The 117,851-nt window shown below is 46.3% G+C and overlaps 3 protein-coding genes across 7 annotated transcripts; all 3 read right to left on the bottom strand.

Moving 5' to 3' along the window:
* Positions 1 to 1,313: 1,313 nt before the first annotated feature.
* RHEBL1 (RHEB like 1) lies at positions 1,314 to 18,611 on the bottom strand. Of its 2 annotated transcripts, none has more exons than XM_083727859.1 (8): positions 18,424 to 18,611; positions 13,121 to 13,192; positions 11,064 to 11,131; positions 10,668 to 10,750; positions 8,959 to 9,015; positions 5,340 to 5,387; positions 3,193 to 3,277; positions 1,314 to 1,527 (listed from the first exon to the last, which is right to left on the bottom strand). In XM_083727859.1, the coding sequence occupies exons 1-8, from the start codon at positions 18,473 to 18,475 to the stop codon at positions 1,438 to 1,440; spliced, it is 555 nt and encodes a 184-aa protein (XP_083583985.1). In that variant the 5' UTR covers positions 18,476 to 18,611; the 3' UTR covers positions 1,314 to 1,437. The 2 variants fall into 2 exon arrangements, with proteins under 2 accessions (XP_083583985.1, XP_083583986.1); XM_083727860.1 differs by lacking the exon at positions 18,424 to 18,611 and adding an exon at positions 13,739 to 13,783.
* A 12,075-nt stretch (positions 18,612 to 30,686) lies between these two features.
* On the bottom strand, positions 30,687 to 55,474 carry DHH (desert hedgehog signaling molecule). The gene is made up of 3 exons (XM_083727678.1): positions 54,045 to 55,474; positions 35,618 to 35,879; positions 30,687 to 33,079 (listed from the first exon to the last, which is right to left on the bottom strand). Exons 1-3 carry the CDS (start codon positions 54,351 to 54,353, stop codon positions 32,412 to 32,414), a joined length of 1,239 nt encoding a protein of 412 aa, XP_083583804.1. The 5' UTR covers positions 54,354 to 55,474; the 3' UTR covers positions 30,687 to 32,411.
* Positions 55,475 to 59,465: 3,991 nt separating this feature from the next.
* LMBR1L (limb development membrane protein 1 like) lies at positions 59,466 to 109,956 on the bottom strand. 4 transcript variants are annotated; one of them, XR_014561341.1, is made up of 18 exons: positions 109,489 to 109,956; positions 86,491 to 86,575; positions 81,456 to 81,486; positions 79,640 to 79,779; positions 78,187 to 78,290; positions 77,073 to 77,199; positions 74,398 to 74,466; positions 72,250 to 72,314; positions 70,929 to 71,004; positions 70,655 to 70,738; positions 69,232 to 69,308; positions 67,523 to 67,600; positions 66,723 to 66,796; positions 66,155 to 66,245; positions 64,908 to 64,974; positions 63,677 to 63,838; positions 60,651 to 61,893; positions 59,466 to 60,547 (listed from the first exon to the last, which is right to left on the bottom strand). XR_014561341.1 is itself a non-coding variant. In XM_083727556.1 (17 exons), exons 1-17 carry the CDS (start codon positions 109,939 to 109,941, stop codon positions 61,835 to 61,837), a joined length of 1,842 nt encoding a protein of 613 aa, XP_083583682.1. In that variant the 5' UTR covers positions 109,942 to 109,956; the 3' UTR covers positions 59,466 to 61,834. The 4 variants fall into 4 exon arrangements, 2 of the variants coding, with proteins under 2 accessions (XP_083583682.1, XP_083583683.1); XR_014561342.1 differs by having other exon boundaries at positions 61,163 to 61,893; XM_083727556.1 differs by having other exon boundaries at positions 59,466 to 61,893.
* Positions 109,957 to 117,851: the final 7,895 nt, after the last annotated feature.

Genomic DNA, 117,851 nt, shown 5'->3' with positions numbered 1-117,851 from the left:
CGTTTCTGGGTGGTTATGGCAAGAGGCTACGTTTTGCGTCCCCTTCAGTTCCTAGCCTACTTCAAGTTCTGTGCCCAACTGCTTCCTGCTTGGTCCTGTCGACAAATAAGCAGAGCAAAAGGCACCGGAGGAGAGTCACAGCTATGCTGTTTGTGCTCGGTCTAGAGGATGGAGGAGGGGGGCAGCCAATTTCTTAGATCCCACGGAACTCATTTAAGAGCCTCCTTAAAAGAAACAAAACTACTAACATCTCACTACATTCAGGGTTGCCCTGTGATGCCTGAACCCAGGCTAAAGGCTGCTCAGGGAAAGCAGACACGGGCAACTTTGGAGAAAACACGTCCGCATGGTCCTATAAGCCCAGCAGTATTTTATGGAGGTGCATCCAGCCAAACCCTTTCTCCCCAGCTGGGACATTCTCAGTTTGCATTTCCTCCTGGGGAATCACAATACAAGGAAAGAGGCCCGAGAGCTTTCCCGTCCAGTAACAGGACACAAAATCATTGCATCTCACTCATCAGTGTTAACAGAAGAGCTTCCTAACAAAAGCATTTGCGTCGCTTTAGAGAACCGCCGAAAGGTATACACAGTTGCAAGCAAGGCATGGGACATTTTAAGGATTCAGAACAACCTCTTGTGTTTTTACCTCTGTTCATTATACTAAGCTAGGGGGCTTTCTCTTGCTTGAAAGTACATGCAATAGCATCTGAATAGGTATGACCAACTCAGGTTTCCCCCCTCCATGTGGCCCATAAAGAAGAACTTTGCTTTTAGTTGCATATATAGAGAGATATATTATTATTATTATAATAATAATATTAAAGTTTCGTGGGCCTTGTTGACTTAACGGCCACTTCACGCCTCCCAGTGCTCCAACGGAAGCTGAGGAAAATAATCCACTTTTGGATCCAGCCTGCAGCCCGAAATCTCACCCCGCCAAAAATAAGGCAACGACTTGGAAGGGGCACAGCTGAAAAACCCAAAAACTTACATTCCGCTGCCTCCCCTTTACACCGAATAGTGAACAGACACCTATGTGTGTAAACTTGTGCGCCTATTAATTAAACGGTTATAAATATACAGAAGAGCTCCTCCGTCAAAAAACATAAATAGATCCTGTTGTGCTCCCACACCCTCCCGGTTCTGTAAACATTTGGCAATACATATCTATATATCTATATATATATATACATATACATATACACATATACATACACAGATTGCTTCCAGCAAACAAATGTGCAAAAGGTAGCCGTCTTGTATAGAGGACGAGCAATGAGGTATACTGTGTTTGTGTGTGTGGATTACCCGTAAGCTATTCCAGACCTGCTCTTCAGGGCCTCTCGGGAGCTGCGATGCCTGTCCTGAGTTGGCCTGACTCTTGCGACACCCCCCTCCCACCAGCAGAACGGCTTCCGGCAGGGAAAAGGAGCATCGTCACATCAGGATACAGCCGCGCTGCTCGCCGTAGGAGTTGTCCACACGATCGATTTCCTCAATGATCCTGGTGAAGACACCTTGGGTCATCTGTGAGGCACAGAAAGGCAAAATGCACCCGGGTTACCCAAGAGGAGAAGGGGAACGTTGCTGCGTTTGTCAGGCTTCGGGGAATCGGATGCCTCCCCCGGCGGCAGGAATTAAGCAGACCAAACAAAAGGAGCGTTCTTACCAGATAAGTTCTTTAATAATCACGCTATAAAATGGCGGTGCTCCCAGTAAAGGCTCGCCCCCACCATACCCCATTAATCTATGTCACTCCTACAATGGGTAATCCCAGAATACCTGAAGGAGCGTCTCCACCCCCATTGTTCGGCCTAGACACTGAGGTCCAGCTCCGATGGCCTTCTGGCAGTTCCCTGCTGTGAGAAGTGAGGTTACAGGGAACCAGGCAGAGGACCTTCTCGGTGGTGGCGCACGCCCTGTGGAATGCCCATCCCTCAGAAGTCAAGGAAATCAACAACTATCCGACTTTCAGAAGACAAATGAAGGCAGCCCTGTTTAGGGGAGTTTAGGGATGTTTTATCGTGTTTTTAATATTCTGTTGGGAGCTGCCAACAGTGGCTGGAGAAACCCAGCCAGATGAGCAGGGTATAAATATTATTAATTATTAATTATTATAAGGGGGGCTTCAGGAATGCAGTCCAAGGACACTGAATCTGCCAGCTGAATCCTAGTGCTCTTCGAGCTGCTCCTCACCCAGTATTTCCCAGCTTTCCCCCTCTGGACTATGCCCTTCTGCAAACCGCTGTTCTAAATCAATACTGTCCTCCTGCCCTTGGGAAGGTTCAGAAAACCCACCATTCCTCCTCTGTCCAGTCCCTGACATTTTGAGGATGGCGAGGATCCTTCTGAGGTTTGCAAGGATGGCAAACCCGTTGGGCGCCAAATGTTGCTGCACTCCAATGAGCCCCAGCCAGCACAGATGTGGTTATGGGAGTCCAGCAACATGGTGGGTGGGTGGGTTTGTACAAGGTCTCTATCCCTGTTTTATGTGTTCTTTGGTGAGGTGTCTGGGCCAGGGGCAAGTCTCCCTTCTGCAACTGGAAGCACTTGTGAATACACCTGCACCTACCTTTGCAATTATCTTATGGAAGAGTAAACGTAAAGGACCCCTGGTTAAGTCCAGTAAAAGGCGACAATGGGGTTGCAGCACTCATCTCATTTTCAGGCCGAGGGAACCGGCGCTTGTCCACAGACAGCTTTCTGGGTCATGTGGCCAGCAAGACTAAACTGCTTCTGGCGCAACAGAACACCATGACGCAAACCAGAGCGCACGGAAACACTGCTTACCTTCCTGCCACAGTAGTACCTATTTATCTACTTGCACTGGCGAGCTTTCGCTGCTAGGTTGGCAGAAGCCGGGACAGAGCAACAGGAGCTCGCATCGTCGCGGGGATTTGAACCGCCGACCTTCTGATCGGCAAGCCCAAGAGGCTCAGTGGTTTAGATCGCAGCGCCACCCGCTTTACAGGTAGTAAAGAATAAGTGAGAAAAGTGCCCATTCCTAGATACAGGGGCTCTGAAATTCTGGAAGCTATAACAGAGGCCGCCTGCTAATTCCACATCAAAAACAAAGTCATGGCAGTGCTCAAACCGCTGGAAGAAGAAGGAGAGGTTTCTGTGGACATCAGAAAGTCACACTCGGTACCTCTCTTTGCCTCTCAGTGCAAGAGTACAACAAACGTATCGTACCTGGTTTTCTTTCGCCGAGGATTCCAAGAACACGGCGCCCCAAGAATCGGCAAGCTTTCGGCCTTCATCAGTCTTCACCTGACGGCTAAAACACACACACAAAGGGGAGGAGATGAAAGCAGGGGAGACATCAGTTCACCACTACAGGTTGTCATTTGAGACACCTGTTCCTGAAGATCTGGGACCGGCTAAGCAGCTGGGTAAAATTAATGAAAATAAATCAGACAGTGCTGTATGCTGCCCAGAGTGGCTGGGGAAACACAGCCAGAAGAGTGAGGTATAAATAATAAAGTTATTATTATTCCTATTATTATTACTTTCCATGCCTGAAAAAAGGTATGGGTGTGTTATAGGAAACATTTGGACAAGTACAGAATTATTTAGGACATTATTTGGTTTGCAATATTTTGTTTTAGGAACATGGGTGGCGCTGTGGGTTAAACCACAGAGCCTAGGACTTGCCAATCAGAAGGTCGGCGGTTCGAATCCCCGCGACGGGGTGAGCTCCCGTTGCTCTGTCCCTGCTCCTGCCAACCTAGCAGTTTGAAAGCACGTCAAAGTGCAAGTAGATAAATAGGTACTGCTCTGGCGGGAAGGTAAATGGTGTTTCCGTGCGCTGCTCTGGTTTGCCAGAAGCAGCTTAGTCATGCTGGCCACATGACCCGGAAGCTGTACGCCGGCTCCCTCGGCCAATAAAGCGAGATGAGCGCCACAACCCCAGAATCGGCCACGACTGGACCTAATGGTCGGGGTCCCTTTACCTTTATTTTGTTTTTAGAGGGCGAAAGAATAAACTTGTTCCCATCCCTGCTAAGTTCTCATCTACATTCAAACCTTTTGACTAACACTGATGCATTTTGAAAACATTTATTGCCTCCACGAGTACTAGAAGCCTCCGGAGGAAAAAAAGCCACCAAAATGCTGGATTTCCCCCTATGTCAATCATAAGAGTCCCGTTTTGATGCAGAAATGTTTTACATTTCAGAAACGCGTGACCCTGATCCCTAGAATCAGGAACCAACAGATTCCTTTGGCGCTTACAACAGGGGGCCTATTCAAGGCAGAATTCTACTTTGGAATGTTATGAATGTTTGGAATATGGCAAGATTGGAGCCCAGCAAGGAGATAGGGGTCGGCTCGCTCAATGCACCATTTATACTGTGGCAAGGCGTGCGCAAGCATACCTAGTGTGAGAGAATACATGAAAACAACCCCCCCAAAAAACAACGCTCCCATTATTATCATCATCAAGGAATGATAATAGAAACAATCTTCAATTAAGGGAAGTTGCATGTGATCCTAGTGAGAGACATAAAGAAACAGCGTTTGTTCTAAGAGATCAAAAATTTAACCACAAAAAAAGATTGCCTCCCCAATCCCAAAATGGCTGCTTTTATGCCCGGTGTGTGAAAAGAGACAGACTGAAGCAAACAGATCCCATCCTTAAGGCTCTGGCTGTATGTTCTCAGCAGGGTGGATTTGATTTAAATTAAATCAATTTAAATCACAATTTAAATCACTAGTCAGTAAGACTTGATTTAAATCACTAGTCAGTAAGAGTTGATTTAAATCATTTTTGTTACAGAAAGACTCATTCGTGCTGGTATAATCTTAATATTTACAACCAGAGGAAGGTTTTATTTTTGGAATAATAAATTTTCAGAGTGGTTTTTACAGTTCTATCAAAAATCACTGATTTGGTTATACTATTAGAAATACAAAGACAGGCAATTGTGAAATTATTGTTTCTATTTGGACAACGTTTCTGCTGCACTTTACTGGAAGGAGAAAAACAATCATTTCCTTAATAACAATTTAAACAATCTATTTAACTAAGACAATAACATTATAGCATATTTGTTAACCGATGTGAGTTTTAGCACACATGAACAACTCAAAACAAATCCTTATTTCCTGATGAATAGCCTTTGGACTATAATGTAACTTAAACAGAAAACTGTCTTTAGAAAGATTTTTCCTCCAAAAGCATTTTATTTTAAAAATCCGATTTAAATTTTAAAAAATCCAATTTAAATTTTATAAAAAATCCGATTAAAAAAACCCCAAACCCCTGCTTTTTCTTTCTTTCAAAAATCATTGATTTTTATCCACCCTGGTTCTCAGGCGAGAGACGGCAAAGCTCTTACCTTTCTAGAGACAGATCAGCTTTATTGCCAACAAGCACTACCGGCATCCTGTCAAAGGAGAAAGGGACACTCTTAGGAAAAGTGGAAGGTTCAACCCCTAAACCACTCACCAAAGCACTTCCAGCAGCCAGGGGTTCAGCATGTTACCAGCTGCTGCCTCAAAGGCTGCTCTTGCATAGGAGCTGGCAAGACAAGAACTGTGGGACTTCTTTTGCAAGGACATGCACTTCTGATGGGAGCTGCTCCTTTCCTTGCAGAACTCAATCAGAAATTATTTCTGCATTTCAGGGGGTCGCACCCAATGAGCCACTTGGGGGCCCTTCCAACTCTACGGTTCCATGAAACAATTTGTACCACGTCACTGTGTGTCGTTTAAGAGCAGGGTCTCCCAAACTTGGGTCTCCAGCTGTTTTTGGGACTACAACTCCCATCATCCCTCGCTAGCAAGGATGAGCGTTCAGGGATGATGGGACCTGTAGTCCAAAAACAGCTGGCGACCCAAGTTTGGGAAAGTGTGGGCTTAGAGGAGAGGTGGAGAAGCTGTGACCGTCCATTAGACCCATAGCTGTCAACGTTTCCCTTTTTAAAAAAGGGAAATTCCCTTATTCCGAATAGGATTCCTCACAAGAAAAGGGAAAAGTTGATAGCTATGATTGGACCACAACTCCCATAGTCCCTGAACTTTGATCAGACTGGTGGCTAAAAGAAAAAGCAAGCCAAGCTACAGGGAACCAGGCAGAGGGCCTTCTCGGTAGTGACGCCCGCCCTGTGGAACGCCCTCCCACCAGTTGTCAAAGAGAAAAATAACTACCAAACTTTTAGAAGACATCTGAAGGCAGCCCTGTTTATTTATTTATTTTTAAATAATATTTATTAAAGTTTCCAGAATAAAAAAGGAAAGAAAGAAAAAAGAAAAGGATAGAATTTACACTTAATTTCATTAACATCTTTCCAGGACTTCCCCCCCCCCTCTTGTATTCCAATTCCATTAGATTCATTCCACAAATTCTTACCCCAAATTGTAAAACCTTGTTATAATTATAATTAGCCCATTTATTCAAAATTGATTTATCTTATTTAACCATTTCTCTTTATACTTTTATACTTCCCTAAGATCGACCCCAATTCCCTTCCACGAATTCCCCTATTTTTCTCACACAACAAGAGAAAATGAAAAAAAATAAAATAAAAAATATATAGTTTTACAGCCTTTGGATTCCAAATCTCACCCCCCCCTTTCCCGGTTTCGATCCCCAAAATCCATCCTTCTGTCTACTGCCAGACTGGAGATCCCACGTCCATGTCTAACCCTCTCTCGAGTCCGCTTTGCCGTCTTTTTGGTAGCTTTTAATTTCAGAAAGTCCAATCTCGGAGAAACTCTCAGAAAAGATCATTCTTCTTCCATCCAGACCTCTATATTTAAGAGTATAACTCAAATTCTGTTTCTTGATCCTTTTAAAGTCTGGATGTCCCAAATGTTCCAACTTCGAGTTTAGTCCAGCTCTTATTCCTCAGGTTTCTTTTCCCTGTTCTGCTGCAGAAACCTTCTAATTCAGAAACTTCTGGTTCCTCTACAGAGGCTTTATTTGTTCAGGAACATAAACTTACGTCAAGTCCCTTCCTTTCTTCAATAGATAAATCCATTGTCTCCTTTAGTGTGGAAACCTCTGTAGACAAAATAATGCTTCGTTTTTGCAGCTTTCCCAAGAGATAACAAATCCTGCTCAATTTCATAGTAATTTTCCACTTGCTGCCACTGTTGCAATGTCCCAGAACTCCCTCTAGTCTAGAGGGAATATGGTAACTTAATTTCTTTCCAGATCAGACCCAGAAGACAAATAACTTGTTGCCTTTGTTTTCAATAGTTTATGTCCAAATTGTAACGAATTTAGCCAGCAAAGCCATCGTAACAAAGTTCTCTTTTATTTTCCTGCTTTGACAGCTACTTTGACAGCTGTCAAAATTTCTGTGTCTCTTCACCAGTCTCTCATAACGGATCGCTCCCGGTTCCCGGGGGGTTACATTTTAGTTCTCACCAATCAATCTTCTCCTCCAGCACAATTACTTGTAATTTCCCTTCGTGAAATTAACTTTTTCCGAATAAATAAGTTCATCTCTCGATCTTAATTGTTAAATCCTTGCGTTAAGACCTCTACAACAGGGGGGGGGGCGGACTTCCTTTTTGCACCTCCCCCGCTCGCTCCAAATTCATAAATCAGAATTTTCCTTTTAAGTCCGGTAAATTTACTCATGGGTTATTCTTTTAAGTCCAGATTTTCAATAGAAGAAAGTCGGTGCTCTCCGCCGGATGGCATGCGGCTTCGCTAGGCAGGGGAAGCAGTGGACTCATAGCACCACACACACACCCCGTCACCCGCTCCGCAGCCTTTAAAAAGGCTCCTTCGCGGGTCGGGGGGCGCAAACGGTGCCTGCCGAGTCACCAAGTCCATGGGCATCACCGCCCATGGTTTTTGAGGGTCCCCGCGTTGCTGGTGCGGCGGGACCCAACCCCTACCCAGCAGGCTCCCTCCGGAGCTCGGAGGGAGTCCGCCATTCGGCGATGGCGCCGACCCGGAAGTCCTGAAGGCAGCCCTGTTTAGGGAAGCTTTTAATGTTTAATTGGTTATTGTATTTTAGTGTTTTGTTGGAAGCCGCCCAGAGTGGCTGGGGGGGCCCAGCCAGATGGGCGGGGTATAAATAATAAATTATTAATTATTATTATTATTATTTAAAGAATGTTAGAAGTAAAACTATATATATATATATACTATATATATATATATATATATATATATATATACTAGTATATATATATATATATATACTATCGTACCTTGGATCCCAAACACCTTGGTACTCGGACCTTTTTGCTCCTGAATGCCGCAAACCCGGAAATGAGTGTTCCGGTTCGCAAACATTCTTTGGAACCTGAACGTCCGACGGGGCTTCCGATTGGCTGCAGGAGCTTCCTGCTGCCAATCGGAAGCCGCACTTTGGTTTTGGAAGTCAAACGGACTTCTGGAACAGATTCCGTTCATCTTCCAAGGTACGACTGTATAAACTCTATTAAACCATAAAAATGATTTCAAGAAAAACAGCACATAGTATTATAACAACACCCACACCGTACAGTAAAAGAGCTATGATACCACTTTAAACAGCCATGTCTTCCCTCAAAGATTTCTGGGAGCTGTAGTTTGTGAAGGGTGCTGTAAGTTGTTAGGAGACCCCTCACAGACCTACATATGTGACTGACTTTTGGAGACACATGCCAAGCACATGCCCACACCTCATAGCTATCAACGTTTCCCTTTTTTTAAAAAAAAAAAACCTAATAATTTTTCTTGAATGATTTTGTTACAAAAAATAATGCAACCATACTACCACTATTTTAAGAAATAAAAATTACATACATCAATATTTAGTTTGTTATTTGTTATTTACCGTCTTATTTTCTCCCAAACATTCCATAGAAAAACACGTTTCCCTTTTTTTAAGGGAAATTCCTTATTCCGAATAGGATTCCACGCAAGGAGGCTCGCAAGAGCCTTTACTTCCATTCTAGAATTCTTTCCAATTGTGCTCTTTCCTGCCCACACGCCACCAAATTAATATTTACCTTGTCTTCCCTCTGCTTTCATATAACTTGCTGTGTAAAGACTTTACCACTTGAAAACTGAGAAGAGAGAAAAGAGGAAGAATGATAGGACGTCACTTCTCGAACACAAGACAGTGTCACTCAGGTTAAGCTACACAGACCACATCCACGACATGCATTTAAAGCACTATGGTACCCCTTTCCTTTCACAGAGCTACAATTCCCAGAGTTGCCTGTGAAGAAGGATTGACTATGATGAAACCACTCTGGGAACTGTAGTTCTGAATGTGGTCCTACTGATTTGCACGGAAGTAGAAAGCTCAACATGGCTGATCTTGCCCCCCATTCAAGTGCTTAGCTCCAACAATTGACTGGAATATGTGAAAAAATAGCATTAATCTGAATGGTTCCATTTAGAACAGAAAAAGAACAGAGGCCATCAGTTGTGGAGCATTTGGAAAGGGTTATGGAAACGTGGAAAACTGGAATTGGGAAGAGAAAAATTAAGGCTATTACAGGACCTTCTCTCAAATCATTTGAGTAGATTTGCAAGGCAGCAAGGCTCTGTACCATCAAGGGCTGGGTGATATATCGATATATCATCCATAACTGGTTTTAAGTCCATAGCGTGAAACTGGTTTCATAATTTTTGACCAGGCAATACAGTCGTACCTTGGATCCCGAACCCCTTGCAAGTCGAACGTTTTGGCTCCTGAGCGCCACAAACCCAGAAGCGAGTGTTGCGGTTTGTGAACGTTCTTTGGAAGCCGAACGTCTGACGGGGCTTCTGTGGCTTCCGATTGGCTGCAGGAGCTTCCTGCAGCCAATCAGAAGCCGCACTTCGGCTTCCGAACGTTTTGGAAGTCGAACGGACTTCTGGAACGGATTCTGTTTGACTTCCAAGGTATGACTGTATGGTGAATCATGATGTGTGTGTGTGTGTGTGTGCACGCGCTATGCAAAAACCACAATGTGGGAAAAACCGTGAAGCCAGACAATTCCTGCAGCCCATTAACTCTGCCGACTCAGCTCTCCACCTGCCTCCTGCAGGGGGCAGCGAATCACAAGAGCAGGCGCCGGCAAAAAACACAATGCAGGAAAAACCCGTGAAAACAGCCAATATTGTGATATATGGGTATACACTGGTACCTCAGGTTACGAACTTAATTCGTTCCAGAGGTCCATTCTTAACCCAAAACCGTTCTTAACCTGAGGCGTGCTTTCGCTAATGGGGCCTGCCGCTGGCGCATGATTGCCGTTCTCATCCTGGGGCAAAGTTTGTAACCCGAGGTACTCTTCTGGGTTAGGGGAGTTTGTAACGCAAAGTGTTTGTAACCTGATGTGTTTGAAACCCGAGGTACCACTGTATCATGATGTTTAGCTGTATTGCAATACAGTGGTACCTCAGGTTAAGTACTTAATTCATTCCGGAGGTCTGTTCTTAAGCTGAAACTGTTCTTAACCTGAAGCACCACTCTAGCTAATGGGGCCTCTTGCTGCCGCCGCGCCACCAGAGCACGATTTCTGTTCTCATCCTGAAGCAAAGTTCTTAACCCGAGGTACTATTTCTAGGTTAGTGGAGTCTGTAACCTGAAGCGTATGTAACCTGAAGCGTATGTAACCCGAGGTACCACTGTACTGAAAACCAGATACAGCCCAGCCCTAAGGTCAACCAACCAACAAGGCTCAGAACAGCCTCCACCAACACACCAAACTCTTGGCCTTCTTACCTCTTGAGAGATGTAACGGAATACACCAGCACGTAGCCATGAATGCCAATGGTAAATGAGTGAGGCAAGATCGTGTATTCATCCTGGACAGAAACAAAACAGAGAGGAAGAGGCTCTTTGATTTCGATACGTTTTGTGAATCTGAAGACAACCCAGTTCAGCAATCGGCCCGTTTTGAAGCCCATGAATGCACACGTGTGTGGACCATGCTTCAGGACGTGACCCCTGCCCAGATAATGGATCTCTGGAAAAGTTCAGATGAATTTTCTCAAGATACCTGCCTGCACTATGGGCCTTTCGGGACCGTGTGTCAAAGCAAGCAATTAATCCCATAGGCCACAGTGCTGCGGGAGAGCAGTGAAATATCAATAGACAAAAAAAGACAACCTCTCTTACCTGCCCGGCAGTGTCCACTAGTTGCAGATGGAATTCATCCTTTCCCAGCATCAACATTTTGTTGTAAGCTAAAGTGGGAAGCGAGGGAAGAAGGCAATTTACAGCAACGTTGTGCCTGCTGCACCCCTCCCCAAACTAAACCACATCCTTGGCTCCACCCCAAAGATCTGTGCTCAAGCTATTTTTATCCCCCCTTTCTCCCCCTGCCAGTTTAGTCCTCGGCCAGCCACTATAATCTGTCCCTTGTGTCCCCATCACTGCCTGGCTGTCAAGCCAATGCTGTTTCACCTGAGCTGAGGAAGCAACAGCAAAGCGATTGCTTTCACGGCGTCTTCTCGCAAAACAGATATTGGGAAAACTCTCAACAAGCAGAGGCCTTGAAAATATTGCTGTTATGGCTTTTCTGCACGTCGTAAAAGTGTTTTAAAAAAACCTGGGGTGTAGGAGAGACCCACAAGGGAGATAATAATAATAATAATTTATTATTTATATCCCACCCATCTGGCTGGGTTTCCCCAGCCACTCTGGGAGGCTTCCAACAAAACACTAAAATACAATAACCTATCAAACATTAAAAGCTTCCCTAAACAGGGCTGCCTTCAGATGTCTTCTAAAAGTTTGGTAGTTATTTTTCTCTTTGACATCTGGTGGGAGGGCGTTCCACAGGGCGGGTGCCACTACAGTACCAAGAAGCCCCTCTGCCTGGTTCCCTGTAACTTGGCTTCTCGTAGCGAGGGAACCGCCAGAAGGCCCTCGGAGCTGGACCTCAGTGTCTGGGCAGAACAATGGGGGTGGAGATGCTCCTTCAGGTATACTGGACCAAGGCTGTTTGGGGCTTTAAAAGTCAACACCAACACTTTGAATTGTGCTCGGAAACGTACTGGGAGCCAGTGTAGGTTAAATGTAGTGTTAAATGGTCTTGGCGGCCGCTCCCAGTCACCAGTCTAGCTCCTGCATTCTGGATTTAAAGAGTAAATTGGCAAGGAGAGTGTGCGTATGTTGCACAGCTAAAGCAGAAATGAACAGCAACAAAAGCCCAGGTGCAGATATGGATTGTTTTGATCATAGCCATTATGTTTTTTGGAGCATCTGCCTGGAGTAAATTAGCTTCCCCCAAAGCAGCTGCCGAAGAAGCTGGCTGCAAAAGGACCCCTGAAACTTTTGGCTCCAGTCACTGCTTAATAGAAGCAGGCAAAGCGGTTCTACAAAACCCACATCCCACGGGCAAAGATGTTCTTCGTGTGTGTCGTGACAGCTTATATCCAGATCCCAGGCAGAGTTAGATTCACCTGATTATTTGCAGGATAGCACCAGAATTCGCAGGAGGTGCATTTGCTCAGTAGGAATGGAAAGGCATTCTGCATGTGCTCAGGGGCACATTTACTATTTTCCCACCGGCTCGTAGAAATAATAATTGTCAGCTACCAAGCCCAGGCAGTTACAAAGGAACAAAAGTGGCAAACTCCAATACATGCACAAACCCCAACAGACAATTATCGCTAAAAACATCTGACGCCATACCAACTCAGTGAAATGTTTTGGGTAGATAAATCCCCCCCCCAAAAAAAAGTAATTCCCCAGGAGTGATCACCACACAGGGCAAACCGGAAGTGGACAAGGCAGATTTATGGGGAAACTGGCCTTCAGATAAGCTAAAAAATGTTCCGCTGTATGAAGTGGTTGTGAGTGGCAGCCCCCTTCGAAAACAGGAAAGGACTCTTGCGATGAGGGAGGGTTTGCGGCCTGGCAGGAAGTGAGGAGAGGTGCTACTGAATCCGTTTATCACTGCGGAGAAAACACTTGAGCTTTCCACACAACATCCCAGCTATGCACAAGAGCTATTTGACTTTTAGCATCACCTGAAACCCAAAACAGTCCGTTTTTGCTTCGCTTGGTACAGAAATAGGGCTCTATTGCTCTGCCCGTGGGTCAAAGAAAATACATATGATCAAATGTATGATCAAATGATCAAAACTTCCCTCTATCTTGCTCACTGCTTGACTCGTAACAAACAAGACCCCATATATACCCAGAAAAGATCTAACCACAACACTTACTGCTTTCCACGGTAGGATCGTAACACTCCAGAAACTCCCCATCAATGAACTGGTGTGCAAGGGATGTTTTACCTGAAGAGGAAAGATGAGAAAAGAAAGCCTTGCCTCAGGTGTGCTCTTTGGATCTCAGCAGCCAATAAACTCAGCATTCAGAGGAAAACAAACACCTCCAGCAGATCCCCCCAAAATTACACTGATTCCCAGTTTAAGATCGCCCCACCTGTCAAGGAAATTCCCGTGCTTAAGTTCTGGGGTGCGGCGAAACACAGTGACAGAGCAAAGTAATTTAGTTTTAAACCACTATCATCCCTGTGATAACTCAAGGTGGGCAATGGACAAACAGTTGAGAGCTCTAGAATAATCTGGAGGAACTCAAGAGAGGCAGGGGGAATTGTTTCACGAAAACCTAAAAAAATGCAAATGTGAATTTTTAGCCTGGTGACAGATCTTCAAAGGGGGGAAGTAAATAATGAAAGTTCTTCATGGTACTATTTGATATACAGAAAACACTAGCACATTCAGTTGATTTGAAGATCTGATGTGAATTTGCGGAGTGGAGGGCTTTTAGGGGGAAACACTTCATCTTTGAATATACTTGTCACAAATTGTGGCTCTTACATTTCATGCCTTCTGGGACCCTCTGTTTACAATTTTCTTCATACTGGAGCCTGTGTATAGATGGGCATGCCTGCGTAAATTCTTAATACCTGCCAGGCAATTATAAACTTCACACATTCAATAAAAGTGTTGTGAAACTTCCCTGTTTTTTCTTATCCTTTACAAACTGTACATACAGATACAACCAGTCCACTTGTGGACCTTCTTACACAAAATGACCTGATAGCAGAAGATCAATGCTAATTCTCTTTAACTTTGTGCACTGCTGAATACAACAACCCCTTGTGTTTAAAGCGCCATAAAACTCTTGATGGTTAATCCTCAGTGGTGCTATTTCGTGCTTTTAATTTTTAATTTTAACAAATTGATTACATCACTCGGTTATTCAGTCAAGAAATTTAAAATATACTCATTGCTTAATATCAATTATCTTGTTGATTCCCTCTTAAACAAATTCATCTACTAAATTTCCAGCTCAATGTATATAAGCCTTTGCAGAAGTCCCATTACTTTCAGATAAATGAGCACAGGACTACAGTCTTAGATATATGTATCGTGTCTCAAATCCTGCAGTATTAATCCAACTGAGATGAGAAAGGGTTCCCCCCCCCCCCGTACAGTGAAAAGCAATCAATATGTCAGCAGCTTTTAGCCAGTACCAATTTGTAAGTCATTGTTTTGGGGTCAGTTCAGGCAATGTTGTTTTATTTAACGCCATCAAGCAAATACAGCATTCAGTATTGCGGATCAATATTTGGATATATGTATCAGCTATGGGTTCCTCCTCACCATAAATTGAGTTTGGCAACACACACACACACACGTCTCTGAATGCAAGGAGAGTGGCTCATGGGCTGCAATGTTGCGCCTAATTAGGCTACAAAGCTGGTTCCCCAAGGCTGTTTGTGTGTTGCCAAGTAGTCTGGAGGAAAACAGAAGAGCCAGACATCTACTGGTACATGCAGAGTGGGCCTCATCTCATGCCTTGGGGGAAGCCAACAAGCCCAAGAGGTCATCTGGAGCAGAGGATGGGATGAGCAGAATTGGAGAAAAATAATAATAATAATAATAATAATAATAATAATAATAATAATAATAATTTATACCCCACCCATCTGGCTGTGTTTCCCCAACCACTCTGGGCAGCATCCAACAGAATATTAAAATACAATAACCTATTAAACATTAAAAGTTTCCCTAAACAGGGCTGCCTTCAGATGTCTTCTAAAAGTCTGGTAGTTGTTCTCTTTGACATCTGGTAGGAGGGTGCTCCAAACGGCGGGTGCCACTATCAAGAAGGCCCTCTGCCTGGTTCCCTGTAACTTGGCTTCTCGCAGTGAGGGAACCGCCAGAAGGCTCTCGGCGCTGGACCTCAGTATCTGGGCAGAATGATGGGCAAGAGGACGAGGTCTTTGCTCTTTCTTCTTCTTGGTGACAAAAGAAAGGGCTGTGCCCAGGTACGTAAGGATTTAGTGAACTAGCCAAACATGTTGCATTCCACCTGCTGGACCATGGAGGAAGCGCCAGAAGAAAACAAGAAGATCTGCAAAGATTTGTCTCCACAATGCAGCTCCGGGGTGTATTAACAACAGTTAAATTTGGCATATTGCTCCCGCACTTGCCACATGAAAGGATCTGGGCTCACGTTCACATCTTTGCACACAAGTGTGCACAGAACAAATTATGAATCTGTTTAGCCTGTACATCTTGTTGTTAACTCTTGCCTTCCACACTCCTCCACGATCTTGTAGCTGAGTCAGCATCCTTTTTAGTTCAGCCACAAGGGAAGGGATTTATAAGTATGTAGCTAGTTTAAGAAAGGTCCATATAGTTAAAGCCATGGTTTTCCCAGTAGTGATGTATGGAAGTGAGAGCTGGACCATAAAGAAGGCTGATCGCCAAAGAATTGATGCTTTTGAATTATGGCGCTGGAGGAGACTCTTGAGAGTCCCATGGACTGCAAGAAGATCAAACCTATCCATTCTTAAGGAAATCAGCCCTGAGTGCTCACTGGAAGGACAGGTCATCAAGCTGAGACTCCAATACTTTGCCCACCTCGTGAGAAGAGAAGACTCCCTGGAAAAGACCCTGATGTTGGGAAAGATGGAGGGCACAAGGAGAAGGGGACGACAGAGGACAAGATGGTTGGACAGTGTTCTCGAAGCTACCAGCATGAGTCTGACCAAGCTGTGGGAGGCAGTGGAAGACAGGAGTGCCTGGTGTGCTCTGGTCCATGGGGTCACGAAGAGTCGGACACAACTAAATGACTAAACAACAACAACAAAGCTAGTTTAAGATGCTGCTCTGTTGCAATTCTCTACTGCAGACTAGCTTAGCCGGGTGCCTTAGATCCGAGTCTAATACACTAGAACAGCTCCCCCCAACCTTGTGTCCTCAGACTACAACTCACATCAACCCCAGCTCACATGGCTCTACTGGTTTCCACTAATGGGAGTTGTAGTTCAAAACATCTAGAGGGCACTAGGTTGGGAAGATGGCAGTATGGATTCTTAGAATTCTCCTTGCTGTGTTGAAAGAAATATTTCAAATTCCTTGAATGTTTAGGAACTTGGGCAACCTGACAGCCAGGGTTCTTCCAATCCAACTTACGAGAGCCTTCTGACATCTCTAAATTATCTGTGAAGCAAAGAGAGGCTCTTTATTCTTTTTAATATGGGCTCTAATCACAGAAAAAAGGGAGCAGCCCGCCCAAGAAACAAAAGTAAATTGAAATGTGAAGTCATTATCTTAACCTCATTCAGGGGAATGACATGGCCGGACAATCCCCTAAATCACCATTTGTTTGCATGCGCAAGCGACAAGACAGTCCCAAGGCACTGATGTTCAACGCTGCAAGAGAGCAGAGGTGTGCAATGAAATATGGCTGCATTTACCCATACCAAACATGGAACATTTTGTTTTGCAACAGCCCCACACCAGCAAAGCAGAACTCTTGCTACAGCTTGACCTGTTCAAACAAGGCACAGATGGTTGTAGGAGGAGGATCAACAACCCAAACATTACGCACACAGGGTCCACGCCAACTAGAAATGTATTAACCCCTTCTGTCGCAGAAAGGACCCCTAGCTTTAAAAGCAAATTCTCATGCATGGGCACATTGAGATTATATTATCTGCCCAACTCCAAGGAAGAAAAGGCTGCCGAAGGCTTAATATAAGAAAACAAGCCATTTCACCACCCAGCCTCCCATTATGACCTCTGGTCATTTCCTCCCACTGCATGTGGATTAATAGAAAACAGACCCCAAGTGACCTCTTGCATTTGTGTTCAGGGAAGAGGTCAGATGAGCAGGGAAATGTGCATGTGCAAATAACTCCCCAAGGAGCAATAAGCTGTCCAGAAGCTACAAGTTTTCTGGACTCAGGAGCCACTAAAGCTTTTCTGGACAGGCAAGGAGGGCTCCAGTTCACTATAAATAGGTGACTAGGAGAAAAAAGGGGGGGAGTTACTTTTAGATGCAAATGCATGCAGAATTTTAACTCCGTCACTGCAGATCTGCACAAATTCCCCCAGCAACTTATACCTAAACAAGTATTTAATAGGACATGCTAAGATTTGACGTTTGGGGCAGGGGGCTTGTAATTGCATTGTGATTTCCCCTGAAAACACACACACACACACACACACTTGGCAGAGATTTATGGCACTTTGCAACAACTATTCTGTGCAACCAGCAAAGGGAGAAATGTATCTATCTCAGGATGTAGTAACTTCAAGCCCAGGAAGCTCTCAGACAGGAAACCCACAACATAGAGAGCCGGGCAGCCCATCCCCAAACACGGGCTGCTCAGAGAATCAAAGGGCACCAATCCCCACACTGCCCCGTTTTTCATTTGGCCTGATCCTGTCAATATTCCAATTCTACGATTTTGGTGCCTGCCCCTTTTTTTTAAGCATGAAGATCAGGATGCAGGTGGTGTTCCTATTCTTATTTCCCAAATCACCCCTACCTACATTTCCGAAGACCCCCAGCAAAGTCGCCCATATAATCAGTCCTACCTGACTAGGGCGGGGCTCTCCCCCTCCCTCCCCCTTTAAGAGAGAACTGTAGAGAAAGGGAGGGAATCTCGAGCAGGTGTTCCTGGCGCGGACACACCTGCCGAAATCCTCCCTTCCACGCGCGCGCCTCCTGCTAGAAAGGCGCAGAAGCGCCTCTCCGCTTTCTCACCTGGAGATGCCGATCCCCCTCCCATTCCCCCTAAAACCAAAGCCTCCCCAGATATTAAAAAAAGTCATTTATCCCAGCTGCTCCCAATCCTCGCCGCCTTCCCCACCCGCGCTCCGGATGGCAAGGGCTGCTCCGGGCGCACCACGTGCAGCGTCCTCGCCACACGCACCAGACCCGCTTCCTCCTTCTTCCACGCTTTCCGGCCACCCCCACACCCCACCTACGGCATGCTTCCAGACCAGCCCCCCGGGACCCCCACTCCGCGCGACCCCTTCTGAGCACCCACCCGTGATCCTGCCCGCCCTTCCCCACGCGCCCTTCGATTGTTCCAAGCCTCCGCGGCCAGACCCTCGTGCAGGCACCTCTCCCCCCCCCCGCTACGCGAGGAGACCCCCCCAATCCTTGCCACCTCCCGAGCACCCCCCCCCCGGCCACGTGCCCCCCCCTCCTCCCCGGGTGGCACCCATCTCTTTCTCGATCTGGACCACTTCCTCACCCACAGAGCGGTATCCCAGGATCACGACCTTCCGATAGCGCACCAGCGGCATGGCCCGGCGCAGGGCGTGGGGAGGGAGGGCGTGGGGTGCCGCAAGGCGGGCGGGCCGCGCGATGAAAGAGCCCGCCGGAGAGTAGAGCCGCGGGCGCCGCCGCCGCCGCAACTACAAACGCCCACGTGACCACAACACTGGCCTACAGCCGACGCTCCTCATTGGCCCCGGGGAAGAGGGCGCGTGCGCGCTGCGGAGGTGTTCCCGTTCCATTCATGAAAAACGGCGAGGGGGGGGGGGAGCGAGGCGCAGGGGAGGATGCGGGGGGCGTTTCCCGACGCGCAAGTGAGGAGCTCCGCCGGGCGGGAAACCAGCCGGGCGCTTAGCGGACCCTTCCCTAATAATAATAATAATAATAATAATAATAATAATAATAATAATAATATTATTTTATTTATACCCTGGCCATCTGGCTGGGCTTCCCCAGCCACTCTGAGCGGCTTCCCAGAAAATATTAAAATATGGAAGAAATTTAAAGACTATATTTGAATCAATACTGTAACATTAAAAATTAGAAATTACTTGAAAGTACCAAATAGGCCTAGGACTAAATTAAGGGTTAGTTAAATAAATGAGATCTAGAACCTTAAGAAAAGTTAAGAAATTTTACTTTAATTGGAATATTGTGTTTTAATAATGCTATTCGAAAACTGCTACATTTAAATACGAGGAAATTCAGATGGGAGGATTCAGAGGAAGTCCAAAACATGTTTCTGAGGTTAGAAGTTTAAATAACTAATTAATTTGTGTTGTTTAGGTGTTTGTTGTTATGGTTTTTTATTTTCTTTTTTGTTTATATTTGTGATTTTGTTTTTTGTTGTAGTATGTGTTATATTTGTAAGAAACTTAATAAAAACTATTTAAACAATATATATATATATATTAAAATACTGTAATACATCAAACATTAAAAGCTTCCCTAAACAGGGCTGCCTTCAGATGTTCTTACTTTGCGAGGTTCCTCCGCGTGTTTACTTGGGAGTAAATGGCCTCGAGCTCAGTGGGATTTCAATAACGCTGAGCAGCGAGGGGCGGAGAGAAGGAGGGACGAGGGAGGGGATTGCAGTAGAGAACTTTCCTCCCCCACAGCAGATGAAAACATTAGCAGGATTTTCTGCTTACTTGTAATCGGTGCTTCCCCCCCCCCCCTAAATTAATTAAAAAATGCTTAGGGGTACTCCCATTTTGACTCAAGAAAATCACCATTTTATAGTTCGAACTGGTGGAGAAAAAATACAGTAAATGGACAAAAGTACGAAGATTCACAAAACGTTTAGGGGTATGCGTAACCCCAGAAAAAAGTACTGCTTGTGAGGTAACGAATACTTTAGATAACATGGAGGGATACAAAATATAGGTTATGGAATGATATGCAGTTGTAAATGTTCACAATAGGACCCATTGTATTATACAATGTATAATGTACAATGTATTGTATTATACAGTATTGTTTTAATTAGTGTTTTTATGGAGCAGTCAAGTAATTTCGTTGTCCCCGAGAGGGGGCAATGACAATAAAGATGATAATAATAATAATAATAATAATAATAATAATAATAATAATAAGGGGATGGGGGGAAGTCTCAAGATTCAGAGTAATCTCTATATATGGATATGTATTTGGATTGTTATAAATTTTTACTTGTAAAATCAAATAAAAATGTTTTTTTTTTAAAAAAAAGAGAAATGAGAACTTTCCTCCCCCTCATCCATTCATTCCTCCTTTGAGAATGGTTGTGATGGACGAGCCATGGCTTGTTCATCTCTCTTTTTGTTTTTTAATTTTAATTTTAATTTTTTAAGTTTATACATTTTACTAATTTTATACAACCCATTAAATTTTACCATCATTTTGACATTTCACAACTTGGCTTCCTTCCCCCCTCTTTCTGTGGTTCCTTGAATTCCTTTTAGTATCTTCTGCAAATGAACCTAATTTTCTCATTAATTCGTCTTCTTTAAATATATACTCTTATGAAACTGCAGGTTATTACAATAGTCGTGCCAATGTTTTTATCTGTTTACAGTTTATCTGTAAATACAGTGGTACCTCAGGTTACATACGCTTCAGGTTACATACGCTTCAGGTTACAGACTCCGCTAACCCAGAAATATTACCTCGGGTTAAGAACTTTGCTTCAGGATGAGAACAGAAATCGAGTGCCAGCGGCGCAGCAGGAGGTGCCATTAGCTAAAGTGGTGCTTCAAGTTAAGAACAGTTTCAGGTTAAGAACAGACTTCCGGACGAATTAAGTATTTAACCACTGTACCACTGTATTCAATAAGCCATTTCCATTCTTTTATCAAAAGTTTGTTATCTTGATTTCTTATTCTCCTGGAAAGTTTCACCATTTCTGCATATTCCTTAAGTTTTTGTATCCATTCTTTGTTTGCTGGGACTTATTTGTCCGCCTTTTATCTTTTTTAAAAAATGTTTTTATTACAAAAATTCTTGGGTTACAAAAGTATATATACCTCATCTGTTTATAGATCATAAAACGACACCCGTTCTCTCCCTCCCCCAACCTCTCTTCCCACCCCCCAACCTTATGCTATAATATGCAACACCAACGTCTCACATCAAATAGAACTGTTTTTGTAGAAAGGATTTTATCAAACTGACAACTGAATCCTCACCCCTCCAATACAGTGGTACCTCGGGTTAAGTACTTAATTCGTTCCGCAGGTCCGTTCTTAACCTGAAGCTGTTCTTAACCTGAAGCACCACTTTAGCTAATGGGGCCTCCAGCTGCCGTCGCACAATTTCTGTTCTCATCCTGAAGCAAAGTTCTTAACCTGAAGCACTATTTCTGGGTTAGTGGAGTCTGTAACCTGAAGCGTATGTAACCTGAAGCGTATGTAACCCGAGGTACCACTGTACTGGAGAAAAAAGCATCCTTCATTGCCTCTGTGGGCTGAAGCAGGCTAACGTAGGGTGGCGCAGGACAGGCAAATAGCTATGGGCGCTTAGTAAAGGTAAAGGTATCCCTGACCGTTAGGTCCAGTCGCAGACGACTCTGGGGTTGCAGTGCTCATCTTGCTCTATAGGCCAGGAGAGCCAGCATATGTCCACAGCTTCCGGTTCATTTGGCCAGCATGACTAAGCCGCTTCTGGCGAACCAGAGCAGCTTATGGAAACGCCGTTTACCTTCCCACCGGAGTGGTACCTATTTATCTACTTGCACTTGACATGCTTTCGAACTGCTAGGTGGGCAGAAGCTGGGACCAAACAACGGGAGCTCACCCTGTCATGGCGATTTGAACCGCCGACCTTCTGATCGGCAAGCCCTATGTGTGGTTTAGACCACAGCGCCACCTGCTTATAGACTGTTGCTGTTTTCCGGTGGGATTCAGTCAAAGTCAAGTTTTGTGCTTTTATGGTCTGTTGGGAAGCCTCGTTCAACAGGCCCGCTTTCCTTTTTGCAGTAAGGAAAGCGACCCAAAAATGCACTCCAAAAAGTGTGTGTGAAAAGGCTTGTTTTGACGCAACGCCATTTCATCTCTCGTCCCAAATAAATTTGACAGAACGCTCCTGAAATAGCCAACCTAGTCGTCAAATTTCCCAGCAAACAAATCGGGATGAAGGCGCCATAAACTGGTCTTCTGGGCAGCCTGTGTGTGATTGAACCCTACCTGAAAACAGTGACTCTGGAATCCCCCAAGCAATACATTGGAAATAAACTGTTTCTTTTGGACTCCGCAGACAGCTTTGCTCTTCTGTGGCACGTACACCAATTGCTATTATAACAATGCAGATGATGCCATTTCCAAAGTCTATGCTTATGGAAAAGATACTGCCTTTGTACCAATTCAAACCATTATTAGTCTGTCTAGCTCAGTATTGTGGGCACTGATTTGCAGCGTTCTTCCCAGGACTCTGAACCTGGGGTCTTTGTTTACAAGCATAGGGTGTGTGATAGGATGCAGGTGGCGCTGTGGGTTAAACCACAGAGCCTAGGACTTGCTGATCAGAAGGTAAATGGCGTTTGCCAGTGGGTCAGGGATGGTGGGAATTTGTTTGTTTGTTAATTATTAATTAATTATACAGCCCTTCATCACAAGGGTAACAACACATGTTCATCATGGCTTTTGGGATGCTCATGTTTTTAAAGCTAGGTCACTCCTAGCCTTTCCCAGATCTGTAGTTACACTCATTGATGCTCTTATCAAAATCTGTGACGTTGTAATGGCAAGTTTAATTTCTGATCATTCTGATTTTTTTGTTAAGAAGAACTAAGACCAGAAGCTGTTTCCATGCATTCTTGGGCTGCGGCACAAGAGGGCGGCTGAAACCACGCAGCTTAAAGATTACATGTTTTATCCCGTTTTCCCTAACAAACAAAATCTAGTAGCCACAATCACATCAGTGTTAAGCAGTGATTTCAGTGGGAAAATAAGGCATGTGCTTTATTCTTCCATTAAGGCCAATGCGGGTAAGAACTGTACAATATCATGCCCTACCTATGTTTTGGCCAGCAGATTTCCACATTCGATTTCTTTTGATCTGTTGCTCATTGTGGTGCATAAGATGTGGCAGTAGTGTGACACTTTGCAGTGTGTCAAGTTCCACATCAATATTACAGCCTCTGCCTCGTCTAAACTTATCTTGACACACACACACCCTCCTCTTCTTTGTCAAAACTTTTTTTAAAAAAAAATCAAACCTTTATTGGTTTCAGGTCACAACAAGACAGAAAAGCTGTAGGATTATCCCAGCACGAGACGGACAGAATATGTTATCCACTCCTCCTCTCTTTGTATCATTTTGGCTCTTTCCTGTAGTCCAGTCAGGACTGTGAAATGCCTGCAGAAACTATGAGCTCCTCTGTCCTTCCTTTCCCTTGGCAGATGTATTGGCAAGTTCAAACGACAAAGCAAAAGCAAATCAATTCCATAAAATTAAGAGCCAGCTTCCCTTTTTATGCGATTGGCCCCTCCCTTCAAATTTTGCAATCCAACCTATGAATAATTGCTGAGCAATTGGTCCTGCAGTGTGGAGTGGAACTGAATAGCCAAGGAAGGACACGTATCTAGGATTTTAGCCTTGGTCTTGTCCCCAAGTGAGCATCTATCTGCATACCAACCAAACCAGAAGCGGTAGGGCACCCATTGGTTCAGTGCATGGTCTTGCAGCAGGTCCACAAAATATGAGATGCACCATTTTTGAGCCGGCTGTGTACTGGCCTTGCTTTCTTGTTGTTGCTACAGGGGGGGGGGGGCGCCGACCACAACAGACACATTTAAGGCCAATAATTTCCATCGCCTTAAATAGCCTGGATTGTTTTGCAAGTAGTGTCTTCAGATTGTATTGTTTGTGAGGAGGAGGGGGGCAGAAATATCTGTCTGAGAGATGCCAAATATCTTCCTGCCTTAGCAGGCTCATTATGGCAGACGGAGAACCTCAGAACTAAGCAAGAGCATGTTTTGAAGAGTTCCAGCTAGTCTTGAGCACAATGAGCCAGGAAGTGTGTTCTGCTGGACCCAGTAGATCACACTTCTAAGCAAGCATGTTTGGAATCAGATTGCACAGAGGAAAGAAAATGTAGGGGCATTGAAGATGAAACCTAATCACCGTTCGACTGTGCTCAAAAAGTGCCTAAAAGCATTCAGTCTTCATAATTTTATTTGTGTTTGATAAAAGCCTTTACAGTATTCCCCTCCCATTACTTTTCCGCAGGAGGGATTGATCTATAACAGGGGTAGGCAACCTAAGGCCTGGGGTCCGGATGTGGCCCAATCGCCTTCTCAATCCGGCCCATGGACGGTCCGGGAATCAGTGTGTTTTTACATGAGTAGAATGTGTCCTTTTATTTAAAACGCATCTCTGGGTTATTTGTGGGGCCTGTCTGGTGTTTTTACATGAGTAGAATGTGTGATTTTATTTAAAACGCATCTCTGGGTTATTTGTGGGACATACGAATTTGTTCATCCCCCCCCCCAAAAAAAATATAGTCCGCCCCCCCAAAGGTCTGAGGGACGGTGGACCGACCCACGGCTGAAAAAGTTTGCTGACCCCTGATCTATAATGATCCAATGGCTTTTCCTACAAAGTATGGGGGCTGGAAGTTTCGCAGTTCCGATCCAATCTGGTGATTATTTTGGAGGAGGAAAAGCAAGTTGTATAGGCAGGAGAGTCACTGGAGATTAAGGGAACAGGTGAGGGCATTTCACGTTATCGCTGCTTTTCTAATCTCACATCCTGTGTACTGGCAATTCCTAAAGCCTTCAAGGCAATACAAAGGAAGCTAAGGCAGCTGCTTCACAATATCACCCCCCACACTGTGCCTTTAGGGATGGATAAAGCCATTTCCCTCCCACTGCTCTCTCCGCAGACAGGGCTGTGGGTGCAACATTCTCCAAATAAATAAACTCCTTTCAGGGTTATGGCTTTGTTTGGTGTTCTGATGTGGCTGAGAGGGTAGCTGAAGGACTGGCGCCCACCCATTTTTCAAGATAATGCACACACACTAACTATGGCATTTCGTTGCGAGTCCATTCATCTTGCTTTGAAGCAAAGGCGACGTGCATCTTACTTAGGATAATAATGTGGATCAGACGCAGCCATGAAGCTGTCAATGGCATGACAGTTTAAAAAAAACAACAACCCTGGGTTGAAGCATTTGTTTTGCTTCGTTTAGCTTATAACGCATGCCAGAAATGGTGTGCAAATAAATCGAACTTTTAACATCAATCTCACGCTGTCACCGTTACCCTATGTTATGGTTACCAGACATCCCTGTTTCCCAGGGAAAGTCCACGGATTTACAAATCTGTCCCTGGATTTCATTTCATTTATATTTTAAGTGTTGTAGATTTATTAGTAGGGAATGAATGTTGTGTGATTGGTTCAATGGCACAAGACACATCATATGGGGAGTTCTGGCGAGGCAAAATGGCGGGCGCCACAGCAGAGAGCAGCTCCTGAAGCCAGCCAGAGCCAACTGTGCTACCAGGCTGGCTCCGGGCTGCTGAGGCTGCTGCTGCCGCTGCTGCTGCCGCAGGGGAACCGGGGACGCCCAGCGTCAACTGGGGGAACTGCTGACCCCCTTCCCGCAACCCAAATTGAGCCGGGAGCGAGAGCACCCAGCCGCCCGGCCAACTGCCCAGAGGCACTCCGGGGCCAGTAAAAACCCCGGAGCTGACACAGTGAGAAGGAGGAGAGGAGGAGAAGGAAGAGAGAGAAAGGAGAAAAAAGAAGGGAGCCTGACCTTGCTGTGTCGCTGCTGCTGAGGAGAAGTAGAGAGCACTGGGAGGGCAAGGAGACGTGGCTGAGCCCAGGCCCAGCCTGAGCCTACTCCATGGTGGCTAGTGCTCCAAGAGAGCAGACTGGGGTGCACAGGAAGGCCGCGCAACAGAGGAGACCACAGAAGAGAAGATATTACTTCTTTCTTTATTTTTTAAATAGTTTTTAAAAATAATTTCCCCCCTCTTTTATTTAAAAAAAGTGTCCCCGGATTCTTTGAAAAAAATCTGGTAACCTTACCCTATGTTGATCCATACTAGTGGTGATTTCCAGAGGAGCAGCTGTGTTAAATCTGTTGTCGCAAGAATAGAGGGTTTTGTGGCACCTTGAAAGGCTAACAAATCTCACGACGTAAGCTATATGCCTGCATGCGCGCGCACACACACAATCTATACATACATATACACAGTTGTAAGAGAAGGAGTTTTGAGCAGCGGGGTCAGAGGGAAATGAAATGCACCAAGTAAAGATGGCGATAATTCAATTAGAACTGGAATGAATGAAAAATAAGCAGCCGTCCTATACAATACAGTGGTTGTTTTATTGACTCAATAAACTTCTGTAGTAGGAAAGGAAACTCTCATCTCTATTCAGACCCAAATGAATAGAGTTGAACTTCTTGATGAATTGTAATTTGTCGGTTTCATGTTGCAACCTCCTTTTGAAATTCCTTTATTGAAGCATGACCATTTTAAAATCAGCGGTGGACTGCTCTGGTACTCTGGCCTGAGTAAAAAATGGTTTACTTTCCCACTACGTAAGTTAACTAAGTACCGTACTTTTCCATCTATAAGACGCCCCCATGTAAAAGACACCCCCTATTTTGGGGGAATCAAATTTAAGAAAATGGCTCACCACAATGCACCCAAAAATAGCCTTTCGGCTGTCCCCTCGCCCACCCAATTGCCGCAGCATCAGCCAATCAACACCAGCCATTGACGCAGCAACCAATATCATGCCCAATAGCCGCTGACAGCCAGGGCAGCAACCAATCAAACACCCACCCTATGCACTATCCATGTATAAGACGACCCCCCACTTTTAAGCACAATTTTTAAAGAAAAAACCTAGTCTTACACACAGAAACGTACAGTAGCTTTATTATGTATTATTATAATGCAAGGGCTCACTGTGTTATTACGCATGCTTTCTGGCTAATGGAATTATCGGTTTGCATTTCGTTTCCCTCTCATCCCACAATTTTAACTCCTCCCTTTACAACTTTGTGTGTGCGTGCACATAACTGAGGATTACACTGGGCGCATCTGATGTAGCAAACACAAAAGGTTGTGTTACAATTTGTTAAACTTTCAAGGGGCCACAAGACTTCGCTTTCATCCCACCCTTGGGCTGTGTGTTACCCAACACACAATGAATGGGTGATGCCGAACAGAATTTTGCAGAATTATGTCCGCACCTGCTGTTTCTAGGCCTGCTGCTGCCTCAGAAGCTGGACATAGCATATTAGCCAAACCTTTGCACGCAGATTGCTTTCAAAGATTTCAAAGATTTCTGCTAAGAGGGTTTCCCTCCCGGATGCTGGTTGTTCTGGGAGTTGTCACAGGTACGGCTGGTGACACAAACATTCAGCGGTTTATTGATAATGAGGATGATTAACTCTGTGGGAAAGTCCTATAGAGAAAAAAAATGATGACAATGAAATGTTTGCTGGGAATCACCCACTTCCTTCCCTGGGGATTTTGCCCACTCACCCTTAACCCATTTCAACTCGAGGCATATGGAAGATGGTGCTGATTTTGACGAAATGGCAAGTTGGGCATCCTCAGGCACCTCGTCTGTCTCCAGGCAGAGAGGAAAAGAGCAAGTCTAAGTCATGGAGGGGGCTCTTTTGTTGCAACCATAAAATGAATAGGCCAACTGCATTTTTGGTGGTGATCAACCTGTAGCCAACTTTTTAAAAATGATAACAGTGGTACCTTGGTTCTCAAATGCCTTGGTTCTCAAACGCCAAAAACCCAGAAGTAAGTGTTCAGGTTTCCAAATGTTTTTCGGAAGCCGAAGGTCCGATATGGCTGCTGGCTATTGTTTCTGGGGCAGCTGCACCAATCAAAAGCTGCGCTTTGGTTTTTGAACATTTCAGAAGTCGAATGGACTTCCGGAACGGATTAAGTTTGGTGCTTTTGTTTTTGCTATTTATTTTGCGTTTTTGTTTCAGAGGCTTTTTCGGTTAATTTGTTTCTGTGACTGTGTGGAACCCAGTTCAGTTACTGATTGATTGATTGATTGATTGATTGTGTGACTGCAGAAATGGAGAAAAGCCCCCCATCCAAACAATGACTATCATCAGTGCAGGTAAGAAAAAAATAATAATTTTAATTTTCATCATCTACAATACTGTCTTCTTTATTTTATAGTACAGTACATTGATTATTGCTTTATGGATCCATGGACTCATTAGATAGTAAAATTCATGTTTAATTGCTCTTTTAGGGGTTGTTTTTAAAAGTCTGGAACGGATTAATCTGTTTTGCATTACTTTCTATGGGAAAGCGTGCCTTGGTTTTGGAACACTTTGGTTTTGGAACGGACATCCGGAGCAGATTAAGTTTGAGAACCAAGGTACTACGGTACTACATATGCCTGCATGAGATGACCAATGATGCTAGTATGTGTTGGGAAATTGTTCCCTAGGATAAAAATGCACCGAATCCCCACAGAATTGTAGAGTTGGGACCCTTAGTTTCATCCAACCGCCTCCAATGTAGGAATATGCAGCGGCTCCATATGGGAATCGAACTTGCAGCTTTGCCATGATGGGCACCACGCTCTACCCAACTGAGCTACGGGAGATGAACATAGTTTGACAGTGAAAATCAGATTCTCCTGGGCTCAAACGTTGTCATCCGAAAGCCCTGCATCTCCCACTGCCGGGTCAAACACACCTGCTAAGGAAGCCACACTGACCCCACACAGGCGTACAGCAGCGAGGGGGGTTGTGCGGAGGAGAGGAAAGTGGAGCTAGACAGAGCAAGAGAGGACATTGAGGCAGCCAGACTTCACGCCCACACAGCCCAGTGTAAACAGTTGCCTCTCTCAGCTCCCGGCTCGCTCTTGACCTTCATTATACAAATGCCAGAGGCAGGAATGCGAAACAGGATCAGGAGGGTACGAAATGGTGGCACGAAGTCAAACCTCCTGGCGGGAGGTGACGGGGCACCCTCCCAGGCGTGACTAGCGGTGCCAACGAGGCAGGCTGCTGCTACAACACAGGAAGATGGGCGAGTGCCCACCACATAGAGAGACCACTTAGCGATTCTCCAGCAATGCCAGGCAGAGCTCTCAGTCCTTGGTCTTCTCCCCGCTGGCAGCAGCAGGGGCTGAATGTGAGACCTCAGGAGCGGACCTGAGTTATGGCCTCATTACTGCCGCCAGATAGGACGCGGGTGGTGCTGTGGGTTAAACCACAGAGCCTAGAACATGCCTATCAGAAGGTCGGCGGTTCGAATCCCCACGACCTGTTGCTAGGTCCCTGCTCCTGCCCGCCTAGCAGTTCGAAAGCACGTCAAAGTGCAAGTAGATAAATAGGTACTGCTCCGGCGGGAAGGTAAACGGCGTTTCCATGCGCTGCTCTGGTTCGCCAGAAGCAGCTCAGTCATGCTGACTACATGACCCAGAAGCTGTACACTGGCTCCCTCGGCCAATAAAGCGAGATGAGCGCCGCAACCCCAGAGTCGGCCACGACCCTTTACCTTTTACTGCCGCCAGGTTAAGGACAGAGGATGCACCCTAAGGAGCGAAGGCCCCGGTGAGAGACAGGGGACTTTATCACACACAAATGCAGACAGTTCAAAGGCACCCTGATCCACAGTCCTACATGAGCTCCAGTGACCGCATGGGGCGAGTGCTGACCTTTTAAGCGCTAAACGGCCTCAGCCCAGTATACCTGAAAGAGCGTCTCCACCCCCATCGTTCAGCCCGGACATTGAGGTCCAGCTCCGAGGGCCTTCTGGTGGTTCCCTCCCTGCGAGAAGTGCATCTACAGGGAACTAGGCAAAGGGCCTTCTTGGTGGTGGCGCCCCCCCTGTGGAACACCCATCAGATGTCAATGAAATAAACAACTATCTGACTTTTAGAAGACAGCAACCCTGTTTAGGGAAGTTTTTAATGTTTGAAGTTTTATTCTGTTTTTAGTGTTTTGTTGGGAGCCGCCCAGAGTGGCTGGGGAAATCCAGCCAGAAGGGCAGGGTAGAAATAATAAATTATTATTTTTATTTTGTTTTTATATATGTTGGAAGCTGCTAAGAGTGGTTGGAGCAACTGAGTCAGATGGTGGGGGTATAATAATAATAATAATAATAATAATAATAATAATAATAATAATTTGCATGCACAAATGTGCTTCTCTTTGGATCCTGGTCTGCAGTCTTAATGCGTACTGTTTCCTTGTGTGCATGCATGCGCCATCCATCACATTGCAGTGCAATGCCCTGTTGCTGCTTCAGCCTGTCCCCTCCTCCGGGGTTGGGAGCCTGTAGCCCTTAGTTGCCACATCACAAATTGCTTGGTGTTTATAGGCAGCCCTGTGTCGGGAAGTTTTTAATGTTTGATGTTGTATCATGTTTTAAATATTCTGTTGGGAACCGCCCAGAGTGGCTGGGGAAACCCAGCCAAATGGGTGGGGGTATAAATATATATATTTATTATTATTATTATTATTATTATTATTATTATTATTATTATTACATACACAGAGTGCCCCATTCTTCTCCGTGAGGACCATGGATTCGTGAACTGAAAATGGTGTAGGTGCAAGTCACTTGTCAGCTGCACTGAGCAAGCTCTGTCTGCACATGCACTTTTGAGCTCTCCTATCAACAACTGGATTTGGAACAATGTATGGAATCCCAGTGGCGTAGCATGGGTTGCCAGGGCCCGGGGCACCCCCTAACCCATGGAGGAACAGAAGTGGCTTCCCCCCCCCAAAAAAAAATTATATTGTGAGAGGAGTCAGAGGAATTATCTTTAGTAAAACACACATAAAAATAATATTGTAAAAAAAAGGGGGGTGGGGGAAGGAGACGTTAAAACACAGCTTACAAAAATAACCCCACCGTTTGCAATCCTCTTCCTGACAAAACGTCAAATTAATACGCATCACGAGACAAGAGGTGGCAACAGACCACACTTAAATTACTACTTTATAAATAAAAAAATATAAACTCTGAAGCGGCAGCTAAGGGTTACAACAGGCTTCGTAAGTGTGAAGGAATGGACTTTAAAGTTTCAGCAGTTAAGTGTTAAGATTTGCCCCCACACCACAAATGCACAGAGAGGGGGTGAGGTGGGGGGGGTGAGCTTCGCATGAGGTCCAGGTGGCAGAGAAAGGAACCATCGTCACAGAACCAGCTAGTAGCCCCAGCCTACAGAATAAGAAGACAGCCCTTTCTCTGTGAGAAACTGGAGTCTTCCATCTTGAACCACTCCGCCTCCCTTCCCATTGAATCCAGTGTCGTGACTTAGGTTAAGTCAAGGATGCCAGGTTAAAATGAGCCTGTGCATGCCAAGTTTCAAAGCACCCACAAATAGGACCCTCGGGCTAATTGTCTCACCCTGTCTGAAGACTACATCATTGCGGACACACCTCTAGAATTAGGGGCAGCCATTGGAACCCCCTCAGTTATTTTGTATGTCTTCTGAATACTGCAGTGCACCTCTGGAGGTGGGGGGGGGGAGAGGGGGTAAGGGCAAGGGCACAGACCCAAGTCATTCTCCCAGACCTCCTTGGCATGAGATCTCTCGTTTGTGCCTCCCCCCACCCTGGCCCCACTCATCTTTGTGGAGCGGCTGAAGAGCAACATCTCGTTTTATGCTAATTTCAAGCAGAGATCGGGACAACCATCTGGAACGAGGGAAATCCACCCCACCCACTAAAAACCAGACAGTGGGGCTTGCTGGCTTTGTGCTAAATTTAGGAGGAGGAGGAGGAGGAGGGACGGAGAGTGCCTTTCGATGTTTGCAAGTTCCACAGACGCGTCTGGGTAAAGCCCAGGGCCTTCTGAATGCAGCCCACGACAGGCGCATTCAAGTCAGGCATTCCAAATCCTACGCTGCCGACAAACCCTTTCCCTCTCTTTCGCTGCAAGTGGTTTCAGGAGGCATCATCTGAGGCAGAGGTTTTCAACCTTTTTGGGTCCACGGCTCCCTTGAGCGACTACATTCTTCTTGCGGCACCTCTGTGGGGCTCAGGAGCCCAGTTAAGTCACCCCTCGCGGAGTGTTCCCTCAGCCTTCTCTCCTCTCCCGTCTCCTTGGACATCCTCTGGGCAGCTGCCGCCACTGCCCTTGGTCGCTGAGCTACCCCCCTCCCCACCCCAAAGAGAGGTGCCTCCTCACACTGCCCCACAGACGCCTGGGAAGCACCTCCTGGCCAGCCCCAGAGACACCACTTGCCTGAAGTGCTTGTAGTAAGGGCTGCTGCAGCAACAAACAGCTGTGCAGGCCTTTGGGAGGCAGAGATACAAGAGGACATCAGAGGAGGGAGGGAAGGAAAGAGGAACAGAGGTCAGTGTTGCCCACAGCACCCCTGGCCATCGTTCAAGACACCCCAGGGTGCTACGGCACACCAGTTGAAAACTACTGATCTAAGGAATCATGGCCAAGCTGGAGTCCAAACTCCTTATCCTTTGTCTTATGGCTTGATGAGCTTAAATCTGCACAGCAGGCTGGATTCTCTCTATGGGTGAAAAGTGTCCTGGCCCAGCGCGCCCCATGCCAGCCGGTAGAGGAACTGTGAATACCAATGCATGCCCGTCTCCTGGGTGCTGCAGTTCCTGGCTTCGCCTGCGAGAGGCAGCAGCGAGAGGAGGTGGTGAGCCAACCTCAGCGGGGCGAATACCCGATGGGCCCAATGGTGGCTTTCGAGGACGGCGTAGCATGAAGCCAGCACCCCGTTCACCAAAATGGTGCCATGCGAAGTCAAAGGGGCATACACCCCGACGCCCTCTTGCCGCCACACGCGGACCACCCGAGCGGGGTGCAGCTGGCACCCACCCGCCCGGTGCGCCAGCACAGAGTCCCCCACGCGCACCCGGCTGGCAAACACCGGAGAGAAGTCCGCCGTGTTGTTGGCCGGGCCCCGTGCAGAAAACACGAGGTGCGAGGGCGTGAGGAGGAGCCGGCGGACGAGGCCGTCTGTCTCGATAGCCACGAAGGTGGTCCGCCGGTGCTGGTCCCGGTCGAGAAACAGCAAAACCTCGCTGGGGGTCACCTGCCCGCTCTGATCGACGCTGAGTACATAGTCGCCCCGCCGGAGATCCGAGAGGCCTCTCTTCTCGCCGTTCCACAAGGTCACTGCTGCATCGCCAGGAAAACAGCCCCCGGCACGGATAGCCATGGAATTATCTAAGGGAGCAGAAGGAGATAATAAATAACTTATTTATACCCCACCCATTTGGCTGGGTTTCCCCAGCCACTCTGGGTGGCTCCCAACAGAATAATAATAATAATAATAATAATAATAATAATAGTAATAATAATAATAATAGCTATTCTGCCTGGCCTTTAATTTGAATTCAGCCTGAAAACACCTTCAGCTGTTTTCTAAAAGTCAGATAGTTGTTTATTTCCTTGGCATCTGATGGGAGGGCGTTCCACAGGGTGGGCGCCACTACCGAGAAGGCCCTCTGCCTGGTTCCCTGTAACCTCACTTCTCGCAGTGAGGGAACCACCAGAAGGCCCTCGGAGCTGAACCTCAGTGTCCGGGCTGAATGATGCGGGTAGAGATGTCATTAGAAGTGCTGTGGCATTGGGTTCCCGGCCTTTTGTCTCACAGCCCCTTCTCTAGCTCCAGATGGGAAGGGAAGTGTCCCCCTGGTTCCGTCAGACCCTTCAAGAGTCCCTATTTTCCAGGGACAGACCCACATGTACAGAAGCCATCCCGCTTTTCCTTAGGACGTCCCTATTTTCATTGGAGGAATGTTGGAGGGTATGGAGTTATGCAACCCCCGAGCCAAGGAGATCAGCCCTGTATAGTTTTATTGTGATTTTATATATGTTGGGAGCCACCCAGAGTGGCTGGGGCAACCCAGTCAAATGGGCGGGGGATAAATAATAAAATTATGGTTGTTGTTGAATAGAACATCCCTGTTTTCATCGGAGAAATGTTGGAAGGTATGCTCCTGTGGCATTTATTGACCATACATGGAATGCAAGGAGTTCTGTCTCCTGCTCAAGGCCAGCCCTACCATCGGACAGCTTGGAAGCCTGTGAAGCGGGCAGCATGAATGACGTTGCAGGAAAATGATTTATTATTATTATTATTATTATTATTATTATTATTATTATTATTACAGTGGTACCTCTGGTTAAGTACTTAATTAAAAAGCCTTAAGCCTTCTTTGTTAAAAAGCCCGAAGCCTTCCTTTTGGAGTTCTAGGTGCCGAAAACCCAAAGGAGCAGAAAAGACTATTTATGTATGCAACCACGTACATGATCACGCACGGATGTTACTGGCCCAGAGATGGAAAGAAGACAAAGTTCCTACCAGAGAAGAATGACAGATGAAGTTAATAGACTATGCTGAAATGGCTAAAATGACCGGAAGAGTCAGACCGGAAGACCATTTTTTTTTTACAAGGAATGGGGGAAATTTATAACTCATTTTAAAGACCATTGGAAAGAGTTAGTAGGATTGGAATATCACTTGTAGTTTAAGGTTGAATTCTGGACATAATGGAAGAGGTAAATGGTTTGGATTATCATAAAAGATGCGGGAGGAATTGATTAGGACCCACAAAGCGGAGGATGGAAGTCCAGGAGATTCCTTGGAATCTTGTCTTTATGATTATGTTTGATATATTGAAAAACCAAATGCAGTCATACCTCATGATATGTTTGCTTCATTATATGTTTTTTCAGGTTACGTCCTGCGGCAACCCGGAAGTACCAGAAAGGGTTACTTCGGCGTTTCGCCGCTCGTGCATGCACACAAGCGCAAAATGATGTTATGTGCATGCGCAGAAGACCAAATCGCAACCCGCGCATGCGCAGACACGCCGCTGCGGGTTGTGCTCTTTTCATGTTGCGAACGGGCCTCTGGAACAGATCCCATTCACAACCAGAGGTACCACTGTAAATACCATATTTTTTGCTCCATAAGACGCACCATTTTCCTCCTGAAAAGTAAGGGGAAATGTGAGTGCGTCTTATGGAGCGAATGGTGCTGCGAAGAAAGGTAGAGCTGCGTAGCACTCGTTCAGCAAAGCGGGAGGAGGAACAGAAGGGTCCCCTTCAGTGACGCGCCTGTCCTGGCTTCTACCTTAGCCCTGCGCAGCCTCTTCGGGCAGGGGGAGCCTTCATTCCTCTGCCCTGAAGAGGCTTGGCGCAGTTATCCCAGAAGCCAGAACAGCCACACAGTATCCTGGACGCCAGATCCCTCTTGCTGTTCTGGCTTCTGGGATTCAGAATATTTTTTTCTTGTTTTCCTCCTCCCCAAACTAGGTGCGCCTCATGGTCTGGTGCATCTTATGGAGCGAAAAATACGATAAATTTTTAAAACAAAAAAACACACACACTAAGGTAGCAAAAATGTCCCAAAGTTTGGTCTTGCTCCCGTTCCTTAAACAGTGCATGTGATACCTGCCCTTTACCAAAACGGGAGATGCATCCCATTCATGGCCTCTTGTGCAAATCTCACTAATAGGATCCTCCTCCGCAGTGGCGTAGCGTGGGTTGTCAGCACCCAGGGCAAGGCAAGTAATTTGCGCCCCCTAACCCGTGGATTTTAGTAGGGGCAGAGAGCTGCGAGTGCGAGTGCGCCCCCCCAGATGTTGCGCCCGGTGCGGTCGGCCCCCCCTGCACCCCCCACACTACGCCACTGCTCCTCCGCCACCCTTTTTCCAGAACTGGGAACCCCAACTTGAGCTCCTTCCTCCTCTTTACCTGCTCTCACAGATACGTGAATGTGCGCCTTGGACTCATAGTAAACCCAGTCGAAACCAGCCTCCACTGCTAAGCGGGCCAGCATGCCGTATTTCTCCCTGTCGCGGTCGGATGTTGTGATGTCCAGCGCCCGGCCTTCGTAGTGCAAGGAGTTGGGCAGGTGGTGTCCGTCTTCGTCCCAGCCCTCCGTCACTCGCAGCCTCGTTCCCGGCCACATGTTCATCACCGCAATGGCCAAGGCGTTCACCCGGTCCTTGCAACGCTGCAGGAAGCAGAGGTGGAGGGAACACTGAACATTCATGCTTTGGACATGGGCGGGGGAAATGCTTTAAGGGAGAGACTCTGGACATCAGTCAAAAAACAGCATTTTAAATGCGTTATAAATACGCAACACCAGGTGGCGCTGTGGAGCAAAAAACATTTCTATTCGATTTTAAATAGAGTTTTTTTCTTTGGTTATAACATTTAATTTATGACTCATTTATAGCACTGTTGTTTTTCCTTGTGTGTAGATCCACCCTCTGAAGGGGGAGCATATGATAGCTAGACGCTATTAGCTGCAACAAGCTTTTGCAGTTGGAAATCAAAATAACTAAGGAAGGCAAGAAGGTACCAGTTCCGGAATAGCTGCCTTCTCACCTTTCAAGCCTTTTATCTGCTAAATCTAATTATCAAATGCCGTATCTGACAAGAAGGAGATCAAAATAAACAGAAAAGCACCTTGCAATCAAAAATGCAATTGCAGAAAGTTTTCAGGAGCCCAATAAGGTTTTGCTTTAGAACAAACACAATTCTGCTCTGAAAGCATTTGTTTATTTTCTCGGAAATATTTTCTAAGCAGTTTTAATACACTTTCCCCTCCACCCTCCGATTGCTGCGAGGTGAGTTTATAAAAACAACCTAGGAAAGCAAGCTTTTTAAAGCAGGGGGTGAGGGAGCCAGTGGGCTGGATCCTGGCCACTGAGAATTAACCATTAACTCTTTGAGATTAGCCTACCTCCTTCCTGGAGCAGCCATGTGGAAAAAAGCAGTTGTTTGTTACTAGCTGCCCTGAGAAAAACACATTCTGATTTGCTCTCTGGTTTTTAATTAACCTGCTTTAGTCTGTGCAGGGTGAAGAGTGGGCAGATATAGAAATGTTGGGACCTGAGCAAAACCCTGCTTGCTTTTTTTGTTCCTCCGGCCACTACTTCCAGCAGCTCCCCCTGTAGGCCTAAATTGAACCAGGACCTTGCTCTTTAACAGCCTGTTTCAAATGAAATCCCTAAGACGCTTGTGGCATCTTAAAAACTAACATGGCTTTCATGGAGTAGAATCATCTTCGTTGGATGCATGAAGTTCATACCATAAACATGTTTTTTTAAAAATGCCTTTAATAAAGCTGCCGAAAGACTATTGCTTTTGCCGCAAGAGACTAGCGTGGGGATGATAAACGCCATCTCCAACTCCTCGAAAGATTCCATCAATGGGTCGCCAAATTTTTTTACACATCGCTTGGGAAGACAGGCAAACTAATGCCAGGGTACTGGAAGAAGCAAAGATCACCATTATTGAAGAAATGATTCTTCAACATCAACTTGGTTGGACTGGTTGTGTTGTGCAGATGCCTGATTATCGTCTTCCAAAGCAACTACTCTATTCCGAACTTAAAAATGGAAAGCGTAATGCTAGTGGACAACAAAAGAGGTTTAAAGACGCTCTCAAGGCCAATCTAAATAATGTAGGATAAACACGGACAACTTGGAAACACTGGCCTGCGAGCGCTCCAGTTGGAGAACAGCCTTGACCAAGGGTGTCATGGGCTTTGAAGACACTCAAACTCAGGACGAAAGGGAGAAACGTGCTAAGAGGAGGGCACGCTTGGCAAACCCTCACTGTGATCAACTCCCGCCTGGAAACCAATGTCCCCACTGTGGAAGGACATGTGGATCCAGAATTGGCCTCCACAGACACTTACGGACTCACTGCTAAAACTGTGTTTATGGAAGACAATCTTACTCGGCTACGAGTGATCGCCAAAGAAGAAGAAGAAGAAGAAGAAGAAGAAGAAGAAGAAGAAGAAGAAGAAGAAGAAGAAGAGGCAGCTTCTGGGAATTGGGAGAGAAAAGATATCTGGAAGATTGCATCCATTTTCTCTCCATCACTTTGCAGAGTTATCTCCTGCGATGACAGAACCACAGGCATCCCCTGTAGTTCCAACCACATCCTTGGTCCAGTTATTACAGCACCCCCTGCTGGGACTAGAAAAAATGGAAATGCGTGGAGATAAGTTGTGTCACACAAGGACAATGCGTGAGCGCCTATCTTAGTTTCTAAGGTGAAGCCATAACAGTTAGTTTTCCAAGGGATTGGAACAAAAACAAGAACGTTTTTATCGCTTTCATTTGTGCTACCAGTGCAAACAGAGTGCTATCATCGTATCACGGACAGGGTGTAGCCTTGATGAAACAGAAACAACCAGTGCCAATATTCCCAGTTTGGGAGGGAGGGGAGGGTCAGGGTGATGGAAGTGGAACTGGAAAAGCACTTGTCCATTTTTCCTTTGAATGGAAATGGATTGAGCCTTCCATTTTATGGATTTTGTGTTGGCAGCACAGCAGGAGAGTGGAAGCGGAGGTCACAGGATCGTAGAATTTGTAGAGCTGCAAGAGCCCCAACTATTAATTGCATTTAAAAGACAACACGAACAACAACAACAAGAACTCTAAAATCAGTGAATCGTCAAAACAAAGGCAGAAGGTGAAGTGTAAAAATAAAATAAAAAGATCGCAGTTTCCAGGAGGGCAATGATGAAGTACCACTAACCCGTCATCTGCAAAACTGGAATGGAGCTAAATGTGCAACCAGATGCAAATCTGCATAATTTATGGTTGGCCTTGCCGCTTTTGAAAATGTAGGACACAGAATTCAGATTTTTAAAGTGACTGTTCTGCCAGGTCTCTCCCCTCTCCTCCCATTGCCAAGTACATACAGTAGGGCTGCTACACATCTGGATTTTCCTGGATATTACTGGGATTTCAAAGGTGGAATTGACGTCCAGTGGGGCGGGGATTTCTGAAAGGTGGTGCTTTGGATCAACCAAAAATTCACATTTTTTCCAAAAGAAAAAAAGAAGCAGCTCAATAACTTGGGGGGGGGGGTGTCTAAAACAACAACAACAACAACAACTCAATAACTTTTGGGGTGTCCTAGTTCTTATTCTTTGAAATATGGCAACCCTAATATACAGCCCTAAATATTTTACAGGTATAAAACACTTATGGGCTATTTTACAAGTTATATTTTGCGCGTGCGCGTGCGCGCACACACACACACACACACAATACTTTTATTAAATTTTCAACAAAAATAAAAAATAGAAAACAAACAGCAACCGCCACCACAGCAACCACAAACAGAGAAAAATATACATAAAAGCAATATCAACTCCATAAAATGGGATTCTCTGAATCCCACAACTTCCCTCCCCTTCGCTCCCCTGCTTTCTTAATTTTCTTTTTCAACTGCATACCATTTCTACTTCAAATTATTTTCCTACCTCAAATTCCATACATTGTTTATAAAATGACCAGTCTGTGCATACTTGAAACATCTTAGGTACATATCTTCATTGGGGGGGAATACACGCAAGAAGCACTTGTGGGGGTGCTGTGGCTGACTGTGGCTTCCTGTTCTGTGCACACTTGTTTTGCACTCCTGGGTTTCCCCTCTGCATCATGTGCAGAAGGGCCATGTGCCATTCACAGCTCATCATGCAACCAGGCAAACTTTGGTCTTTCAAATTTCAGAAGCGCCCTGTGCAAGGCCAAAATTGCGCTGCCTCCCCTCCCCCCGGGCCTCTCACTTTCCATTCTGTTCAATTCACTAGGTCACACTCTTGCAGTGCCCTATACTCATAGCTCAGTGGGGTGGAACTGGTCATTGTTGTTGTTTAGTCATGTCCGACTCCTCATGACCCCATGGACCAAAGAACGCCAGGCACCCCTGTCTTCCACCGCCTCCCACAGTTTGGTCAAACTCATGCTGGTAGCTTCGAGAACACTGTCCAACCATCTTGCCCTCTGTCGTCCCCTTCTCCTTGTGCCTTCCATCTTTCCCAACATCAGGGTCTTCTCCATGGAGTCTTCTCTTCTCATGAGGTGGCCAAAGTATTGGAGCCGCAGCTTCACAATTTGTCCTTCCAGTGAGCACTCAGGACTGATTTCCTTCAGAATGGAGAGGTTTGATCTTCTTGCAGTCCATGGGGCTCTCAAGAGTCTCCTCCAGCACCATAATTCAAAAGCATCAATTCTTCAGCGATCAGCCTTCTTTATGGTCCAGCTCTCACTTCCATACATCACTACTGGGAAGACCATAGCTTTGACTATACGGACCTTTGTTGGCGATGTCTCTGCTTTTTAAGATGCTGTCTAGGTTTGTCATCACACTGCCATAAATTCAGCCCCCAAATCATGGGAGGAGTGTTGCCAGCTAACCCACCCTTTGCCCTTGGAAGCCTTATAAGAAAGTGCCGCAGCAGAGGGACTCTGAGCAACTTTCGGGGAGGGGAGTTTCTCAGGTGAAACAGCGAAGCTCCTTTGTTATTTTTCCTATTGCATTATGTTGTTTAAATAATCTTGTTATATTTATGGTATCTGAATCTGGTTTTTTGGTATGTTATTAGATTCACAACTGTTTTGCTATGATTACGAGATTGCTTTCGTAGCGTTTCCTTGAAATACGTCCCTGTTTCTTTGTTGCAAGCCACTTTGAACCTGATTTCTTGTGCGCACAGAAAAGCAGCATACAATTAAATGAATGAACGGTTTCATCTGTTGCATGCGATGCAGTTACACACATGTGTATGCACACACAATTCCTGTGACTTAAAAAAATAGCCAAATCTGCTTATAGGAGGATAATTTTTACGGTGCAGTTTGGCGACGTATAAAATAACTTGTTCATATAGAGATCCTGTGATCAGCATTAAGATGCAGTTACAGCAGGAATAGCCCTATAACAGGCTAGAAGCCTTTTAATGTGCAATGCGAAGCTTTTTTAAAGTGTAATGTTTTATTATGTTTTTATATAAGAAGTCGCCCAGAGTGGCGGGGAACCCAGTCAGATGGGCTGGGTGCAAATAATAAAATTGTTGTTGTTGTTGTTGTTAGACTATAAGGCACAGATGAAGAAGGAAGGAAGGAAGGAAGGAAGGAAGGAAGGAAGGAAGGAAGGAAGGAAGGAAGGAAGGGTGTTAAAAATGCAACTCCCCGATTTTCTCATGATGCAAAATTACAACAATTGGAAACAAAGGTTTGAAAGCCAGATAAAGCTCTATGGGAAGATGATAAAAGCTGTGCCAGCCAGAAATTTTAACTCCTCTTCAAGGCAACTGACGGGTAGATTGTATGCAGCTAGCTCACTGCCTCTGCCCCATAAGCTCTCTGCCCCCCACCCCCATGGCTGGCAAACCGATTTCTTCCACACACAGACAAGGTAAACGTCTGGCCAAACGGCACAATCTCTTCTTAGAAAGAGCCAGGCGATGGAGATGTGAGCACCGTTCTAGTAGGGTGGTGCAGAAAAGAGAGAGATGGCGTTTAATGAAAGGGAAATATAAGCCTTATCTATAGTGAAAGGAGCACGCTCGAAGCCCAAAGAGGAATGTGCGACACTTTCCATCGGCTCCTGGGCCGGAGGACAATAGCTGTTTTCCAGGCCCAGAATTACTCAACGCAGCGAGAATTCAAGCTCCTCGGGTAATAACAGCAAAATCATCAACTTTGCCACAAAGGACTCTTTCAGCTGCTCCGCACTCCCTGCGCTGGTGTCAGTGCAGCGGGGGGGGGGGGGGGAAAGGGCACCGTAGGATGTGTCATAGATGGGACCTTGCCGGGTTGACCAATCCTCCCCCTGCTACTCCCACTGGGGTTCCTTCAGCACCCAGCAAACAGAGCAGAAGGCGTCCAGACCAAGCGGCTGGTTTGTCTCTGCTGACTGTGAGCTGCAAGGAACTACGAAGCTTGGAGACTTGCTGGAAGGCCATTTGATTAAAAAAAAAATTGTCTCCCTGCCCACTCACATTCATGGGCCTCATCACGGAACAGACTCGTTCCCCAGCCAAAAATTATCCAAGCTGGCTTGATCGCTGGAGGCTATCGGAGACACCTGCCCTCTTGTACATTTTACAGACAAATGCAAATCACAGAAGGTTCAGCCCCCAAATCTATTGGCCGGCTTTTAAATCTGTTTTCAGGATCTCAGCCCAAACAGAATCCACGTAACAAGGGATAAATAATAATACTACTAATAATAATTTATTATTTATACACCACCCATCTGACTGGGTTTCCCCAGCCACTCTGGGCGGCTTCCAACACAATATTAAAATACAATAATGCATCAAAAATTAAAAACTTCCCTAAACAGGGCTGCCTTCAGATGTCTTCTAAAAGTTGTCAGATAGTTGTTTATTTGACACCTGGTGGGAGGGCGTTCCACAGGGTGGGCGCCACCACCGAGGAGGCCCTTTGCCTGGTTCCCTGTAAACTCACTTCTCGCAGGGAGGGAACCGCCAGAAGGCCCTTGAAGCTGGACCTAGGTGTCTGGGCAGAACGATGGAGGTGGAGACGCTCCTTCAGGTATACAGGACCGAGGCCGTTTAGGGCTTTAAAGGTCAGCACCAACACTTTGAATTGTGCTTGGAAACATACTGGGAGCCAATGTAGGTCTGGATGTACAACAGCTCAGTTGGAAGAGCATGAGACTCTTAAAACTCTGGGTCATGGGTTCGAATCCCATGCTGGGTAAAAGATTCCTGCATTGCAGAGGACTGGGACTGAATGACCCTAGGGATTCCTTCCAACTTTACAATTCTATGATTCCTTTATGCAAGCCATTCACGCAGCTCTGGGAAGCCAGACACTTGGTGGTGGGAAGCCTGAGGGAACTACAAAAAAGTAAATCCATGTGCATCATGAGCTGAATCCAACTAAGGCTTCACCCTGTGGCTCTGTGGTCTAAACCGATGAGCCTCTTGGGCTTCCATCAGAAGGACCATGGTTTGAATCCTCGCGATGGGGTGAGCTCCTGTTGCTCTGTCTCAGCTCCTGCCAACCCAGTAGTTCGAAAGCACGCCAGTGCAAGTAGATAAACAGGTACCGCTCCGGCGGGAAGGTAAACGGCATTTCCGTGCGCTTTGGTTTCTGTCACAGTGTCTCATTGCACCAGAAGCGGTTCAGCCATGCTGGCCACGTAACCCGGAAAGTTGTCTGTGGACAAACGTCGGCTCCCTTGGCCTGAAAGCAAGATGAGCGCCGCCACTCCATAGTCACCTTTGACAGGACTTAACCATCCAGGGTTCCTTTACCTTTTACCTAATTTTAAAGCACCAACATGCCACTTTAAATAGTAATGACTTCCATCAAAGAGTCCTGGGCACTGTAAGTTTGTTAAGAGTGCCGAGAACACTATTGCCTGAACAAACCTACGCTTCTCAGAGTCCCCTAGGAAAAGGGATTGATTGTAAAACTACTCTGGGAAATGAATAGGAGTTTCCTAACAACTCTCGGCACCTTTAACAAACTACAGTTCCCAGAATTTTTGCGGGAGGAACGTTGACTGTTTGAGGTGGTATGAGACTGCTTTCAATGTACAGAGCAGAAGGGGCTTTCGCCCAATAAGAATAGGACCCTTAAAATTAATGGGCAAAACTCACCCATTTCAGTGGGTCTGCCCCTGACTTAGTTCAATAAACCCGAATGTAATAATGAAGGATCGTAATATACAGTGGTACCTCGGGTTACAGACGCTTCAGGTTACAGACGCTTCAGGTTACAGACTCCGCTAACCCAGAAATAATACCTTGGGTTAAGAACTTTGCTTCAGGATGAGAACAGAAATGGCGGCGCAGCGGCAGCAGGAGGAGCCATTAGCTAAAGTGGTACCCCAGGTTAAGAACAGTTTCGGGGTTAAGAACGGACCTCCAGAATGAATTAAGTTTAGAGATACCACTATAATTAAAAACACAACTGTGGAGTGCTTGATAAGACATCTCTGTGCTTTTTGCATTCATTACCCAAAATAGTGTAAAGTAGAGACAATTTCAGCAAACATGTCAGGAAATGGGTGTAATGTTCTACATTCCTGAAAATAAAAGCAATTTTTAAATGGATGGATGGATTGATTGAATTTATATACCGCCCTATACCCAGGGACGCAGGTGGCGCTGTGGGTTAAAGCCTCAGCGCCTAGGACTTGCCGATCGAAAGGTCGGCGGTTCGAATCCCTGCGGCGGGGTGCGCTCCCGCTGCTCGGTCCCAGCGCCTGCCAACCTAGCAGTTCGAAAGCACCTCCGGGTGCAAGTAGATAAATAGGGACCGCTTACCAGCGGGAAGGTAAACGGCGTTTCCGTGTGCTGCTCTGGTAAGCCAGAGCAGCGATGTCACGCTGGCCACGTGACCCGGAAGTGTCTCCGGACAGCGCTGGCCCCTGGCCTCTTAAGTGAGATGGGCGCACAACCCCAGAGTCTGGCAAGACTGGCCCGTACGGGCAGGGGTACCTTTACCTTTACCTTTATACCCAGGGGTCTCAGGGTGGTTCACAGACTTAGAGATCAACATACACAGAGAAGAAGCTAAAGGTTCGGGACAGGGTCCTAAGATGGAATATCGACAGCACAGAAAGCTCTCTTCCTGTAACTTTTACTTGTCTTGGCGATCTTTTCTTCATTGAGATCCCCCCCCCCAATCGCTTTAGGATGACCTGACTCTCCTGAATACAACATAATTGATTGAGCATCAAAGGTAGGCCGGGAGAGGGGGTTTTAAATGGTTCCACACATCTAGTCTCTCACTTTTTAGAAGCAGGTTTGAAAGCATGAGAGCCAGCACAAGTCTAGGTGGAAAGAGAAACTCCTTTTACAAAAAAAACAACAACCCATGTAAGTAGCAGTTTGAAGTAGCCTTGAAATTATTTTCATATCACAAGGGCAAGGCTGGAAATCTCAACATGAGGCTGCAGACTAACTTGCATGTTTGGCAGAGTTGTCTTCTTTGCATTTGTTTACTGGGATCAAATTATTGAAGCCAGGGATAGTACAGACAGATTAAAAATTGATCCTCTTCTTAAGTCATCAAGAAGGAGGGTTTCAGAGTTGCAAATCTGCTTTGCCTCTTCCCCAGATTGATTCTGCTACCATTTCCTTAATTTGCCACTGTCCCTATTTATTGGAGCAATTTTTTTTATAAAAAAAAAGTATATAATGCATTTATTGGAACTTTGCTCTGGCAAGTGACAGCAGGTCTCCATACCACTGGTGGTAAGGTTATAACACAGGGCCAAGGAGTCTTTTTCAGCCTGAGGGCCACAATCTTCGCTGGGTAACCTCTCAGGGGCCATATGTTGAGGGGAGGAAGCAGAGGTCAGAGAAAACAGAGTAAGGAATGTAAGAAGTACCTTTTGTACAGGAGAGCATTTTCCACAAGGCTCTAGAAGCCAAGCCTTATGAGGAACAGTTGAAGGAGCCGGGTATGTGTAGCCTGGAATAGAGGAGCCTGAGAGGAGCCTGTCTCAAATGTCTCAAGGGCTGTCACATGCAAGAAGAAGAAGAAGAGTTTGGATTTGATATCCCGCTTTATCACTACCCGAAGGAGTCTCAAAGCGGCTAGCAGTCTCCTTTTCCTTCCTCCCCCACAACAAACACTGTGTGAGGTGAGTGGGGCTGAGAGACTTCAGAGAAGTGTGACTAGCCCAAGGTCACCCAGCAGCTGCCTGTGGAGGAGCAGGGAATCGAACCCGGTTCACCAGATTACAAATCTACCACTCTTAACCACTACACCACACTGGCTCTCGTGCAAGATGGAACAAGCTCATTTTCTCCTGTTCTGGAGGGTAGAACTCAAACCAATGGCTTCAAATCACAAGAAAGGAGATTCCGGCTGAACATCAGGAAGAAGTTTCTGACAGGAAGAGCTGTTCAGCAGTGGAATGGTCTCCCTTGGGACGTTGTGGGCTCTCCTTCCTTGGGGGTTTTTAAGCAGAGGTTGGATGGCCACGGATGCTTTAGCTGAGATTTCTGCGTTGGATTTAGGTGACCCCTGGGGTCTCTACAATTCAAAGATTCTGTGATACAAACACCCTTCGCTGTCCTCTATCCCGGGAAGCAAAATGCACTACAGTGGTGCCTCGCAAGACGAAAAGAATCCGTTCCGCGAGTCTCTTCGTCTTGCGTTTTTTTCGTCTTGCAAAGCAAGCCCATTAGCGGCTTAGCGGATCAGCTGTTAAGCGGCTTAGTGGCTTAGAAAAAAGGGGGGAGGGGAAAAAACCCCACAGGAACTCGCAAGACATTTTCGTCTTGCGAAGCAAGCCCATAGGAAATTCGTTTTGCGAAGCACCTCCAAAACGGAAAACCCTTTCGTCTAGCGGGTTTTCCGTCTTGCGAGGCATTCGTCTTGTGGGGCACCACTGTATTAGACTTCAGGGACACATTCCAGCCAGACATAAACACTCAAGAAGGGGTGCAAAACTGAGTTGGGTGGGTGGAGCCTGAGGCGAGGGTGCGTGGCTGGGGATAGGGTATGAGGAGAGTCCCATGGAGCAGAAACAAAGGCAGGGGGGAGACGCATCTGGTCCCTGGGTCTGAAGTTTCCCTCCCCTGCTATCGATTTATATATCTCAGGCATGTTGAACTTGAGGTTGACTGTGATCCACAGCAGCAAAACAGCCCCTCCCAGGTATGCATACCTGGACTTGTTTTGATTAATGTCTGCAGGAGACTTTGTGGATATCTAAGTTACAATTAGAAAAATCTTAATAATTATTCATAAAGGGAACAGTTTATAAGAAGTAAATAAGGAGGCCAGGTGCAGGATAAAGGAAGTCTTTTATTTGGTTGTTTGTATTGTATGTTATGTTCACTGTATGTTATGTTCACGTTTAATGAGGGTGGATTTGTGTACTGGGGGGTGGGGGTGGGGTTGTGTTACGTTGTAAATAAAATTCCAATAAAAATTAAAAACAAAACAACCCCTCCCAACGTCTCCAGCGGAGGGTGGGAAGCGATCAACCAGAATTCATCGCAGGATCTAGCCGTCAATCACAATCGATGCACTGGACATGTCTGATATATATATATATATATATATATGCAGGTTTTGGTGTCCTCGGGTGTCTTCCCGTGTAAAAGTTGGGGTGTCTAGGCGACGTTTCGACGAGGTCTCACTCGTCATCTTCAGGCTGGTGCTTTCGGCTTCTTGTTACTGGAACAGAGCGGGATCTCAATGTTTGAGTTCCTATAAATACTGTAGAGGGGGTGTGGTGTCTAGCCTCCAATGTTCTGGGCAGAGAGGAAGTTCCCAGGCTAGTGTGCCTTTTCTTCTTTTGTTCCTTAATTACTTGAGAGATACCTTGAGTGATTTCTTGAGTGATATCCTGAGTACCACTTAGGTGGGTCATTAGGTGTGGATTAGTTGCTAAAGTCTTTGTGTCTTGACCTCTTGAACTTTGTGAAGAGTTTTCCTGAGAAGATGGCTGTATTGCACTTAGTTGTGCTTTGGCTTGGCTTCGTGTATAGGGGCGAGCTGTGGTTTTGTGGCTTGTGTCAGCCAGATCTGTGTAGGGATTGCAGGGGGGTGCAGCATCCGGAGGTGCCACCATGGATTGGCTACTGGATGGTGTCAGTAATTCATCTGTGGAGAGGGTCTGGGTTTGGGTCTGGTGTGGTTGATTGGTGTTGGCGTTCTGTGTGCCTCTGGATCTGGTGTCAGTTTTTGTGGCTTCCATGATTATTCTCTTGTGGTGATGTTCCGTGTTAAAGAGCAATTTGGAATCTGCAAAATTAATTTCGTGTCCTGTTTCTTTCATGTGTTGGAAAAGAGAGGAAGCCATCGAGATAGAGAAACACCCTCACAACATGAACAAGCGTGACGACACATCCCGCTTGCCAGACATCTGGAAATTAGCCCTCCCCACAAAAACTGACACCAGATCCAGAGGCACACAGAACGCCAACACCAATCAACCACACCAGACCCAAACCCAGACCCTCTCCACAGATGAATTACTGACACCATCCAGTAGCCAATCCATGGTGGCACCTCCGGATGCTGCACCCCCCTGCAATCCCTACACAGATCTGGCTGACACAAGCCACAAAACCACAGCTCGCCCCTATACACGAAGCCAAGCCAAAGCACAACTAAGTGCAATACAGCCATCTTCTCAGGAAAACTCTTCACAAAGTTCAAGAGGTCAAGACACAAAGACTTTAGCAACTAATCCACACCTAATGACCCACCTAAGTGGTACTCAGGATATCACTCAAGAAATCACTCAAGGTATCTCTCAAGTAATTAAGGAACAAAAGAAGAAAAGGCACACTAGCCTGGGAACTTCCTCTCTGCCCAGAACATTGGAGGCTAGACACCACACCCCCTCTACAGTATTTATAGGAACTCAAACATTGAGATCCCGCTCTGTTCCAGTAACAAGAAGCCGAAAGCACCAGCCTGAAGATGACGAGTGAGACCTCGTCGAAACGTCGCCTAGACACCCCAACTTTTACACGGGAAGACACCCGAGGACACCAAAACCTGCATTCCTGTACCCGTGAAAATCTACGAAAGCAAATATATATATATATATATATATATATATATATAATCATCAATGATCCTTGCTTTAAGTCCCGACTGTAAAACCAGCAATGTATCACATCAGAAAGGAATCGTGATGCCCTCTAGCCCTCCTCAATGCCCGAACACCCTCTAAGTCAGGGGTCAGCAACCTTTTTCAGCCATGGGCGGGTCCACTATCCCTCAGACCATGTGGTGGGCCAGACTATATTTTTTTTTGGGGGGGGGAAATGGGCCAGACTACATTTTGAAAAAAAATAATGAATGAATTCCTATGCCCCACAAATAACCCAGAGATGCATTTTAAAGAAAAGGACACATTCTACTCATGTAAAAACATGCTGATTCCCGGACTGTCCACGGGCCGGATTTAGAAGGTGATTGGGCCGCATCTGGCCCCTGGGCCTTCGGTTGCCTACCCCTGCTCTAGGTGTTACTGAACTATGTCAACCCCAGGCAGCATGGTCAATGGACTACAGGATTCCCCTGAGTGACCTCCCCCCATCCATATTGCAGCAGGCAACCATGGAACAGAAGCTCTCAAAGAGCTGAGAGCTACTGACAACTTGGGTCAGTGAAATGCAATATTTTCAGAAGGCCCAAACAAACCGGGATCTCTGTCCGATCTGACCTGGTTAACTCCAGATATGACCGTCTGCTCCTGAGCATGAACAAAATACCTCCATAATGGAAGCGCCCTCTGGAATATTTGCAATGGAGCCAAAGCCCACACTGTCCAGCTTCCTGTCTCCATTTAGGGCAGTCCTCAGTGCCCCAGAGGATCCGGCCAACCTTCCTGCAATTCTTCCCTTTGTTCTCTCAACACCCCCATAGCTATTAAACGTTAAATGCCGGCTGCCAACCCTCACCCACCCTGCCTTCGGATGGCATGTTGTGACTCAGCAGCAGGAAACTGGAATGAAGTCAGCTTTCTATTCACAAAAAGGCGAAATGTCATTGTCCCATTCTCCCCTCCCTCCGCCAATGCCCTGACAAAATTGATAGACAATAAATAGGACCTTTGCAGGGAAATAGTACGGGGAACGGTATGCATTTTACACCTGCAGGATGCAGACACGATGTTTCTGCCAGGTTATGTCTGCTGGTGAAATGGTACTGCGCAATTGTGCCTTAACAGTAGCACCCTTTAGCCCAGGAATTTGCAGCACACAACTGCCCTGTTCCTAAGTTCCCTATTTCTTAGGCTACACTGATGTAGAAAACACCCATCCTAACTTGAAAACGTATATATATATATATTTCAATCCCCACCATTTCTATCCCTCTGCCCCAATCTTCCATTTGAAGCTCTGTCTTTTCTTTGTATGCTCAATTTAAGGTGGAGGCATTTAACTAGGAATATAGTTCTGCAAACATGAAAACAAAAGCAATTCCCTTCACAGCTCTCCAAGCTATTGGGTCAAACAAGTTATATACCAATTAAAAGACGCCTGCTTCTTGGGAGAAAAGCAATGACAAACCTAGAGAGCATCTTAAAAAGCAGAGACATCACCTTGCCAACAAAGGTCCGTATAGTTAAAGCTATGGTTTTCCCAGTAGTGATGTATGGAAGTGAGAGCTGGACCATAAAGAAGGCTGATCGCCGAAGAACTGATGCTTTTGAATTCTGGTCTGGAGGAGACTCCTGAGAGTCCCATGGACTGCTAGAAGATCAAACCTCTCCATTCTTAAGGTAACCAACCCTGAGTGCTCACTGGAAGGACAGATCCTGAAGCTGAGGCTCCAATACTTTGGCCACCTCATGAGAAGAGAAGACTCCCTGGAAAAGACCCTGATGTTGGGAAAGATGGAGGGCACAAGGAGAAGGGGACGGCAGATGAGATGGTTGGACAGTGTTCTCGAAGCTACCAGCATGAGTTTGACCAAACTGCAGGAGGCAGTGGAGGACAGGAGTGCCTGGCGTGCTCTGGTCCATAGGGTCACGAAGAGTCGGACACGAATAAATGACTAAGCAACAACAACAACAGATCTGCACATCTTTGGACCGAGTCAAATGCAGCTCACCAGCTGCATACTGTGGACGGTCAAATGCTCAAGGCACAAACATCACTCAGAGACTTTGGAGTCCGAGGCAGGCAGCAAAAAACTGTGGCACCAATTGGCGTGTTGCATTTGGCTTCAAAGGCAGCAGGTTCTGCAGGTCTGTCCTGCCTAAATCAGACAAGGTGCAAAACTTCAGGAGGTCTTCCTTGTTCACATTTGCAGGATTATATGTTAGAACTGGGAACGCGAAAGGTTTTCACTGTGACCCAAAGGAAACTTCAGATGTTGGTGAGACCTGACACAAATGCAAAGAGACAGACCTCTACTTTTCCAATTTAAGATGTCCTCTAGGATCAGAGTGAAAGAGAATATTATTGTGTACACTTCTGAACTTTCCAGAGCACAGCTGAGTAGACAGGAGCAATAGGTTTCATTGTCATTAACGCTCGAAGGCTAACTAGAACCAGATTACCAGTGTGGCTTCTCTTAACAAGTATTTCCCCCTAAGGATATACAAAGAGTCCTGGTGGATTAGACTAAAATGCCTTCTGCCTTGCTTTTCAAAATAGCCAAAGAAAATTACACAAGGTAGGCACAAAGACAGTACAGTGGTACCTTGGTTCTCAAATGCTTTGGTTCCCAAACATCAAAAAGGTACCATTGTATTTGGTTTTTGCTGTTTATTTTGCATATTTGTTTTGGAGGCTTTTTCAGTTAATTTGTTTTTGTGACTGTGTGGACCCCAGTTCAGCTACAGACCGGTTGTGTGACTGCAGAAATCGATAAAAGCCCCCCAATGACTATCATCAGTGGAGGTAAGAAAAATTATTACTTTTAATTTTCATCATCTACAATACTGTCTTATTTATTTTATAGTATAGTACATTGATTATTGCTTTCATTTGATGAAACAACGGTCTCGTTAGATAGTAAAATTCATGTTAAATTGCTGTTTTAGGGGTTGTTTTTAAAAGTCTGAAACGGATTAACCTGTTTTGCATTACTTTGTATGGGAAAGCGCGCCTTGGTTTTGGATCGCTTTGGTTTTGGAACGGAGTTCCAGAACAGATGAAGTTTGAGAACTAAGGTACCACTGTAATGCTCTTCTGATCTGGCTCTCTGGCAGTGGATATCCAAAGATCACTTAACTGCCTCTTAAAGGTAAAGGTAAAGGGACCCCTGACCATTAGGTCCAGTCGTGGCTGACTCTGGGGTTGCGGCGCTCATCTCGCTTTATTGGCCGAGGGAGCCGGTGTACCGCTTCCAGGTCATGTGGCCAGCATGACTAAGCCGCTTCTGGTGAACCAGAGCAGCACACGGAAATGCCATTTACCTTCCCGCCAGAGCTATTTATCTACTTGCACTTTGAGGTGCTTTCGAACTGCTAGGTTGGCAGGAGCAGAGACCGAGCAACGGGAGCTCACCCTGTCGCGGGGATTCAAACCGCCAACCTTCTGATTGGCAAGTTCTAGGCTCTGTGGTTTAATCCACAGTGCCACCCGCGTCCCAACTGCCTCTTAACTGCCTCTTAACATGGAGGTTCTCTAAGATTGCTCTCAACGGATAGTCCTGTTCTTCATGCATTTGTCCAATGCCCAATCTACCTATTGGCTACTGATGGGACATGACTAGGTTCATGGGTCTATCTATGGGTCAACTCTGGGTACAATCCATTGGATACAATCCAGTTTTTTAGTTATGTACTTTACAGCTCCTGTTTGCTTATTTCCTTTGTGTGTTGTGTCACCTATCTGATCTGGATTTTGTGGGTTAACATGCGGAGATGAGTTTGGATTATTTTATTGCAAGGACATCAGGAAACCAAAGAGGAAAACAATGAGGAGGGAGTTGGAAATGTCCAAGGGAGAAAACGAAAGCAAAGGTCAGGGCATATTAAACAATTAGGAAATTGGAGAGACGGCTCCAGGGTTGTTGTTTTTTTCCTAGTTAGAAATTGACCAGACTCTCTGAAAGTTGTGTTTTGCCTGAAATGGGAGGTTTGCAAAAAAGAAAGAAAGAAAGAAAGAAAGAGGAAAAGGCTCTCCTTTTCTCAGCCTGTCTCAGTGGTTTATCACTCACACTGCCCAATACTGATTCATCTGAATCCCAGGAAACTTAAAGCAGGAGCTTGAAGCAGTTTTGTACCTACACTGTGCCAGTTTCAGGGACTGTATGAGGTCCTGGAGATAGAGAAGGCACTCAGTATTATGCCCTGATTTAAACACACTCAAATTTAACTTCCCCACCGCTTGATCAATCTACCACTGAATGACTCTTTCATGCATTCGTCAGTCTCCATGGAGAAAACATGTGCAGTCCATATTTTCTTTCCTACACTGAAATTAATTTATACATTTTACCCCCCGCCCCCTTTTCAATTTAAAATCATTCAAGGTGCCTCAAGATCACAGACTTTTCCAGCACACAAAAAATTAAAATGATGGCAGTTAAGATGCAGAATTAAAAACTTAACTTCAACTATAAAGTACCCTGAGAAAAGGATATCCTGTGTGTGTTAAGAAATGAAAAAGTTGCTACGGCTATTAGTAATAATTAATACCAACAACAACAACACCTTGGGCTATTCTGTCATTCCTTGCAAAGTGTAGCAAACGTCTTGAGATAAGATGGTTTTCCGTACTGCAGATTAAAGACCACGCATTTCAGATGTCATGGAATACGGTGTTCACAAAAGTTATCTGCATTTAAGAGAACATCTCTCTTGTGTGAAGAAAAGCCCTCGGAGCGCTTTCAGACACAACACTGAGACTTATCTCCTGAGTCTCTCTCATACTCTGCAACACATGTAAATGTTGTTTACAGCAGGGTAGAAAATGGGGGAAAAGCCATCTAAAAACCAAGAGTTCAGTCTGGCCGCTGTAGGTTTTATGGGTGTGCACTAAGTCCAGAGGGTGATAATGTATCTCTGGCTTGATATCTGAATGCCTCAAAGGTTCTTTCCTCAGATACTGTCAAAGGGCGAAAAGAATGAAGGGGAGACCATTCACAGCTGAGGAGACAGATAGGATTAGGTCCTCCTCTCCTTCCTTCACTAGTGGATATGCGAGATTTCAGATTAGCCAAGTGCTATAAACCTGCCTGAGGAAGTAGAGGCAGGTCACTCCCATAGATCCGATTGCCCAAGAAGCATACAGTAACTAACTCCCTAGTGAACGTTCATTGCTAGCAATTGATCCCAGACACAGTGAGTTAGCAAATGCCACCTGCTCCTATAGGCTCTGTCACTCTCCTTTCAAGGTCCCAAAGCCCAAGTTCCTGGCGGTGGCACAAAATAATTAAGTTTGTGGAGGATCCCCTCTGAACCAAGTAGTGTAGTCTGAAAACAGCAGGTTACAACTCAGACCTGCCTCTGCCCAGCAGGAAAATCTCTCTCTCGCTCTCTGGATGAAACAGAGAACAGCAGAACTAGTTTATCTTAAAACTAGAGGTTACCTAGAAAAAGGCTAGTCTACAGGTAGCTACTGGTGTTTGATTATTTGAGCTTAAGCCCAGCTTCAATTCCTACATGGGAATTATGGGAGAGACCAGTGGTTAATATTCGTAGAAAGAGATAATGAAACCTGATGAGAAGTCATATCCTCTAATGTGGATATCGCAGTGATGTGTTAAGTCTTATTCTAATTAGTAGAGAGTGGAAAGGTGGTCAGCATATACTTACAGACACTGTGCTTTTATTTTGTTATTGCTTCAAATATATTAGGCCGAGACCTGCGTCAAATTAAGCCCTGAATGTGTCAAAGGCCCTCAGAGATCTGGGCTCCACCTTTGCCCAACCAACCAGCAGCACCCACCTCAGTCATCAGCCGGTCTGCCCCTGTGTTCTCTTCATCCTTGAAGATGATGTCCGGGTTGTAATTGGGCACCAGATCCTTGAAGCGCTCCGAGCGGCGTCCGATTTTGCCCTCTGCCTTCCCGCTGGCGCCCAGGGTCTGCTCCGCCACGTTGGGGACAAACTGCTTGTACTGCAGCGGGGTCAGGTTCTTGCGGCTAGACTGCTTGCGCCCTACCGGGCCCCTGCCTGGGCCGCAGCCCCGAGCGGGGCGCCAAAGGCAGCTGGCCAAGCAAAGCCCAAGCAAGATGGCAAGGCGGCGCCAGGCCATGGCAAGCCAGGTGCCCGCAGGGCTGCCTGGCCCTCTCTCCCCCCAAGCTCTCCACTCTCTGCCGTCAGTCCGCGATGTCCAGCAAGGAGGGCATCATCACCACCACGGCAAGGCTGCCTTGGGATGCCTTGGCACCAGCCCACACATGCAGCTGCCCACCGCTGGTGCCAACCAGAGCCTGCGCCAGCACGTGGGTCTTCTCTTCTAACTCATGCAGTGCCACCCACCAGTGCCCATAGGAAAGCCTGGCTCCTCCCCGTGCCAAGCGCGCAGTGCCCCTTCAAGCCGGCCATCCCAGCCGGGCAGCACCTTCCCAGGGCAGCCCGGCTCCCACTCCCGGGCGATGGGGCGGGCGGCCGGCCGGCGCGACGCTGCCCTCCCGCCGAGGTGGCCGTGGCGGGGCACCGCAGCCGGGCTCCTGCGTCCTCCGCCCGGCTCCGCCTCGAAGCCCGGCCCCCGCCAGCAGCTGTACCAGCGCCATCCCTCCTGGTGCCGCCCTGGGCCCCGAGGGAGGCGCGCCCTGCAGACACCCGCTGCCCGCCTAGGGCGGACTCCCGCTCGCGGGGCTCGCAGCGCCTCCGATCGAGCGCCCTCGACGGCGCAGCGCCATCCCGGCTCGGGGAGCGAGGGCCTCCTAGGCCGGCTCGAGGGAGCCCTCTGCTGCCGAGACGGCGTCGGGGCAGGCGGGAGGCTCCCATCTCCCTCAGCGCTCCCTGCTATTAACAGAGGGCGGTGGGAAAATGGGGACGTCCCATTCCATACCCTCCGACATTTCTACCATGAAAATAGGGGGAAATGGAGGCTGAAGTTGATAGACTACGCAGAATGAGATAAGTTAATAGGAAGGATTCGAAACCGGCGGGATCAGAGATTCTAAGAAGATGGGAGTAAATATATGAACTATTTGAAAAGTAACTGTGATGAACAGATTACGCTAGTAGGACTGCAAAAAGTTTTGTAAAGTGGATTAGTTGAAATACTGCAAAAAAGACTATGAAGAGAACTATTAATTATATGTAATACAGAAAGAAATGCAGAATAAGTGATAAAAACGGAAAATCATCAGAGGTGTTGACGGAAGTCAAAAATGTTGTATGAGATGAGAAGTTATGTTGTATGACTGTTGGAACCGATATGTTAAAAAAATAATAAAAATGTGTGTATGTATCCCTATGAAAATATGGATGTCCTAAGGAAAAGCGGGGCATTCCGGGATAAAATCAGAAACCAGGACGGCTTCTTTAAATCGGGGATGTCCCTGGAAAACAGGGACACTTGGAAGGTTTGGGCAGAGAAGCCAACTCCTAGGGAATATTTGAGGGAACCAGGCCCCCCAAAGTTAATGGGCATTGTCATTCAAATGGTGTGTGTCTGGAGTGCCAACTTGAATAAAATATTGGGGGGAAACCCCACCCCACATAATTGATCACATGACATGGCTCTCCCTTCTCTGAATGGCAATGGCCATTAACTTGGGGGGCTCAAATATTTTATTGGGGGGTCGAAGACTCCTCAGCCCCTAGGAATTGGTTCCTATGGTCTGTGCTCACTGCATCTTGTGATTATGTGGGGCAGGGCTTACCTGCCCCCCCCCCAATATTTTATTCAAGTTGGCACCCCTGACAGGGGGTGTTTCTAGAGGCCCAGGAAAGAAGCCACTACCATTCCTATCTTTGGCCATATTGGACAATCCACCTCCTCTTATTTTCAACCAGTTTTCTGTCCTGCCCCCTCACGCCAAGTCTCTCAACCGACTTTCCAAGAACCACATTTCCTCCCTCACAAGAGGAAGGCTGGCGGGGAGCAGGTCTAGGTCACTGGGTCAGTGTACACAGCCAAGAGCAATCTGGGGTAGTCATGACTTCACTTCCTGCCCTCTCAAGTCGGTTTCCTGCATGCCCGGATACATGGAAACAAACCAAACAAGGTCAAAATGCAAAACCCGTTCATTCTCTGCAGGCAAAATGCCCATCTTCCTGCCTTCCTGAGACCCCTTTCCCCTTGCCAGCCCCACACTTCTATTGCATGCGCCCACCACGTGGGGTAAAGCTGATGTGATGGCAGAGCAAAAGGCTCTCTCACCCCCCCCCCGCCCGAATCCAACCAATGCCTGCCTTTCCGCTTACCTTCCAGCCAAGCATAAAGGACAAGAACTAGCTTCCCCCCTTCAAAAAAACTACGCTTCTTATGAAGAGTTGGATTGTGATTATTATTTTCTCCTGCAACAGTGGGCAGGCTACCAGAAAACATTAAAAGGGGGGGCACCTTCTCCAGTACTGTATGGCTAAGAGCCAAAACAAACACAAAACACCACAAGTTTACCCAGGCGTGTGTGAAGCATAACCCAGGCCCCACCTTTAAGGATAATAATGTGGCATTGCAGGAGAGGTACAGGGACACAGGTGGCGCTGTGGTCTAAACCACTGAGCCTCTTAGGCTTACTCATCAGAAGGTCGGTGGTTCAAATCCCCGCGACGGGATGATCTCCTGTTGCTCTGTACCAGCTCCTGCCAACCTAGTGGTTTGAAAGCACACCAGCGCAAGTAGATAAATAGGTACCACTGTGGCAGGAAGGTAAATGCCGCTTCCATGCACTCTGGTTTCCGTCACGGTGTCCTGTTGCTCCAGAAGTGGTTTAGTCATGCTGGCTACATGACCCGGAAAGCTGGCTGTGGGTGAATGCCGGCTCGCTCAGCCTGAAAGTGAGATGAGCGCCGCAACTCCATAGTTGCCTTTGACTTGACTTAACCGTCCAGGGAGTGCAGTGAATTCACATAAGGATGCACAGAAGAAGTGCTGCTCCCTTTTGTCACTAACGTGATGCATGACACAGTGCCACATTGAGGGTGGCAGAAAAGCAATGTGTCGGGCAGTGATCATCACCTGTTCCAATCAAGAGCATAGCTGTCAACTTTTAGATTTGAAAATAAGGGATCAGCAGCCGTGAAAATAAGGGATCAGCAGCCTCACCTGTCCCGGGGACAGTCTACGGGATATCTAACAATCCGGGATATAGCAGCGGGAAGCAGCGGGAAACGGCGCTGGAATAAGGGAATATCTCGCAACAAAAAGGGAAGGTTGACAGCTATGATCAAGAGTAGCCGGTGGTCGGTTGCTTTAATTATTTCCTCTACAAAGTCAGCTCCTTAACTTCTCACAAAAACCTTCACGGCCTGTGCAGGTAAACCGTAGCCTTAGGAACACCCCTCTCTGTGCAGTGCACAGGTCATGCCAACCATGTAGCTGTGGTGCAGGGGGCTTGCCGCAAAATATGGAGGTCAAACATATTTAATGAGCTTCATTTCAGGCTCGGTATACATGAGCAATTGTGCAACCTCCTGTTATAAGTATTCTAAGGTCTCAAATATAAAATAAATGTTCATAAACGTACAAGGCAAACACATACATAAGTATATAAACCACGTGTCTGAAATAGCACAGGAGAGCAATCCTGAAGCCATTTTGACTTTCCCAAATTGACCTCAAATATTTCTCTGCATGGAGGAAGGAAATGGGAAAACCTTTCCTTTGGACTGTAGGGGCTTACACCTCCCTGCAAATACTGTCTGGCAAGTTATCTGTTAAGCTGAGCAAACTATCAAGATGTGTAAGAGATTCAGAAACTAAAGTATTTACCATCTCCAAGGAATGGCCCAGCTACCCAGAAAATGCAAACAAGTAAGGCATTATTAGGTATCCTAGCAGACAGGAGAGAAGCAACACTCTCAAATTTCTGCTGGAGACCACCTTCTTCTGTGATGTATGTATGATGTTTTAGGGGTGATGGTCTTAGGCTACAGGGTGGGCAATTTCAAATGTCTTTATAGGGGCTTGTGCACCACTGTTGTGGGTTCTCATCCCTCCTGCGTGTGGTGAGTGGGGACCCTGTTGCACCAGTTCCTTTAATAAAGATCAGGCTTACTAGCCGCTTTGCTTCTCAATATACTCTGGTTGGCCTGTTATTTTTCTTCTACCAATAAGGAACGCACTTAAGGACTCTGTAGGGACTCTGGAATAACCCATAAGAGAAAGGGAGCAGTTTTCTGGAAGCTTAAACCCACCTTTAATCCCAGCCTGCACCATGGGGCCCAGTTTAAAGAGAGGACTTGCAAAAGCATTTCTCTTTCTTCTTTTCTCTTAGAACAGGGAGACATAAAATGAAGTCCCATAAGTCCTCTGTTGGACTCCTACCTCCCATCAGCCAAAGTCAAGATGGCCGACAGTCAGGGATGATGGGAATTGTGTAACATGAGGGGGTGAGGCCATGTTTCTCACCCGTCCAAAATGAGCTAGTACCAAAAGGATCAGGGCTCCCACACCAGCCACAGATGTGTAGGCAAGATGACCCCACCCTATGAGATATAACAGAGCCAGTCTCCTCTTTTGCACTGGGGTGCTCCCAGTCACAGCCCAGCCCCTCTAGACAAAAAGAAAATGGGGCATGAACGGTGTGTTGGTCTCAACCCACCAGCTAAAATACTAAGGCAGGGGTAGTCATTGTGGAGGCCTCCTGATATTGTTGGACAACAACTCCCATCAGCCCCAAGCTATTGTCAGGGAGGATGGGAGCTGACATCCAACAATTTCTCCATGCCAGTTTACAACAAGACAAGACTTTTAACTCCAGTACAGAACCATAGTGATAGGTATAGGTAAGATGTTTGCTCTCTTTTAAGGTGTTGTTGTTGTTGTTGTTGTTGTTGTTTTAAATACTAATTTGCAATGGGAGTAGCTAGCTACTTAGCTATAAAGACGCCGAAAAATCACCCTGCCTTATATAATCTGGATTGGCTGTTGTGTGTGACTCAAAACAGTCCTTCCTTTAACTCATTTGCGGTATGACAAACCACAAAATCCAGGATGCTCATTTGCATGGCAAATGCCTCACTTCCCCATTAAATAATGACCCAATATTCAAATGAACAGGATTACAGAGGCTCAGAAAGGTAATCTGAGGCTCTCTCTATGAAACATTCATTGAGTAACATAAACAAATGCTCAGGAGACACAGCTAGCTGGAAAGTTTTCTCTCTACCGTGTCAGGACAGAAACCACCCTTTTTTTCAGAGCCTCCCACAACACAAAATAAGGATCCAGAGAGAAGAGGGGAGATAAAAGAGGACTAGGCAATTTATTGCTTACATGGATACGAGCCCCATGGACAGTATAGTACTGAGATCAGACAGTCACTACATGAAGCAACAAAGGCAGGCAGGGGTCACAAGTCTCCATTTCGGTTGGGCCCCTCTGAAGCGGGGCCTGCAATGCCACAATATGTTCCTGCAACAAAATAATTAATTCTCACACAACCCTTCCCCTCCCAATCAAAGTCTGATCTGTGGTAAGAATGCAGGACTTTTGTGTGCGGCCTCCTATGTTCAGCTCCGGCTGTGAAATTTATGGAGATTATGGTTGCCACAATAACAAGAGCGCAGCAGTCTGCCCTACTTCAAAACTGCCCGCAAGGGGCACTCACGTGCCTCAAAGCAAACTTCTGCATTTTCTGCAAACATGGGGCATAGGCAGTTGTGGTCTTGCCCGGCACACATAGATACACACTGCAAAACAACGGTGCCACAAAGACAGGGAGGAAACACACACACACACACACACACACAGTAACTCCTACCATAAAACTCAAAAGACACAACTGTAAAATGGCCGCTCACATCCGGGCTGGTAAATTTGATACCTCTCTGCTTCCGGCCCTTAGGCTCAAACTGGGTTACAGACAGAGCTTCCACATTAACAGAGAATTAAAATACGGGATTCAACTTTCTCATATAATTCCTATCCAGCACTGGGTACAGAGTCCTGACAAACTGGAGAACACAATCTGGCTTCCAAACACTAAGAGATGCCCAAATGATGCACTCATAGTAGAGGGGTCAGGGGGCTGTTTACCACTGCACCATTCTTCCACATTAACCGTGTTCTAACATGCTTCTGCCATTCCCCAGATTTTTAAAAATACACCTCCATATTGAACAGATTCACCTTCCAAGCCACCCACCCAAATAACAGGAGATCTTCCTACAAGCTGGGAGTATCTAGAGCAGAAGTAGTCAATGTGGTGTCCGTTCTCCAGCTGTTCTTGAACTCCAACTTCCATCAGCCCCTGCCAGGGACATAGTTGGGCGGCACCTGAACGACACCACAATGGCTCCCCCTGATCTAAAGCAGCGTTTCCCAAACTTGGGTCTCCAGCTGTTTCGGACTACAGTTCCCATAGTCCTTGACCACTGGTCCTGCTAGCTAGGGATGATGGGAGCCATAGTCCAAAAAACAACTGGAGACCCAAGTTTGGGAAACACTGAGAGAGTATGGAGAGCAAAGCAAATTATACACGCCATGCAGTTTGCCCTTGAAGGGGATTTGATTGCATGAAGCAAGGCATGGGGGGTCACAGGGCAAGAAAAGAGCTGCATCTGTGTTCTTGAGGTCTGTTCTTAATTTCGGAAAATGTCAAACTCTGCAACCGCCTCTCAACGGTCCAAGAGTTGGAAGGGTGGCCATTGTGGCAAGTTATCCCTTCTTGCTGCACAAGGGCACTCTCTGTGGCCTGCTTCCCCTTACACAGTTTCCATTTTGGAGGGAAACGGAGTAGAAACTGATTAGATGTGTCCACCATTACTTTGAGTCGACACCCAGCGTTAGGGACAAGGGAAGCTTACATGTTGCGGGGCAAATTTTAAAGAACACAAAGCGCACGCAAACACACACACACACACACAAAATAGTCTCTCAGAGATGGCTGCTGAACAGAAAGCCATGGATAAATGGCTCAATAGCGCCAGCTTATATTGCACTTGAGTGAGGTATGTAAACAATGGAACGGAGTTCGATCTACTACACAGAACTGGCTCAGAATTCCTAACTGGAAAGGTTTTTGGCCCTACGGTCTAGTGAGAGGCCAACATAGGCATGAGGTTTAAGACAATGTCAAATGTAAACAAGGAAGAGAGGGAGCTAGAGCAGGAATCTGCAGCACCCCTGCGGGGGCAAGGGACTTTCCCCCCCGCAGCCTGTCTCTCCCATGTTGCTCCCTAACAATACCCCGGGGCCAATTCTACATCAATCTCTCTCTAAGACAGTCCAAGGCCTCTTTCTCCACAACCTATTCACACCGCCCCAGTTCCAAAGTCACAGTGTGAACTACTGAGATGTTCCCTCAGCTGATACGAACGGGGACCTCAGAACAGACAGCGAGGTCGCAAGAGTGGTTCGAGTCTATCGCCCTCCTCAGGCTTCTGGGAAACGGGGAGGGGAGGCTGAAAACGCCACCTTCCCTCCTTTCCGACAAGTCATTGGTCAAAATGAAGGCAGGGCAAAGGCAGCTGTCTGCCCCACCCTCGTCTGCTGCAGTCCGATGGCTCAGAAGACAAGCAACAATCACGACGTCAAGGTAAGGATGTCCCGGCTGTGGCTCACGGGCAAGGTGGGCGGCCTTGCCAGGCTTGGCTCAGGCACCAACACTGATCCTAGCTGAGCTTGCATGGCTGGTGGGATCGAGTCACAGGTAGAGGCAGTTTGTGGAGGCCTGGAGAGAAAAGAGGAGATTATGGATTAAAGGCCAAAGCCTGCAGTCTCTCATCCCGATACCCAGGCAGGATAACCAACTGAACAAGTTGTTCCATCGTAGCAATTTTATTACAGTGGTACTTTGGTTTTCAAACACCTTGGTTCCCAAACACCAAAAACCCGGAAGTAAGTGTTCCAGTTTTCAAACGTTTTTCGGAAGCTGAACATCCCATGCAGCTGTCGGTTATTGTTTCTGGTGAGCCTGCACCAATCAGAAGCTGCGCCTTGGTTTTTTAACATTATGGAAGTCAAACGGACTTCCAGAACGGATTAAGTTTGCCGCTTTTGTTTTTGCTATTTATTTTGCATTTTTGTTTGGGAGGCTTTTTCAGTTCATTTGTTTTTGTACTGTGTGGAACCCATTTCAGCTACTGTTTGATTGATTGTGTGACTGCAGAAATGGATAAAAGCCCCCCATCCAAACAATGGCTATCATCAGTGCAGGTAAGAATTTATTTTTTTATCATCTACAATACTGTCTTCTTTATTTTATACTACAGTACATTGATTATTGCTTTCATTTTATGGATCCATGGTATCGTTAGATAGCAAAATTCATGTTAAATTGCTGTTTTAGGGGTTGTTTTTAAAAGTCTGGAACAGATTAATCTGTTTTGCATTACTTTCCTTTTTTAAAATTTTTTTTAATGGAATTTTACATATTTTTATCATCATGATGTCATTCACATAACAGAAAACAAAAAGAATGTTTTGCATTACTTTCCATGGGAAAGCACGCCTTGGTTTTGAAACGGACTTCCGGAACGGATTAAGTTGGAGAACCAAGAAGAGCTTGGATTTGATATCCCGCCTTTCACTCCCCCTTCAGGAGTCTCAAAGTGGCTAACATTCTCCTTTCCCTTCCTCCCCCATAACAAACACTCTGTGAGGTGAGTGGGGCTGAGAGACTTCAAAGAAGTGTGACTGGCCCAAGGTCACCCAGCAGCTGCATGTGGAGGAGCGGGGAAGCGAACCTGGTTCACCAGATTACGTGACTACTGCTCTTAACCACTACACCACACTGGCTCTCTTAGGTACCACTGTATTTGTTGCAAGCCTTTCCGAGCGTGTGGCTGGAAAGGGGCTGATAAGAATAGTAAATAAAATGAACTCGCACAGCGAGCCAGCCCAGATAGGAAATGAACTGGGGGGGGGGGGGGTTTCCTCACATGCAGAACGGTTGTTCCATACACAGAAAAGTTTTCCGGGCTGTGAACCGACAACCCTAGGTAGATTCAGAAAGCTCCAAGAAACCCCTAGGGCCCACCACACTTTGGCCTGGTTCGTGAATCAAGTAAGCCAAATTACGGCCTAGCATCTTGTCCAAACCACGGCTGGTAGTTTAGCTGCCCCAGATAAACCACAGGGGAAAACCTTGGTTCCAGCTCATGGTTAGCTTGGAGAGAGCTGAACTTACCAAGCCGGGTTCAGATGATATGCTAAGCCAAGCCAAAGCACAGCAAAGCAGTATGACTGAAGAAGAGCAAGTGGCTCTTCTCAAGCCCATGCATTTGCACCAAGCCATGGTTTAGCTTAGCATGACATGTAAACTAGGTCATAGTCAACCTCCACAGAAGGAAGCCGCAGCCCTAATGGGACCACATCTTATGCTCTTTCCCTTCTACCCAGGACATGGTGGTCCCTTTGTTGCTGATCAGACTACTTAACAGTTCTCTTTCCCAATATCGCTGTAACAAATAGAAAGAGGAGAGCTTGAAGGGGGGGAAAACACCAGCACTTACCAAATGCCCTGATGAGTTCAGCTTGCACAGCCCAGGTGAATTTTTTCACCAGGCAAAGAGTCGTGAGGCCAGCAAAGAGCATGTTGTAGAGAAAGACAATGTAGAAGTTTCCTAGCCAGTTAAACCTCCCAAAGTCGCCAAGCAGGTCAAACCTCGTGATTCCTGAGATGGAGAGAAAGAAATAATAATAATAATAATAATAATAATAATAATAATAATAATGCTGGCCATGCAGCACACATTTGAATCTTCAAGGTCATCTGCAATATTTTAAAGATTGGTGGTTCATTGTACTATCTACTGTTTATGCTCCTTGGAAGAGTTTTCTGAACATTATACAGAGGGCGACCATTTTGCACGGGGTTTCCGTTCCTGGCCCTTGCACACGTCAGTAGATTGAGTATAAGCGTGCCCTATTCTGCCCTCTTCTGGGTCCAAGAAGGAAACACTGTTCTAGTCAATAATGATTCTGCAAATAAACATGAGGGGCAGTAGACTACCCTCTTTGAAGCTACATAAACTTTGCAGGGGACAGGCCTTAGACACTCTAATAACTTTTTGCCTCCACCCAGAGGATCAGTGGAAGCAAAAGAGTGCAAATAAAGGAAATGAATACACAAATACAGTGGTACCCTGGTTCTCAAACACCTTGGAACCCAAACACTGCAAACCCAGAAGTAAGTGTTCCGCTTCCGATTGGAGTGCCACACTTCCATTTTGAGTGTCTGTTTTTGCTATTTATTTTGCGTTCTTTGTTTTTTGCGGCTTTTCCATTTCCTTTTTGTGACTGTGTGGAACGCATTTCAGCTACTGATTGGTTGACTGACTGTGACTGTAGTACATGGTTTATCGCTTTCATTTTATGGAACAATGGTCTCGTTAAATAGTAAAATTCACGTTAGATTGCTGTTTTAGGGGTTGTTTTTTAAAGTCTGGAATGGATTAATTCATTTTGCATTACTTTGTATGGGAAAGTGCGCCTTGGTTTTGGAACGCTTCGGTTTTGGAACGGATTTCCGGAATGGATTAAGTTTGAGAACCAAGGTACCACTGTATGTGTAGCCCATATTACTATCAAACTCAAAAAAGAGGGGGGTTTGCTTGAGCTGGGTGTATTTGTTTTGAAAACACACAGCCCTGTCTACACGGGAGTTTTTCAACAGTGAGTCTGAATTTTACTGATGCACTCTGAAAAAGATGAGGAGGACAGAGTGAAGTAGGCAAAACTCACCCAAAGTCCGAGACAAAACTGGGAGGGCAGAGCTCAACACCAACAACGAGACACAGTTCCCGATTATCTGCAAGGAAAAGCATCTTGGAATAAACATAGCTCAGAGACAGAGCATGCAGAGATAAGTTCCCAGGTTCAAATCATGGCATCTCCTGGAACCCTGGAGAGCCGTCTGCCAATCAGAGTAGACAATCCTGAGCTTCCAGCATCCATTCCAATGACATAGAAACCCATATGACTTTTGACTGCAGACTAGCAAGGCAGTAGCATCATAGCCACAATTATTCCCCACCCCTCAAAGAGGAGGCTCTGTGCCTTAGCTCTTACAGGTGCAAGCTATAACTCACTCAGCCCCCCACTGCCTCTCTGCAGTTTGCAAGTCCTACTCGCAGTCAGATTAAATCAAATAAACAAGGAATATTCGGTGTTATGCTGGAGGGCATGCCAGGAAACAGGGAATTATGTTCACATGTGGTGGGGGTGTAAATATGTACCATTTTCCTGGCAAAGGGTGTTTAAGGAGACAGCAGGAATCACTGGGTGAAAGCTGACCAAAAGTCCAGAGGTAGCATTATTATCAATTTACAATGGGGTGGGAGGTTTGCAGGCTATGAAGGACTTGCTCACAAATTGATTGACAGCTGCACGAATTACGATAGCTAGGAAGTGGAAGGGGCAAGCAGAATATAAAATAGAAGAATGGTATAAAGAGGTGTGGGATATAGCTATTAATGATAAATTAACATGTGCCATTAAGGTAAGATAGGGAATATGATTTTGAGGGTGTTTGTAGAATTAGTACTGTTAAAGTGGAAAGGGGTCAAACCATCGCAAGAGGTGCTGAAATTTTGGGAGGTTGGGTAGTTACAATGGAATGGTCTCGGTGGTGGGGTGCACATTTTTATTCTTATTTATTTATAATCATTACTTTGTGAAAATAATTTTTTAACAAAATAAAGGCAGAGAAGAAACCATTAAAAAACCCCACCAAGACCTACTCGCTAGCAGCCTCTCTGACTCCCAATTTCTTTGAGATTTCCTGGCCCCACTCCTGCTTTGAGATCAGGAGCTCCCATTATTAACATGCTGTAAATGACCGTCCCCTCTCCCAGCAGCTGAGATATAACGGTTTTTGTATTTCTGCTTTTTTCCAGCCGAACAGCTCAGCCAATGGGTTGGGCCAGGGATGTCAGCAGCGACAGTGGCATTGATTAAAACAAAACAAAACAACCAGATATAGACAGTACCTTGGTCATGGCTGTGTCATGTTGCTCAGGCAGCAGTTTGGTAAACAGTGGGGAGCTGTAGAATCCCACCACAGAGGAAATCATTAGGTAGCTAATACAGCAAAGGGTTAAGGAAGAACGATGGAGAAATTGTCATCACCAAGGACAGGCTGGGAAGCAAGACTTCCGAAGAGAAGCATGTGTGCGCGCACACAAATCATGCACAGAGAAACTTCTTTAAAACAAACCTTTCGCTTCCCCCCTTTCCACAGAAGTAAGGCTCAGAAGAGAAATGCTACCATGATGTTCAAGCAATGAGTCTTCAGGGCAAGAAAGGTCTTGCCCTGCCAGAGTTTGATGATCATGGCAGGTAGTTAAAGTAGTGCTGCTTGACGGCGAAGAAGTAGGACAAGGCAGGGCAGATGAACCTTAGGAGAGAGTTACACATTTTGGCTGACAAGGAGGAGGTTAAGAGAAACCTGCAATGGAGAAGCAACTTTTTTGACAGTGGAACCTGCCTGGCAGTCTTCGTATCGCAAAGTAACGGTGCAGAAGGGAAATTCCAAAATGGACAAACTGCAAAGGATACAATATGAGGATCACTTGCATGGCTGCCCCAAAAGAGCCAAAGACAGAGAAAGAAACTTTTCCCAATGGTGCATCCTGGGAAGGGAGAGACAAAAGGAGAAATGTGTGATTAGGTTCCTTTGGGGAGGGAGGAGCTGAATAAAACAATATGCTTTCTGCACATTAGACTTATCTTGGTGCAGTGTACCCATCAGTCTAGACCAGTGTTAGAAAGTGAGATACGAAAGCTAGGAGCTAAATGGCACCTTAAGCCGAGGTTATGGGTGCAACAAAGGAATGTCTGGGTGCACTTTTTTATAACAAGAATACAAAGCTGAAAATGAATGAACTGCAGCTAAAATATTATGTTCATTTTTCACATGGTCTGGTCCTTCCCCTGCCCACCCCCCTAATATCCTTAAGAGGGTCTCTTCTCCAGTCTTCAGAGAGTAGCTGGAAGTGGGGAGGCAGAAAAAAGGTCCTCCTTTCCTTCCACTCTGCAGTTTTAATCTGAAATCGCAGGCGCAGTACTGTGCCCAGAGCTCAGAAACTGCTTGTGCTCATGAAATACCCTGTTGCAAAATGCGCCTGGAACAATGGGAGTTTCGAACACTGGTCTAGACGCATGCAAGGTAGGCATTTCAATGGCTAAGCCTCTTGAACCTTTGAATTTAATCTATGTCTTGCAAGTGAAATAGTAGCTCAGAGAAATTAAGCAACTCAACAGGGTGAGACAAGAAGCCTGAGCCATGAAGCGGCTGGAGAAAGCTCCAGTACAAATGATGGCTTAGGAGACTCTGGCAAAAGGGTTATTTCTCTCACCTGGATCCCTCGAGGCATGGCCGCATCATCCAACAGCAGCTCCAAGACATGAAAACAGACAACCAGAACAGAGATGCCCTGGAAAAGATAGCAGGAAGGGGAATATATCAATATAAGGTAAAGGTAAAGGACCCCTGAATAGTTAAGTCCAGCCAAAGGCAACTATGGGGTTGCAGCGCTCATCTCGCTTTCAGGCCGAGGGAGCCGGCGTTTGTCCACAGACAGCTTTCTGGGTCATGTGGCCAGCATGACTAAACCATTTCTGGTGCAACGGAACACCATGATGGAAACCAGAGCACACAGAAACACCGTTTAACTTCCCACAGGAGCGGTACCTATTTATCTACTTGCACTGGTGTGCTTTTGAACTGCTATGTTGGCAGGAGCTGGGACAGAGCTCACCCCGTCATGGGGATTTGAACCGCCGACCTTCCGATCAGCAAGCCCAAGAGGCTCAGTGGTTTAGACCACAGCGCCACCTGCGTCCCTATCAATATAGCACCAGCATAAGAACCTAAGAAGAGCCTGATGGAGCAGTGGCCCAACTAGTCCAGCATTCTGCTCTCAAAGTGGCCAACCAAATACATGCAGGGAGCCTGCAAATAGGACCTGAGCGCAGCAGCACTCTTCCCTCCTGCAGCTTCCAGCAGTAGGTATTCAGAGGCAGACTGCCTTCAACAGGGAGGCCAGAGCCTAGCCTTCAGAACTGGTAGGCAGCCCTGGTTTGGGCCTTTGAAAAAGGACAGCACAACATACAGAAATGCCCTAGTGCTCCCTTCCAGGCATCTTTTAACACATATTGTCTGAGCAAGGAGCTTCCCATAAATACGAGGAAGCCACCAAAAGTACAGAGAAAGGGCAGTATCCTTTCTGGGACATACACGTATTTGCCTGCCGAATCAGTAAACAAAAAGCTTGGCTCCCTATAGCAAGAGAGACACAGACTCCATTCCACCCATTGCCAAGCCTCTAGGAAACGGGTTTGGCGCTTTCGCTCACAGACGTGAGGGAACCACCGCTGCCTGTCAAGCTACAGGCCTTCTTCCCAGCCTCAGAGACCAAGTGGGATGGCACAGAAATTCCCACCCAAGTTAAACTCTCCAAGAAGAGAGGGGAGAAGACTGGGAGTGGGCCTGGCCAGGCCTGTGCGGAGCTTGACTGAGGCCCAGGGCTGGGAGTCTTGTTAGAATAAAGTTATAAACTGAAACAGTGTCAAGTCCGACAGGCCCGTAGCAGCGCCCCCTGGCAAGCTTAGCCCTCTGAGGCCCAGGGCAAATGTAGCCTCTGCAGGGGCCTGGCTACCATGGACCTGGGGCAATCAGAGCACCTTGGCGGCGCAGGACCGCCCAGTGGGACACAATTTCCTTCCCTGGAGAGGTGCAAAGCAGGTGGGGGCCTTTGCCCAGCCACCGCTTGGGCTGCAGCACCAATCACGCTGCATCAGGCAATCGCCATTTTGTTGGCTTGGCCCTTCAGGCCAGTCCAAAATGGCAGACTGTTGTTGAATGCGTTCCCAGAATCCTCTGCAACGCGCAAGGAGCTGCTTGGCAGCAAACAGAGATCGCAAAGCGAAGGCTGCTGCTTTCTGACATTCATTTTTTCTGACTGAAGAGATGACAGTTGGCTACGATGCTGCCATTTAAAGGCTTTTTTAAAAACAAAAACAAAAACCCAGGCTTGCCAACCCCAATTTCAGACCCGACATTTACCGTTAGAGATAGCAAAGAAAGCATGGCCAGTGGGTATCCCAAGTTCCTTTGCCAAGCAGAGGCTTTGCGGCGTGTTTCTGTGAAAACAAAACACAAAATGGGGAGTGATAACTAGACATTGCCGCAGCCAAATTCTCTGACCCGCATCATACAGGTAATTAAATGCAGAACATCCTAGGGCTGGGACCCCTGACCATTAGGGACCCCTAATGGGACCCCTGACCAACTCTGGGGTTGCGGTGCTCATCTCGCTTTATTGGCCAAGGGAGCCGGCGTACAGCTTCCGGGTCATGTGGCCAGCAGGACTAAGCCGCTTCTGGCGAACCAGAGCAGCGCACAGAAACGCCGTTTACCTTCCCGCTGCAGTGGTACCTACTTATCTACTTGCACTTTGACGTGCTTTCGAACTGCTAGGTTGGCAGGAGCAGGGATCAAGCAACGGGAGCTCACCCCGTTAGGGGGATTCGAACCGCCAACCTTCTGATCGGCAAGCCCTAGGCTCTGTGGTTTAACCCACAGCGCCACCCGTGTCCCTATTAGGGCTGGGATGGGTAGCTTTAAAGGTATGCTAATGTGGATTTGATATCCCGCTTTATCACTACCCGAAGGAGTCTCAAAGCGGCTAACAGTCTCCTTTTCCTTCCTCCCCCACAACAAACACTGTGTGAGGTGAGTGGGGCTGAGAGACTTCAGAGAAGTGTGACTAGCCCAAGGTCACCCAGCAGCTGCCTGTGGAGGAGCAGGGAATCGAACCCGGTTCACCAGATTACAAATCTACCACTCTTAACCACTACACCACACTGGCTCTCGCAGGTGGCGCTGTGGGTTAAAGCCTCAGCGCCTAGGACTTGCCGATCGAAAGGTCGGCGGTTCGAATCCCCGCGGCGGGGTGCGCTCCCGCTGCTCGGTCCCAGCGCCTGCCAACCTAGCAGTTCGAAAGCACCTCCGGGTGCAAGTAGATAAATAGGGACCGCTTTCTAGCGGGAAGGTAAACGGCGTTTCCGTGTGCGGCTCTGGCTCGCCAGAGCAGCGATGTCACGCTGGCCACGTGACCCGGAAGTGTCTCCGGACAGCGCTGGCCCCTGGCCTCTTGAGTGAGATGGGCGCACAACCCCAGAGTCTGTCAAGACTGGCCCGTACGGGCAGGGGTACCTTTACCTTTACCTAATGTGGATTTGCTTGATGTGCATAATCAATCCAGCCACCACTTCATTCTTTCTTGGTGCAATACGGGATTTGTTTTTTTTAAACTGCAAACTACATACAGAGACTGGATGATAGGAATTATGGTGGTAAGTTTAATAATGCGGACAACAATCTAAGGATGCTTGAGCCCATATCCCACAACTGTCCAGTGATAAATTAGATACATGGGGCATATTTAAGATACAGAGCTCCTGCCTTTGCCCTGCTTTACGCTTACCCAGCGTTATCCTGTGTGCGTGAATCGCCAGGTATTGTTGCCTCAGCACTTCCATATCCAAGTTGAGCCAGCAGGAGGTTTTCCCTGTGCAATGCAAAGACAATTAAATATGTATATATATTTAGATAATATCTACACCAATACTCAGAGAAAGAAGCACCTCTATCAGCCACCGTACCCACATCTAGCAGCCTTACTTTCAGAGCATTAACCAAATCAGGTGCCAAATCAGCCATTTCCAGCCAGCTTTGTACCATCTTGGCTGGACACTTACCAGAGTGGATCTTACGCGAAATGGCAGCTTCCTCAAATCCTGTACAGTTCAGTTGCTCGTCTAAATCCTCCAGCAGCTACAGAGGAAGAGGAAAACGTACGTGAGAGAAACGAGGCAATCAAGAGCACTAACAACCCCACCCGCTGGATGAAAGACATGGGGCTTACTCTTTACAGAGCTGGTTTTGCATGGTTCTAGCCATGCAAAAAAAACTGATTTACACACATACATAATAACAATTTAATAGTTTTAATTTATACCCCGCCCATCTGGCTGGGTTTCTCCAGCCACTCTGGGTGGCTCCCAACACAATACTAAAAACACGATAAAACATCAGACATTAAAAGCTTCCCTGAACAGGGCTGCCTTCAGATGTCTTCTAAAAGTCAGGTAGTTGTTTATTTACTTGACATCTGATGGGAGGGGGTTCCACAGGGCAAGTGACACTACCAAGAAGGCCCTCTGCCTGGTTCCCTGTAACCTCACTTCTCACAGTGAGGGAACCACCAGAAGGCCCTCAGAGCTGGACCTCAGTGAGCGATGGGGGTGGAGACACTCCTTCAGGTATACTGGGCCGAGGCACAAACACCTGCCACCCAGGCTAGGCAGAGGTGTTAAGGACACGTTCTAGGCAGGTAAAAGCACCTGAGGGGGGGGGGCAGAGCAGGGTCTGTGAGGGGCATGGCTTGCACAGAGCTCCCTAAGGCTCAGAAGGAGGGCCTGGAGAGCAGCTTTCAGACTCTGGACCCATGACTCCCCAATCCCTGATCTAAACAGTGTCGTCTATGCTGCTGCTGCTCATTCTGTTTCCCACTCCCAACTAAATACATTTGCTGACAAGCAACCAGGTTGCTTTGTTGATCATTCCCCTCTTCTCTGTTGTACTAAAAGGTAAAGGTAAAAGGTAAAGGAACCCTGGATGGTTAAGTCCAGTCAAAGGCGACTATGGGGTTGCAGCGTTCATCTCGCTTTCAGGCTGAGGGAGCCGGTGTTTGTCCACAGACAGCTTTCCAGGTCATGTAGCCAGCATGACTAAACCACTTCTGGTGCAACAGAACACTGTGATGGAAACCAGAGTGCACAGAAATGCCATTTACCTTCCCACCGCAGTGGTGCCTATTTATCTACTTGCACTGGCGTGCTTTCAAACTGCTAGGTTGGCATAAACTGGGACAGAGCAATGGGAGCTCACCCCTCGCGGGGATTCAAACCGCCAACCTTCTGATGGGTAAGCCTATGAGGCTCAGTGGTTTAGACCACAGCGCCACCCGCATCCCTTCTATTAGGCTTGGCAAGTCCAAAAAGCTTCTCCTGCTCTTACCCTGGGCTTCACCAGCAGTGTCCCTGTGACGGTGAACATCCGTGACAGGCCAAAGGGGGTGCACACTGTGGAGGGAGAGAAAGAGAAGAAGAAAAAGAGTTGTAAACAGCAGCACCAGCATGTAATTCCATCATGGCCCCTCCTGCCAGGAGGTGGCACCATTCTCCAAGCTCAAGGACTGGCAAGGCTCAAAGAGGGGGGAAACAGGCCTCCACAGGGTCAGACCCACACAGAACATCTCTTGGAAACTGTTGCAACTCTGGGAATCCAGCTGGCCTCAAAAAACCTGTACTTAAAAGTTGCCTCATTCCGCAGTGCAACAAAATCTCTGGTTTGGGGCTCTTTGCAGAGATGCCGTCATCCCTGTTTAACATTTATTAGGTTCTTTGTTTTGTTTTGTTTGGAACCAACGAAGAACAAGCTCCAGGAAGCTTCAAAAACACTCTATGAGCTGCAAGGCACACCCTCTGGCAGAAAGCCAAAGGAGATTATAAGACCCTCTTTGGAATATAGATTCTCCCAGTGCTTTGTTGTTGTTGTTGTTGTTGTTGCTGCTGCTGCAGGTACTCAAGGGTACTCAGTGCCCCGAATGTTAAAAGTGTGGCACTGACTGTAACAACTTCATGGTGAGTAATCAAGATTTTTTTCTTCTTAAAAAAAAAAAAAGCACTGTTTTTCCCCAATCAGGACAACACCCAAAGCCAGAGAGCAAGAATTTTGCTCAAGGGAAAATAGTCACTTCCTACTTCCACCACAAAGCTATTCGGCAAGCATTTCTATCCCTCTGTTTCATATGCAGAGAGATACACATGCAAAAAAAAAAAGGTAGCCTGAGTCAAGAATTGCCACCTATGTTCTGACAAAATACAGGACAGGGTGGGCCAGGGCAGTTAGGGGGTGATTCCCCCCCCAAAAAAAACACACACCCTGGTGCTGAAATGACTTCAAAGCAATCCATTACAATCTACTGCAGCCTAACAAGATGCCCCCTCTGGAATTTGTCACACACACATGTGCACACACACATACACATGAATTTGTAGACGTGTCAGTGCTTGACTACCCAGAGCTTAAATATATGACCTTTTACACACCCTTTTTCAAACATATACATTTGTGGGGGGGGGGGTAACTTGGGGGGGGGGAGAGAGAGAGAAAGAGAGAGAGAGATTATATATAATGAATTGAAAAGGATGTTCAAAATAACTTTTATTTAAAAAAACCCCAGTAGCTTTTCTGTTGGGAATTATAAGGACAGAACTACCTAAATTGTATAGAAATTTATTTATGTATGCTACAACGTCAGCAAGAAAGCGGAAAGAAGCAGAAGTCCAAGTAAAGGAAGAATGGATACAAAAACTTATGGAATATTGCAGAAATGGCGAAACGTACCGGAAGAATACGAAATCAAGATAACAAACTTTTTATAAATAAAAGAATGGAAATGGCTTATTGACTATTTACAAATAAATTGTAAACAGATAAAAACATTAGCAGGGTTATTGTAATAACCTGCAGTATATATTGACAGTAGATAATTAAATGAGGTTAAATGAACTTGGATATGCAGAAGGTATTAAAAAATAAATTCAAGGAACCGCAGAAAGAAGGGGAAGGAAGTCAAATTTTGAAATGTTAAATTGATTGTAAAACTAATGAAACATATACATTAGAAAAGTATAAAAAGAATTAAAGTACTGAAATACAGGACAAAACTGTATCAATACAAGATGTGCCATTTTACACTGAAATACGGGACAATACTGTATTATACAGGACAGGTATAGGGCTAGGGGATGGCTCTAGGGTTTCAGACAGGTGCTCACCCAGTCCTACCTGGAGATTTTGGGTATTAAATCTGGGATCTTCTGCATGCAGCAAAGATAGCTCAGTGGTAAAGCAGCTATCTTCCCTTCCTTACAAAACATCACCTACACCCCCCCCCTTCTAAAAAATGCAAACAAAGCTCAGAATACATTGTTTATCCAACAGACCCTGTGGAGCTGGCAATTCAACCCCAGGCATTTAGGACCCCTCTCTAATGTCCGGATCAGATCTGCGCTCCTGGCACTGAGTTCTCCTTCCTCCCAGAAGCATCTCAATAGTAGCAATAATAATGATGCATTAAAAAAACCCCAAACGACTTACACAAGAGTAGCAGCACACCAAACAGGGAGATGCACGAGTAGAGGTAGGGGAGGTAGTATTCCCATAGGTCTGCAGAAAGAAAGGCAGTCAGTGTGCGGTTCGGGCAAATAAAACAGGCCACCTGGGGCAGTGCTGGAATGGGGAGCCTCCAGCTCGCAGACAAGGCCATTTGCCCCACCTGCCCAACACCTAACAGCTGGTGAAACTTCAGCCGGTGCAGAATTCAGTGGCCAGGATGCTCACTGGAGCAATAATAATAATAATAATAATAATAATAATAATAATAATAACAACAACAACAACAATAATAATAATTTATTATTTATACCCCGCCCATCTGGCTGGGCTTCCCCAGCCACTCTGGGCTGCTTCCAACAAAATATTAAAATACTGTAATGCATCAAACATTAAAAGCTTCCCTAAAGAGGGCTGCCTTCAGATGTCTTCTAAAAGTCTGGTAGTTGTTGTTCTCTTTGACATCTGATGGGAGGGTGTTCCACAGGGCGGGCGCCACTACCGAGAAGGCCCTCTGCCTGGTTCCCTGTAACTTGGCTTCTCACAGTGAGGGAACCACCAGAAAGCCCTCAGTGTCCGGGTGGAATGATGGGGGTGGAGACACTCTGTCAGAGCAAGACAGTTTGAGCATATTAAACCAATCCTGGTCCAACTGCACTGGCTACCAGTGGGTTTCCGGGCCCAATTCAAAGTGCCGGTTTTGACCTATAAAGCCATAAACGGCTCAGGACCACAATACCTCTAGGCCCGCCTCTTTCCATATGAACCTACCCAGACCCTGAGATCATCTTCTGAGGCCCTTCTTTGTGTGCCTCACCCATGTGAGGTTCAGAGGGTGGCAACATGAGAACAGGCCTTCTTTGCAGTGGCCCCCCGTCTGTGGAATGCTCTCCCTGGGGAAGTCCGCCTGGTGCCTTCATTACACACCTTTAGGCACCAGGCAAAAATGTTCCTTTCCAAGCAGGCCTTGGGTTGATCTGATTTACATGCCCTTTTAAAATGTAGTGGGGTTTTTTTTGGGGGGGGGCTATTGGGTTATCGTTTTGTTTTTATTAGGCATTTTATGGTTTTATTATCTTGATATTATTCTGTGAACCGCCCTGAGACCCCCGGGTATAGGGCAGTACATAAATTCAATCAATCCATCAATCAATCAATCAATCAATCAATCAATCAATCAAAATAACTAAATAACTAACATCAGATGTGGACAGGGTACAGATGCAAAGGAATGATTGGGAGCCTAACACAGACTTCCTGGTTGTTCCTTGGCAAGTGACCCCCCCCCCCTTCGAAGCTGTCTGCTTGCAGGCATGGCTCCATGGATTCAAACTGTCCTGCAAGCTGACCCCCCCCCCCTTGCAGACAAAAAATGCTGGTGCACAGGGAATTCTTGGGCAGTATCGCTCTCCACCTGCAGGGGGCAACTTTGAAAGAAGGCCAGTCCCGCCTGCCTGTCAAAGGTCTGATATTTTATTATGTTTTTATATGTGCTGTAAGCCGCCCAGAATGGCTGGGGAAACTCAGCCAGATTGGCAGGGTATAAATAACAAAATTATTATTATTCACTGGGGTGAATATATAAGGTAAAGGTAAAGGGACCCCTGACCATTAGGTCCAGTCGTGACCGACTCTGGGGTTGCGGCGCTCATCTCGCTTTATTGGCCGAGGGAGCCGGCGTACAGCTTCCGGTTCATGTGGCCAGCATGACTAAGCCGCTTCTGGCGAACCAACGCAGCACATGGAAACACCGTTTACCTTCCCGCCGGAGAGGTATCTATTTATCTACTTGCACTTTGACGTGCTTTCGAACTGCTAGGTTGGCAGGAGCAGGGACCGAGCAACGGGAGCTCACCCTGTCGCGGGGATTTGAACTGCCGACCTTCTGATCGGCAAGTCCCGGGTGAATATATACTGGACCCCATTAATTTTGTTTTACAAAAGGGCTATCTAAGGTATCTAACCATCAGAGTTGCAATAAAGACAATGTTTCTCTAAAACATAGGTTTTTTTCATTGTCAAATATTGAAAGATTTTTGGCAGAAGGTAACTGAAATCATCACCAGAACTGTACAGAACAACCTTACATTGACAGAGCAAAATATCCTCTTTAATTATATATCCAGCACATGGAACCTTACAAAAGGAGAAGATGAGTGGAATCTCCGAGCCCTTACCACAGCAAAAAGACTGATCCTGGTGAATTGGGAAAAAAAAATGCGGCTCCCTTCTATGATTGGACTGAACTTATACAAACTTGCAAAATATGAATAACTTGCATATAAACGCAGACTTGCCATGGACAAGTTCAATGATATTTGGAATCCATTCTTAACAAATATTGTAGTAAGTTAAGATATTGTAGTAAGTACAATAACAAAGTAAAAATAAATAAATTCACTTGGGTGGAAGAGAAAGATCTGGCCCATCTGGTCAAAAAGGCTCCCCGCCCCCCCCCAAAAAAAACCACATATCTAACCTTACTGCTTCCAGTTACTGCTGGCAGCATGCAGACCAGGTGGCCGAGAGTTCAATCTGATGCATGTCTAGCTGGCAATATTGACTAAGCCTTGCACACAGATGGGTTCCAGTCTCCCTTCCTTGCTTTCGGACAAAAACCTTGGGAAAAGCGGAAAGGGAGCTGAGGGACACAAACTCACCATAGAGACTCTCCCTGCTGGCTGTGTTGTTGTCCAGAATGGCGGATGCGACCCAGACCATTCCCAGCACCAACAGGGTCAGCAGCAGGAGGACCACAAACGTCTCATAGACACGAGCCATGATCCCCTGGAAAAAGGGGAGGCAACAGAAAAAAGGATCAATCACTGCTTTATAATAACAATAACAATTTATTTATACCCCGCCCATCTGGCTGGGCTTCCCCAGCCACTCTGGGCTGCTTCCAACAAAATATTAAAATACAATAATGCATCAAACATTAAAAGCTTCCCTAAACAGGGCTGCCTTCAGATGTCTTCTAAAAGTCTGGTAGTTGTTGTTCTCTTTGACATCTGGTGGGAGGGTGTTCCACAGGGCGGGCGCCACTACCGAGAAGGCCCTCTACTTGGTTCCCTGTAACCTCACTTCTCGCAGTGAGGGAAGCGCCAGAAAGCCCTCAGCGCTGGACCTCAGTGTCTGGGCTGAATGATGGGGTGGGAGATGCGTATACAGGACCGAGACCGTTTAGGGATTTAAAGATCAGCACCAATACTTTGAATTGTGCTCAGAAACGTACTGGGAGCCAATGTAGGTCTTTCAAGACCGGTGTTATGTGGTTCTCAATGGCCACTCCCAGTCACCAGTCTAGCTGCTGCATTCTGGATTAGTTGCAGTTTCCGGGTCACCTTCAAAGGTAGCCCCACGTAAAGTGCATTGCAGTAGTCCAAGCAGGAGATAACCAGAGCATGCACCACTCTGGTGAGACAGTCCGCGGGCAGGTAGGGTCTCAGCCTGCGTACCAGACGGAGCTGGTAAACAGCTGCCCTGGACACAGAATTGACCTGCGCCTCCATGGACAGCTGCGAGTCCAAAATGACTCCTGGTCTTTCAGGGGCACAGTTACCCCACTCAGGACCAGGGAGTCCTCCACACACGCCTACCTCCTGTCCCCCAAAAACAGTACTTCTGTCTTGTCAGGATTCAACCTCAATCTCTTAGCTGCCATCCATCCTCCAACTGCCTTCAGACATTCACACAGGACCTTCACCACATTCACTGGTTCTGATTTGAATCTGGGGGAGGAGAAAGGGTGGAGAGCAGAGGGGCAGCTGGTACCTTCTTTGATCCCGCAAAACCTTCGGATTCGGTGAAGAAGTAGGCGAAGGGCATGAGGAAGACGAGAGAGAGGTTGGAGAAGAGGAAGACGAGGTTCCAGAGACCTGGTGGGAACAAGAGAAAAGGCCTGGTTTACGCAACGGCAAATCTCTATGGATATACAGTTCAAGCTTTCCTTTCTTCTTATCTGACCAGTGGTGGATGCCCTGCTCCCAACCCTCAGCCTAACCTACCTTACAGGGTTGTTGTGAGAATAAAAATGGAGAGGGGGAGAACAATGGAAAAATGGATAAATGGAAGGGTGGGATACAACTGTATATCGGCGTTTCCCAAGCTTGGGTCTCTGGCTGTGGTTTTTTTTGGGACTACAACTCCCATCATCCATAGCTAGCAAGACCACTGGTCAGGGATGATGGGAATTGTAGTCCAAAGCACAACAACAACAGCTGGAGACCCAAATTTGGGAAACCCTGCTGGAAATAAAGAAAAGGTAGCTTGCTTCTTATGACTTGTCTGAGCTAAACTAAAGTCTCCCCACCTGGGAATCTCACGGCTGGGGTACTCAGAAATCCAATTAATGCCCTAGAAGCCACAGTCATTTTCAGTGTGATGGGAAGAATTCAGCAAATAATATCCCAGGCTATTGCTGAAGAGGCGATGCCACACAACTGCTCTCTCTATGATATAATAATCTATTGTCATTGTCCCATACAGAACAACAAAATTGAAAATCTACATCAGACATTCAGACATTCAGAAACCAACAAGCCTACTATCCCAGCTATCCCAGCCTGGTTAACCCCCTAAAAACTCTTGACACCCCATAATTAAATCCAATATACTCCCATAGAGACTACCTTACACTGTGTTTAAAACCAAAATCGCATTGGAATAGAAACTGTTTCTCAGGCGGCTAGTCCTAGTCTTTATAACCCTGTACCTTCTTCCAGAAGGTACCTGCCAACCTAGCAGTTCGAAAGCACCTTCGGGTGCAAGTAGATAAATAGGGACCGCTTTCTAGCGGGAAGGTAAACGGCGTTTCCGTGTGCAGCTCTGGCTCGCCAGAGCAGCGATGTCACGCTGGCCACGTGACCCGGAAGTGTCTCTGGACAGCGCTGGCCCCTGGCCTCTTGAGTGAGATGGGCGCACAACCCTAGAGTCTGGCAAGACTGGCCCGTACGGGCAGGGGTACCTTTACCTTTTACCTTTACCTTCTTCCAGAAGGCAGGAGCTGAGAGAGATCATTTCTGGGGTGCGAACTATCCTGCACTATCTCTGCAGCTTTCTTATGGCACCTGGAAGCGTAGATTTGATCCAAGGTGGGAAGAGTGCACCCAATTATTCTCTCCACAGTCTTTACAACCTCTAACTCCCCTAGTCGCTCTCTCTTCCCATAGAGCAGCGCACTGAAGACCCAGGCGGTCGAATGTACAAGCCACAGCATGGAGCTCACCGTGGATGAGGGACCCATTGAGCCACTGGATGTAGTAGTTTTGCGGGAAGGTAAGCAGAACTTCGTTGCTGATGATGGAGAAGGGAAGCAGGAGCACAGCTCCTAGTGATACTGCCAAGGTGAAGGTGCACAGCCAGAGTCTGGGGAGCAGAGCAAAGAAATGGGGATTAAAACCTGTGTCTCACAATTGACAGCTTTCTACCCACCCACTGCCCCCTTTCAAGCTGATAACATTTCTTCCACACCAGGAATGAAGGTGAGCAGCAGAGAGGCCAAAGACAAGAGGCCGAAGATGCTCCACAGATAGAGAAGCCCCAATATAAAAAAAATACATACTGTGGAACAGCTATTGCAAAAGTGTCTATGTATGCATGCATAAAATAAAATAAAATACAGCCCAAGGTGTCTAATGACCGCAGAATGGCTGCAGCTTTCGTTGACTACATTTGGGAGTCTGTTGATGACTGTATATAAGGAGACATATTAACTTAATTCAACAGTGTAAAGAAAGTTTTGATGGATGTAATAATGGAATATCGAATGGTTTAGTTGATGTAAAACATGCAGGGATTTATGTTATGCAAAATGAACCATGGAAGGAGAAGAAGGGAAGTCATTGTTATTTTAAGGTTGTTTAAATGAGTATTCTAAATTGTTAAACAGAAAATTTAATAAAAATTAGAGAGAGAGAGACATGTTAAGTGCCTTTTTACCCATATAGAAATGTATCTTGTGAATCATCTCCTTAAATGTAGGTGAGACATAGGGCAGAATCTAACTAACGCATTCTGTCAGCACAAGAATTTCCACTTGTACAGTGAAGCTTCCCCCTTCCAACTCACTGGACCCTCCCCAGATCAGATCTGGAGGGTTGGGGAACCCCTAGTAGAGATTTAGTGGCTGTTTGGGAAGAAAAGTTCTGTTGTGCAAGCAGGAATCCTGGTGCTGACACAACACATCAAATGGATACTGACCATCTCAGACATTAAAGATACACGTACAGATATGAGAGAACTAAAAAGAACCTGCATTTTAACAATGGTCACAGAAAATGTGTAGTTATCTGGCTGAGAACGCCTCCAGTACACCCTTTCTTAAAAGTATCCCCCCAAAATGCATGAAATTGAAGGATGCTGTTCCGTTTTTCAGCCAACAAATTCAAAAAGTAATGAGCAGTGCAGTCCTTTGCATGTTTCCTCCAAAGTAAACACGGCTGAATTCAACGGGACTTACTTCCAGACAAGTGTGGATGGCAGCCTTAATTGTCATTTATAGTCGGCTTCTTGTTCAGCTATTTACAGATTATACTTAAAACATTTTTTAAACATATGTACGGGGGGGCGGGGGTAAAGCAGGAGGATGGGAGAGAGGAAAGAACATGGGTGGCGCTGTGGGTTAAACCACAGAGCCTAAGACTTGCTGATCAAAAGGTCGGCGGTTCGAATCCCCGAGACAGGGTGAGCTCCCGTTGCTCGGTCCCTGCTCCTGCCAACCTAGCAGTTCGAAAGCACGTCAAAGTGCAAGTAGATAAATAGATACCACTCCGGCGGGAAGGTAAACGGCGTTTCCTTGCGCTGCTCTGGTTCGCCAGAAGCGGCTTAGTCATGCTGGCCACATGACCCGGAAGCTGTAACGCCAGCTCCCTCGGCCAATAAAGCGAGATGAGCGCCGCAACTCCAGAGTCTGCGACTGGACCTAATGGTCAGGGGTCCCTTTACCTTTACCACAGGGGGGAGGTAAAGCAGGAGGATGGGAGAGAGGAAAGAAAGGATGCCAGGAGTTTTTAGTACCAGGAACGATGAGGAAAGGAACTTACGCAATTCTGTTGACAGCCGCATCTTCATCAACTAAGAAAGAAGGAACATCGTTACTTATTACATTCATGTCCAATTTTCCTCCTATGGAGCTCAGGGCGGCAGACACCACTCTCTTCCCTGCCCCTTTTTATCCTGCAAAGTTGATCGCGCCCCAAAACGATGACAGGCCCAGTTTGTTAGCTGTGTTAGTGGGGATGTGAGCTCCAGCCCTGGTCTTATTAATCTTCTTGCTAGATCAGGTCTTCTATTTCAAAAACATCTTTAACCAGGCCTTTGACAGACTGATATCTAATGTACAGTCGTACCTCGGAAGTTGAACGCCTTGCAACTCGACTCAAATGTTTTGGCTCCCGAATGCCGCAAACCCAGAAGTGAGTTTGGAAACGTTGTTTGGAACCCGAACATCTAACACGGCTTCCGATTGTGTGCAGGAAGCTCCTGAAGCCAATCGGAAGCCGCGCCTTGGTTGTCAAATGTTTTCAGAAGTCAAACAGACTTCCGGTACAGATTCCATTCGACAACCAAGGTATGACTGTAGTACAGTGGTACCTCGGATTACATATGCTTCAGGTTACATACGCTTCAGGTTACAGACTCCACTAACCCAGAAATATTACCTCGGGTTAAGAACTTTTCTTCAGGATGAGAACAGACTAAAGTGGTGCTTCAGGTTAAGAACAGTTTCAGGTTAAGAACGGATCTCCAGAACGAATTAAGTACTTAACCCGAAGTACCACTGTATTAAAATGTGGAAGGAAGGAGAGATTATGTGGTTGCCTTTGTTTTTGTTTTGATGATGTGTTTTGTCTTTTTTATATTGTGTGTTTGTGTCGTGAACCACCCTGAGATCTACAGGTACTGGGCAGTATAACATTTATAAAATTAAAATACATGGGCCTTTCCCAACGGTTTTTGCGTCGCTTCGCTAGACGAATCTCCCTATGGGCTTGCTTCGCAAGACGAAACGTCTTGCGAGTTTTTTTCCTTTTTTCTTAAAGCTGCTAAGCCGTTAATAGCCGCTAAGCCGCGCTTCGCAAGACGAAAAAACCGCAAGACGAAGAGACTCGCGGAACGGATTAATTTCGTCTTGCGAGGCACCACTGTAGAATATTTGAACTGCTTATGGGACAACAGCAGCACGGATGCTACTAGCCCAGAGATGGAAAGAAGAAAGAGTCCCTACCAGAGAGGAATGGCAAATTAAGCTATTAGACTACGCCGAAATGGCAAAACTGACTGGGAAACTCAGAGACCAAGAAGAAAAGAAATTAGAGAAAGCATGGGAAAATTTTATACAGTGGTACCTCTGGATGCGAATGGGATCTGTTCCGGGGCCCCATTTGCATCCTGATCATTTTGAGCATCTGCACATGCGCGAGCGGCAAAACCAGAAAGTAACGTGTTCCTTTACTTCCGGGTCACCGCAGAGCGCAACCCAAAGCTACTTCAACCCGAGGTATGACTAATTTATTTAGGAGACCACTGTAAGCAGATGGAAACATTAGCAGGATTTTAATCTCACTTGTAATGTAACAAATGCTGCGGACAATTTGGATAGATAAAACATAGGCTATGAAACAAGATGCAGTTGGAAATGTTGACAACAGGACCCATGGAAGGTATGGGGGGCAGTCTCGAGATTCAATCTCACTTTATGGGTATGTAACTGGTATTGCAATTAATTTATATTTGTAAAATCAAATAAAAATGATTTCAAAAAGAAGATGAATATTTGCCCTGCTTGCTTGGCAGGAATGAATTACCATTAATAATGCAGCTTTAAAAAAACCAAAAACTAAACCCTACATAGATGCCCCAAACATTCTAGCTGCTTTAATGGAACGGCAACCCCCTTCTCTCCCCATTCTGCAACCATGTTAAGCCCTTCGGAGCGCAGCTGGTCTCCTTGGTATTCGGAATACAAGGCACACATTGTCTGAAAAGACTTAGTTCCCTATAGAGAAACGGAACTAATCCATTCTTTCCTGGGTCCGGCAGCCTGTAACCCAGATGCATTGTGATGAAGTTTTGCTTAATTGCCATTTTGGGACTGGCAAAATGCCCGGCAAGTAGCAGACTATATTCTGTGGGAACTGGGGGGGGGGGGAGGGTAAAGGGGGTGGGGAGTTAAGGGAAGGGGGAGAGGGGACAGGCAATTCTGAAGGCAGGACTTATCTCCATCCTCTGCCAAGCCATTTCCCCCCCCTCCTCAGACACTGTTCTATAAACACCAATTACTGTTTTATTTGAGCACTTCTAGATCACGTTCTGCCCCTCCCCCCAAGATGTTTCACAGTAACGAACAACAAATTTATTTATTTATTAAATTTATATCCCACCTTCTCTCCAAGGAGCTCAAAGTGGCACACACATTTCGTGTGTCCCCCCCCCCCCCAATTTTGTCCCAGCACCAACCCTCCGACGTAGGTTAGGCTATGAGGCTGTGACTGACCCAAGGCAGTAAAATGTTCTTATTTTGTTGAGCTTTCAGTGAGCTTGATGGCAGAGTGGGGTTTTGAACCCTGGCCTCCCAGCTGCTGGGATGACACTCTTGCTGCTACACCAAAATCAAATTAAACAAATTTATAAAGTTATGGAATCATGCAAAAGAAAGATTTAAGAACTAAGACTAAAAACAGGGTTGAAAAAAAGTAAAGCTTCCATATTCTAATTCAACACTACTGGAGGCTCAACAAAATAAAAAGGGTTTACTCCCTGCCCCTCCAAAGATAATCAGGGCTAGGGATTCCAGAACTGAGGTGCCACCACAGAGAAGGCCCCGTCTTGAATTCCTCCTTTGTTAACTGCTCCCTTGCCGGCTCTTTGATATGTGTGCGCAGTGATCCTGCTTGCTGTCCTGGCTTATGGGACAGCCGCGTGCAGCCTCTCCAGGGCAGGGGGAGCCTTCATCCCCCTGCCCGGGAGAGGCTGCGCACGGCTAAGGCTCCCCCAGAAGCTGCGTTCCCTTTAAAGAGCGTGCGGAGTGTGTGTGCGGCTCTTCGGGGCTTTCCCCCAAGCAGCCCTTCTCCCTCCTCGGGGAAAAGCCACACGCTCCATGTGGCTCTTTAAAGGGAGCGCTGAGCAGAGCCTCCCGCCTGCATTCGCTCCATAAGACGCACACACATTTCCCCTTCCTGGTCTCGTAATGGACCCTGTGCTTAGCAAGTCATCTCCAGCATCAGATTGCATAAAATTCAGTTCCAGTGCTCATTTGAAGCGATAGAAAATGGTTCTTGAATAACCGTACTCCCCATGTTCCCATGTTGCCTAGGCCAACCACTCCCGGGACAACTAGGCTAACCACAGTGTAAACAACCAAAGCGTGAAGGAAAAGGCCTTTTCCACAGGGTTTAGCTGCAAATATACATATATGAAAGCTGCTGCAAAGATGTCAGAGGGGAATAGCCCCTCCCTAGAGTGACCTAGCTGGGGAAGAAGGGGCACAATGCCTTCCATAGTTTCACACAGGGTGGATTTGATTTACCGTATTTTTCGCCCTATAGGACGCACTTTTTCCCCTCCAAAAATGAAGGGGAAAAAGTGCGTCCTATGGGGCGAATGCAGGCTTTCTCTGAAGCCTGGAGAGTGAGAGGGATCGGTGCGCACCGACTCCTCTCGCTCTCCAGGCTCCAGGAAGCTATCCGCAAGCCTTGCACGCCCGGGGGGAGTTCCCCCGGGCGCGCAAGGCTTGCAGGCGGCAGCTGGCAGCACGGAGCACGGGGCGCCCTTCGGACGACGTCCCGTGCTTCGCGCTGGTGTTGGCAAGCCTTGCGCACCCAGGGGAACTCCCCCCAGGAGCGCAAGGCTTGCGGGCGGCAGCCTGCAGCGCGGAGCACGGGGCGCCCTCCAGAGGACGCCCCGTGCTCCGCGCAAGTGTCCGCAAGCCTTGCGCACCAGGGGGCTCCCCATGTTGCGGACAGTAGCCTGCCGCCTGACGCACGGGGCGCCCTGAAGCAGAGCGCCCCTCGCGCCAGGCAGACATCGGCCAGCCCCACAAGCTCGGGGGACAGCAGGGAGGCGCAGCACCGCCATCCCACTGTTCCCCGACCTGGTTTTGGGGGGGAAATAAAGGGGGGGAATTTCCTTTATTTCCCCCCCCCCCCAAAAAAGTAGGTGTGTCCTATGGGACGGAGCGTCCTATGGGACGAAAAATACGGTAAATCGAATCGATTTAAATCACTAGTCAGTAAGACTTGATTTAAATCTCTCTCTTTTTACAGAAAGACTCATTCTTGCTGGTATAATCTTCACATTTACAACCAGTTGAAGGTTGGAATAATAAATTTTCAGAGTAGTTTTTACAGTTATGTCAAAAATTACTGATTTGGTTACACTATTAGAAATACAGAGACCGATAATTATTAAATTGTGGTGAGGTTTAGTAAGTTAACTTGTTTATATTTGGACAACTTTAAAACTGGTGATATAGCACAATGCTGAAAACCAGATATCCCCAAATATACATAGGGAAATGTTTATTACGTATTTGCAAAAGTATTGTAAGCGGGTTAATACATTGGCAGGGTTTTAAGATCACTTGTAATTCTAGAGATAGTGTAGGAAAAATTGGAGGAAAAGAGGCTTGGAGTAATAATGATATGCAGCTGAAAAAGGAAATCTAAGGGAGTAGAGGGAAGTCAAAGGATTCAGAGAATCCTATTCAAGCATTTGATACTGCTTTTGTATATGTTGCTGTTTATTTTTATTCTTTGTTGTTTGTAGAAAATCTAATAAAATATGTTTTTTTAAAAAAATAAATAAAACCAGGCCCTATCAAGCATAAAAACCCTAGACACACAAAGGCTTAGAGCACTGCTGTAGCAGAGATGTCCTCCCAAACATGTGCAAACATTGGGTGCACGTAGTACCACAGTCACACTTAGCTGGGCTGGCATCTCCTGGCAGAGAACAAACGTTGCTTCCCATGCCTCCCTAAGGAATCCAAGCCACCCTTTATTAAAAACCTAAACTTTGAGCAAGACATGAACACAGGGGGTTAGATCCTGTTCACCCAAGTTCCTGCCCCCACCTTACCTGTTGTGAAGTCTGTGTGCCTTTTGAAGCGAGTTAGGATGAAGTAGCACAGGATGTAGAGGCTGGCAAAGAGAAGGGCACAGATCTGCAGGAGGACAAGGAAACGCTGGTGAGATGCTAGTTAGAAGGCAGTGTCTCTCCATCACCCCAAAACACCTTCCTCCACTGTCATCGAAAGACGCACAGCCCATCTCCCCCAAAGCAAAGGCATCACATGAATGGATTTCAAGGGACTGGTGGATTTCTGCGATAGGATACCTGCAACCCATCTAAACCAGTGGTTTTCAAGCTTTTTTCTCCAAATACAGGGCCATTGAGGGCTATTGGCAATGCAAGAGAACAGTCCTTCGCCCTTGTCACACACTCCGAGGTGTGAACAGAGACAGGGGGGTTGGAAGGTTGCCACGGTAAATGGGTGTGAGGCAAAGGGGAAAAGTGTCTTGAGAGCAAGGATTTGTTATAAGAATTTTGAGGTCTCAAATATAGAATAGGTAACGGGACCCCTGGCCATTAGGTCCAGTTGTGGCCGACTCTGGGGTTGCGGCGCTCACCTCGCTTTATTGGCCGAGGGAGCCGGCGTACAGCTTCCGGGTCATGTGGCCAGCATGACTAAGCCACTAGTGGCGAACCAGAGCAGCACACGGAAACACCGTTTATCCTCCCGACGGAATGGTACCTATTTATCTACTTGCACTTTGACCTGCTTTTGAACTGCTAGGTTGGCAGGAGCAGGGACTGAGCAACGGGAGCTCACCCCATCATGGGGATTCAAACCGCTGACCTTCTGATCGGCAAGTCCTAGGCTCTGTGGTTTAACCACAGCGCCACCCGCGTCCCTCAAATATAGAACAAATATTCATAAATGCACACATGTCTAAATATATGAACCATGTGTCTGAAATAGTACGGGAGAGCCATTTTGACTCTTCCAATGACCTCAAATGTTCCTCTGCAGTAAGGGAGGCAAATGGGGAAAGCCTTCCCATTGCCTTTTTGCTTGCAAATCCTATCTTAAGGGTGTATTCGTGTATGAATAGGATGAGCCTGTGACCTGGACTCAGGAACTAAACTATTAACCATCACAAAAGAATGGCCAGGCTGCCCAGGTAAAGCAATCAGTGACCATTATCAGGTATCCTAGCAGGCAGGATTTCTGCTGTGGACCGCCTCCTTCTGTGATGTATGCATGATGTCTCACGGGGGTGGTCTTGGGCTACCCGGTGGGCAATTTCAAAAGTCTATCTAGGGGCTTGCGCACCATTGTTCAGGGTTCTCCTCCCTCCTGTGTGTGGTGAGTTGGGACCCTGTTACAGCAGTTCCTTTAATAAAGATCAGGCTTACTAGCCGCTTTGCTTCTCAATATACTCTGGTTGGCCTGTTATTTTTCTCCTACCAATAGGGAACCCACTTAAGGACTCTATACGGGCACCGGAATACCCCATAAGGGAAAGGGAGCTGTACGGTCCAGGCCAGATGTCAATGCATTTTTCCCCAACCTGCTGCCCTCCAGATGTTTTGGACAACCACTCCCATCATGCCCGACTATAAACCACACTGGCTAAGCTCCATCACCAGCCCTCACAACTGCAGAGATGCAATATATATATATATATATATATATAAATTGGCAGAATTGCAAAGATGCAAAGGGAGGGAGAGAAACAGATCCCTTTTTAATGCATGATCGAAAGAGAGATTTAGGGAAAGGGATTAGCAGCTGTTGGTTTAACCCTATCAGAACATTCTTTTCGATTTAGGTCACAGTTGCTGTTTCTAGAGGAGCTAAGCTCTTGCTAACAGCTATTTTTATCTATTTTAGAAAACATATATAGCCTGCTGTGTGAATTCGGCCACCCTTGGTTCATAACCAGCTCCTTTTATTTGGTCTGCAGACCATAAAGATCAAATACTTTGCAGGGCTTTTAAATCCTTCTTTAGAATATTTTATTGGTTTTATAGCAAGATGGCATTGATCGGCTTCCAGAAAACCTGCAGTACTACTTGCCTACAGCAGTCACATACTAGAAATTTGAGCAGGGACACACTGTCTAATAAATGACTCACTGAATGTCTCACCAAGCTTCTCCATAAGTTAACTGTGAGTGGCTGGAGGTCCGACACTGACATCACTTCTATTTGCACAGCTGTGAAGGGTTATCGAGACAACCACAGCAAAAAGGCAAAGATCAAGGCATGCACAAAAATAGCACCTTTCAAAATGAGTGCACAAGAAAATACACAAGCAATCGGAAATGGTGAAAGAGAAAATTCTAAAGGTTCATAACCAATGCTTCATGCACCATTAAACACCACCAGGACTGGTCCAAGGGATTTTGACACCTGAGGCGAACAGCATTCGAAATTCACCATGCGTTTGCACCTAGCTATCGGACACTTGCGACCAAGTGAATATGCCCGTGTGTCAGGTTGGTGCCTGATGTCTCCACCATCGGGAGGGTCACACCTCGGGATCCTTGGATCTCGCCCGCTTTCACAAACTAGCAACATGTCCTTCAGAATTCTATCTGCGATATTTCATCTGCACAATCAGAACCAATTTCAGGAACCAAGGGGTGGTATTGGAAAAAAAGACTTCCAAGCTGTTTGGCTCCAAAATGGCAACTGTAATCTTGGTTGAAGGAGGCATTTGGTGCCTAGCTAATACAGTATACAGAGGTATTTGGGTTCTCAAACGCCGAAAACCCAGAAGCGTTTTCTGGTTTTTGAACGTTTTTCGGAAGCCGAATGTCCGATGCAACTGTCGGCTATTGTTTCTGGGGCACCTGCACGAAACAGAAGCTGCGTTTTTGAACATTTCGGAAGTCAAACGGACTTCTGGAATGGATTAAGTGTGCTGCTTTTGTTTTTGCTATTTATTTTGTGTTTTTGTTTTTGAGGCTTTTTCAGTTCATTTGCTTTTGTGACGGTGGGGAACCCAGTTCAGCTACTGACCGATTGATTGTGTGACTGCAGAAATGAATAAAAGCCCGTCATCCAAACAATGACTATCAACAGTGCAGGTAAGAAAAAATAGTAATTTTCATTTTTATCATCTACAATACTGTCCTATTTATTTATTTTATTATTGTTTTCATTTTATGGATCAATGGTCTCTCGTTAGATAGTAAAATTCGTGTTAAATTGCTGTTTTTAAAAGTCTGGAACGGATTAATCCATTTTGCATTACTTTCTATGGGAAAGCGTGCCTTGGTTTTGGAACGTTTTGGTTTTGGAACACTTCTGGAACGGATTAAGTTTGAGAACCAAGGTACCACTGTATCTGAGTTTCTATCACTGAACCTTGGGAAGAGTCCACATTCCATGCACTAATGTGGCTATGTAAACAAGCTAGGGCTGGCTCTGAAGAGATTACCGTTCTGTACGTTCCACAAACCCTGGAAAACACCCCACATTAACCTCTTCCTGCCAGGTTTGGGAATGAGCAATAAATCACTAATACAGAGCTGTGCTCTCACAAGTCTAACACATAGAGGTCACATGCAAAGGAAACATTCATGTTTCATCTGGCACATGATGAAGGGCCGGAAGAGGACATTCCGGCGGTGCTGTTCAAATGCATGCCGGGTGTGTTTCAACTGTCATTTTCTCTAAGGCATACATCTCAAAATCCCATTTCTATAAACACTAAACACTCCATGATGTGGCAACCAAGAGCTTCAGGTTCCCAATCCATGAGGAGGGGGCAAGCACTAGGAAACAGTGCGCATTAAGAGTGCAGACCATGATCCAAAGAAGCACATGTGTGCATGCAAATAATAATAATAATAATAATAATAATAATAATAATAATAATAGTTTTATTATTTACACCCTGCCCATCTGGCTGGGTTTCCCCAGCCACTCTGAGCAGCTCCCAACAGAATATTAAAAACACGATAAAACATCAAACTTTAAAAACTATCCTAAACAGGGCTGCGTTCAGACGTCTTTTCAAAGTCAGATAGTTGTTTATTTCCTTGGCATCTGCTGGGAGGGCGTTCCACAGGGCGGGCGCCACTACCGAGAAGGCCCTCGGCCTGATTCCCTGCAACCTCACTCCTCGCAGGGAGGGAACTGCCAGGAGGCGGTAGAATGATGGGGGTGGAGACGCTCCTTCAGGTATACTGGGCCAAAGCTGTTTAGAGCTTTAAAGTTCAGCACCAAGACTTTGAATTGTGCTCAAACATACTGGGAGTGTTACTGTTCTTGTACATGGCAGCAGCTAGTTTTTCCTTATGGGGGGCAGTCCTTCGGGTGCTACACCAGAATGTCCCTCCTGACGTTTAGGAGAAGCTTTTAAGAAGAAGTGAAGGGCGTCGAAGAAAGATGAGGAGTCCTTGTTCACGCATGGGACTGTGCCCATGACTCTTCAGCTTCATCCCAATTTGGCCTGTATCAGTTCTCCAAAATCCAGAGCAGGGCTTCTTTAAGGCCAATACAGATTCCTAGTCCTGGACCATTTGGTTATGTAATGTATGTTACCAGAACAAAGACAGGATGTCCTCATCTCCTGGAAAAGGGAGCCTTCCTTTCTCTTTATTCCAAAGAGGAAGTGGGGAGCGGCAGAGAAAAGCAGGAAGCAAAAACATTGGGACGAAATGCTAAGCAAACCTTCTTATGTGGTACTTCCCTCAAGGAGCAAAAGTCAAGGATGTTTTCCTCAATGTTCAAAGAGGGCGTAAAACACCACTCAAACAAGGCCCTTGAGTAGAAGTAGCCAAACTGCAGGTGATATTGGACTACAACTCCCATCACCCCCAACCATTGACCATGCTGTCTGGGGCTGATGGGAGTTGTAGTACAAAACAACTGGCGAGGAGAGTACTGTAGTAATAATAATAATAATTAATAATAATAATAATAAATTTTATTTATATCCCGCCCTCCCCAGCCGAAGCTGGGCTCAGGGCAGCTAACAACAATCAAAATAATCCAACATTCTAAAAACATTCATTATAAAATTAATTAAAATCAAATTAAAATCAAATTGATGGCAACCGGTAAGCAAAATTCTGTGCAGATTGCCAGAGGAGGGGGTCAGGCTGCGCCCTGACCAAAGGCCTGGTGGAACAGCTCTGTCTTGCAGGCCCTGTGGAAGGATGTCAGGTCCCGCAGAGCCCTAGTCTCTTGAGACAGAGCGTTCCACCAGATTGGAGCTGCGGCCAAGAAAGCCCTGGCTCTAGTTGAGGCCAGCCTAACTATTCGTTACTTCTGCTCCAGAGAAAGACACGGTTTTCTGAGAATGAGGCTTGCAGTTCCACATTTTAGATTCTGTTTTGGGGCTTTGGTCAGGAAGAACCATGTCAACCCAAGGCTGATAGTTCCAGAACCTTACCCCTAAATAAGAGAGCTTGAGCTGCAAAGGAGTGCATGTCCACACCCTGCTTTTTAATCCCAAGTTGGCTCCCTAAATTATGACCCACAAAAATACACAATACTGAATTTGCGTCACGCTTCACAGCAGCGAGAAATTTCAAGGGCAGGGCTGGGTTTGGCCTCTTCTGGAGGGGAAGATTACTAGAAACAGATCTATAAAAACATTGCAAAATGCCATAGGAGGTCACTGCCACTTGCCTCCACCTAATAATAATAATAATTTTATTATTTATACCCCGCCCATCTGGCTGGCAATAAACCCACTATCTCAAACCAGGTTCCCAGACAGTGTCACCTTGTACCCCTACCAATTTTGGACCAACATATATACCAATACAGACACAATTCTTTGAGTGCTACTTCTTATGTAGCCAAAATGCGGGGGGGGGGGGGGCACTTCAAGGTTTACAGAAGTACAGTGGTACCTTGGTTCTCAAACAACATGGTTCCCAAACACCAAAAACCTGGAAGTGTTCCGGTTTTCAAAGGTTTTTTGGAAGCTGAACATCCGATGCGGCTGTCGGCTATTGTTTCCAGGGCATCTGCACCAATCAGAAGCTGTGCCTTGGTTTTCGAACATTTCGGAAGTCAAGCAGACATCCAGAATGGATTAAGTTTGCCTCTTTTGTTTTTGCTATTTATTTTGCGGTTGGTTTTTTTGAGGCTTTTTCGGTTAATTTGTTTTTGTGACTGTGGGGAACCCAGTTCAGCTACTGACTGATTGATTGATTGATTGATTGATTGTGTGACTGCGGAAATAGATAAAAGCTCCCACATCCAAACAACGACTATCATCAGTGCAGGTAAGAAAAAATAATAATTTTTATTTTCATCATCTACGATACTGTCTTCTTTATTTTATAGTGCAGTACATTGATTATTGTTTTCATTTTATGGCTCAATGGTCTTGTTAGATAGTAAAATTCATGTTAAATTGCTGTTTTAGGTGTTGTTTTTAAAAGTCTGGAATGGATTAATCTGTTTTGCATTACTTTCTATGGGAAAGTGTGCCTTGGTTTTGGAATGCTTTGGTTTTGGAACAGACTTCCGGAACAGATTAAGTTTGAGAACCAAGGTTCCACTGTATTAAAAAGTCTTGTGAAAAAGCTGGCAGTGGTGTGTGACAGAAAACATCCCACTGTGTGTGCTGAATAGACATGGGATACTAATTGTTGTTGGAGTGGGAGTAGGAAAATGGAACGGCATGGATGGAAACCTGAACAGGAGCAATTCCACACTGCAACTTTTTGTTGCAGACCCCACTCACCAACACACACACAGACACACACAGCACCTCTCTGAATGCCTTTGGGAAACCCAACGTCCCATACCAATAAGCCAGCCAACTAAAAGCTATAACCCTCGCAGCAAAACAAAACAAAATAAATTCTCTAGACTTGCATCAGACCCCCGGAGGACCGAAATAATAAATCACAGAGGGAGCAGCTTCAAAGAACTCAAGTGTGGCAGCTCAGCTTGCTTTGTAGGGTTATAAAGAAGAAAACGTAAAAGCCATGTTTCTAGCCCTCAGTGTTTCAGGAGCTGGGAATCATCTGGACAATGAAAGCTTGGGTGGGGTAGTGTTAGCAGAGACCAGAATGTTGTGTTTAAGAGTTTGGTCTCTCCCGGGGCTTATGCTTTTAAAAGGAAGTGCCAAACAGTCAACTCACACCATAAGGGCATCTTTGAGCTTTGATAATTATTATTATATTATAAGGGTAGACTGTCCTGCCTGGGAAATGGCTCACCTGAGAGCTATGCAGCAGGACAGGTTGGAGTGGTTTTGTTTAGAATCTTCTAAAAGATGCCCTGAAGTTAACATTTCCAAAGGCAATAATACTACTACTACTACTAATACAGTGGCACCTCGGGTTAAGAACTTAATTCATTCTGGAGGTCCGTTCTTAACCTGAAACTGTTCTTAACCTGAGGTACCACTTTAGCTAATGGGGCCTCTCGCTGCCACTGCGCCTCCAGAGCACGATTTCTGTTCTCATCCTGAAGCAAAGTTCTTAACCTGAGGTACTGTTTCTGGGTTAGCGGAGTCTGTAACCTGAAGTGTCTGTAACCCGAGGTACCACTGTAACAATAATTTATTATTTGAACCCTGCCCATCTGGCTGGGTTTCCCCAGCCACTCTGGGCGGCTTCCAACAAAGATTAAAAATACACTAAAATGTCACACATCAAAAACGTCCCTAAACAGGGCTGCCTTCAGATGTCTTCTAAATGTCAGGTAGTTGTTTATCTCTTTCGACATCGGATGGGAGGGCGTTCCATGGGGCAGGTGCCACTACAGAGAAGCCCCTCTGCCTGGTTCCCTGTAGCTTTACTTCTCGCAGGGAGGGAACCGCCAGAAGCCCCTCGGCGCTGGACCTCAGTGTCCGGGCTGAACGATGGGGGTGGAGACGCTGAGGCCATTCAGGGATTTAAAGGTCAGCACCAACACTCTGAATTGTGCTCGGAAACGTACAGTGGTACCTCAGGTTACATGAGCTTCAGGTTACAGACTCCGCTAACCCAGAAATAGTACCTCGGGTTTCTAATGTTTTAATCCAACACTCCCCTCCCCCCTTAAAAAAACTGTATGCAACGTGCTAGCCAATGACTATCGGAAGACTGCTGAAGAGCCTGCCCACAGGGGTAGGGAACCTTTGTGGCTCCCCAAAGCTTCTCTGACTCCAATTCCCATCAGCTCCAGTTGTCACGGCCAGCGGTAAAGGATGATGGGAACTGTAGTTGAGAAAAAGAAATATCTGGAGAGCCCCAGATTTCTACTCCTGTGTTTGAGGGAGAGGTTGGGAACAAGACACAGACCAGTGTCTAGATAATAAGAGGATCTCTACATTATTAGGGTTGCCATATTTCAAAAAATGGAAATCGGGATCCAGTTGTTGAACTGTTTTTGAGGTATTTTAAAGAAAATTTGCCAAGAAAACTACATGGGTTGCTATACACCTGGGTTTTCCCAGGCATTTTTTTCTGATTTTTGGAAATTTCACCAAATGCTGTTTCCGAAGGATGAATCCCAGGTGCATCCAGAAAATTCTGGACGTAGGGAAGCCCTAGTTACATTAACCTATTAGAGGGTTGATTTCCCCACTGAATTGCTGAGGTGGAGCTGACTCGGAAGGAAGACAAGAAGCACAGAAGACCTGAAAGACTTGATTTGGTAGGGCAACCAAAGGCCAGCCAGCATTGCTTACACACATACACACAGACAAGAGTTCAAGCCAGCCAGGAACCTGCTATGACCTGGAACACTAAACCTTCCAATAAACATGCCTATCAGCATTGACATCTGGCATGAGATTTCTGAACTTCTTTCAGAACCACTGGAGATTATCTTGGCATGCAATTTTTTTTTTATTGCTCTGCATATTTGTATGCAGTAAGATGTTCGCTGACGCAAGAACACGCAAGTAATCAGAAGCTGAAAGTTCAGGTTTGGAGTTCCACGCTGTCTCTGCTGAAGCAAGGAGTTTGGCTCAGGAGATATGGCCTGTTGTGGATAGGGAGGGAGCAGTGAAGATTAAAAAAAAACCAGGACAACTGTTCAGAATCTGAGTGTGGGAGGGAAAAACAGGTCTTAGCAACCAACTGCCTGTCCCGGTTTCTCAGGTGATACAAGAAAGAAGATTCCACCTAAACATTAGGAAGAACTTCCTGACAGTAAGAGCTGTTCGACAGTGGAATTTGCTGCCAAGGAGTGTGGTGGAGTCTCCTTCTTTGGAGGTCTTTAAGCAGAGGCTTGACAACCATATGTCAGGAGTGCTCTGATGGTGTTTCCTGCTTGGCAGGGGGTTGGACTCAATGGCCCTTGTGGTCTCTTCCAACTCTATGATTCTATGATTCTACCCAAATACCTGTGCTCTCCCTCAAATGGAGACTATTGCTTCAGATGGTATTTGCACAAAACTAAATGCAGAATTGGGACGCGGGTGGCGCTGTGGTCTATACCACTGATGGGAAAGTCGGCGGTTTGAATCCCTGCGACAGGGTGAGCTCCCGTCGCTCGGTCCCTGCTCCTGCCAACCTAGCAGTTCAAAAGCACGTCAAAGTGCAAGTAGAAAAATAGGTACCGCTCCGGCAGGAAGATAAATGGCGTTTCCGTGCGCTGCTCTGGTTTTGTCAGAAACGGCTTAGTCATGGTGGCCACATGACCCAGAAAAACTGTCTGCAGACAAACGTCAGCTCCCTTGGCCAGTAAAGCGAGATGAGCGCCGCAACCCCAGAGTCATTCACAACTGCACTTAACTGTCAGGCGTCCTTTACCTTTACCTCTTTTAAATGCAGAATTACTCTTTCAGATGCCTGAAAGCTGGAAGGGGGAAATGTGAATGCTTTATAATCGGAGATATTTGGAAAGACCATGCTGGTCTCAATTGTTCTTTGTCTCTGCAAAATGCACCTTGATCATCAGGAAAAAGGTTTATTGTCTTCACAGAAGCACTAAAAAGCAAAATGCACATGCATGACTCCAGCACAGCACCCCACATGCATTCCAAGACTATCAGGCATTTTCTAAACCAGCTTGTACAGCAACAATAAAATAATAATAATAATAATAATAATAATAATAATAATAATAATAATAATTTATTTATTTATACCCCACCCTCCGCAGCCAAGGCCGGGCTCAGAGCAGCTTACAAGCAATAATAAAAACAAGTTGAATGATTACAACTTAAAAACAAAATTAAAATACAACATTAAAATATTAAAATGTAGCCTCCTCGCAGGAGGAGAAGGAAAAGAAAAAAGAAAGAGAGGGAGGGAATCAAATTGGCTCCAAGCCAAAGGCCAGGCGGAACAACTCTGTCTTACAGGCCCTGCGGAAAGAAATCAGATCCTGCAGGGCCCTGGTCTCATGAGGCAGAGCGTTCCACCAGGCCGGAGCCAGAGTTGAAAAGGCCCTGCCTCTGGTTGAAGCCAATCTAACTTCCTTAGACCACTAGGGTGTTGCTATTTATGGACCTTGAGGCTCTCCGTGGGCATACCAGGAGAGGCGGTCCTGTAGGTAGAAGTGGCTAGGTAGGAGCTTGCTTTTAACAAGAGAGATTGAAATTAAGAGCAGAAATGGTTTAAGATGCCGATCTCTGCAACCCAGAAAACAAATTGTCACCATTAACAAACAGGGTGCCATTGTGGAGTTGTAGATTTCACACAGCCCTGTTTTGAGCCTGAGGCACGCAATGACATTACATTTCAAACCATGAAGGCAGCAGGTTACCGGCTTCTCTCAATAAGTAGAGCAGAACACACACCGGTGACTCAAGCAAGGTGCTGTGAGGGTTGAGAATATGAGTGCCTGGCAAAGAGGCATTGTGAAGAATTCAGCACTAGGAAGAAAAGCTATCAAGGCTGTCCTTGATAGGAGTAACAAAGGAATAACACTTTGGCTTTTGAAGCTCTGGATGAATATGGTATTTAACAGGAAGTGAGTTTTCCTGTTATCAGTTCCATTCCCCCACAAAGACTGCCAAGTTGGGGGATAAAGTGCATAGCCTGCCCATTTGCCCATCCTTCAAGTCGGCCGCCACATCCAACTATTCCGGCAGAAGGACTCCATGTGCAGGATTTATTTGGGAGCGGCGGCGGCAGCCAGAGCATCTGCCAAGTCAGCTTTTCTGCGAACCACAAACTGCTTGTACTCTCAAAAGGCCCGTTCCAAAGTGCAAAACCAACTATGCTGGGAATCTCAACACAGGCTATGCCTATCGCACAGATCTCACCACAGAGCATTTTAATAATATCAATGAGCCCAGGTGCCTGGCATTGATGACTGCAAATGCTGTTCTATTTTGGCTGGGGGGAAGACCCCAAGGTGGTTATCACCAATGGAAGCTAAGGCCCGGAAAAGACTCAATATGGAGGCCAAATGGCCGAAATATTGGGAAATATTAGAAAAAGATGGAGATAATTGGAGGCTGCAGAGTTTGGAGAAACTAAAAGATAAAGTGCGAGATTGGTTACATTATGCTCAGATTAAAGAGGTTTTTAAGTTGGATAAAAAGATAGGATTCCAGGTGGAAAAATCAAAGTTGGAAACGGAATTGCTAGAACCTAAGACTAAGGTACTTTCAAGAATGTATAACTTGCTGTTAAAATGGAATACACAAGATGAAACGGTCAAATCGGCTATGATAAAATGGGCACAGGACATTGGGTACAATATCATGTTTGCTGACTGGGAAAGGTTATGGACCACCGGTCTGAAATTCACGGCATGTAATGCCTTGAAAGAAAATACTATGAAAATGATATATAGGTGGTACATGACTCCAGTCAAGCTCGCAAAAATATACCATTTGTCTGACAATAAATGTTGGAAATGTAAAGAAACTGAAGGAACGTTCTTTCACCTCTGGTGGACCTGCCCTAGAGTTAAGGCTTTCTGGGAAATGATATATAATAAGTTGAAAAAGGTATTTAAGTATACCTTCCCTAAGAAACCAGAGGCCTTTCTTTTAGGCATCATCGGCCAGAGGGTGTTAAAGAAGGACCGAACATTTTTTATGTATGCAACAACAGCAGCAAGGATACTTGTCGCCAAGCACTGGAAAACCCAAGATTTGCCCACACTGAAAGAATGGCAGATGCAACTGATAGACCACATGGAACTAGCAGAAATGACCGGCAGAATCCAAGATCTGGGAGAAGAGGCAGTGGAGGAGGACTGGAAGAAATTCAAGGACTATTTACAAAAATATTGTAAATTGTATGAGTGTTAAGAAAGATGTAAGATTATAAATAATATGGCACCATTACGTTAGTTGAAAGGAATATAAAGATAAGTGAAAATATAAGAAAAGATAAATTTTGGATAAATATTATGCTAAAATTAAGATTTTAAGGTTTGGGTAAAAATATCTAAAATTAGGGACACAATATTGGAAAATTATAAAATAAGAATTGAAACAAGGTGATAAATTGCTGGGTAAAGTTCGATAAACTTGGAACGCAGGAACGAGAGATGCGAGGAAGTCCAAAGAAGCGAAGAAAATATGGCTATTGTAATGTTATATGTAATTTTGTTTGTTTGTTTTTTTCTATTGTATTAAGAAAATCTTTAATAAATATCTTATAAAAAAAAATATTTTGGCTGGGGGAGAAAAGTGCTATGCAGCAGCAAGCCCACAAAGGTTTACCTCAGAGCGCAACAAGGCCTGGAGTTCAGTTCCAGATGGCAAAAAGGATAACACAATTCTTTGTGTCAGGGACCAATGCTGTGTGAATGTCTGCAGGATGGGTAGGCAAACTAAGGCCCGGGGGCCGGATGCGGCCTAATTGCCTTCTCAATCCGGCCCACGGACAGTCTGGGAATCAGCGTGTTTTTACATGAGTAGAATGTGTGCTTTTATTTAAAATGCATCTCTGGCTTATTTGTGGGGCTTGCTTGGTGTGTTTACATGAGTAGAATGTGTGCTTTTATTTAAAATGCATCTCTGGGTTTTTTGTGGGGCATAGGAATTCGTTCTTTTTTTTTTTTTCCTTTCAAAATATAGTCCAGCCCCCCACAAGGTCTGAGGGACAGCGGACCAGCCCCCTGCTGAAAAAGTTTGCTGACCCCCTGTGTCTGGAGCCAGTGTTAGAAACTGGGATAGAAAAGCTAGGAGCCAAATGGCTTCTGGGACTTGGGTTATGGGCACGAAAACAGAATGTCTAGTCGCCACGGTGGCGGGTCAGCAACCCTTTTTATTATTTCGAACTAATACGCAATTCACATAAATGACACGTTAATACCACATGTTTAGCAGAAAATGTTAATACATGTTTAATTTGGTGTTTACAATAAAAATATTGGTATCTATTCAGTTTTCAAAACGCTCTATACTTTATTAGTAAACTCCTTGATGTGATTGTCTATCCTCAACATATACTTTGAGGCTTCAAAGCAAATTCAATGGTACCTTGGGTTTACTTAATTTGTTCCGGAGGTCCGTTCTTAACTTGAAACTGTTCTTAACCTGAAGCACCACTTTAGCTAATGGGGCCTCCTGCTGCATCTGCGCTGCCGGAGCCCGATTTCTGTTCTTATCCTGAAGCAAAGTTCTTAACCTGAGGTACTATTTCTGGGTTAGCAGAGTGTGTAACCTGAAGCGTATGTAACCTGAGGTACCACTGTACGTTTCAGTAATCCTTCAGTGTCAGCCAGGTGCAAAAAAATGGCACCCAGACTTTCTGAGGCGCTCGCAAATGGAGAATCTTCAGGTGCAAAATGCGCCTGGCGCCCTGCTAATTTCGAACCCTGTCTGGGTGGCAGCTAATGGATTGAGATTGAGTTCTGACAAGGTAGAAGTATTCTTTCTGGGGGACAGAGGGTGGGCAGGTGTGGGGGACTCCCTGGTCCTGAATGGAGTAACTGCACCCCATTGTTCCACCCTGTGGAACGCCCTCCCATCAGATGTCAAGGAGATGAGTATAACCTTTAGAAGACATCTGAAGGCAGCCCTGTAGAGGGAAGATTTTTAATGTGTAATGTTTTATTATGTTTTTATATATGTTGGAAGCTGCTCTGAGTGGCTGGGGCAACCCAGTTGGATGGGTGGGGTATAAATAGTAAAATTATCATTATGGAATGGGATGTCCCTATTTTCACTGGAGAAATGTTGGAGGGTATGTGAATGGCATAAATGGGCATGGCCTTGGCATACAGCAACTACTGAAAGACACCCCAGGGGTACGTTAACTTGAGCCCTCTAGAGAATGGATCATTTTTTAGAGCTCTGCTGGGTGAGCAATAGATTGACAATTGGAAGAATGGAGGCCTATGAAACAGGATTATATCAGCTATAAAATGCTTGGGACACCCTTGAACTGACTGTCCTAAGGCAGAGGTTTCTGGTTTTTGCTTGTTAAAAGGCTTACTGGAATCTGCTGTCAAAATCCATCATTTAAAATCAATGTTGGAGACTGCCTTGTAGAAACACCAAATTCCATGGTCCATTAAAAAAATTACTCTTCGCTGTTCTTACAAAAGGTTCCATCTGCTGCTGAATCTGGAAGCTGCTACTGAAAGGATTAATCAGGGCTGTAGGAGAAAAGGCGCACAATTTGTGCTCATCAAAAGGATGGGGGGAAGGTTTCACAATGTTATGTCTCCCCTATTTTTTGGGTTAACCCAGGGGGAGCGGAGCAGAGAAAAGATAGCATTCAACTAACTTTTACTTAGAGTAGACCCATGACAATTAATGTGCCTAACAACAATTTAAATGGGTCTACTCTATGAAATTAGAGGAAATTCCTACCAATAGTACATAAAGTATTCTTTTGGTAGTACAGTCGTACCTCAGAAGTCGAACAGAATCCATTGGGGAAGTCCGTTTGACTTCCAAAATGTTTGACTTCCAAAGCACGGCTTCTGATTGGCTGCTCCAGCCTAGCATGTTCCTACAGCCAGGAATGATGGGAGTTGTAGTGCAGCAGGATCTAGAGCCAGCATAAGCAAACTCTGGCCCTCCAGATGTTTGGGACCACACTTCCCATCATCCCTAGCTAACGGGACCAATGGTCAGGGATGATGGGAATTGTAGTCCCAAACATCTGGAGGGCCGGAGTTTGCTTATGCTGGCTCTAGATCCTGCTGCACTACAACTCCCATCATTCCTGGCTGTAGGAACATGCTAGGCTGGAACTGATAGGAACTGAAATCCAAAACATCTAGAGAGCACCAGGTTGGCTACCCCACTGTTGACACTATGGGCTGGCTCATTGATGTATATGAGAATAGAGGAGCAATGTTGCACGGCAAATTTCTTTCATTGTATACAGTGGTACCTCGGGTTACATACGCTTCAGGTTACATATGCTTCAGGTTACATACTCCGCTAACCCAGAAATAGTACCTCGGGTTAAGAACTTTGCTTCAGGATGAGAACAGAAATCGTGCGGCGGCAGCAGGAGGCCCCATTAGCTAAAGTAGTGCTTCAGGTTAAGTACAGTTTCAGGTTAAGAATGAACTCCGGAACTAATTAAGTACTTAACCCGAGGTACCACTGTATAAGCTAGGCGCCAAATGGCCCCTTGAAACAAGGTTGCAGTCGCCAAAATGGACTGTCTAGTTGCCATTTGGGGGCAAGACGCCCCTAAAGACTTATTTTTCAAATGATGGTCTGACTGTGATCAATTCTCAGTCAAACATCTGGCTAGTTCAGATGACAACCTTGAGCTAGGTTAAGAGCTCTGAGAACATAAAGAAGAAAAGTCACTTGATTCAGGGACAGTCCACATATATACTGGCCTATTCCAACCTCTTTTTCTTAATGGGGACTGCTCCTGCTCTGGCTGTACACAAACAGAGCAATTTGGTTCCAGAAATTCATTCCAGTTGTGCAGATAACATGTAAGTGACAGAATTCTACAGCATGGGGTATTAGCGTGTGAAAACAGTCCAGAACCAATAATCCCCAGGCATGCACCTCCAAATGGCAGAGACATCAAACGCCATCTTGGTGCCCAGGCATCTTCACTTGGTCACAAGTGGTCAAAAGCCAGGTGCAAAATGCGCCTGGCTAATTTCAAACACTGCTGAGAACATGAGACGGCAGCAATGCAGGAATAAATCCTTACGACAAAGACACATCGTATAACGTTTTCAGGTAAACAGTTCTGCCTGGAAATAAATTCTGAAAGCATGCCTGCAGCAGCCGATGAAACACAACCACTGAGCCTAAGCTGGCTCAAAGATTACTACAGTATCTGGATAGCTCAAGGAGATGAATTATGCATGACTCTCGTGTTTGAATGTTTGCTGGATCTTTAGAAGTGCAAAGACTAGCATTATGGCACACAAGCAAACATAGGGATGCAACCAACCTACAGTTCAACACACACCCCATATCTGATCTCCTGTTGAAGCCTATTCTTACTCCTCAGTTTTAAAAATGACATAAATTAAAGGGAGATTGGCCTATCGCCTCCAATTAGACAGGAATGGTTAGCTGGCTAGAAGCTCTGGGTTCAGAATAAGTATGCCATTGAACACCAGTTACCTTAAGGGACCAGTGAGCTACAGCGCTGATGCCCTGCTTCTGAGCTTCTCAGATGCATGTGGATGGTCACTTCTTTGAACAGACTATACAGTGGTACCTCGGGTTACAGATGCTTTGGGATACAGACTCCATAACCCCAGAAATCATACCTCGGGTTAAGACCTTTGCTGCAGGACGAGAACAGAAATCGTGCAGCGGCAGCAGGAGGCCCCATTAACTAAAGTGGTACCTCAGGTTAAGAACAGTTTCAGATTAAGAACAGACCTCCAGAACGAATTAAGTTCTTAACCCGAGGTACCACTGTAGAGATGCAGGACAATATGCTTGGCATGATTCAGGAGAACTTTTCTTATTTTTTCAACATGGTGCCCTTCATATGCTCAGCGCTAAAAAATCATTACAGTGGTACCTCAGGTTACATACGCTTCAGGTTACATACACTTCGGGTTACAGACTCCACTAACCCAGAAATAGTACCTTGGGTTAAGAACTTTGCTTCAGGATGAGAACAGAAATCGTGCAGTGGCGGCACAGCAGGAGGCCCCATTAGCTAAAGCGGTGCTTCAGGTTAAGAACAGTTTCAGGCTAAGAACAGACCTCCGGAACGAATTAAGTATGTAACCAGAGGTACCACTGTATGTGGTAAGCACCAAATGGCTCCTTAAACCAGGGCTGCAGTTCCCAAATCAGAATGCCTAGTTGCCATTTTGGAGCCAGCATTTTGGAGCCAGATGACTCAAAACTCCTCCCCACCCCATACGACTGGTTGGTTCCTGAAATTCATTCCGATTGTGCAGATGTAATATAACAGGTAGAGTTCTGCAGGATACTGGTATGTTGCTAGTGAGTGAAAACAGTCTAGATCCAATGATTCGCAGGCCTGCACCTCCAGCTGGTGGAAAAGTCAGGAGCCATCCTGGCCCCTGGGCATCTTCACTTTGTCGCAAGCGTTCAATAGCCAGGTACAAAATCTGCCTGTCGCCTAGCAAATTTCGAACACTGATGTTGCTCAACTACAATTCCCATCAGATCCAGCTGGCATAAGTCAGTGGTCAGGAATTATGGGAGTTGTAGTCCAGCAAGAAAGGAAAGGGAATTATGTTGCTTAACCCTGGACTAAATTCCTTGGGCATGCTTGTCAACACATCCCAGTGGCTCAACACCGGCTCCTCCCAATTGAAAACACATACGTTTAAAGGTCGTGTCTTCTGCCAACACGGCCCTCTAGAGCAGGGGTCAACAAACCTTTTCAGCAGGGGACCGGTCAGCCGTCCCTCAGACCTTGGGGTGGGGCCCGGACTATATTTTGGGAAAAAATAAAAATGAACAAATTCCTATGCCCCACAAATAACCCAGAGATACATTTTAAATAAATGCACACATTCTACTCATGTCAAAACACCAGGCAGGCCCCACAAATAACCCAGAGATGCATTTTAAATAAAAGGACACATTCTACTCATGTAAAAACACGCTGATTCCTGGACCGACAAGATTGAGAAGGCGATTGGGCCGGATCCGGCCCCCGGACCTTGGTTTGCCTACCCATGTTCTAGAGCTATACACTCGTATTACGCAACTCCCCAGTATTATCCCGGCTAAGCAGATTACTGAAACCGTTACAGAACTCCAAATCCCTGCTAACGCTCCAGAGTCCGCAGATGGGACTTCGGACTAACCTTTAGCATACAAAGCCACGTTGGGAAGCTGAACTCGCTGCACCAGAGAGGGAGGGATGCCAGGAATCTCTCAGCTTGCCAACCTCCTCATATCATGCATAAGCTGCATGCGGAGCTGTCTCTGGGCAGAGACAGGGCCACAAATAGCGATGCAACTCTTGCTAATGCTGCCATCCAGAAAAAAACAACATCCCACCCAGCACTCGGAAACTGAGCTGCTTGTGCATCAGGTGCCAAAATGGAACTCTTAGCAAGCATTCCTGAAGCTTCACCTCAGAAGTCCCTGTGTGACACAGCAGAGTCTTGACTTAAATCTGGGGAAGGGTGGGGGACAAAGACAGAGAAAGGCCATTACCTTAAAAACCATTGTAAACAGTGAAAATCGTCCGTAGGATTTGAATAACACTTGTAGTTTAACGGTGAATTTTGGAGATAATGGAGATGTATACGATTTGGATTATAGTTGGAACCTCAGTCCTCAAACAAAATCCGTTCCGTAAGCCCATTTGGCTTCCGAAATGTTCAGAAACCAAGGTGCGGCTTCCCGTTGGTTGCAAGAGCTTCTTGCACTTGGCAGAAGCAGCATCACACATTTGGGTTCTAAAATACATTTGAAACAGGAAGCATTTACTTCCAGGTTTTCAGCGTTCAGGAACCAAGGTTCCACTGTATTATAAAAGATGCAAGAGGAAAGGATTACCATATTTTTCGCCCTATAGGGCGCACCGGCCCATAGGGCACACCTAGTTTTTTTTTGGGGGGGGGGGAATAAAGAAAAAAAATTATCCCCCCCAGCCCCCAGAACAGGCTGCTGTCCGCAAGCCTTGGGAGCCCAGCAGGAAATCCCGCCGGGCTCCCAAGGCTTGCGGACATCTGCCCGAAGCCCGGGGTGTGCTGCAGAGTGCACCCTGGGCTTTGGGCTGCAGGCTGCTGTCCGCAAGCCTTGGGAGCCCGGTGGGAACTCCCGCCAGGCTCCCAGGGCTTGCGGATAGCTTCCTGAAGCCTGGAGAGCGAGAGGGGTCGGTGCGCACCAACCCCTCTCGCTCTCCAGGCTTCAGCGAAAGCCTGCATTCGCCCCATAGGACGCACATACATTTCCCCTTCATTTTTGGAGGGGGAAAAGTGTGTCCTATAGGGCGAAAAATACGGTAATAATAGGACCCAAAAGGGGAGAAGAGAAGTCCGGGAGATTCTTTGGAATCTTGTCTTTATGTTGTATGTTTGTGATTTAAAAATTTTAATTTGAAAACCAAATAAATAAGAGAGAGAGAGAGAGAGTGTGTCCAGGAGAGTTTCTAATGCAGGTCTAGGACAGGCTACTCCCCCATGGTGAAAGCAGCATAGCTTTAGGGAAAGTTCTGCTCATTATAGAGCTAGAAAAGATTCAGGAAAGGGGAATCCACAAGTTGAAGGGGTTGGTGCAAGTCTCCCATGAGGAAGGCTTGCAAAACTGGCAGCTTCCAAGTAAAGCGGGAAAGGCATGATAAGAGGTGTGTTTCATGACTCTGGAGGGAAGACATCAAGTTTGCTACAATTTAAAAGAGAATTGCATAAAAATGCCTTACAGGTGGCATTTGACACCGGTTAAGTTAGCTAAAATATTTAGATCCAGGACAAGCGTATGTTAGAAATGAGGGAGGCTGAAGGCACATGGATTCACATGTGGTGGAACTGTAAAAATATTAGACAGTTTGGGCAAATGATTTACAACAAGATTAAGAAAAATTTTACATGCTCTTTCCTGAAAAATCCCTGAAGCCTTCCTGCTAGGAATTATGGGTCATGAAATTCCAAAAAAGTTCAGGAGAATCTTTATGTAAGCCACTGTAGCAGCCAGAATTTTAATTGCAAAATACGGGGAAGGATAGGATATACCATCTAAACTAGATTGGCAAAACCAATTAAGGGAATACGCTGAACTGGTGAGACTATCAGGTTAAGAGACGCTGCAGATGAAAAATTTATCAGAGAATGGGACATATACAGAGTTTATGTAAAAGAACACTGTCAAATTACTAATCCATTGGCAGATTTTTTACAGCTGTATCTTGCCCTTCTTTCTGGACACTGTGAGTAGTGTGCATGGCGTTCCCAAATGGTCTTTCATTCAGATCCTGATCTTCTGAACTTCAGAAATACACCAAGACAACAAACGCTCATTCGAATGTACAGCTCACAGAAAAGAGAAAGCTCCTGAAAGCAAGTGTCAGTATGGCTGAGAACAGTTCTGAACACCTTTGAGACTTGTTTGGCAAAACAGGGACACGTATGCCAGTCCTTCACAGACACAGATAGCCATCTGCATGCATTTCTTAGAGGTTGGCATCCTGGCCAGGTCACACCCTAGAGTTTCTCCCACACACCTTTAAAATGGCATCTGAATTGGGACATTATGTTAAGGACAGTTTCTCCTCTCTCTTCCTCCTTCCTCCCCTGTTAGGAAACACTCTAAGGAGGTCACACAGTATGTGGAAGAAGACAGGCATCAGGAGGGGAAGCAGGGAGACACAAAAACATGACTCCCAATTCTGTTTGTAAAAGGTACAGTGAGAAGTACTCAGCCTGCGATCTGGAAATGCCAACTTTATTTGCACAAAGGCCAAGCCACCAGTCCACCAAAGGACAACACAGGCAAGATGTTTGCTGTCACATACTCTATTGTGAAGCAAGCCACGATTATTCCAATTTCCAGAAAAGCTTGAAGGTGGGACTAAGATGCCTCAAGGTTACCCAGTCAGAGAAGATGCTGTTTGAACATGGAGGCACAAGCAGTTAATATAATTTTGAAGCCTCAAGCCCAGAGATGGGGAAACAGCAGCCTTTCATTTTATGGAACTACAGCTCCCATCATCGCTGGCTAGGGCTGATTGGAATGGGAAGAGTTTCCTTATTCCTGCACTAGACCACCTACTGTATCACCAAGGGCAAATTGCTGTTGGAGAATGCAAAACAAAAGCAGTCAGCAGCTTAGACCAGGGGTCAGCAAACGGGCCGGTCGACTGTCCCTCAGACCTTGTGGGGAGCCAGACTATATTTTGAAAAAAAAAATGAACTAATTCCTATGCCCCACAAATAACCCAGAGATGCATTTTAAATAAAAGGACACATTCTACTCATTTTAAAACACGCTGATTCCTGGACTGTCTGTGGGCAGGATTTAGAAGGTGATTGGGCTGGATTCGGCCCTGGGTTTGCCTACCCATGAGCTAGACTCTAGGCTTCTCAAAGCAAAGTCCAGCCTGCTTTTGCTCACCAGAAAAGCACAGTGTACACCAATGGTTCCAGAGAAATACTATATGGGACCTGGGCAAGAAGACTAGGGCTCCAATATCCACTGGGTTGTGAAGCTCGCTGGGTTGCCTTGGTCAGGTCAGTATTTAATGATTAGCCATTGTTATATTTATATCCCATCTTTCCTCCGAGCAGCAAAATGTGGTATACAACGCATCTCCCCCTCTCCTTTTTATCCTCACAACAACCCTGTGAGGTAGGTTAGGCTGAGAGAAAGTGACTGGGCCAAGGTCACTCAGTGGGCTTCAGCAGACTCAATCAGTAGAGGATGGGCAAAATATTTTTGCATTGCTGGGGGATGACCTAGATCACCTTTGTGGTCCCTTTCAACTCCACAATTCTGTTATTCTATATACAGCAGTTGTCCCAAGAACTCCTGTTATGAGGGCAGCTCTAGAAATGGGTCCGTATAGTTAAAGCTATGGTTTTCCTAGTAGTGATGTATAGAAGTGAGAGCTGGACCATAAAGAAGGCTGATCGCTGAAGAATTGATGCTTTTGAATTATGGTGCTGGAGGAGACTCTTGAGAGTCCCATGGACTGCAAGAAGATCAAACCTCTCCATTCTGAAGGAAATCAGCCCTGAGTGCTCACTGGAAGGACAGATCCTGAAGCTGAGGCTCCAATACTTTGGCCACCTTATGAGAAGAGAAGACTCCCTGGAAAAGACCCTGATGTTGGGAAAGATGGAGGGCACAAGGAGAAGGGGATGAAAGAGGACGAGATGGCTGGACACTGTTCTTGAAGCTACCAGCATGAGTTTGACCAAACTGCAGGAGGCAGTGGAAGACAGGAGTGCCTGGCGTGCTCTGGTCCAGGGGGTCACGAAGAGTCGGACATGACTAAACGACTAAACAACAACAACTATAAATGGGGGGTACACACAAATAAGTCACTCAAATAAAAAGAACTTTGTGCAATGACATTAATTTCGTCTTTTAATTACTGCATAATTACAGATTATGTCATTGCGAAGTTAAGAACCCACGAGAAACAGAGATAAAAACAAACGGGGGAAAAGAAGATTCCGGTTGTCTCAGCGGCCGTAAATAAGTTGACTCACTGCTTATTCTCTCACTAAGTGAGCAAAACTCTGCAAGTGACATGCTCGACCTCAATTTCTCAACCCGCCTTCTCAACTACCAGGTTATGACAACACAATCCTCTGTGTTGGAGAGACGTTTCACCGCAGAGGAGGCCTGACGGGACTTGTTGCTCTCTCCTACCTGAAAATCGTGGGCTTTTCCGCCTTGCCAGCCAATGCCCCCTTCACAGCTTCTGTGTCAGGCAGCCTACGGTACCATCCCAACCGGGTCTACAAGGGAAGTAAGCGCTGCTGACCCCACCCCCCCACCCCACAGGTCTAGGCTTCCCATATTTCAAAGGCTGAAAAAGTTGTCGAGCTATTTATTTACGCCAAAGTTCTAGCTATGTTCAGCGGAAATCGGCACCGCCGACGTCAGTGGCCGTGCGTCCGGATTTTCCCGGACACGCAGTGTGTCTCCGGGAAATTCCGGGCGCGCGAGCACCCGAGAACATGGGGTCTGGGTGCAGGCTGGAGGGGGGGGCCAAGTCGCTTACTCTTCTGTGACCCAAAGCCAACTCCCCCCCAGCCTTTGCTGTCCCGGGAACACCCCCGCACCGCCGGCCGTCTACTCACGAGGCACTCCCGGACCCGCTCGTGGAAAAGCTGCTCCCGCGTCGACAGCACATCGCCTTCCGCGGAGTCCATGCTCTGGTCAGCATGGCTGAAGGCGAGAAGGGCTGGCTCGGGAGCCGGGGGAAGCAGCGCGCGGGAATCCCAGAGGCGCCCCAGGGCGGGAGCCACAATGGAGAAGGGAGAGAGCTCCGTCCGCTTTCCTCCTCCTCCGACTTCGCAGGCGGCTCTTATTTGGGGGGGGGGGTCCCTTTCGACGTCACAATGGCGCGGCGACGTCACAATGTACCCTCGGCCGCAGCCCGCGGAGCTCCGCGTTCCATTCTTAAAGAGACACGGCCCCCCACCCGCCAGCCAACGACGCCACACTCGCAGCAAAGGAAAGAGGCAGTCTGACGACGCCAGCTCCCCTTCGACGGAAACGCGCCGATTGGCTGGAGAAGGGCTCGTTTTCATTGGCTGCCTCCGCAGGCAGCGGCTCAACCTGGTAGGCCGAGCGGAACGTCCATTATTCCGCAGGTAGCCACGCCCACCCCGCCTGTGAGCGCGCAACCCCAAAGGCGTCCGCGACTGGACCTAAAGGTCAGGGGTCCCTTTGCCTTTACATTTATTTCTTCCTTTCTCTGCCCCGGTGCGGCACCCTCGTTGAGACAGGGGGACTCTTTTGAAGTTCGAGGGAAAGTTTCTAGAAGATCATGGACCCTGAGGATCATTTGTGGGAAATACAGTAATTGCATACAGCTGAAAACGCTGGCAGCATTAAGATAGATTCAACAGTGTAAACAAGTTTTGATGGATGCAATAATGGTATAGTTTTTGTAAAATGTGCTAGGATTCATGATACGTGAAATGAACCATGGGAGGAGAAGAAGGGAAGTCATTGATATTTTAAGGGTGTAAAAAATGAGTATTTTAAAATAGAAAAATTAATAAAAATTATATATATATATATAAAGGATCATCTAGTCCAAACTAGACGCAGGAATATGTAGCTGTCCCATATGGGGATTGAACCTGCAACCTTTGGTGTTATCAGCACCGTGCTGTAGCCAAAATCTGCTGGGAGCTCAGATGCTGCAGCTGCTAGATTTAATCTGGAGCATTTAGTCCATCTGCTAAAGATCTTGGTCAGTTCGCTCGATAAAGTTTATTTGTGCTCTCTGGAGCTGTTGAACTGCTGGTTGGAAAAGCACTAAATGTTATCCCATGCAGCTCGCACAGTTCTGTTCTCAGTGTGATTCTCCCTGTCCGAGAACTAGAGTAACAAAACACAGTTTGGTGCACACACACAACAACAACAACAACATCTGGCAGGGTTTCCCCAGCCTCTGAGTGGCTCTCAACAGAATACAGTCTTAAAAACACGATAAAACATAAAAAACTTCCCTAAACTGGGCTGCCTTCAGATGTCTTCTAAAAGTCAGACAATTGTTAATTTCCTTGACATCGGAGGGCGTTCCACAGGGCGGGTGCCACTACTGAGAAGGCCCTTTGCCTGGTTCCCTGTAACCTCACTTCTCGCAGTGAGGGAACCACCAGAAGGCTCTCGGATCTGGACCTCAGTGTCCGGGCTGAACGATGAAGGTGGAGATGCACGCACCCCACACATGTTTACACATGCACAAACACACAACATTAACACGCATACCCCTCCATACGTTTGTTCTTAAAGGGCATAAAATGTGCAACATAACTTAGACTCACAGAATTGTAGAGTTGGAAGGGACCCCGAGAGTCACCCAGTCCAACCCCTTCGTTGACAATGGAAGAGTGCGCCATTGGGAGGGAAGTCAAACCATTGAAGAGTTACAGCGCCTGTTGTGGCTATAGAGACTGATTCCAGAGAGACATGTTTGTTTTCTTGCTGGTTGGTGCAGATGCTGTGACAATGTCCTACTTGGAGCACAGCAGCCCTCCCACTGAAAATGTCAAGCATTTTTTTTTTTAATCTGAAAATCTCAAAACCACATATAAAGATTGAAATATTTGAAGTGGGATCATGCACAATTGTGATTATGCAATAAAAGGCACCTGGAAGTGCCATTAAACTCTCAACACCTCCCTACGGTGCGTTTCATAGTGTGGACAGCTGGTTGCAGCATATTGCCATGTGGCAGAGTCAGGACCAGCATCCAATGTAGGCATTTTGGGCTCATCTGGATCCATGGAGCTGCCAACCCCAGAGCCATGGCCTTCCCTCGATGTCCTCTGAAAAGACAAGCAGTAACAAGAGTGAGGAGTCGTCACAGGGGCCTCTTTCACTTGCCTTGCGTTCTCCCACTAGTCAGATGTAAACATTGGGTTGATAGTGTTGCAGGAATTTATGTATAGGTTGGGGGGTGGGTTGCCCCTCCAGCAGATGTCATGCACATGCAGCCCACTACCAAAATCAGCACAAATCGCTTTTGTGACTTTGGAGATTTGTCCCCACAAAACACTTCATCACAGTTTCTTTCTGTCTGTTCAAAGGGCCTTTGCTGCACGATACCAAATGTGACAATTCACTGATAAATGTATCTATGTACTGGCTCACAGGGAAAACTTCAGAAATTCATATAGACATGTGAGCTCAGCTACTGAGCAGCCCCTCTGCCTGAGTGATAATCCCTGGCATCCTGATACCTGAGTGCCAGACAGGTAGCCATTCCGGAAATAACAAAGCCATCTGAAGACAAAAGGGTGTGATTAACTTGCCTGGGAAATAAGGAAATGTAAATATCTCTTTTGTTACACTTGATGGGTGTTTGGTGGAGGGCAAGGAGAACCATGGGGCAGGGTCCAGGATGCTCAGATTACTGCCACCAGACCTCCCCTTTCATGATGTAACCGTGATGTAGTTTGGGGGGGGGGTGTAACATGGGGATTAGCAGCTAATAAAAGTTTGGGGGCTCTTTTGTTTGGGGCTTCCATCTTGTTCCACCTTGTGGCAGGTGAGAGTCCTGTTGCAACAGTCTTCAATAAAGACCAAGCCTACTGGCTGCTGTTTTGCTCTGGTATTCCTGGCTGGTGTCCTTGTTTTTTGTCCAAGGGAGCCCTCAGATTTCTCCGTTCACAATAGGCAATGAGGAAGAGAAGAGCCTGCTAAGGGGCTCTTGCTCAGCCCCGCTCCAAAAATCCTGGACCCAACAGTGGATAAGACAAACATTGCCTTATGTCTCTCTGCACAGAGTAATTGAGGCACCTGATTCACTGCCAGGCGCTTAGCCTGAGACGCCACACCATATAATCAAAACCACTAAATAAGGGTTTGCATCACAATTAAGATTCTGTGCTTTATTACACTGTCGAGGGTTCACTGCCCAGCCTGACCTATAAAAACATGCAGCATCCCGGTTTATTGTTCTCATGACAGCTACTCATTGTGACCAATTTCCCAATTTTACTATGCATTAAGTTCAAGCCTGCTCTCATGCGCACCCCGGAAATAACCATATGCATATAGCGCCATCTAGAGGCCTTGCAAGAATTAGAAAAACAACAAGGGAGGTTTATCTTCTGAGAAGGTGCACGACATGGTATCCCTCTCAAAAGACATCTAGGCCACATTGGCACCATCTATTTGAAGCAAAACGGTACCACTCTAAACAGTCACGGCACACAAATGCCCAATAATTATGAGAGCTGTGGTTTGTTAAGAATGCCGAGCATTGTTAGGGAGGCCCCTATTTACCTCACAAAGCTACAATTCTCAGAACGGCTTAACAATACCTCTTCATGGGGAAAGATAGGAATTGAGTGCTTGTGTGCTCATGTCCTGCTTTCGGCAAGTTTTTCTTCTTCTGTTCTTCTGTTCATTAAGTTCCATACCTCTCCCAGAGCTGGCTTGTAGGTCCTTTAAAGGCAATTAATCCAGAATGCGGCAGCTAGACTGGTGAGTGGGAATGGCCGCCGAGACCATATTACACCGGTCCTGAAAGACCTATATTGGCTCCTAGTACATTTCTGAGCACAATTCAAAGTGTTGGTGCTGACCTTTAAATCCCTAAATGGCCTCGGCCCAGTATACCTGAAGGAGTGTCTCCACCCCCATCGTTCTGCCCGGACACCGAGGTTCAGCTCCAAGGGCCTTCTGGCGGTTCCCTCCCTGCGAGAAGTGAGGTTATAGGGAACCAGGCAGAGAGCCTTCTTGGTAGTGGCGCCCGCCCTGTGGAACGCCCTCCCGTCAGATGTCAAGGAAATAAACAACTATCTGACTTCTAGAAGATGTCTGAAGGCAGCCCTGTTTAGGGAAGTTTTAATGTTTGATGTTATATTGTGTTTTTAATATTCTGTTGGGAGTGGCCAGATGTGCTGGGTAGATATAATAAATTATTATTATTATATCATTATTATTTATCCCTTCCAGTGCCAGCTCTCCTACCTAGGCAAACACACATTTTCCTTGATCTCTTTCAACATCTTTGTTTGTCCAACAGGCTTCCAGTCTTCCCCTCAATGCCTGGGCTAGCAAGTCCCATTTTGCCACTTGAGGCAGTGGCAGAGATACAGGGGCAGACAGGGCATCCATAAGTTTCCCTGTTATACATGAGAGATGCATTTGGGCCAGCTGCAGGTTTGAGTAGCTCCTCAGCCAAGTGCCCTCCAGGGGACTTCCATTTCCCATAGTGACCTGAGGTGCCCCACACCAGCATAACTCTGGGGCACATGAAGTCCACAGCTGGGGATGAGGATAGGTGTTAGTGCCCAATGGGATCCAGCAGGACTGCTGAGCCCTGGCAACTGTCGGGGTGTAAGGTAAAAGGTAAAGAACCCCTGGACAGTTAAGTCCAGTCAAAGGCGACTATGGGGTTGCGGCGCTCATCTTACTTTCAGGCTGAGGGAGACAGCTTTCTGGGTCATGTGGCCAGCAGGTCTAAACCGCTTCTGGCACAACAAAACACCATGACGGAAACCAGAGCACATGGAAATGCTATTTACCTTCCCGCTACAGCGGTACCTATTTATCTACTTGCACTGGTGTGCTGTCGAACTGCTAGGTTGGCAGGAGCTGGGACAGAGCAACCGGTGCTCACCCCATTACGGGGATTTGAACCACCGACCTGATCGGCAAGCCCCAAGAGGCTCAGTGGTTTAGACCACAGCGCCACCCACTGTTGGAGGGCACCAGGTGGCGACAGTGTGTCTGAGCCATATCCGCTCCCACAATACAGAGGAAGACGTGCAATCGCATGTATGCAATTAACAATTCGCCGAGATTATGCAGTTCGGCGGTAAAATGTTTATGTGCTTGCTATTGCAGAATGTATTAGTAATAAAATATTATGTGTGTGCTACTGTTTCTGTGCTGCTCTGGTTTGCCAGAAGCGGCTTAGTCATGCTGGCCACATGACCCGGAAGCTGTACACCGGCTCCCTGGGCCAATAAAGCGAGATGAGTGCTGCAACCCCAGAGTCGGCCACGACTGGACCTAATGGTCAGGGGTCCCTTTACCTTTACTATAGGTTTTAGTACATCAGCCTAGGCACCACTATGCGCAGCACAAAATGGAAGGCGACCGGAGAGGCGTAGCCAAAACCATGGTGTTCAGAGTAGTAGGCGAACTTGCAAAAACCCATCCTAATGCAACTAACTGGAAATGGAGGGCAGTACAGTGGTACCTTGGGTTAAAGGCGCTTCAGGTTACAGACTCAGCTAACCCATAAGTAGTACTTCGGGTTAAGAACTTTGCTTCAGGATGAGAACAGAAATTGTGCGGCGGCGGCAGGAGGCCCCATTAGCTAAAGTAGTACCTCAGGTTAAGAACAGACTTCCAGATCGAATTAAGTTCTTAACCCGAGGTACCACTGTACAATCAGACGATAGACAGGCTGAGTTTAAGACAGCTAATGATAAAAAAAGCCTCCCACAATAGTTCTCAGTCATTTATCACAAGGGAAGAGTAAGGTAAAGGTAAAGGTACCCCTGCCCGTACGGGCCAGTCTTGACAGACTCTGGGGTTGTGCGCCCATCTCACTCAAGAGGCCAGGGGCCAGCGCTGTCTGGAGACACTTCCGGGTCACGTGGCCAGCGTGACATCGCTGCTCTGGCAAGCCAGAGCTGCACACGGAAACGCCGTTTACCTTCCCGCTGGTAAGCGGTCCCTATTTATCTACTTGCACCCGGAGGTGCTTTCGAACTGCTAGGTTGGCAGGCGCTGGGACCGAGCAGCGGGAGCGCACCCCGCCGCAGGGATTTGAACCGCCGACCTTTCGATCGGCAAGTCCTAGGCGCTGAGGCTTTAACCCACAGCGCCACCTGCGTCCCAAGGGAAGAGTACACTAGTGAAAACTGAGCCTGGCCATGGGGCAAGTTTCATGCACATTACAGCTGGGCACATTACAGCTCAGTAAAATAGTAATCTGATTGCTCCGTCAGGTGGCCAGATTAAATTTTTTTTTTTTTTATCCCCTCAATGCACAAAGGAGCTTTGTTGCATCAACTTTAATGTACGCTGACTGTGCTGTGTCGCCAGGGCCCCTTTGCGCCAGCTCCAAAAGAGCAGCATGCTAGCCTCCATCTATCAGCCCAATGCATCATCATAATCATCCCCATCTAGTTATTTACACTGCACCTCTAGCTGATGTAAAAGTAGCACAGGTTGAGAGTATCAGTGGACAAAGAAGAATCAGGCTGTGCGGGCTGACATGCTTTTAATAAAGCTCCAGCAATACAACCAAGAATATCATTTTTTAAAGTGGCTTTATCGGTCACCAGGACATTATTCTTTATTATTATTATTATTATTATTATTATTATTATTACCCCAGCCACTCTGGGCAGCTTCCAACAAAATATAAAAAATACAATGAAACATCTGACATTAAAAACTTCCCGATACAGGGTTGCCTTCAAAAAGTCAGATAGTTGGTTATTTCCTTGGCATCTGATGGGAGGGCGTTCCACAGGGCAGGCGCCACTACAGAGAAGGCCCTCTGCCTGGTTCCCTGTAACTTGGCTTCTCGCAGTGAGGAAACCGCCAGTGAGGGAATTATCTGTTTGCTATGCATTTGGATATCATAACAAATTTTACATGATGAGATCAAGGAGTAGGTTTTCTTGTCTGTGTTTGGATACAAGTGGACACCATTTTAACCAAGACGGCAGACTAAATCCTTCACCAATTTTAACCAGATTTAAAAACTGCAATTTTTTTGGAAGCTTAGAATTCCCAAGTGTTTCTAGGTACAAGACTGCTAGTTATTACTTAGCTACAACAGAAAAAGGGGCCACACTCCTCCTACTGCTTTCAGTGGGAGGTTGTGATGGCATATTTGCACTTACTCATCCTATGGCTGCAATCCTTATACCAGGGGTAGGCAACCTAAGGCCCGGGGGCCGGATCCAGCCCAATTGCCTTCTCAATCCTGCCTGCGGACGGTCCGGGAACCAGTGTGTTTTTACAGAATGTGTCCTTTCATTTTAAATGCATCTCTGGGTTATTTGTGGGGCCTGCTTGGTGTTTTTACATGAGCAGAATGTGTGCTTTTATTTAAAATGCATCTCTGGGTTACTTGTGGGGCATAGGAATTCATTCCTCCCCCATCAAAAAAATATAGTCCGGCCCATTTTCATTTCCCCCCCAAAATAGTCCGGCCTACCACATGGTCTGAGGGATGGTGGCCCACGGATGAAATGTTGGCCCACGGATGAAAAAGGTTGCTGATCCCTGCCTTAGACCCATTTACCTGGGAGTTACCCTTATTTAACTCAATGGGACTTATTTCTGAACAGACATTTACCAGCCAATTAGCACTGTGTTTCTTTCTCTCCTTTTCTCAAGCCAGTTTTAGTAAATCAAATTGGGACAGATTTTTTTTAAAAAACAAACAAACACACAGCTGCAAAGTTATAGGCAAGCACCTGCAGGCTTTTAATGGACTATGATGGTTTTGCAGTTCGTGTGCTGCCAAAGCTTTGTGCAGCTGCTTTTTGCTTCCAACATTTTTCATGAATTGCACGTACAGTATTTTTCTGCTAATGTGTCACTGTGTTCTTTTGTTTGTAAATATGGTGCAAGTTACTTAATGATCTGTTTGTAAAAAATAAGAAGTCTAATAAATGATGATGATAATTGTGTACTTGTACTTAAAAGTCCGGGGACGCAGGTGGCACTGTGGGTTAAAGCCTCAGCGCCTAGGACTTGCCGATCGAAAGGTTGGCGGTTCGAATCCCTGCGGCGGGGTGCGCTCCCGCTGCTCGGTCCCAGCGCCTGCCAACCTAGCAGTTCGAAAGCACCTCCGGGTGCAAGTAGATAAATAGGGACCGCTTACCAGCGGGAAGGTAAACGGCGTTTCCGTGTGCGGCTCTGGCTCGCCAGAGCAGCGATGTCACGCTGGCCACGTGACCCGGAAGTGTCTCCGGACAGCGCTGGCCCCTGGCCTCTTAAG

The sequence above is a fragment of the Podarcis gaigeae genome (assembly GCF_964106915.1).
Source record: "Podarcis gaigeae genome assembly, chromosome: 2".
Taxonomy (NCBI): domain Eukaryota; kingdom Metazoa; phylum Chordata; class Lepidosauria; order Squamata; family Lacertidae; genus Podarcis; species Podarcis gaigeae.
Note: the sequence above shows the minus strand (reverse complement) of the source record. Positions and strands in the feature narration are given on the sequence as shown.

What these genes read in the sequence shown, in the direction of transcription:
- DHH (XM_083727678.1), bottom strand. Translation starts at nt 54,353, where the DNA reads ATGGCCTGGCGCCGCCTTGCCATCTTGCTTGGGCTTTGCTTGGCCAGC. An exon ending in CAGACCGGCTGATGACTGAG is followed by an intron (nt 35,880 to 54,044) that starts GTGGGTGCTGCT and finishes TGCTTCCTGCAG; the next exon opens with CGTTGCAAGGACCGGGTGAA. An exon ending in TCACGTATCTGTGAGAGCAG is followed by an intron (nt 33,080 to 35,617) that starts GTAAAGAGGAGG and finishes CTGCTCCCTTAG; the next exon opens with ATAATTCCATGGCTATCCGT.
- LMBR1L (XM_083727556.1), bottom strand. Translation starts at nt 109,941, where the DNA reads ATGAAAACGAGCCCTTCTCCAGCCAATCGGCGCGTTTCCGTCGAAGGG. An exon ending in CAATGGGTCCCTCATCCACG is followed by an intron (nt 78,291 to 79,639) that starts GTGAGCTCCATG and finishes TGTTCCCACCAG; the next exon opens with GTCTCTGGAACCTCGTCTTC. An exon ending in ATGCAAGTGATCCTCATATT is followed by an intron (nt 66,246 to 66,722) that starts GTATCCTTTGCA and finishes TTGCTGTATTAG; the next exon opens with CTACCTAATGATTTCCTCTG.
- RHEBL1 (XM_083727859.1), bottom strand. Translation starts at nt 18,475, where the DNA reads ATGCCGCTGGTGCGCTATCGGAAGGTCGTGATCCTGGGATACCGCTCT. An exon ending in GCTGATCTGTCTCTAGAAAG is followed by an intron (nt 3,278 to 5,339) that starts GTAAGAGCTTTG and finishes TGTGTGTTTTAG; the next exon opens with CCGTCAGGTGAAGACTGATG. An exon ending in CCTCGGCGAAAGAAAACCAG is followed by an intron (nt 1,528 to 3,192) that starts GTACGATACGTT and finishes TGTGCCTCACAG; the next exon opens with ATGACCCAAGGTGTCTTCAC.